The 108922-nt window shown below is 34.6% G+C and overlaps 13 protein-coding genes and 1 pseudogene across 14 annotated transcripts; 2 read left to right on the top strand and 12 right to left on the bottom strand.

Moving 5' to 3' along the window:
• Window positions 1-7886: 7886 nt before the first annotated feature.
• Window positions 7887-9935, bottom strand: LOC114742629 (receptor-like protein EIX1). Its single transcript, XM_028930850.1, has one exon. It carries the CDS (start codon window positions 9933-9935, stop codon window positions 7887-7889), a length of 2049 nt encoding a protein of 682 aa, XP_028786683.1.
• Window positions 9936-10290: 355 nt separating this feature from the next.
• Window positions 10291-29675, top strand: LOC114742614 (plastidial pyruvate kinase 2). 2 transcript variants are annotated; one of them, XM_028930837.1, is made up of 12 exons: window positions 10291-10295; window positions 24957-25148; window positions 25758-25923; window positions 26543-26677; window positions 26803-26913; window positions 27000-27088; window positions 27225-27287; window positions 27411-27586; window positions 28220-28322; window positions 28436-28584; window positions 29025-29133; window positions 29368-29675. In XM_028930837.1, the coding sequence occupies exons 2-12, from the start codon at window positions 24996-24998 to the stop codon at window positions 29473-29475; spliced, it is 1362 nt and encodes a 453-aa protein (XP_028786670.1). In that variant the 5' UTR covers window positions 10291-10295; window positions 24957-24995; the 3' UTR covers window positions 29476-29675. The 2 variants fall into 2 exon arrangements, with proteins under 2 accessions (XP_028786670.1, XP_028786669.1); XM_028930836.1 differs by lacking the exon at window positions 10291-10295 and adding an exon at window positions 24340-24770 and having other exon boundaries at window positions 24861-25148.
• Window positions 14890-16009, top strand: LOC114742617 (secoisolariciresinol dehydrogenase-like). The gene is made up of 2 exons (XM_028930840.1): window positions 14890-14975; window positions 15082-16009. Exons 1-2 carry the CDS (start codon window positions 14935-14937, stop codon window positions 15863-15865), a joined length of 825 nt encoding a protein of 274 aa, XP_028786673.1. The 5' UTR covers window positions 14890-14934; the 3' UTR covers window positions 15866-16009.
• Window positions 16620-19220, bottom strand: LOC114742613 (receptor-like protein EIX2). Its single transcript, XM_028930835.1, has 2 exons — window positions 16903-19220; window positions 16620-16812 (listed from the first exon to the last, which is right to left on the bottom strand). Exon 1 carries the CDS (start codon window positions 19138-19140, stop codon window positions 16918-16920), a length of 2223 nt encoding a protein of 740 aa, XP_028786668.1. The 5' UTR covers window positions 19141-19220; the 3' UTR covers window positions 16620-16812; window positions 16903-16917.
• Window positions 29676-30729: 1054 nt separating the features above from the next.
• Window positions 30730-31777, bottom strand: LOC114742616 (hevamine-A-like). The gene has a single exon (XM_028930839.1). The coding sequence runs from the start codon at window positions 31771-31773 to the stop codon at window positions 30871-30873; it is 903 nt and encodes a 300-aa protein (XP_028786672.1). The 5' UTR covers window positions 31774-31777; the 3' UTR covers window positions 30730-30870.
• Window positions 31778-43082: 11305 nt separating this feature from the next.
• Window positions 43083-44028, bottom strand: LOC114742618 (secoisolariciresinol dehydrogenase-like). Its single transcript, XM_028930841.1, has 2 exons — window positions 43988-44028; window positions 43083-43881 (listed from the first exon to the last, which is right to left on the bottom strand). Exons 1-2 carry the CDS (start codon window positions 44026-44028, stop codon window positions 43083-43085), a joined length of 840 nt encoding a protein of 279 aa, XP_028786674.1.
• An 8920-nt stretch (window positions 44029-52948) lies between these two features.
• On the bottom strand, window positions 52949-54141 carry LOC114742615 (hevamine-A-like). The gene has a single exon (XM_028930838.1). The coding sequence runs from the start codon at window positions 54102-54104 to the stop codon at window positions 53112-53114; it is 993 nt and encodes a 330-aa protein (XP_028786671.1). The 5' UTR covers window positions 54105-54141; the 3' UTR covers window positions 52949-53111.
• A 6585-nt stretch (window positions 54142-60726) lies between these two features.
• On the bottom strand, window positions 60727-61824 carry LOC114742628 (hevamine-A-like). Its single transcript, XM_028930849.1, has one exon. It carries the CDS (start codon window positions 61822-61824, stop codon window positions 60832-60834), a length of 993 nt encoding a protein of 330 aa, XP_028786682.1. The 3' UTR covers window positions 60727-60831.
• An 8882-nt stretch (window positions 61825-70706) lies between these two features.
• Window positions 70707-71366, bottom strand: LOC114742627 (hevamine-A-like). The gene has a single exon (XM_028930848.1). It carries the CDS (start codon window positions 71364-71366, stop codon window positions 70707-70709), a length of 660 nt encoding a protein of 219 aa, XP_028786681.1.
• A 2832-nt stretch (window positions 71367-74198) lies between these two features.
• LOC114742625 (acidic endochitinase-like) lies at window positions 74199-79807 on the bottom strand. Its single transcript, XM_028930847.1, has 3 exons — window positions 79804-79807; window positions 79151-79202; window positions 74199-74619 (listed from the first exon to the last, which is right to left on the bottom strand). The coding sequence occupies exons 1-3, from the start codon at window positions 79805-79807 to the stop codon at window positions 74199-74201; spliced, it is 477 nt and encodes a 158-aa protein (XP_028786680.1).
• A 301-nt stretch (window positions 79808-80108) lies between these two features.
• Window positions 80109-81053, bottom strand: LOC114742624 (hevamine-A-like). Its single transcript, XM_028930846.1, has one exon. It carries the CDS (start codon window positions 81051-81053, stop codon window positions 80109-80111), a length of 945 nt encoding a protein of 314 aa, XP_028786679.1.
• Window positions 81054-86650: 5597 nt separating this feature from the next.
• On the bottom strand, window positions 86651-87443 carry LOC114742623 (hevamine-A-like; annotated as a pseudogene).
• Window positions 87444-99448: 12005 nt separating this feature from the next.
• On the bottom strand, window positions 99449-105056 carry LOC114742622 (acidic endochitinase-like). The gene is made up of 3 exons (XM_028930845.1): window positions 105053-105056; window positions 104400-104451; window positions 99449-99869 (listed from the first exon to the last, which is right to left on the bottom strand). Exons 1-3 carry the CDS (start codon window positions 105054-105056, stop codon window positions 99449-99451), a joined length of 477 nt encoding a protein of 158 aa, XP_028786678.1.
• Window positions 105057-105357: 301 nt separating this feature from the next.
• On the bottom strand, window positions 105358-106302 carry LOC114742621 (hevamine-A-like). Its single transcript, XM_028930844.1, has one exon. It carries the CDS (start codon window positions 106300-106302, stop codon window positions 105358-105360), a length of 945 nt encoding a protein of 314 aa, XP_028786677.1.
• Window positions 106303-108922: the final 2620 nt, after the last annotated feature.

The raw sequence follows: 108922 nt of genomic DNA, 5'->3' as shown, positions 1-108922 counted from the left end.
AGGACCCATGTATGCCTATAAATGAAGGTTGTTATTTTCTTTGCATTGGTGATGGTATTATAAAATACTGGAAGTTGCCCAATGTCTTCAAGGATTAAAATCAAGACAGTATAATTTTGTTCTCTTCTCTTCTAACATCTTCCCTGCCGCCACAAGATTTGACGCACCATCTGTTACAACTTGCACCACATCATCCTCCCCAATTTCCTCAACCATATTGTCTAGTAATTCAAACATTTGTTTAGCGTCCTTAATCACACTACTTGTATCCGCTAACTTTAGGAAAACTATTCCACTAGGATGGTTAACTAAAAAATTAGTAAGAGACCTTCTTTTACCATCGGTCCAACCATCACACATCAAGATATAGCCCCATTTCTCCCATTCCTTCTTATACTTTGCTAAACTTTCTTGAATTTTATTAGCTGCTTTTTTCAAGTGAGAAACTCTCACCTCATGATAACTTGGAGGTGTCAAACCCCTACTATATTCACTAACAGATTTTAACATTTGAATGAATAGTGGACTTCTCACCAAATTAAATGATAAAGCATTACCATAGATACATTTACAAATATCTTGAATTACTAACTCTATCTTTTACCATCTCATTCATTGTTTTCTGTTTGGTAGTTTTTGATGTCCCTTCCTTCCCCTTAGCATCTTGAGCAGTTGCCTCTTCAAATATTTCAACACTACTGGCATCTTTACTTTTTTCTCTATTTTCTAACATTTTAACAAACAACTTTTTCACGTCATGAGGAACACTTGTACAAGGACTCACATTCTCTCTAGTCCCAGCCAAATGATGCTTCATCCTAGCTACCCCACCCCAACATTGATGTGAACAGTGTTTGCATTTAACCATAAGTCTATGGGGAGGAACATTTTCACAGTGATTCCATGTAATATCAGCTTCCTTTTTTTTCTTATTCTGATTCTGACTCATTTTTCCTACCTTCACAAATATAATATCCAATAGAAGCAAAAAAGAAGCAGAAAAAATTACCAAATAGGAGTAGAATGGACCCCCAATCAACCAGCAAGTCAGCAACAGTATAGAGTGGACCATTGCCTTCAATTTTTATAACTTTTTGACCAAAAAGGACCAGTAGAACAGGAGAAAAAATGCAATCGTGGGGCACAAGATACAGGACATGAAAAACAGAGCAGATGGGAATAAAAAAATAGGGTTTCACATGCTTCTACTTCAATTTGTGGCAGTTTCTCCCTTTAAATAAAAAAAATTGAAAAAAAAAACAAAAAAAAAGTGTATTACTGCGTTGGGTCACACACAGATCCAGGTCGGATCCGGGCCACCCAACAGCGCCCAGAATCACGCGATCCACCGGAGTCGTGCGATTTGCACGATTCCGATGTGAATCGCATGATTCTGGGCGCGATTCATATAGCAGAGGGATACACTAGGAGATTCGTATCTCCTAGTGCTAAATCTGTAACGTATCGTGCCATTCGAATCTTGAATCGCACGATACAAATAACCATGATGTCGTTAACAAGTTCCGTAACTCTATTAATAAATCTGGTATAGTATTTAACAACAGGTTTTCTGAAAAATTTAAAAAGTGGTATTTTTACAACTTTAGTAATACGGTTAATAAGTTATGTAACGATATTAACTCTCATAAAGGTTAATGTTTTTTATAAGAGAATTAGAGAGAAAAACCAATGGGAAGGGATATTTATGAGAGGGGATTATAAAAATTAAAATTATTTTAAAGGACCAAATATTCAAATGTATATTTAAAAATACCACGGTATCCCTATCTAAACCTCCTATATTTTCTCCTACATTTTATTTTTAAAAATAATATGAATTAATAAAATTTATTAATTATTAAATTAACTTGATTTATTTCAAAATTTACAACCTACGTAAAAAAATCAATTAAAAAATGTGCAAACATTATTCAGCCAAGTAAAAATTAAAGTTTATTTTCTTTATAGAAAAATAAAAAATTTCTTATAACCATAACAAATTTTAATTAAATATAAAAATTATGTAATTTTATTAAAATTTAGATTATTATATAATACCGCATATACATAATTTTAAAAATTTAAAGAAAATTTGTATAATTTTTTTTTTATTTTATAAGAAATTTATATTAGATTTAGAAATAAAAAATTTATACAATACTAAAAAATTTAAAGATTTCAGATAATCTTTTATAATTTTGTGCAAAAATGTGTAACCACGATTGCTTTTATTGGACAATACTTAATCGTAATCCAAAAAATATTGTCAATACAAAATTTCAATAAATCATATAATAAGTCACAATATAAATAAATGATAACAAGTTTTTCTTTTTTTAGGAAAATGATGATTTTTATTATCTTAATCTACTAATTATTAAAATATTAAATAGAAATTTTAACATATTGAAAATTAGTTTATTTTACAAAAAATTATTTTTTAGGGATATATCCCCTTGTTGTAATTCGTTTAAGTGAAATACAATTTCTTTTATATTTGTTAATTTTTTGTATCTTATATTTTATTTATATTAATATATCATATAATTAGGTGGCTCTTGTCAAAGGATGTTGAGGAGGGGTCTTACAAATTTATAATAATTATTTGAATTCTTTAAATTTCTTATCATTACTTGAATTTGTTATTTTAAATCTGACATAAATTTCTTGCAAAATAAAAAAAAATTATTTATAAAATTTTTTTTATTTTTTAAAATTGTGTATATAATAATTATATAATAATATAAATTTTAATAAAATTATATAACTTTTATTTTCAATCAAAATCCGTGATGGTTTTGATAATAAAATTTTAATTTTTATAAAGAAAATAAAATTTTAATTTTCACATCACTGAACAATGTCTGCATTTTTTTAATTGATTTTTGCATATGTTGTAACTTTAAGAGAAATCAGGTTTAATTTAATAAAATTTAATAATTTGTATTAGTTTTAAAAATAAAATGTGTGAGGAAATATAGAAGAAATAGGAGGTTTGGATAGGGACAACATGGTATTTTTAGATTTATATTGAAATATTTGGTCCTTTTAGATAATTTTAATTTTTATGATCCTTTCTCATAAATATCACTCTCTATTGGTCCTTTTCTCTAATTCTCCTTTTTTATTTTTTATATTAGCTCTCTATGAAAGTTGTACAATAAAATTTTTTCACTTATTAGGCAGCCATTATAGTTATGAGAGTTGTTAATATCGTTACATGACTTCTTAACTGCATTACTAAAGTTGTAAAAATGCTACTTTTTGAATTTTTTTAAAAATCTATTGTTAATTGTTATATTAAACTTGTTAATAGCATTACAAAACTTATTAACCGTTTTACTGAAGTTGTAAAAATTTTTCCAAAAAAAGTAGTTATTAAAGTCATAAAAATGCCATTTTTTTAATTTTCTAGAAAGCCTGTTGTCAAATGCTATACTGAAATTGTTAATAGAGTTATGGAACTTGTGAATGGTGTTACTGAAGTTGCAAAAATGCTATTTTTTTAAATTTTCTGAAAAACCTGTTATTAATTGTTATACTGAACTTGTTAATAACATTACAAAAGTTATTAACCATTTTACTGCAGTTGTAAAAATTTTCAAAAAAATTGTTGCCGGTTGCCAGATCTATTGGCGGTGGCAGCATGAGATTCAGTGATCGACCGGCCAGTGAGAACACTTAGTTTTTTTAAAAATAATAAATAAAATAAAAGGTAACATGATCATTTTAACAAATTTATAAATATCAAATTGGTCACTTATAACTAAATTGGAATTTTATAAATTCAAGTGACTCTTTTGACATTTTAAAATTCAAGTACCATTGTTGTGTCATTTTTTCTAATTAATAGTAGGTATGCAAAAGCTTAAAAAGCAAGAATAAAGATACAAGACAGATGATCTCTCAGCCTACTTCAAAAGCGCCCCTGAATACTAAAAAATTTACTTTTGTTTCTGGTTAAACAGACGCACCCTGTGGGAGCACTCTGCTCCGACGACCTAATAGTCTTAACATTCTATAGACATTGTGATATGTATTCGTAACTGGATACAAGACATCTGCAAAGTAGACACTGCTCCCTTACTGATATCTACTAGTTCAATTTGCTTCTTATTATGTGCGCACGACAGGAAAGAAATGTTTAAGAGGAAAGCCGATGCCCATAAAGCTAGGTGAAAGATTAGATACTGAAACTTTCCACTGCATACCATTGAAGAACACCTTTCCTTCCTGATAATCTCCATGTATTCCTTCTTTTAACATCCCTTAATTCTCTGAGCAACCAAAGAACAAATATTCAAATTCAATGAGCCCATAGGCAGACACAAGTAGACCGAAATCTTACGCTAATTGGAAACTTGGACTGAAATCGAACATAGGGGAGGTCCAGTTAAGCGATAGTCGGACTAAGGGACGCTTCAGAAGTGAAACCCTAGAGTTGTCGGGCAGGAAAAGAGAGGCGGAGGGAAGAGAGGATGAACGACAACAAACGGCGGTAGGCGTAGGTGCAACACCGGATTATCTACAATCCGAAGATTGAATTGGGTCGGACGCATGAGAGAGTTGTGCACTCTGCTTTGATTCAGATAACACGCGCTTTCTGCCTCGCATCAGAAGAAGAAGAAGAAGGACTTGGTGTGATTGGAGATCGAATGAATATGGACAAAGAACGAGGCAAGTGGGAGTCAGGGAGCGGGTGGTACGTGACTGCTTGTAATTTCTTAAACCGTGAAAAAAATCTGACCTCGTCAATTTTCTTCGCTTCCCCAAGAGTTTCGCTGAAGAATTTATGTCTTCATTATCCCAAACTCCCCCTCAAAAAAAAAAAAATAAATCTTTTCCCGCGAATTTATCATCCTCGTAAATTTTACTCCCCGAACAAAAAATCAAGCTCAGAAATTTCATTTTCATGTTCTTAATAAATGACAATAGTTGGTGGGCAAAAGCGAAAGCAAGAGCAAGAACATAACATAATTAGGTAATTAACAAAATTAATTCGCAATCAATTTATAATCAAGTACAAAACAACTTTACCTTCTTCTAGCCGGATAGAAAACAAATCTTCAATTCCCCTTCCTGTGAGTGACTGCTAGTCTGCGACACCTTAACTGGGGGAAAAAAAAGAAGAGTAAATTTATATTGGATAGAAAGCGGCCTTTTGTGTTTGGATTTTGCAAATAGAAAAAATTATATTGAAAACGATTTTTGATATTAAAATCATAAGAGACATTGGGTAATAAATAGTAATAATGAAAAATTTTAGGATTAATGCAGTTTTTATCCCTTAAATTTGCTCTTATTTAAATTTGGTCTCTTAAATTTTTAACAATAGGTTTTGGTTCTTTAACTTTCTTGTTGTTTAAAACATTTGTCCCTATAATTTAATAAATATTTAGACTATTTTATCTCTCGAATGACTAAAACTTATGATTTGAAATTTGATAGGCTAAAACTAAAATTCATATGAATTTAAAAGATCAAAAATTATACTAACCCAAAATTTTATTTTTTCCCCTTAAAAACCCAAAATTTTAATATTAAAAATTCATTTTTTATACGAAAGGAAAGAAACGTGAGAAAGGCACAGCGCAGTGGCTGGGGAAGGGCCGACCCAGCAGGCGTTAGTGGCAGACAATCAAAACGTTACCCACTTCCCCACCTTTTCCCTCTCCCCCTCCCCCCTCTCTCACACTATAATATTAAAATACTGACTTGGAAAGAAAAAGCATAAACACAACACGTTGCCCTGCCCTCAATTAGAAACAGAGGATGAAGCCTCTGCCACTCTGAGACGTGAGCCAAACTGCCAAAGTTTTGTCCTCCTTTCTTAGGACACCTACGTTGTTATAGATCCATAATTTCGTATGTACAGCGCAATGAAGTAGGAGTGAATTCAGGCAGAAGAAGAGAAGAACAAGTAAAGAGTAAATCAATCACATTACCTGACTCCAAATTCCGATGGCTGATGAGATGGATATATCACAATCTGTAGCATACACACATACAATGACAGAACCCGCCCCTGTGCCTTGTTTCAATTCATATATATGTATGTGTTTTCAGTTCAGTTGTTTGATGAGGATCATAATAACAACATCTTATGAACTTGCGCTATAATGATTATCATTGTTTGATATCAAAATCCTAACACAATACACAACAATACATAGTATCTCAAAGTTCAACAACATGCTCTAATGTTCCACTATTTAGTTTAGTAATTGCTAATTACTTCAACATTGCAATCAGTTATGTTGGTCTTTCAGCAAACTCTTAGGCCACATATGTCATGTTCCCTTTTCTGCATGTAGTGTCCAACCTTTGCGCTTGAAGGTATTCACCCCAGTTTCTCCTGCAAAAAGCAAGGAACAAACTAGCTTCATGTTAAGGAAATCAGAAAATAATAATTACATTTTTATAACAGAAAGAGAAACCAGAAATTAAAATTCAAAGAGCAGAGGCGTTTTATGATTAATTTGTTCTGCTACCAAAGTTCAAAACCTTCCACTAGTGGTAGTTCATGGATATTTATTTTCATTATATAATAATTATGCACAACATGAATTTGACTTTTTCATGTAATTATAGTTACATCTCATAAGTACTTAGTTTCCAAAAACGTAGGTTTGTGAGTTTTTTTTGGGTGATATTACACCAGCTCAATGAATTTTAAGCTGATTTAACTACTTGATGATGATAAAAAAAAAACATAAGATTGACAAGTTGTTTAGATCTGATACTACATAATTACAAGTAAGGTTAAATACTGATGGCCAAAAAAAAAGTTAAATACTAAATGCACAGAAATTAAAAGCACAAATATATAGTAGAGTGGAAAATAATTAATAGTAGGTATGCAACGCAAAAGCTATAAAGGCAAGAATAAATATATAGGAAGGTATTACCAGATAGCCTCTAAGCCACCTATTGTGCTTGTCATGTGCAGTGCAACCATAACATAAATAGAATCCATCAAATTGTTTAGGAATTTGAAGTGCGCATGCCTCCAGGAGCGATTAAAAAGCACTGGCCCAAAAACTCCCCAAAATCCAACGATGAATCCAAACGCCATGCTCCAATAAAACTCCCTAGAAATAATTGAGTCATTATCATCTTGGAATTTAACTGATTCTTGAGGTCGTTCCTCCCTATCAGGACACTTTACCTCCAGTGGTTTTCCACATAGGCCAAGATTTCCTTCATAGCTTGAGTTATCAAAACTCTGCAGTTGTGTGCTAGTTGGAATTTTTCCAGAAAGGTTGTTATATGACAAGTCTAACACTGCAAGACGATCAATTTGAGCAAAACTAGAAGGAATTGGACCAACGAGATGGTTTTTTGACAAATCAAGAGAGTCTAATGATTTTAATCGTCCAATCTCCGAAGGAATTTCTCCGTGTAACTGATTTCTTGATAAATTTAGTGATATCAGCCCAACTAACATTCCTAATTCTCGTGGAATTTTTCCACTTAACTTGTTGCTTGAAAGATCAAAGCCTGTAACCAATATGTCACCGTTAAATTTGCGTTCTTGGTGTTTCCACATCAGCACAATTGGTTCGTATTCAAAATAAGCTCTTCCATTGAAAGTAAAAACTGCAGTCTCACCAATACTACCATCAGAATAATATGCACTGTCTAGAGCCATTTGTCTGAATTTTTTGAAGCATTTGGGGATTTGTCCAGATAGAATGTTTAAAGAGAGGTCCAAAAATTGAAGGTTTGATAAATAACAAAGATGAGTTGACAAGCTTCCAGAAATGTTGTTATTTCGTAAGATTAAAATTTTCAAATTTTGCAATCCATCATTATTCCCAATCTGTGAAGGTATACATCCAGAGAACTTGTTTTCCGCTGCATCAAGAATTACTAAATTTGAGCAATTACTCAAAGTAATGAGCAACTCCTCGGTAAACCCATTGTTTCTCAAAGATTAGTGCTTCAAGATCTTGTAGGGAACCAACAGAAATAGGAAATTCTCCAGAGAAATTATTGTTACTCAAGTCTAAAAACATCAATGATTTGAAAGGGCTCCAACAATTAGGAAGCTGTCCATATAAGTGATTATCAGCAAGGTCTAATACCTCCAATCTTTGATTTGACCCATCTGCACACAAAAATGTGTGAAATTCTGAAAAACTATTATTTGACACATGAAGGACCATTGTATTTCGTAGAAATTTTGGAAGTGAGCCTTCGAAGTGATTCGAAGCTAGAGATATAAGAGGGTATTCACCAAATTCAATGGCAAGATTTGGCAATGTACCAGAAATGTTGTTGCATGAAACATTCAAGTATATAAGCCGTGGTGTCAACAAACCCCAAAACCACTCTGGAATAGTGCCAAAAATTCCATTATTTGAAATGTCAAGTTCTGTAAAATTATTTCGAGTCTGCAACCATTTCGGAAAATGAGGACCCAACTCGCATGACCCCACATAGATGGCTTCTAATTGAAATGGTGGGACCCAATCATGACTAAATCTCAAAGTCAATGAGTTATCAGATAGATCTAAAACTTTCAAGTTATGCAAATTGACAAGATTTGAGTTTGTGAGAATGCCTTTTAAGGAGTTGGAACTAATATCCAAAGACACTAGTGATGACGGAAATCGGTAATCATTGGGTATTGTCCCATTCAACAGGTTATATGAAATATCAAAATTCTTCAAAGATGAGAATGTGGAAAGGTTTACTAGTGTGCCGGTGATTTCATTATAGCTCAAGTCCAAGTATTCCAAAGAACACCGGGCACAACTAGAAAATGTTTCAAGAATTGTTGAAAGTTCTTCACTCAAAAGATTATCCCATAGGGATAAAGAACGTAAGGTACATGTATGCCCTAAGAATTTAAATCCACCCTTAAGTTGATTATACCCAAGGTCTAGATTCTCCAGAGAATTCATCATACTAGCAAATTCAAAAGGGATGGGACCCTCTAGCTGGTTCGACTGAAGACTAAGATTAAAAAGGTTGGGGCTGATGTTTAAGATCCAATGGAATACTGCAGATGACTTGAAATTATTCTCCTTGAAATCCAATTTAGAAAGAGAAGAAGGGGAATTGAATTTTAAAGAGGGTAAGGAGAGGATATGCTTATCTGAAAGATAATTGGTTATAGCTAGCTCTTTCAAGTTGGACAGCTTTGCAATCATTTGCAACCACCTGTAAGAATATTTGAGATCAATTACATCTTGCAGCTCTAGACGGGTCAAAGAAGTGAGACTAGACAGCCACTCAAGTCCAGCACCATTTTCTTGATCAATCTCGAGAATGCCTTGGCCATTTAGAAGAAGATTTTGCAAGTTTGTAAGGTTCCCAAGTTGACGAGGCATTGTTCCGCTCTGAGTAGTATATGAGAGATCAAGATACCGCAATTGTGAGAGATTTCCAAGTTGATGAGGTATTGATCCTGCAAGATCATTTGACGAAAGATCAATATGCTGCAGGTGCACGAGATTTCCAAGTTGATGAGGTATTGCTCCTCCAAGAGGGTAATTGCGTGAGAGATCAAGATACCTCAATTGCGAGAGATTTCCAAGCTGATAAGGTATTGCTCCTCGAGCCGAGTTCCCTGAGAGGTTGAGATATTGTAAATGTGAAAGGAGCCCAAGTTGACTTGGAATATTTCCTCCATTTAAACCGCAATTGTGGAGATCAAGGTATCTTAAGTGTGTTAGAGAGCCAAGGAATTCAGGGATGGAGCTATCTTCAAAATAATTGGAACTAAGGTTCAAATACATCAAGTATTGTAACTCCACCAATGATGCATCGATCTCACCTTTCAAGGGGAACATTGGAAAATCACCAGGAAGATGGAGCTTGATGACATGGCCAGTTTGGTTGTCGCAAAACACTCCCTTCCATTCACAGCAATCTGTCTTGAGCTTGATGATTCGAAGCTGAAGAGTTGCTATTGATTTTGCGTCCATGGAGTGCTAGGTTAAATAGACTTGAAAATTGAAGTTTTATTGGTGCTGTTATCATTTCACCTTCATTGTAGGATGACTTTCTTGGACAATTTAACGATGCAGTATCATTTGGACTCATTAAGCATTAATTTATTACACCTTTTTTACCAAAAAATTTTTATTACAACCAATAAACGCAAAGTATAGTACTTCTTCCATTTTTTAATATAAAATTATTTTGTAATACAATTTACACTATAAAATAAGTCTTATACTAAGAATCAGAAGAGTAAATAATTAAAAGTAGTTGCCTAGTTGGATGTCTGAAGATATTTTTTCTTATTTTGCCCATCATTAAACACTGTTTCGCTACAGTCTATCGTTACATAAAAAAGGGCAGCACTCAGAGGCGTTTTTGGAAAAAAGATCGCATCAAATTTTCATTGAACTGTGTAATATTTTTTTATATGTGATAAAAAATAATAAATTGTTTCTTATATATACTGTTTTCGATTCTAAATATAAGATCTAGTTTACAGTGTAAATTGTACTACAAATTAAGTCATATATTTAGGACTAAAAGTAATATAGGTCTATATATATAATAATGGAAGAGTGGTATAATTAAGAATAAACGACTTTAAGATCTTTATACTCTTAAATTATGAGTTAATGGCGCCAATAAAAATTGGTCAGTTGGTGAGAATTTAACATGTAATCGATGAAGTTTTGAATTCGAGTTTTGCTGTCAAAACAAAGAAATTTGTGGGTGAACAATTTGTAAGTGCTTTTTAAATCGGAAGGAATAGATATCGATTCTTAATAGTTAATACTCAATTCATTTAAAGTTTTCTTTATTTATAAAAAGAGGGGAAAAAGGGTCAAAAATTCTTCTGTTTCCCCCGTATCACAATCCCCCTCAAAACGAATATGATTGATCACTAATTTTCCGACTTCCAAGCCTCAAGCCAATCTATCATTTCCCTCTTATCTTAAATGACGTCGTGTTGTGAGGGGACCGGCATAGATTTTTTTTTTTTTTGGGGATTAAATGGGAAATACATACATACACATATAAATATAATGCATTACGCACCAGAATGAATATATATAAAAAAAAGTATAATCTGGTCAAAAAATGAAAAAAAAAAAATTATGAAAAAATTGAAGAAATGTGAACAGAAAAATAGGCACATAACTCAAGGATTTTTTTCACAAATGACAATTAAAGCAAAAAAAATTCAAGAAGAAACAAACAATTTATTAGAAAAACTGGTGACAGTCACGAAACATTTGTTTGGATGACTAGTTTCATAAGAAAGACTTGGAATACTTCAGAAAAGAAAATCTGATGAGAGGAAAACAAAAAACAAAAAAAACAAAACAACAACAAAGGCAACGACTAATTAATTGCACCATCCATGAGAGGATTGAAGGAAAAAACGTCGTCCGCGTATTTTTTTTATAACTGAATCTCTAAGTTGATAATGTTAGAGAGAGTACTAAGTTGTTAACGGTTTAAACAACAAATTAAATCTTATATTAAGAATTAGAGGTGGTAATTGATTCAGTACTCAAAAATCTCTGAGCTGGCAAAATTAGGGATAACTGTACATAGAGAGAGGACGAAGTTAAATTGTTTCTGTGCATTCTAATAATTTTGACTCGGAAAACATATTGGGGTATTGTTGGGAATTTACTTTCATTTCTCCTGTCAGTCATAGCCAGACTTTTCTCCACTATTATCTCTGTGATCTTTAATATTCTTAATTATAAGAGCTAATTGAATAATTTGAGGAGATTAAGGAAGTAAGTTGAATTAGTTATTTGTCATAAATATATGTTGTCTTTCCTAAAATATCCTTACTAATCAAATGTATTGATTAGAACTATAATTATTATAAGGATTATCTTAAAAAAATTAAATAAATATAAGAGACAAAGTAGATTAGGATCTTATATTTAGAATCAAAAAGTCAAACAGAGTCTTATATTAAGGACCGGAGGTAGTATAAAAATTCTTTTAACTTATATTTTGATCTTAAATATAAAATTTAAATTTATTTTATCTTTCATATTTATTTAGTTTTTCTCAAAATAATCCTTGTAATAATAGTAGTTATAATCATATAATAATAACAGTTCTGAACAATACACTTAATTAATAAGGATATTTTAAAAAAGACAATACCTATTTATTACAAATAAATAACTTAACTAATTTTTTTAATCTATTTAAATTAACCAATTAGTTTTTGTATTAAAAACAGGAGACCTTATTAAATATGATTTTCATGCTATTCAAAAAGTTGTTTTGGAAAAAATCGCGGAGAGAAGTATAATCTGACCCCACATATTCAATGGTGATGGCCCAAGCTCTACGGTCAATGTTCAATAGCCCCCATTTTCACTCTAATTTAATTTCCACATCACAAAGAAAAGCGGGGCTGCGTCAAGGCCAGTTTGGACCCGACTACGTATCAATATGAAATCTCATTTGAAAAATGATCAGGCTAAAATTTTTTTGGTTCGTATAGACTGACCGATCGAGTCTGATTAGGCTAAGATAATAAGTGAATAATACATAATAATACAACATCGAGTTACATTAATTTTTCTAAAACGTTCGTCAAGAAAACACACGTCAATTTTTAGTTTTTATTTTTCTTAAATGTTAATGAAAAAATGAATAAACATGAAAAGAAAAATATATCTCCATAGAAGCCACAGCCCACAGGTGGAGATCAGATACTGTGGGTCATAATGGGCTCGACGTTTTATCAAGCCCATGATTCAGCCCAATGGTGTTTTTGTTTAAATGTTATAATAAGATAACAAAAGCCCAATGTTTGATGCAACAACAACTGTCCATGTAAAAGTTATGGTAAATAAACAAATCACCATCCCCGTCATCGTCATTATATATAAAATTTGAATTACTAGCCTTGTTGGGACGGACCGTCCAATATGTGTAATATGTGCAATATGTGCTTCCTTCCTTATGTGTGTGTGTGTGTTATTTCCCCACACTGAAGTCTTGTTTAAAAATGAAACTAAATGGCATTCACATCTCAAGTTAAGGGTTTTTTTTCCCCATAAAAAAACGTACTCCTCTGGTCCTAAATATAAGACCCTTATACACACTAGTATAAGGGTCTTACATTTAAGACCGGAGGAGTATTTGATTTGAAATGTTTTGATTGGGCAGAGCGATATTGTTGGAGAATATAATAACATTATATATTAAAAATGGAAGAAACACATTATTAATACCCGTTATATTAAAAATCTTACGAGTCCTAAAAAACATGAAACTGGGTAATTTGAATTTATAGAGTCCCCTATAACGTTGTAGTGCAGAGAATTGACATAGTCACATGGTCTATCTTCTGTGATTTCAATAAGCTTAAACTGTAACTTTTGGTGAAGAAAGAGGAACACACAGAGACCAGCTTGAACTGTAACTTTAATTAAGTGTAAAATTTGCCCAGTTTTGAATTCTTGAATATAATTTAAGAAGGTAATTGAAAAGCAAAGCCTTTTCTTTTCTTTAAAAAATAGAGGGGGAAAATATAATGAGTCATCGGGGAATAAAAAATAGCAAGCTTATTAGAACCTACGAAAACACAATAAACGTGAATCCAAACGTGATCTTTGGATTATAATTAATTCAATTTATTATTCCCATCATTATTACTTTAATATAAAAAAATTGATATATTATATACCCACATTATATTCATTTAAAATTCTCATCATTATCATTTTAAAATAATAAATTAATTCATCTCACGTGGCAATACTTTTCAGTTCACTCATACAAATCAAGACAAGAATGCCCACGTCATTGATGGGGCAGGTTTGGTAATTGGTACATTCAAAACAAAGGTAATGATCTAATGCGTAAAATAAAATATATGTAGAATTTTTTACATATTTTTCATCATAATCGAATATTTATGTGGCATTAGCTGGCTAAAATTAAAACAAATGTTATATGTATCGTGGATGTCCCGTGGTTGATTGGAAAATAAGAAACTTCCTACTTCAGATTTTGCTTGAAAAAAGACAAATAAAAAAAAAAGATGAAAAAGGCAAAATCTCCCAACTCACACACATGAAACAAATGAGAAGGCTTATACTAAGCAAAAGTCTCCGAAACAATCTACTACATACCAAGCTATTTATCTGTAACAATATACTTTCTTGGTCATTAATATAAAACCTATTTAATTAATTTAATTAGATTAAAGAAGTTAGATAAGTTAGTTAATTATAAAAAAATATGACATGTTTTTCTTAAAATACCATAATCATCTTCCTTAATATCCTCTTTCCCTCTTTTACTTGATTATAGTTAAAGGAGTATTTACAAGGATAATTTAGAAAAAATTAATAAATATGAGAAATAGATTTTATATTTAGAACCAAAATTAACTCAATAATTAAGTCCTATATTAAGGACCGGAGGAGTACTAAAAAGAAGGAAACAAATAACTGTCTCAGTCTACCAAATAATTGCTAAATATTTGAATCACTTTTCATTCGATTTATCTTAATTACAGTTGATGACTTTTAAGGTGTGTGATAACACTCTCGTGTCATCCTATGTTTCTCTAACCAGCTCTTGAATTGTCGTAAACAGAGCGCATGGGAACGATTTTTGGCATTAAGTAGACTGATGAGCATCAAGAGCTTATCACCGTTGTGCCCCATTCATATCTATTAATTCGTATGGTTCAGATTCAATTATTCTTTACTTTTTATTTTCAATATAAAAATATTCTAATGTGCATAAAATTTGAAATAAAGATAAACCAGAGGAATGAAAGCCAGAGGTTTAAATTGGACCGTGACTCTTATCCACGCCGACCACGAATTCATGGTACTTGAAAACGACCACTCATATGTACTCTATGGCCTGCCTCGTCCTCTGTCATTATATAACACACGGCAAAATTCGAACCAACACACATAATTAGTTGAAGATTGGCATTGAAGAAGGCTGAAAAGCTCCATCATGGGAAGTGCCTCCATGCTAGCCTCTGTTGCCATGAGAAGGTAGGCCAAAATTAGAGTTTCATCTGTCAGTTAATGGAACTATCAACTTCCCATTATGTTTCAGGTTTTAATATGTATCCTTGTAAGTAAAATCATTCACTTTCAGGCTTGAAGGTAAGGCGGCTCTGATCACAGGCGGCGCAAGTGGAATTGGTGAGTGTACTGCAAGGCTCTTCTCTCAGCTCGGAGCTAAAGTGGTGATCGCTGATATCCAAGATGACTTGGGTCACTCCGTTTCCAAAAGCATCACAGATTCTTCATCTTCTTCTTCTGCCACCTACGTCCATTGCGACGTCACAAAGGAAAAGGACATCGAAAACGCAGTGGACACTGCGGTTTCGAAGTACGGCAAGCTTGACATCATGTTCAACAATGCTGGTATCGTCGGTGTCAACAAAACCAGCATCCTCGAAAACCACAAATCCGAATTCGAGGAGGTGATTAACGTGAATCTGATTGGTGTTTTTCTGGGGACCAAGCATGCAGCGAGGGTGATGGTCCCCGCACGACGCGGCAGCATTTTATCAACGGCTAGTGTTTGTGGCTGTATCGGCGGGGTGGCTTCACATGCGTACACGAGCTCGAAGCATGCAGTGGTGGGCCTGACGAGGAACACCGCCGTGGAGCTCGGACGGTTTGGGATTCGGGTGAACTGTGTCTCGCCGTACGTGGTGGCGACACCGTTGGCCAAGGATTTCTTCAGGCTTGATGATGAGGGAGTCCATGGGGTTTATTCTAACCTTAAAGGTGCAAAGCTTGAACCTCAAGATGTGGCTGAGGCGGCACTGTACTTGGCAAGCGACCAGTCTAAATATGTGAGTGGCTATAATCTTGTGGTCGATGGAGGATTCACAATCACAAATCCTGGCTTCACTGTTTTTGGGGGATAAAGAGTGAATTCACTGTCACGAAAATCTGAGTTATGTTTTGGGAGATTTGTGTGGGTTTTTCCTCTCCGTCTTTGTCCGATTTGATCACTTTCAGTGTGCGCTTTTGGATTTGATGGATGTTCTATTTGTAATAAACTAATCTATTATATATCCCTACTTTGTTAAGTAGCTGTATGCCTCTTTTCACATTATCACAGTAACGAGTGAAGCCAGAGTAATGAAGAGATATTAGTATTGATGGATGTACAGAGGGAGTACATTTGAATATACATGTATATGGTTTTAGTAAAATTGAAGAAAATGGCAGATTCCATTATATGCCTAATTAAGCTTTCAGTGTGTCCTTTTGAATTTGAAGAATCTTTATTTGCTTGAGCAGAAATGAAAACTCTGATTTTGATTGGTCATGATAAGAACACAAAACTTGTGAGGTGAAGATTATTTTTAAAGATTATCTTATTTAGAATATTTTTTTTTTTTCACGTTCTTAAAATGAGCGGCCTTTTTATGTTTATATATATATATATATATATAACTATTTTTTTAAACGCCAATCATTGTTCAGAGATCCCAAAGACTCCGGCCACATTGTAGAAGTGAATGGCTTTTCATTTACTTCTAGAAACATTATTAAGACCATCGGTATACTTCCCCAGTACGTAGGCTTTCAGACTATTGTTTGCCTTTTGATTTATATATTTCTCTGTTGTAGGATTTTGGACTTTGCTAATCCCCTGTCTCTATGTGACTGTAATAACACAACACAGCGCAAAAGCTAATCATACACTTCCAAAGCAGTTTCACATACTGTAATGACTAAATAAATTTCTAATTGACAGAACAAGAAAATTATTTCCATTTTCCCACACAACAAAGACTAGTCCCCTGACAGATCTCCAACCTCGAAAACCAAGCCCAAAGTAGATGCCTTCAAGGGAAATTTTCTTCTGCCAGAAGGTATAAACTCAGATCAAGGCTAATTAAATATGAAAGCAATGGTTAAAAGCAAAGAATGGGGAGAAACCTAGGAGTATTACCGGTTAGCTTACGAGTCACCTCTTGGATTTTGCTATTCTCAAGGCTGCCTTGACATAAATCCAGTCTGTCACATTGCTCAAGAACTTGAAGTAGGCGTGTCTCCAAGAACGGCTGAAGAGTATTGAGCCAAAAATACCCCAGAATCCTATTATAAATCCGATTGCCAGACTCCAATAAAATCCTTTAGATATGAATGAATCCTCATCTTCTTGGACCCCAGTAGGCTCTTGAGGTGTGTTCTCCTCATGACATGATTTATCAAGTGGTTTTCCACAGAGATCAAGATTTCCCTCATAGCTTGAGCCATTAAAACTCTGCAACTGTGTGCTGATTGGGATTTTTCCAGAAAGGTGGTTATATGATAAATCCAACATGGTGAGACGGTCAATTAAAGCCAGGCTAGAAGGGATTGATCCAGATAAGTTGTTTCTTGACAAGTCAAGAAATTCCAATGACATTAACCTACCAATGCCAAGGGGAATTCTTCCAGACAAGCTGTTTCTTGATAGGTTCAAAGAAATCAGCTCAACTAAACCCCCAATTTCTTTTGGAATTACTCCACTTATTTGGTTGCTCGAAAGATCAATGCTTTTCAACAACTTACTATGCTTAAACATTTGTGGCGCACCTTTCCACATGAGCAATGCATTTATATCATATTGATAAAAGGGTGTTGATCCATTACTGGATATAGAAGGGCTCACTAAATTTGTTGATGAACTCTCTTGAATCATTGCAGTAAAGTTCTTCAAGCATCTGAAAATTTGCCCAGACAGATTATTCAGAGAGAGATCCAAGAGTTGAAGGCTTGTCAGATAACAAAGATGCAATGGTAAGCTTCCTGAAAAGCAATTATTTCGTAAGCTTAACATCTGTAACTGTTGTAATTCATCTCCTATCCATGAAGGTATAGGTCCTGACAATTTATTTTCCCCCACATCTAGCATTTTAAGGCTTGTGCAAGTCTTCAAAGACGAAGACAACTCCCCAATAAACCTATTGTTTCTCATGATCAATACTTGAAGTGCAAGAAGAGATCCAATGGAAGATGGAATTTTTCCTGATAAGTTATTGTTACTCAAATCAAGATAGATCAATGATGTGAAACCGCTCCAACAATCAGGAAGTTTACCTGATAATTGATTACTCGATATATCCAATGAGGCCAACACATCTGCTGAACTGTTATCACATAAAAAGGCAGAAGATTCCGAAAACTTGTTTGCGGACAAGTCAACAACTGAAGCACTACGTAGAGAGGATGGAATTAAGCCTTCAAATTGATTTGAAGCTAGAGATACATCAGGAGAGCTAGAAAATCTTACTGGGGAGTTTGGAATTGTGCCCCATAAGCTGTTGTATGAAACGTTGAGCCACAATAAATTTGGTGTTAATAGACCCCAAAACCATTGTGGAACAGTATCAGATATTCCAGCATCGGAAATATCAAGAACAGAGAAGTTATTTTGAGTATGCAACCAATCAGGAAAATCAGGACCTAGCGTGCAAGATCTAAGAAATATCTGATCCAATTGAAAAGATGGGATCCAATTCTTCCCAAACTTCAATGTTAATGAGTTGTAAGAAAGGTCTAGTGTCTTCAAGTTTGACACATTTGCAAAATGTGACTCAGTGATGACGCCTTTCAGAGAGTTGGAATGAATGGACAAAGTGACCAACTGAGATGAGAATCGAATGCCTTCAGGAATTGACCCATTCAAACTATTTTCTGTAAGGATTAAAGTCTCTAAAGAGGTGAATATGGAAAGATCAGATAATGTTCCAGTGATTTGGTTCCAGCTAAGATCCAAATTTTGCAGAGAGTGCCTAGCACACCCTGACAAATTCCCAAGTATTTTAGGAAGTTCTTCATTCAAAAGGTTATATTTCAAAGTCAAGGACTGTAAGCTACATACATCCCTAAACGATTCAGGTATCCCACCATGTAGTGTATTTTCAGAAAGGTCTAGATACTCTAGGGAAGTCATTTTACCTAATTCATTTGGGATAAGACCTTGTAAGCGGTTATTGCTAAGATCAAGCTCAACCAGGTTTGAGCTCACATTGGATAGCCACTGGAATATAATGGACGATGTGAAACCATTGTCAGAAAGATCGAAACTAGCAAGAGAATCTGAAAATTTCCATTTTGAAGGTGTCAAGGGAATGATATTATCATCAGATAGACTACAACCTGTGAGGCTGACTTCTCTTATGTTTGGAAGCTTCCCAATCATTTGTAGCCAGTTGTGAGAATGGTTCAGATTAATCACCTTGCTCAAGTCAAGTCGAGTTAAAGAAGTGAGACTAGATAGCCACTGACCTGCACCTTGATCCTTGTCTTCAAGTGTGAGAGCAGTATTGAATCCAAGGTCAAGCTTCTGCAACTTCGAAAGATTCCCAAGTTGATAAGGTATTGTACCTTCAAGAATATTCTCTCCCAGATCAAGATACCGCAACTGCGACAGATTTCCAAGCTGATATGGAATTTCACCTCCTAGACCGATCTTTTCAAGATTAAGATACTGCAAGTTCGAGAGATTTCCAAGTTGGTTTGGAATTTGTCCGCCAAAATAGCAACTTCTGAGATCAAGGAATCTCAAGTTCTTGAGAGAGCCAAAGAAATCCGGGACATGATTGTCTCCGAAATCATTGTAACTAAGATTCAGATATTTCAGGTCTTGCAACTCCAGCAACGATGCACTAATATTGCCCTGTAAAATGAATTGTTGTTCTCCTGCGTCACCGAATTCTCCACGAAGGTCGAGAATTTCTACGTGTCCAGTTCGGTTGCTACACTGAACTCCCTCCCATTGGCAACAATTTCTCTTTTCCTCTTCACTTCCCCAGGAAGACAAACGGCCATTGTTGTCCACGAGGCCATCTTTGAACTGAAGCAAGGCTTGCCTTTCCCTTTCTGGACACCTAACTGCTGCACCTGTAGCTCTCAAAGTATCATTGAGAACAAAAAGATGAAGCTCGAAAACCAGTATTACTTGAAGGAGTTTGAGAGAAACTGCGTTCAAGATCTTCATTCTTTTGAAAAATGATTAGACCAATGTCTGGTTTTTTGTAATTCAAAAGTTATATTACTAGTGCCTATATATAGTATGGTCTTGCCTACTCAAACCCAATGAACATGTTCACATTACTTAAGTTGAGAAGTTCTCACGGAAGTTTTAAAGCCATTGCACTGCCATCTTCTTTGAAAAGGACTCAATCACTCAGGTGCACAAGAGGAAGATCCTTCGAGGAAAATGGCAACGAAGGACTCAAATATTTAAAATTAATAACTACTGTTAAGAGGGGCCCTGTGACTCGGATTAATCATTTTTCTGCAGATGGCTTTAGCCTTATTCAAGTGGCATCACTTTCGTAGTCTCCTCTTAATTAAATATCATTGTTCTGCCTTGGTTCAAGTATTTTGGCTCTAGTGTATATTAGTAATTGATTGATTAAAACTTAACTCAATTTAATCGACATTTACTCTAATAGTCAAGTCAAGGACAAACCATTTAGCATCACAACAGTCCATTAAAAATGGGTAGTTTAAAACACTAGATTCCATAAACCAAACAATTTGTTAGTAAGAAAATGGATAGACACAAATGACAAATTGCTGCCTAATTTTGAGATTTATGAATAAGGCTAATTGCATAATGTGTGTGTATGTGTTAAAAGATAACTTTGGGCGAAGATTCATACACAACAATGGCTACTTGTTGAGATATATAGTGCATATCAAAACGTCTGGAAGGAAGAAAGAAGCAACTTCGCTTTCTCCCTTTAGGCCTCCAAGTTGAGTTTATCAGTTACAATAAGCAGCTGCCTTTGTGCTTTCTTCTTTTTCCTTTTTGGAAAAATTACCCATAAATTTCACTTCAAAAAATTAAATAGAGAGGCTCCCAGTTTAAGTCCAGATATATAGCCATTGAGCTCCACCTTGATCGTCATCTTTAAGTTTGAAAGCAGCATTGAATCCAAGATCAAGCTTATGCAAAACTTCTCTAGCTGATAAGGTATTGTGCCTCTTCGTATAAATGTATTCCAAGTATGAAAACAAATGAATTAATTTCAAGAAAATGATATTTTATAAATTATAAAAAAATAAATTAAAATATCACAAAACATCTTTCCCAGCACGCGTACCTACCCACCAATGAAATTTTTCCAAAGGAAGTGGCCGCCCAATGGGATTGTCCATACTTCATAATCAAGTGGGCAAAGTTTACTTATAGTTAGGCTCCCTATTTCTTGTTTGAGCTACAAAAATCATGCATAAATTTCATTAATAGCTGCTAAGCCATAATAAATTAATGAAACATTTTATTTTAAAATGTCACACTCTTCACAACTCTATAAATATCATGGTTTCTAAATTCTAACAGCACATAGGCATATAGGAGTACTTATGAATCAGATTATGCTAAGGTTTTTTTTTTTAGAATTTGAAGAGCCAAGAGGAAAAGTAAGAAGATGCAATAAACAATAATATTAGAATATAGCAGCCAGTGGAAGTGGTGGCAGCTAATCAAGTCAGTGATGGATGGCTCCGTACATTGATCGATTCCAATATTGCAAATTGCCAAATAGTGCTGTGCTGGCGGGACTCGCCACTACTAATAATTTGAACCCCCCATCAAAGCTATAACCAATTTTAATATATTTTTTAAATTTAATCTTTTTCACCTTTTAATATTACAGTTAAAGTTTAGGTAAACATAATCGAAACTTGAAAGATGCGAACTTTAGAGGAAGGCTTGCTGAAAAAGTTATAACGTTGCTGTGCGCGGTAGAATAATAACTGTAGCGGGAAGCCTCTCTTCTTCCTTACGGTTCTCTTATCGTTCTCTTCTCTAATTTTCACCCTCCATTTCATCTCATGGTTATGGGACACTCAATAAAATATTGACATTTGCACATACAAATATAACATTTTACTGTTTCACGTCAGAATGAAAATTGTTCTTGCATATTAAATTAAACTCGAGGCAAGTTGTGTTATTCAAATGGGTATGTAGAGCATTTAGGAGAAGCGGCTTTTTTTAAAAGGGGAAAAAAAGGCAGTTAAATTTAAAATCGAAGACTCACTGTTTTGATGCTATTTTACTACAAGTCTCAGCATTTTATTGAGTGTTTCGTGACCGTTGGAGGGTGGGCATTAGAGAAGAGGATGATAAGAGGACCGTAACACAGAGGAGAGGTTCGTTGTCAGATAAATGTAAAATCTTGAATTTATCGCTATTCTGCAAGCGATTCACAATGTTCCTGGGCTGTGCCAAGATCACTAATAGTATGGGCCCATTATTCAATAAATGGGCCGAGTGATGGGGGAGAGAAACCCAATTTTAAGCCCAAAAAGTGCGAGCTGTTGCTCCATTAGGATTAACTGGCATCCATTTGACGTCATGACAAACCCAACAAGCTGGTTGTTGTGGGAAGCATTTGGAGGGCATTTATCTTTGTGTCCTGGAACCAAGAAGCTCATCCTATTATCGAACTTGAGGTCGTCTGTGGCATTCTGAATGCTGATGAATACATTAAAGCGTCCAAAGGTGCCTTCATTATTATTAGAGTCTAATTAATCAAGGTTCTGCACATAGTAAGAGTGACATTATTATTGCTTCTGGACCAATTATGGTACACGTGCATAAGATTGGGAAGTTCTCTATGTACATGGTAATAAAATACACTTCTCTAGTTTTTAATATAAGACTTGATTGACTGATTTAGATAGTTTTAAAAAGTTAAAAAAAATTACTTAATTATAACATATGTTACATAATTTTTTTAAAATACTTTTATATATTATTAGATTATATATCAGTTCATAAGTTAAGCAAATTGGTTTGAAAAAAAATAAGACATATAAATATTTTAAAGTAACTTTTAAGTTTCCTTAATCTTTTCCAATTAGTGAACTTGCTAGGTCTCTCAGTAGTCTATTTCTCTTAACTTTTCATATGTTATAGTAAAATATTAGTGCTAGAAATTCAGCTTTATATATATGTTTACATGTGTATATCAATGCAGATATATGCACGCATTAGTACTGCACGTAAGTATTAGTACAGCGTTTTTTTGGACAACCAGGGAAGTCGGGGGGAAAAACAAATGCATCATTCAAGAGACATATGATCATACATCGCTAGCATTATTACCCTCTAATTGAAATTTGCTTTGTGTCAAGCCCATGCTTCTTCCTTCCCCAATTTTCCCATGCTTTATTAGAATATCTATGTGTGTATATATATATAGTACTACTATAAAATATTTATGTGTGTATATATAGTACTACTATATATGTCAGTTAATTAAGCTTATAGTGGTGAAGAAAAGGGCACGTATAACAGGGAGTCAAATTGGCATGATTTCTTCATTAAATTTGATTGGTCCAGTGGTGTTATGAGAATGGATTAAAGTTTCAGACTGCTCTTTTTCAACAGTCACTCCTATTTTCAGGATCCGAACTGGTGAACAGGTTGATGTTTCTTTCTTGGTCCATCTCATTGCATAAACACGTTTGGATCCGTAGATATATATCTATTTGCTGTGATTGTGATTAGGAAATGTATAAAACCAAGTAGTTCATCTGCTCAATATGTGCAGCTGTCTTCTTGTGGTTTGGTGAACTTCTTAACGATAATTAAAGAGTCCCTGCTTGGATGGCGCGCTGTTCATATTAGGTTATCCTTTTATACGCCTTTTATTAATATTCTCTTTTTCTACCATATTTTATTATTAGTCCTTCACTTCTTAATATGAAATCTATTTAATTAGATTAAGAAAGTTAGGTAGGTTAGTTAATTATAAAAAATATAACATGTTTTTCTTAAAACACCATGATTATTTTTCTTGATATCCTTTCTCCCTTATTTACTTGATTATAATTAAGAAAGTATCCATAAGGTAATTTAGGAAAAACGAATAAATATGAAAAATAAGTTTTATACTTAGAATCAAAATTAACTTAATAATTATATCATATATTAAGGACAGGGGAGTATTATTATTGACATCAAGACTCTATGGAGCAAGTTTGGGTATATACAATTCTGAACACAACTTTTTAGTAAAAATCATTTCATATTCCCTCTTGATTTCTTTGAGACAATAGAGCCAGTATTTTTTTCTATCACTAAATTTACACGAAATAAATGTGCCGGTAATTTCTTACACTAATCTTATTCAGTTTGCAGCTTACAAATACTTCTTTTATTATAAGCCATTTGGATAAATTTTAATTAGTCCGCTCTAAATTAGAAGGAAAAAGACTCAAGACCCGCTTTAAAACGGCGTCGTAGAACTGCTGGAAGCAGCGTCCGCGCGATTTTTGACAGCATGTCCCTCGACTGAGACAAAAAAAGGGGAAAAAAAAAAAAAGATAAGAAAAGGGCCTCGAAAACTAAGTCGCGAGAGCACTGGTCATTTTCCTCGATACAAACGAGGCCTCCCTTCTCTTCTTTGTCTTCTCAAAACCTCCGCCAAATTTTGCGGCGACTTCTCCAACTTCCCTCTATAATTCCATCTTCCTTCTTTCTCGACCTCGCACACACACAATCCTTCCTCTTCCTTTCTACTTCCTCCTCCTCACATCTCTCCTTCTCGCTCTCTTCCACTTCCATCCACAATGTCCCAGGTGGTGGCCACGCGCTCCATTCACAGCTCCTTCGTTTGCCCCAACCCTGGATCTGCACAACCCAGGGCTGAAAACTCGTTAAAGCCTTCGACTTTTGCTTTCAATGTTTTCTCACCTAAGAAGACTTCCAAGTTGGGCTTCCACAGAAGGCCATACCAGATCACTGCAAGGAAAGCTGCTCTTTCACCTACTGAAGTAGTTCCCGTATCACCCGAGGATGATTTGAAGGTTCGTACATTTCATCATTTGTTATGAAACTGCCTCGATTTTGCGACGGAAAGTTGGGAATTGCTTATGAGTCTTGTTCGGTGTTCTTAGATTGAGGAGCAGTTGCAGCATTTGCGTGGAATCCAGCAATTCGGTGACACTTCAGCTGGTATGTGGTCGAAGCCCACTGTTAGAAGGAAGACGAAGATAGTCTGTACGATTGGTCCTTCTACTAATACTCGGGAAATGATCTGGAAGCTCGCTGAGGCTGGCATGAATGTTGCTCGCCTCAATATGTCTCATGGGGACCACGCTTCTCATCAGAAAGTTATCGACTTGGTTAAGGAGTATAATGCACAATCTAAGGATAACGTGATCTCGATTATGCTTGACACTAAGGCAAGTTTGAACTTTGACTATTTTCTTGTTTCTGAAAATTGCTACGTTGCTTACATTATATTTTCGCCATCTTTTTTAGTAGTTTACTGACAAATAAATATCGGCCTTTGTACAGTGCAATTAAGCACGGTAAGATAGCGATGAAGTATGTACTGAAAGGATGTTGCTTATTAGGCGACAGGGTTATTTTGCGCAAATATAATATATATGCAGGATATGACTAGCTTTCCTTTATCTGTACGAGATGACATTTATTTCGCCTCTGGTGGCCTATCGTTTTGTGACTCTTTAGAATGATATGCTGTAACTTGGCAGTTGTTGTGATTCATATTTCAATTCATAATGGTACACATTAGTGAATGAGGTGTCTTCATTGGCCACCCACAAAACAACTCAGTTAATCTAGTATTATTTTATTTCACGGTTAGAACAACATTTTCCTTCTGTGTTGTGTAACATTATCTGTTGACCTGTTGTAAAGTCGGATTTTGTCATATCTTTTGGTAAATGAGAATTTGACTGATGTGAACTTTGTTTTGCTTTTTCAAGACTGAGGTTTTAGTTTTGTCTTATGGTTTTATGATTGATAGTTCTTTTTCTTCCTTTTAGGGCCCTGAGGTTAGGAGTGGGGATTTGCCACAACCAATCACGTTGACACCTGGTCAGGAATTCACTTTTACAATTCAGAGGGGTGTTGGAACTCCAGATTGTGTCAGTGTGAACTACGATGATTTTGTCAATGATGTGGAAGTTGGGGACATGCTTCTCGTTGATGGTATGATGATCATTTGATCACTTCAGTCACTCACATCTCTCACAAACGTGTTTTAAGTTGATTAATGCTTACCTCCATATTAGTCACGGCCTTATGGAGAGTTTAGCAATCTTCACATAGCCCTCCCTCCTCCACCAGCAGCCCTCTTTCCCTTTGGATTTCGGAGCGTGCTACCTTGTTTCTGACCTTGTTTATATGGATAATGAGCTAGAACATGCTATTACAGCAAAAGCAAAATTTAGTTTGTTAAATATGTTAATTAAGCCAACAATGGGCCTTAATAATTCAGTTTTCCAAGTTGAAATGGTCTTTGATTTGGAATAAGATTTTTAATAACGAAGTGGTTGGGATGTCAACAGTCATCACTTATCTTGTATAAAAGTTTTGTGCAGCATATAGTGGACTTGTGTTTTGTCCCCACTTCAAGCCCAAGGGGCTTAGTCTTGTCGATAATGATTCCAATCACAAATCCTCACTTAGTTGGTCAAATTTTTTTATTAAAAATGGTCTTGAACTTATAAACTATCATTGACTCCCAAACTGTGCAGCCAACACATCAAGGAAACCATATTACTTAGACATAGTTTGATGGAATATTGACTTTTTACTTATGATGTAGGTGGTATGATGTCATTGATGGTTAAATCAAAGACGGCTGATTCAGTGAAATGTGAAGTTGTCGATGGAGGAGAGCTCAAATCAAGGCGACATTTGAATGTTCGAGGAAAAAGTGCAACACTGCCTTCCATTACAGGTTGGTCTTTTACTTACTGATCCTGTTTTCTGTCTTTTCTGATGATTCATGTTCCATCTTCCCCTTTGTGTCTAAATTTTTTATTTGATGTTAAGCTGGTCTCATGAACAAAAATTCTGATGCAGAGAAGGACTGGGATGACATCAAATTTGGAGTAGATAACCAAGTTGACTTTTATGCCGTTTCCTTTGTTAAGGATGCTCAAGTGGTTCATGAATTGAAGAATTATTTAAAAAGTAAGAAATAGAAAAAGAGTTTTTAAACAATCAGTTATATGAGGGGTTATAACTGTAGATAATAAATTTCTTGTTCAATACCTCAGGCTGTGGTGCTGATATACATGTCATCGTGAAGATTGAAAGTGCAGACTCTATACCAAACTTGCACTCAATCATTACAGCTTCTGATGGGGTTTTAATCTAATCCTTGCTTTATTTCTTTATATTGCTGCGTTATATGGGGGTTGCTTTGCACTTATATTGTAAATACAGTGATTGTGAATAATTCTGTTAATGTTGATCGATCTATTTTTAAAATCCTGATTTAGGCAATGGTTGCTAGAGGTGATCTTGGTGCAGAGCTTCCCATTGAGGAGGTTCCACTTTTGCAGGTAATGTCATTTTGAATAGAAAGCAACTATACAAGTATTGTTCTGTTGGGTTAAACTTCCAGAAGTTGACATTAAATTGAGCTTATCTTAACATCTGTTGTGACTGATAATGTCAAACTATAGGAAGAGATAATCATGATTTGCCGTAGCATGGGGAAGGCTGTTATTGTAGCAACTAATATGCTGGAAAGCATGATTGTACACCCTACACCAACCAGAGCAGAAGTATCAGACATTGCTATTGCTGTTCGTGAAGGTGCTGATGGGATTATGCTTTCTGGAGAAACTGCCCATGGAAAGTAAGTAACTAGCTTCCTGCATATCTCAAGGTAGAAAAATGAATGGCGAATTTTTGAGGGAAAGAGAGTGTGTTCAGTCGCTTATTCAAGTGGTTCCCGACTCAAGTGCCCCCCATGCATCACATGTCTCTTTAAAATGGGTCGATTTTGGTAGGAAATTGAGAGGATTTGAACCTCTCAAATTACATTGATTTGCTAATGTAACAAATAGTTGGGGGATTACTAACTTCAACAACATGTCATTCAAAAGGAATGAGCGTTGTAAATGACATTGATATTTCTCCTATATAGCTATGTGTTAGATAAAGTTAGTCACTTTAACAACCCAAAACACTACTAAAAGAAACACAGGTTGTATTATAATCAATTTTGTCTTTGCTGTGATTTAAGATAAATGGTATTTAGACTATGTGCATTATTAAGGGAAGAAATTATCATTTTGTCCTTGAGCTGATTAGACAGTGAATTGCAATATTAGCATTTTGGGTCATTTGGAAAAACTTTGATGTTAACTGATTATATCGTTGGTAATCTACAGAAGCAAGAAACAGCTGAAAGTTAATAAATGTTTTCAACTAGTATGCTTACCATCACTCCCTAAGAAAGGGAATAATTATATTTGTTGTCATGCAGGTTCCCACTCAAAGCTGTGAAAGTAATGCACACAGTAGCATTACGGACAGAAGCAACCATTCCAGGTGGTCAAGTGCCGCCTAATCTTGGCCAAGTATTCAAGGTTTGAAGTTACAATGCTCTGTAGCCATGCTAAATTTTTTCATCCACTATAAAGTCTTGCTATGTTTGACCATCAGAGCGGATATATTGATTCTTTATCTTGGACATCTGCAGAACCACATGAGCGAGATGTTTGCATACCATGCAACAATGATGTCTAACACCCTTGGAACCTCTACTTTAGTCTTCACTAGATCAGGTTTTATGGCTATCCTACTGAGCCACTATCGACCTTCTGGCACTATATTTGCTTTTACTGATAAGTAAGTACTTTATCTTCCTCCTCATTTGTTATCAAGAAAATTTGGCCTTCAGAAATGTTCAATATTTTTCTCCTTTCCCTGAAAGACATACTGGATGCATTTAGTTATGTTGTACTTATACCTTTTTTGGGCTTGAGTTCTCTCATCTTGGTCGATTGTCTTTGCACATTGGTGAATATTTACATTTACAATGTTACAATTTCCCTAATCTTCCAGGATTTAACCGATGCATCTGATGGATTTCATTCCATTCTTTCCCTGAAGATGTGCCTCTAGGATTTAACTGATGCATCTGATGGAATTCATTCCATTCTTTCCCTGAAGATGTGTGCATTATGTCTTTAAAAGCTAAACTGATACATATTACTGTTTTTTGTTATACATTGAGTATTTGTGAAAGCTTTATGATCTGAAAACTGAAAATTTTGCTGCCCACACAGCAAGAGGATACAACAGCGGCTGGCCTTGTATCAAGGGGTGTGTCCCATATATATGGAATTTTCTGACGATGCGGAGGAGACTTTTGCTAGAGCGCTAGGCTTACTCCAGGTATTGTTTTGAAGCATTTGTGTTTTACACCCCTGGTAAATAAGCTATTATTGATGTGTTAAAGTTGATATTTCACACTTCCATGTAAACACCCCCTTCGCCCAAAAAAGTAAAGGAGAAAAACGAAAAAATAAGGGGAAGAAAAGGATTGCTGTACTACAATGCTTGTTTTACTCGTGTTTGGTCTTTTGCGTGCACTTATGATGAGTATATATTCATGGTTTCTACCTTCAGAAGCAAGGAATGGTAAAGGAAGGAGAAGAAGTGGCCCTTGTACAGAGTGGCAGACAACCCATATGGAGGTCCCAGTCCACTCACAACATCCAGGTCCGGCAAGTGTAAACAGCAACAAAAGATGGGTTACAACCACTGGTTAAGTTTTGAGCTCATAAAACAGGATAATCTAGTCTAGAGTAGCATTACGTTACCTCTTTGCCTCTTGGTGGTTTGATGTCACAATTGCTTTGCTTGCTTGGTTTAGATTGTTTCTGTTTCAATTGTTTTATTACATGATATTGTATTTGTTCTGTTATGATTTAAAATTACTATATAGGTTGTATGTGGGACTGAATTTTGTTAGAGGCTGGAAAGAGCAGTTCCTTCCTTGGTTGACGGACTCGGGATCGAATTGTTATATTCTGTTGTATTTTTTCAGAACCTGATCACTGTAAGAAAGCAATCAATAATACTGAAAAGATGTGATGAATTTAGAGAGCGGTGGATTTTATTTATATTACCCTGTTCTCACTTGAAACCATCGATGCATTTATTTCGAAAATGTGGATGCAATGTCTTGTCTTTGGGAACACTTGCGTCACGTATCTAAAGTCGAAATAATTTGACTTCATTTAAAAAAATCAACTTATAAAATCAAAATAGTACTGATCCATTGAATTTTGAGATAAAATTTGTAGGAAATTGAAGAGGTCCCACTCGAGTGAGTTAGTCTCCTTCTGTCAACGGTTCCCTCGGTGTCTCTGTAGTTTTAAATAAATTTACTCGTTCAATGAGCTTCGTAGTTGCTATTTACTTTTCCTCGCTTTTTTTCCCGTTTTGGTGACAAAGATTAAAAAAAAAACAATTTTATTTCATTAAAAGAAAAAAGGTACGTTGACCCCCGCAGCCGAGTGCATATGCCCCAAGCAAAGTCGTCTTATTCTCTAAAATATTTCAATATTTTCAAATGGATTTTTTAAATTATAATTGATGTAGATGAACAACATAATTAAATTTGAAAATATGTCTTGCATTAATAAAAGGAGGGAATTTTTTTATAACCTAGAGCCAGTACGTTTTCCTTTAAAGAAAAAAAGAAAAAAAATTATACTAGAGGTACCTATATTTTCTTTCAATTTTTAATTTGGTACCTATGTTTTTCCTTAGTTAAATAATTTGATTTTACTTTTCTTAATAACATTAACTCTTGTAATTTTATTCTATTAGTATTTTTAGTCTTCATGCAAGAGGAAATGACGTTACTAGAACAAAATTAAATATTTAATTAAGAGAAAAAACATGTAAATACCAAATTAAAAATTGAAGAAATGTATAGGTCCCTTTAAAATGGTTTTCCAAAAAACAAAAAAAAAACCTGGCTTAATTGAAATTCGCTTTTTCTTTATTAATAAGGTAAATAGAAATTACGCGCACAAACAATCGTATAAGTTGTACAAATAACTTCAATCTTATCAGAAACAACTTAATGCGAAAATAGTTACTATTTCATGCTCCAGCCCCTCACACGCTGCTAATAATGGAATCAGTGTATCCACTATTCTTATCATGAAACCGTGACCACAGCATCACTCCTCCGTACTTGGGCGACTTCTTGATCACAGGCAAGATTTCCGATGTCAACACATCAGCCGGAACATACCCACTTCCGGCTGCTGCCGGAGCTGCCGGCAACCCCAAAAATATCCGCCCCGTCGGCACCGAACTTGTCCATGTGTTCCACGAATTGACAAGGTTAGTGATGTTCCCATTAGCATACTGGCATGGACGATTGTTATAGAACTGTACCCAGACAAAGTCAAAGAGGCCTGTGTTAAGGGCAGTGCCCAGAAATCTATCAGGGTAAGGGCACTGTGGGGCCCCACTTATGTACACCCTCCTTCCTCCTGCCCTTCCATAGTTCTTCAAGAAACGGGCAAGATAATCATAGTACTGTGTCGAGCCAAGTTCAATGTCGAAGTCTATTCCGTCCAAAACTGCGTCGCCTAGAGGCCTTGACGGTGACTTACCTCCCAGGAAAGTGTCCCACAAGTACTTGGACACGTTTCTGGCATCCTGAACGGAGGAAAGAGAGTAGCTGCCGACGCCGCCGCCGATAGAGAGCAACACTTTGATTCCCTTTGCCTGACAGGCTTTGATCTCCGAGCTAAACTTGGCGCATGAGCCGGCAATTGCAGGGTTACAGTGCCCGGCGAGATTCATTTGTGGGGTTTGGCCGTTGCCGAACTGGATGAGAAAGGCTACGTTGACGTAGGCGTATTTCCCGGTGGCACAAGCCTCCGACAGGGTTCCCTCATTGCCGTTTTGGCCCCAGTAGATGGCGATGCCGCCTTGTGAGGCATCGGAGAATCTAAGGAGAAGAAGGAAGAAGAGGAGGAATGGAAAAGCTTGAGAGGATTTAGCCATGGTCGTACAAGTTGTTTGATTTGTGGCATGCTGGTGATTGGTGAAGCTATATATATCGTAGTCGAATATTTATTAATAGGGCCAGTTGGTTCCTTGTCACCAGCCACAAAGTTTGACGTTTGAATAGAAATTGGCCGGTTCGTAGAATATGAGGAGGCCATTAAGTTTAAGGGACCAGTTCACAAAAAAATAACAATAATAATAAAAATTTAGGGGACCATTTCCCACTAACTAAAGGTCAGTCCTAGATATTTTACTCGATTCCTCTGTCAATTAATTAACAACTCTTGTGTCAATTAATTTTTGCTGTTTGTTTATATATTTTACCTAGAAACTTATTTTCAGTTCGTCCTAAGAGGAGGCATGCGTGTCTCTTTGGAATAAAATTGGAACGGTACACATGAGGGGAATTAGTATGTGAACTTTTAATTGAAATATATGTTTAGTTTAACTTAATTAAGATAGATGTTCCTACTTTCTTATATTCAAGCCAAATCTGTTTTGTGAGGACCTTTAGCCCAACTAATATTAAGCCTCTCCTTTAATCTTTCAAATGTGAGTGGTGAGGGAATATGATGGATGTGTGAATATATCGCAAAAAAAAAAAAATCAAAATCTATTTTATGGGGAAAAAATAGATTTAACTTTAATTAAATAAAATGATGTCCTAGTTAATCCGAACTTGTCCTTATATTTAATCCGTGTATGTCATATAGATAATTATCGATTCATAAGCAATATAATGAAACGCTTCTTATTGAAACATTCATTATTTTTTGGCTACGTACTCTGAAAGTTATCTTCAAAATAAAACTGGGTTTGCCTAAACTGATTAGCCATATGAGTTGAGCTAATATAAAAAATTGTTTTTATGAGAAAAAATGTGAGGGGAGCTGAGGTCAACAATTTTAATATTAATTGTTGTTTACTTACTTTTAAATTTAAGTTCCACATGTTTTGATTTGACTAAAATGTATTACTTCTACGAGCATGAGTATGTAAATGTTCTTATTGATAAAGATAAGCATAAAACTGAAATTTTCAAAAGTTTGCCAGCAAGTTATTTAACCAAGATGAGCTAAGACAAGTCAGAAATAAAAATATCGCTGCAAAATTAGATTTGACAAGCTTACGCATATCTTTATAATTAAGTTGATCCATTGTCTTTTGACAGATCAGATGAGTCAAGGAATAAAAACTCATCTAATTTGTCCCGAAAACACATAAATAAATATCGATAGAAATTTTTCTTAGTAAAATAATATATGTTTGAGATAAGGAAAAGCCACAGGAGTGGGATAACATAGAACAAGATACAAATACTTGTTAATTGTTTGAATTTCATGGCCTAATGTTAATTATTTGATGTTAAAAGCCAAGCGTATCCCTATCTGCAAGGAAGCATTATCTGCAACTGCAAGTTTAATGAAATTTATCTCCCCACCTAATGTTCAGTTATTATTATTTATTATATTTCCCTGTTACAAATAATTTATATATATATGGTTCTATACAACATTGCAATGGATAGCGTTCATTCTTTAATCCAATTGTTGACCAAGAAGGGGATTTGATAATGATACTGTGATTAAATCAAGACGTTGAAAATGTCAGAAGTCTAAAGTTTAGTCGAATTTGTAGATTCATTAATCATAAAGATGGAGAATAAGATAACATAATGATATATGGAAGTCAATGATGTGGGAATCATATTTTGTCCTTTGAAAACGTCAAGCTATCATTTCCTTTCCTACTTCAGGGGATTAATATGTAGAGATGCTTCGTGTCTCTGCGAGAAAAATGTCAAAGGTCGGCCTGGTCAACCTGTAACATATACTTCTTCCGGTCTTTAATATAAGAGTTGTTTGTAATAAATATATGTTGTCTTCTCTAAAATACTTTTACTAATCATGTGTATTAGCCAGAACTATCATTTCATGAAACATTTAACATGTGCAATCACTACAAGGATTACTTTAAAAAAATAGATAAGGATGACAGATAAGGTAGATTGAGGTTTTATATTTATGACTAAATTAAAAGTTAAACTAGTTTTTATATTAAGAACCGGACGTAGTATGCAATATGAAATGTATCATACTAGTATAACTTGAGATCGATCCATAAAACAATTAAATTAAGTATGAGGAATATAAAGCAGATCAATCCGCAGGTTCGTGGTCGATCGGCTGGCTCAATGATTTATGTGGAATCCGAAGTTTCCATAGTTTCTCCCGTAAATTGCTTGAACCCTCCTGATGGCGCGTTAAGTGTTCACCATCAGGAGGATGCAAGCAATTTATTTATTTTTATTTTTATGCTCATTAATTATTAGTTAGTTTTACTACTTTAATTATTCACTCACTTGGTTTCTCTTTCCTCAAAAATAATAAATAAGGGTGTGCTGAAAATAAGTTGGAATTCATTTTTATATTTAATATTTTTAACTAACTTTAACCAAATTTCATTCATATAATTTGGTTATTTATATCTTATAAAAGGGGCTGAAGCTGTTGGCGGGGGGGCTCCTGAAGGGAGTAATTTTTATCCTGATGAATGATAATGCTAGATAATAACCAATTACATATTCTCAAATCAACATTTATATTCCTTGCTCCTCATTAATTATTAATCTAATATCTTTATCATTCTTTGGGTGTTCAACATTGTGGCCCAAATACAAACCTACTAGAATGACGACATATATGGGCCAGCTTAAATACAAACCCAGTGGTCAATTATTTTGCCACGGCATATCTCTGTACTTTTTAAGCTTAAGATCAGTTAGTCATATTAATTTTTCGTGAGCTCTAGCAGAGCATTGGTTGGTAAAAATGATCATCATTGTTTGTTTGCTCGTTATAATATTAAAAATGCTGGAAAGAATCTAATTTTTATACTTAATTAAATAAAAATGAAAATGAAGAGGTCTTATTGAGAATTACTATCCCCGGTCCTAAATATAAGAGCTAGTAGACTAATTTGAGGATATTAAAAAAATAAGTTAAATTGTTTATTTGTAATAAATAGATGCTGTCTTTTCTAAAATATCTTTGCCAATCAAGTGTATTAGTTAAAACTACTATTATTAGAAGGACTAATTTAGAAAAAAAAAGCGCAAATATGAGAGATAAAATGGATTGGGGTCTTATATTTAGGAATAAAACAAAAATCAAACGAGGTCTTATATTAATAATCGGAGGTAGTATATATAATTTTCCCCATCCCCTTTCCTCTTCATTATAGCTTCTCCTTTCTACGTTCTCCACCATCATAATTTATTGCGAGTAAATATTTTTTATATGAATAAAAACAGCAATTTTTTGGCCCAAAAAAATATACAAATCACTCAACTCAAATCATCATATAACAATTAATATTCCGTGTCCCACCCCAAAATTGGCTTTTCATTAATCGAGCAACTGTAGTTTTACTCTATTATCCTTTTCAATGTTTTAATTAAATAAACGTACAAGATTGGCCTGTATTTTATTATTTCTCTTGTCATCATTTGCTTACAATCTAATACTATTCCTCCGGTCTTTAATATAAGACCTATTTAACTAATTTGATTAGATTAAGAAAGTTAGGTAAGTTAATTAATTATAAGAAATATGACACGTTTTTTTCTAAAATATCATAATCATCTTTCTTAATACCCCCTCTTTCTCTTCTACTTGATTATGGTTGAGGGAGTATCTATAGGGGTAATTTAGAAAAAATTGATAAATCTAATAAATGGGTCTTATATTTAGGACCAAAACCAACTCAACAATTGGGTTTTATATTAAGCATCGGAGAAGTATTAAAATCACATTAGAAGGCGTTGGGATCGGTGTAATGGGCATGCTAGAAATGCAAGGATATATCAAATTAATTAATTAAACTGATTCTTTTCAACGAAAGAATTTGAGAGTTCTTGATGGGGTCCTTTCTCACAATTTTTCTAATTGTAATTGGAGAGGAATTTAGGAATTAAGAGCCTGGAAGAAATGAAATTGGATATAAATAATAAGGCATTTAGAAGGCAACTCAAGTATTTGGAACGAAGTAAAGAGAAAACAAGCAAATGAGGTAAATACATGAAGGGAGAAATATAATAAAATTACAAAGGAGCTACTACACAGTGCAGAGGATTTGTCTTTGTATCCTATTTGTTTATAAAATAATCATTTTATCAAAACTACATACCATATCATATATATATATATATATATATATATGTTATTTACTAACTTATTTGTTTATCGATTAACATTTTTCTCTGTCAATCAAAAGAGGGCGGTAATAATCTTTGAGAAGAATATTACGTAAATGTACAAATGTGAAGATCCATATTGTTTTTAAATTGTCAACATGTTATTACATATAAAAATGTATTTAAATTATGATTTTTTTATCAAATGATTTTATATGTTATAAAATCATATCCTTGATAAATACACAAAATAAGAAATTTGAGCTAACGTCCCCAACACCCCCCCCCAAAAAAAAAAGGAAACTTCATTGCCAGCTTGGTACTTAATTATATAAATTGCATGTAGTTAATGGCTTTAATTTGTTACTCAAAGTTTCCCAATTTCTAGAATTTTGACAGTTAATATTAAATGTCAATTTTAAAGGCCTTCTAATTTAAATTGAGCCAGACTTTCGATTTCAAAAAAATTACAATCATAAAAACAAAAACTAAAGACTAATAATTATAGGATTAAACTTTTGTTATAGTTGATAACAAACTGACAAGAATAATCAAGTTTGCCACGTAATTAAAATGCAAGGCACTAGCCTGCTCCTACAACTTGGTCCATACATGGTAGCAGCAAGAGAGGTTGCAGTCACAGTCTGGTAGTGCGATAAAAGGCGATACAGAACCTTCGCCGCAGATTTCATCATGGCAACCAATGGCGCACGAACAACATTAAAAGCTTGAGAGGCATGGCATATGATCTGATCGCTATACCCAGACATTTTGTCATAGTTATAGCCCCATAACATAACCCCACCAAACTTCGAAGAGGTTTCTACCTGCGGAAGAATCCCATTGTTGAGTGTATCGATCGGGACATAACCATCGGCACTGCCGTTGGCAGCGGGAGATGCCGGGAGGCCGTCATAGAACTTGGTGGCAGTGAAGGTGGTGGTCCACTGGTTCCATGAATTTATCAGTTTTTCAGTGTCTGCATCATCAGTGTATTGGCAGGGAGGGTTGTTGTAGAACTGGACCCAGATGTAGTCGAAGAGGCCAGTGGTAATGGCTGTGTTTAAGTAGTAATCTATTATTGGACATTGGGCTGTTTCTGATAAGTAAAATTTCTTTTGTTGGGTGTATGCGTAAAGCTCTTTAAGAAGGACATCCCACTACAAGTTTGTACCGCCTTCGATGTCAAAATCAATGCCATCTAAGGCCACAAGTCCTAGGAGACCTGGGCTCTGGCCAGTGAGCTAGTAGGTCCACAGGTGGGAGGCAAATTGTTTGGCTTCTTCAGCTGAAGCAAGGGAATGGGAGCCAGAAGCTCCTCCGAGTGAAAGGAAGATTTTGACGCCCACACTTTGGCAAGTGGCTATTTGGGAGGCATATTTAGTACAAGGGACACCCCAGGACCAATGACAGTGTCCTGCTCGGTTTATGTCTGGAGTTTGGCCATTGCCGAATGTGTTCATGAATGCTATGTTGATGATCTCGTACTTTTTGGTTTGGCATGCTGCATCCAACTCTCCTTCATTCACATTCTGGCCCCAATATATAGGTGACAATTGGGCAGCTTTGGGATGAGCTCAAGTGAGAGAGGAGCAACAGGGTGATAAACAAAGCCTAGCGACTGAGAGAACAAAAAAACTCTTGTTTTATTCCATCTCAGAAAAAAACTAATCAGTCAGTCATATTTACAAGGCTCTCGGCCAATATATACAAACCTATCTAACTATTACAACGCTATGGGCTTTGAGAACAAGCCCAAATCCTATAACTTAAACACTAGGCCCAATACAGAGGAGCAACTAACTCTAATAATTCTAACACAAGGGCCAAAGGAGGAGGACCAAAGCTTGTGTTTTGGAAGCCATGAAGGTAAGGTTGAGAGAAGAAAAAGACAATGCTTTCTTGTTTATTGCAAGAGCAAGAGAAACAGCCAATTTATAATGGGCTAGCTAGGGTCGGGGTCATTAACGTCAAATACTTATTTTTCATTTTTCATTTTTGTTTTTTGCCAACGTCAAATACTTATACTTTTCACATGTATGATTAGGATAGGAAATGAATCATATTAAAGTTTATAGCTGCCAAGAACTTAGCCTTGTGATTCAAAAAACCAATGAACCCGTGCGGGAGATGGATTCTGCTTTTCACTATAAAGAATAAAATCTAGAGAGGTGCAAGATTTTTACGTAGCCACTGTTAATATAAGAAGCAAGCTAGGGGACCAACAAATGGTCGATCTTTAATTTGTATTACAGGTGATCTAGATGGGGATGTGTTTCTTTTATCTTTTAGTTTATGAAATTTTGATCACCACTCTAACGTTGGATAGGTTTTCTTGAAAAGGGAACCTTATAAAGTGTTGGTTTCCTAACTCCTAATTTTTAAAAGGGAAAATTAATCTGGAGTTTCTTCTAATTTACCCAAGTTTTGAATCAGGTCCTTGAAATTTTTTTTCTTTTTATTTTAATTTTTCACCTTTAGAGTTGTTAGTTCCTACAGTTTAAATTTGTTAAATAAGTATTAACACTGTTAAGAATTTCTGTTAAAAAGCACTGCCCACTTGATTGCCACTTCTGAAAACATCATATTCTCTTCTGGTTAGCATCATCTCCTTCCATTACAACCTCAGGACCAAGCTCTCCTCTCTCTTTTAGCTTATTCATCAACATCTCCCCTACCATTCTTGAACAACACAATCGTGAAACTGTACCTAGAGATGAATTCATAGATGAGAAGGGATTGGCAGTCCAGTTTGACACAATAACCAAGGAAGTGGACAAGGTTACCATGGTTGACTTGGCAATGACTCAAACCTTGTTGAGGATTTAGTCTAGTTTAGCTTTGGAGAAGTTGTTGGTTACTTCCTTGATCTCTCTGTTTTTTCTATTACTAAAGCAGGGGCTTGAATAAAAATAGAATTGTTTCTCTGTGTTGCAGACAACTTTTTAGCCATTTAGACATCATTACCTTAATTTTCAGAGGCATCGGAAAATTGCTTAGAACCAATGGATCTTTACTTTTGTGCTTAAACGTTGATCTGTGAAGCATCTACATGGCATGGCCAAGATTTTGGGTCCTATTTTGTGCTTTACTGTGACAATAGTATTTGGTTTGGTTAAAAGACCTCCAATACATTTTATGAGGTTGCATCCATCAAAACTGTAAAATAATTCTCATTCATTGAAAGAAGATTCAAATGGCCTCAAGTTGGACAGAGAAGGAGACGTGACCGCAGGGAGGTGTTATGGTGAAATGAGAAGAAATTGGGAGCCATTTATAGGTTGAGAGAATGAGGGAGAAGAGGAGGAATGAGCAAAAAGAGAGAGAGGGGAGCGTGGCAAGGTGGAAGAAGCTTTTAGACGTGGCTTTTTATTATTGAGTAGGCCATGCTTTTTAAGGAAAATTCTCAACCGCGTTAATACTTATTTAACAGATTTAAGCCACTGGGACTAACAGCTCTAAAAGTAGAAAGTTAAAATACCCAATGAAAAAAAAAAAATTTAGGAACCTGATTCAAAATTGAAATAAATTATAAGGGTATCTAAATTAGTTTTTCCTTTTTAAAATGTGGTTTTTCTAAAGATTTGTGCTCCTATTGAGAGGCAACCAACGAGAGACGGCCTATTAATCTTTGGTATACACATGTTAATGAATATATTATTTCAAAGTTGCAATTTCCTATTGATTCTCATCTCTAAGAAGAATGCAAAATTGACACGATTGGTTGATGATATCTACCTACACATATAACACGTTTAAATTAATAAAATGTGTCTGCGGGCGTACGTAAGAGAGAGAAAGAGATGGCTACACCTATTAAGTCGCTCTGTTCTTAATTTAAGCAACAGTTTATCTGGCAACACTTAAAATTAACCTTAATTGCAGAAGGATAGCAGCATTGTTCACGGTAAAATACACACGTCATAAATGGTGAAAAATGGGACTCATTCTATCAAATGTTGAGCATAGTGCCAATCAAGAACCCGAATACTCCTGGCCTAGTGGTGACTGGCTAGGCCACGAGTGAGGCGAGTCTCTGCTCTTTGAGGGCGGGGGTTCGAATCCTCACTTGTTAAAAAGGGTACTGGGGAGGGCTTTACTTGTCGCCCGGCCCGAATCCGGACTAGTCGATCGCTCGGGTACAACTGGCCCAAAGAGACTGGGGCCCAGAAAAGGCGCGGTTGGATACCGGATGGTTTATATCAAAAAAAAAAAAGCATAGTGCCAATCAAGAAACCGTACGTGTCTCTCGTTTCAAAAGGAGCTTTGAAACGGCAGCAATATATTAAAGGAGATTAACCAAATATAGACATGGATGGTTGGTAAGATTTCTTATCATGGAGTATAATATTAAAACTTTAAACGTGGTTTTCATGTCTGATTAAATTTATTTCTATTAATTCCCTATCCAACATAATCAAAGTGTATTCCCCCCGTCCCCCTTTTATTTTAATTGTCACTTTCAAAAGATTACTACTATATACTAGTTTCGATTCTAATTATACGAGCTAATTGACTTATTTGAAAAGATTAAGAAAATAAATTAAGTTAGTTATTTGTACTAAATTTGTGTTTTTTTTTCTTAAAATATACTTGTTAATCAAGTGTATTAGCTAGAATTATTATTGTTAGAATGTTTACCTTGAAAAAAAGTATAAATATGAGAGAAAAAGTAGATTGAGATCTCATATTTATGATCAAAATAAAAATTAAACAAAATCTTATATTAAATATCAGAAGTGGTATTTATTTGTTATTTTATAGTTGTTTGAAACAACAAGCACATCATTCATTTATGAGAACGGATGCGTGAAGAATGAATAAATATAATGCAGCCGATTGTTGAAACCGTGCGATGTGGGAGGCCGGGAGCCACGTCTAAGCTAACTGGGCCTTCTGCTGATTCACGTGATGGAGAGTTGGAGGCTAGCGAGGGATGCATTCGGCCATATTCTGGGTCATGGATAGGTACATCGAATCTCGTGTCTAGTAAGATATGTATGATTCTTTGATTTGGCAGCGTCACGATTCATAATTGCTTCCCCCAGTACATGCCACGGTGACACACACACACACACACACATATATATATATGTATGTATATATAATTCTATATATTTATACTCCCTTCCTTACTTGTTATAAAATTTAATTTTGTGAATAGGTTTGTCTTTTTTTATAAGATTTTTTTTTGAGTTTGTCAGAATATTTAATATATTATTATCTATTTTATTATTAGTTTAATATATTTAATATATTCGTTTTCTTCATTTATCTTACTATTACTCTCTCACATCTGTCTATTTATATGTAGGGATATATTTGAAAAAAAATTATATTTATTATATATTAATTGCTTTTTATTAATTTTAACTATTTTTTAAACCGTGTAATTTAATTAAAAAAAAAATCTTATAATAAGAAGCAAAGTAGTATATATTCTTGGGAAATCCAGTCATCAGGACTCAACTAGACATGATGATCGTGATTTGTGAGCGCAAACGAATAAATAATGTCGTTGAACTATTGGTCCGGTTTGATTTGTGTCATTAACACCAGGATCGCCAAAAACATCAAACCAACAAGAAACAAGAGTTAAAACCTCAAAAGAACAATATCACATCCATACTCAATTGAAGTTTATACTTGCTTCCGATCCTTAATATAAGATATAATCAACTAATTTAGAAAGATTAATAAAATTATTAAATAATTTAATTATAGCATATATTATATGACTTTTCTAAGCTACTTATATAGATTATTATATTATATCTCAATTTATAAGTGAAACAAATTAATTTGAAAAAAATAATAAATATAAATAGTTTAAAATAATTTAATTTTTTTTAAATTTATTTAAATTAGTTAATTAAATCTTATATTAAGAATGAGAGTGAGTATTCGATTTAGTTTGTAGCTTAAATTGTTGAGCGACTAACATGATCAACTTAGAGATTCAGTAACAGTCAAATAAATGCGGACGATGTTTTCTCATTAATTGTGCCACGGTGCAATTAATTAGACGTTGCCTTTGTTTTTATTCATTGTATTTTCTTTTCTAAAGTATTCCACGTTCTTCTTATGGAACTTGTTATCCAAACAACTGTTTCGTTACGGTCACTATTTTTCTAATAAATTGTTTTTTCTTCAAAATTTTCTTTAATTCTCACTTGAGAAAAATTTCTTGAGTTATGTGCATTTTTCCCCATTTCTTCAATTTTTTTATAATTTGTTAACAAATTTATAGATCAAAATCGATATATTTTCAAGAAAATTTTAATTCATTTTGGTAATGCACCCCTCGCCACACGTCATCTAATTAGGGTACCCGAGGGAAAACGATAGATTGGCATGAGGCTGCGAAATTGGAAAATTAGTGATCAATTGTACTTTGCCTTTGAGAGGGTTTTTAATCACCTTGGCTTCTCTCCTTTTTGGTTCCGGTCCCCGCCTTCTTTTACCCTGAAACCACAGCGTTTTGGGGTAAAATGGGGTGATAAATGTGTACTTTTCTAAAGATCATTTGACAAAGTGAAATATTTTTTACTGGCACCCAGTATGTTAAAATAATTTTTTATGTACATAATACTCTAAAACACTTATTAAAATGGTTTTTTTTTATTATACTTATTATATATATAAGAAAACGATTTGCTAAGATTTGTTTTTATCAAGTATAAAATATATTGCATAGTTCAATGAATATTTGATGCGATCCTTTATGCCTTGAGTATTGCCCATCTTTTATCCAATGATATACTACAACTTAACGGTGTTTAACGATGGAGATACAAAGTAAGAAAGAAAATGTTTTCAGATATCCAACTATTTTTAATTATGTCACTATACTTCCTTTTCCCCCTCAATATCATGATAATGTGGAGGAGTGAAATACGAGACCATCGATAAAATTAAGAAACACTTTCTGAACCAAGTGCCTTTCCCCTCTCATATATAGCTCTTCAATTTTTCTTAAGATTTTTTTATTTTTTATTTAATTTAATCTTGTGTTATATATATAATTATTAGTTTTTGAAATCTTTGAACGAATCGTCCCATACTCAGGTCGTAATATGAAGTTATTAAACCCAGAATTGCAGTAGTGAAATCATTTTCTATCCCCAAAAACAGTGAAACCAGGATTTGTGATGGTGAATCCTCCATCTATGACAAGATTGTGGCCGCTCACATACTTAGACTGGTCACTTGCCAAGTACAGTGCCGCCTCAGCCACATCTTGAGTTTCAAGCTTTGCACCTTTCAGGTTGGAATAAACCCCATGGACTCCGTCATCATCAAGCCTGAAGAAAGCCTTAGCCGACGGTGTCGCCACCAAGTACGGCGACACACAGTTCACCCGAATCCCAAACTGTCCTAGCTCCACGGCGGTGTTCCTCGTCAGGCCCACCACTGCATGCTTCGAGCTCGTGTACGCATGTGAGGCCCCACCGCCTATACAGCTACACACACTGGCCGTTGATATGATGCTGCCACATCGTGCAGGGACCATCACCCTAGCAGCGTGCTTGGTCCCCAGAAAGACACCGATCAGATTCACGTTAATGACTTCCTCGAATTCGGATTTCTGGTTTTCGAGGATGTTGGTTTTGTTGACACCGCCAATACCAGCGTTGTTGAGCATGATGTCAAGCTTGCCGTACTTTGAAACCGCAGTGTCCACGGCGTTTTCGATGTCCTGTTCCTTTGTGACGTCGCAATGGACGTAGGTAGCAGAAGAAGAGGAGGAAGAAGAAGAAGAATCTGTGATGCTTTCGGAAACTGAGTGACCCAAGTCATGTTGGATATCAGCGATCACCACTTTAGCTCCGTGCTGCGAAAAGAGCCTGGCAGTACACTCGCCAATTCCGCTCGCGCCGCCTGTGATCAGAGCCACCTTACCTTCAAGCCTGAAAGTGAATGATTTTACTTACAAGTATACATATTAAAACTTGAAACGTATTGGGGAGTTGATACTCCCATTAACTGGTAGATGAGGTTGTAATCTTTGCATACCTTCTCATGGCGACCGTGGCTAACATGGAGGCACTTCCCATGGTGGAGCTTTTAAGCCTTCTTCAACTAATACGTGCTAGTTCGATTTTTGCTGTGTGCTATATAACAGAGGACGAGGTGGGCTATTTATGGACAACATGTGAGTGGCTGTTTATGGATTAAAATTGTCATTCGATAATTTAAAGTGAACTTGTCATTTCTCATATTCAACTTGTCATTTGGTTGAGGAACATTTCAGACATTTCACCCACATTTTATATTTGCAAAAGTAAGATTGGGTTCTTATTTGCTATTTTTCAAATTTAGAGTCTTAAATCATAATTATACATATTTGGGGGTCTTTATTTGCAATTTTTTCTAAAGTTTATCCTTAGAATAATTGGGACTTTTCGGTATGTAGCACGTGTCATGAATGCGCGCGATCCTTGTTAAGTGATAAGACAAGCATTAGAATTAGATCCAATTTAACCTCACTCAATGTATTATTTAATTCAAAGTTGCAAACTTGTAATTGCAATCCTCTATATAAATTAAGAGAAAACGACATGATTGCCAGCTGATGAGGTAGAGAAATGGAATATATATATATATATATATATATATATATATATCACGTCACTACAAAAAAACAGACTTTAGACGATGGCTTTTGGCGGCGACAAAAAAAGTCGCCGCTGAAACTAAGACTTTCAGCGGCGACTATTTTTGTCGCCGCTGTAAGGTCGCTGTTGAAAACCTTTAGCAACGACTTTTTTTGTCGCCGCTGAAAGTATAATATAATAATATATATTTTATTTTGCAATATTAATAAACAAATTCAATTTGGCTCAGCGGCAAGAAGATTGGACACGAAAGGAGGCGGTCACGAGTTCAAACCTGGAAGAAGACACATTTAAGGTGAAAATATTTAGACGATGACGTGGCAAGGAGGAGTGATGTGGCAATGACGTGGAGGTAGCTAGTAATGATATGGCGGTCGGCGGTGATGATGTGGCCATCGACGGCGATGACGTGGCGGTCGACGGTGATGACATGGCGGCTGGCGACGATGACGTGGCACCGGCAGTGATGACGTGGCATTGGTAAAGCCAATTCTTCTTAGGTATTACTTTCAGCGGCGACAAAAAAGTCGCAGCAGAAAACACTTTTGTCATCGCTGAAAATTCTTTTAGTAGCGACAAGAATGTCGCCGCCGAAAGTGTTTTCAGCGGCAACATTTGTCGCTGCCGAAACTTCTAAAAGTTGCCGCTGAAAGTTTTCAGCCACGACTGCTATGGCAACGACTTTTTAGCGGCGACTTGTCGCCGCAAAAAACTTTTAGTGGCGACTTTTATACTTTCAGCAGCGACAAAAAGTCAATTTTTTTGTACTGAGTTTAAATTCATAGATTATGTAAGAAATATGATGGTACTAAACATATAGGTGATTATTGGTCATGGAATATCAAAAGTTCAAGCGTGAAAATCGCATACGTCTTTGATTAAATTTATCACGATTCCTTCGATCTCATATCAGTCACATAAGCATCATCCTTATCTTATTGTTAGACAAAATATCTTATATATATATATATATTTGTGTGCGTGTATAAATACATATTCATTCATAGGATGATATGTAATAACGTGACAGTGTAATGTCTAATAATATCATTATCACGCTGGCCAACAAAATAATAATATCATTATATCACAATCGTCATCTCTTTTAATTTGTTTTGTCTCTCTCCTAAAGCATCTGCAATACCATTTGGCTGTGCATTCATGAAGGCCCTTACAACTACATTCTTTCTTATCCTATTCATAAACAAAATTAAAGATACTCACTGCATCATTTTCACCACCCACTCCCCAATATATATATATATAAGAAGTTCATAACTAAGAACTCTATATCTAGAGAGTTGTCACTCGTACATGCATGTTGCACAGATACCCTTCATTATTTATCTCTGTGCATACATTGGCCTTTTTCCTTGCAGGTAATGAAAACTTTTGTCCTTAGCGCTGAACATATTGAGAAGTCGTTTTACAATACCAATAATAATAATAATAAACCATATTCTTGTTTATATATATCTAATGTGGCTTTAGAACTTCAACCATGTACCAAAAAACCTAGTTCAACTAACAAAGCCCGACACAGTTGGTAAATTACTGGGTCCCTTAAACTTGATGTTCTGGGTTTGAACCAGGCCGTGTGCATAGAAAAGGCTTTGTTGGGAGAGGTAAAACCCACTTCAATGATCTCTACATCTTAAGAGGATTAGTTTCTAGTTATCAGCTGGGAGATACCACCTGGTTTCTACAAAAAAAAAAAAAAACTAGTTCAACAATCCCTCATAGTGTTCGATTTTGGTTACAAGAGATGGTCAAGTGATAAATTCGTCGCTCAAGCAGTTCATGATCGAACATGACCCAAACATTGTAAGATAAAGAAAATTTTAAAAAATGAAAATTAAAAAAAAGATTCATATTGAAAGTTTAATTAACATGACAAGCATGGCTTTGAATTTATGTTCTACTTTTTCAAATAAGGCTTGCCAGAACGGCGTTCAGATCCTGTACACCTGCTATAAAGAAATGCAAGCAGTGCCTCTGCCTCATATAGGGCCCTTTTTCGTCGTCGTTGATTGGTCTATGATCCACCAGCTTTCTTGATACCAATGTCCCGAAAACGAGGTGGTTCCAAGGACAGCGTGGCGGGAAGATTTTGGGGATCGAACGAGTCATTAACTAACTCATTATTGATCTGTGCCAGGTTGATTTGTGGTCGTCTTCGTTAACATGGACATACTAGATCATCGCGGTATATGTGAATACTAAATATCACATTTTAAAACTTTTTCCCCTTTATTTTCAGTTTTAAAAAGTTAAATAAAAACTTATATATATAAAAGAAGACATATGATTAAAGTTGCATTCATAATGATAACTTGAGCATAATCAATTCGTCACTTAAGGACCGAAGGCACTTTGCCTCCTACAGCTCATTCCATACAGGATGGTAGCTACCGAAGTTGCAGTCACACTAGCTATAGTACAGCGATAAAAGGCGATACAGCACTCCCAACGCAGATTAGATCTTGGCAACTTTATTAAAAGCTCCAAGAGTGCACTACCAGATTTGATCTTACCGCTATGCCCAGAATTTATATCATATAGTACACGCTCCATAACATAACGCCGCCATAATTGGGAGAGTTTTGTATACGTGGAAGAATCTTATGGTTGAGCTCATCAATTGGGATATAACCACCAGCCCTGCCAATTGCCCCCGGAGACGCCGGCAGGCCAAGATATAACTTGCAGACGGGGAAATCAGTCCACTGTTCCACGAGTGTATACGGTTCTGAGCATTCCAGGGAGAATATTGGCACGAAGGGTTATTGTAGAACTGAACCCAAACATGGTCGGAGAGCACAGTTTCAATCGCTAAGTATGGACCTGAGATAGGATTTGCGGCTGATAGGTGAAAATCTGTTATCCTTCTGTGGACTTATGACATGTTCCTACTTGTTTGATACCAAAGTCGATGCCATCTAAAACCGCGTTTCCTAGCAGGCCTTGCGAATTATTCTGATGGCCACCGAGAAAGTTGGTCCAGATGTAGTCCGCAGCTTGTTTGGCGTCTTGGGCCGAAGAAAGCGAATAGGTCCGAAACTCTCCTCTGAGAGAGAGGAAGATTTTGACGCCTTTGCTTTAGCAGCAAGCTATTGGGGAGGCATATTTAGTGCAAAGGACACCCCAGGATTCAGAATAAGGTCCGCACAGGTTTATGTGTGGAGTTTGTCTACCGCAGAAGATACTGAGGAATGCTATGTTTATTATCTCGTAATCCGGTGGCGCATGATTCAGCCAACTCTCCTTCACGCGCATTCTGGCCCCATTTCGTGGCAATTCCTGATCCCTTGGCAGAGCTGAAGCGAGACAGCAGGATAATCGAATCTTGCCTTTTGGAAACCATGAATGCGCGCGGATTGATAGAAGAAAAGACATGCTTTTCTTGTCTAGGACGAGGAACATGAAAAACCAATTCACAATAAAGGGTGTACGGGTTATTAACATCAAGTTCATTAATTTTTTTCCCTATGTCTTAGTTCTCCACTTTAGCTGTGATAAAAGAACCTTTGGTGGTTTGGTTACGTGGTAGATTGATCCTATTCCTTATGTTATGAGAGAGCATCGCATAAGATAGATAGAAGATTTACATGGGAAGCGTGCTAAAGTTGAATTTTTGCAGTCATTAGTTGATTCTGGGAACATAACAGTAGCAGGCTAGAGGACTATGCCTGGATACCGTGATATTTAATTAATTCGATTCCTCTCATTAATGCGAACGGGCCAATGTTTTTTAATCCTAACAATTGCTTCTTGTTATACTGCATGTGCGGTTATCAGTGCTTTTCAAAGAAGAATTAATTGTTCGGATATTGCACTGTTTCCATATGTCTACACCTTGAAAAGGCATTACAGTATGAACTTGAAGCAATCTTCTAAATTATGATCTAGCGATTTTTTGCGCCTAGCTAGCTGTAGTAGCGTGCTTATAATCATCGATACCCGTTCAGAGTTATAATTATTTCAAAATCTGGTCGAGGATATAATCTCCCCCACCCTCCAAAACCAAACCTGTAACAATGCGTAAAGCTCTTTCACAAGAGCATCCTGTAATACAAGTTTCCGCCACCTTCGATGAACGTCAAAATCAATGCCATCTAAGACAACGAACGGTTCCTAGTATGCAACTTGTTAATGGTTCATCAGCCGAAGAAAGGATATAGATCGACGACATGATATCTGGCCAATAACGGTCTGAGAGTTTGGGAGTGAGCTGGTTTTGTGCTTCAACAGGCCCCCAACGGTAATGGTATTATAGCGAGACTCGACCTCAAGAGTTGAAATCTCAGAGCATCTAATGGTTTAGTGAAAAGATCTTTCAATTGGTGTTTTTTTCCATAGGTACAAGTATCCTCTTATCAGAAGTAATCATATTTAAAATATGGTTAAACACTAAATATAAGTACTTTTTTTAATAAGAATTTGAATATTAGTTTATCATGTTTTGAGAGAGTAACTAGCCAGTCTATTCCCATGTCTATACTCAGCTCTTGTTAGTCAATTGCTGCAGGCCCAGTTATTTAATATATGCCCTGGAATATTTTTGTAGTGTTTTTGAAATTTTAGAGCTTGTAATATTAATTTGGAAAAATCCCATTAAAGTACCCCCAAAATATAGAAATCCCGTAAAGGTGACTCGTATTTGCAACATTTTTTTTATGAATTTCGAACTTGGAAAGATTAAAATAAAAAGGCCCTATTTCAGAGAATTTACACTACTAGAGGAAGAATATAATACATTTGAGTGTAGTAATTTCTATGAAACATGTCCGTGATGAGTTCTATAAAACATTTCCTTTTTTACTTTGATTTTTCCAAGTGTGAAACTCATAAAAAAACTGTAAATTGGTGAAATGTGCTTCTAGTGTAGTAAATTTCTTAAATTTCCTAAAGTATGCTCGTCTTCGTCGATAATTAACAAAATCTTGCAAACCGCTAATATGAAATGGTGAAACCTATTTCAAGCGCAGTAAACGGTGTAGTAAATCTCCTGAAATATGCCGTTTTATTTGATAGTTTATATATTGTTTTACCCCCATTTTAGTAAAATAGTTTGATTTGATGGCCAATAGTTATAATTTTTTTCTTTAAGAATTCAGCGGCGGATCAAATTCCACTTTGACCAACTTTTCCAGAAAAAATCTAGGCCGCTAGAGCATCGGCAGCCTTACTTTTTGAAAAGAGCAATGTCATTAAAAAGCACAATATCTCATAATTCTATTTAAATACACTTGTGCATTTTATTATTTCTGTTGAAAGTGGGGTCACCGTTCTAATTTTTGTATATGTCCAAGGTATTTTTAACGTAATTTTTCTCAAGTTTAATTTTTATATTTAATCAAATGGAAATGGAAATGGAAAAATTGAAAAGGCCTTTGACAATTATATTTCTCCCTATCCCATCCCTTTGTCCTCATCGCTTCTCCTTTATTTTTACTCCACCTTCATAATATCATTGTGCGTAATAAAAAATTTTATATGAATAAAATAAATTTTGAAAAAATCACAAAAAAGTCCCTGAAAATTGAAACATTGCATACAAGGAACCATTCATAAAAAATTTATCATTCACTTATCAATTATTGTCAAAACCAATATTAATATTGTAATGGGTTCCTATTTGCAATTTTTTAGTGTCTTTTTTGTGATTTTTCCCATAACTTTTTGGCCCGAAAAGTATTCAAATCACAACTACTAATTTTTCGGCCTGTTGGCTTTTCATTAGTCATAGCCAAGCAACTGTAATTTTACTCTATTATCAGTAAAATTATCTTTATTAAACATAACTAGGTAGACGTGTCCAAGCTTGGCCTGTACTTCATTATTTCTCTTGTCACGACTTGAGCAAAATCTAATATTAAAATCAGATTATTAGCAGGAGTTGGGGTCTGTGTAGAGGGATTAGGTGGAGATGCAAGGATTTGCTATCGGATTAATTATCTATATACATGTGGCAGGCACGTACGGGTCAAACGCTAGCAGCAATATAGGGAACAATGTCGTCGATCTTACGTGAAATTTCGGTTTCTCCCTGATGTGATTTGGTTGTTTTCAAGTTAAAATTTCTTTTGTCAAAAAATGTGGTCATCTTATCGGAAGCATCTTAGAAAAACAAAGTATATATGATGAGAAGTTTCACAGTACATATGAAAATAATGGACTAGGACTTCGGTCATTAAAGCATATAACCACCAATAATATTGCCTAAACAGTAGTTGAAAGAAGGCAACTTATGTACTAGCTAAAAAAATGGACAAATATAATTATCAAAATGGTTAAGACATACTCCATCAAATGGACTGGCCCTTGATGAGCTCGAGTTTAAAGAGGCCAAGTCAAGACATACGTCAAATGGCGCAAAATGGTTACGATTATTAAGTTAATCAACATTGACAGTTTAATACTATTGTGAGTAATAATTGTTCATGTCAATAAAATAACAATTTTTTGTCCCAAAAAATTATAGAAATTACTCATCTCAAATCATAAATATAACAATTGATGTCATCATTGGTTTATTCCACTAGTCATAGTCAAGCAACTGTAGTTTTACTCTATTATCTATTTAAGTTTAGTTAGATGTAGACGTACACGCTTGGCCTTTTTCTGTTGTCACAATTTGACCACAATCTAATATATTACTGGTTCTAATTATAAGATCTTATTTATAATTTACAGATAAAATCTTATAACCAGGAAGAGAGATAATATTAATACCGGATCGATTATTAGAAAGAATTGGGTTCTGTGTGAAGTGGGTACGAGAGATATGAAAAGATATCAAATTCATTAATTATATACGTGGCGCCTCGAGTTACACGCGAAGCTTTGTCGCCATTGATCCTGGGACCACGCGCGGGCGAAATTTCGATTCCCCTCTAATGCGACTTGGTTGTTTCTAGTTAATAATTTCCCTTGTCAAAAAATTTGGCCATTTTGTCGGAAGCATCCTGGAATAATATTAAAGTACAACGATGAGAACTCTCACATATGAAAATAATAGACTAGGGCTAGGGTTATTAACGTCAAGTTTCCTTCTTCTTCTTCTTTTTTCTTTTCCACAATACGACGAGCGACAACGCAGGCGAATGCCTTGTACATATCTTAATTGTAATTATCTCTTAGTTGATTCTTGATCCTTACTTATTGTCTCTAGCAACAAGAATATATAAAAAAATATTATGCGTGGCAACTGCGGATTGGCTTATGGATATTTTAATATAAAGCTGAAAAATATTGTAAGTAATAATTAACGACTACGTTATATTGTACCTCAAAGCATTGTAAAAGATCTATCTTGTCCTCTAGAATATATATGCCTCTATGTAAAGATATAAGGAACACATATTGTAAGTGTCTGAAACTATTTTTGCATACGACCACTTGTTGGTACTTTTAAAGCCTGGTTGATGAAGCGATAATGGAATACGATTATCATAGGGCGTTTGAATGAACAAATTGTGTGTGTGTGTGTGAGAGAGAGAGAGAGAGAGAGAGAGAGAGAGAGATGACTTAAAAAATCGTCAAAGACCAATGAAAAAAGAAAAAGGTTTTAAGGTTTTCCTAAATATATGGTCATCGAGCAGCTTTTAAAGGTAAATTTAAACCACAATTTAATACATGCATGTCCTTAGAGAAAATATAAATAAATAACTTGAAGTACAAATATGTGACATATTTTTCCATATATCGGCAAAAAAAATTATGGACATTAACAAACAGAAAAAGAAAAAAATATCAACTAAAACAGAAAAATGTTTTCTTTCAAGGTATGATAGATCATCACGCATTTTTAGATACAAATCTATATCAAAATTTAAACTATTTTAATCAAGAAAAAATATAGATAAATACCATCTCCAAATATGAACATGGTTGCATTATTGATAAATAAGTTATAGACATAGCCCAAAAAAAAAACACACCAAAGATGATCGGAAAATAGGAAGAAGTTGTAAGCGAAGGAGCATAAGTTAACTATGGCCTTGGAAGGCGGTCACATTAACGTCGGTATATTTTCCACAAAGTAAAAAGACTATTATCTTGAAATTTTACTTCTCATAACTTAGCTATGGACAAAAGAACCTATGATTGATTCTATTCCCTATATGTGTCTCATGTTAAAGGCGAAGCTAGCTAGCTAGACATTCGCGGCTTGTATTTTAATATTAGTACCAGAATATTAGAAGGAGCTGGGGCCTAATTAATTAAATAAGCAACGTCGTCGCTGAGTTATGGGTGCAATTTGATTTGTGTTAATTAGCTGTGTCAGCTGCACGCACCAGACGGATACGACCGCAAACATCGTCAAAATGAACAAGAAACAAAAACTAGTAAAACCTTAAAAGAACAGTATCACGTACTAAATTATTAAAGTTTTTATTTCTCATTGATGATAACCTGACTAGAATCAGGCTTTCATCACTTAACATGGAAGAAAGGCACTAGCCTCCGACAATTGATTCCATACATGACATAGTGGCTAGAGAGGTTGGAGTCACAGTCTAGTACTGCGATAAAAGAAGATACAGAACCTCCGACGCAGATTTCATCATGGCAACCAACGGCGCACGGACAACCTTAAGAGCTGCAGGGGCAGTACAGTTGATTTTACCGCTGTACCCAGATAGATAATCGTAGTACCTGCTCCATAACATAACCCCACCAAACTTGGGAGAGGTTTCTACCTGCGGAAGAATCTCGTTGTTGAGCACATCGATCGGGACATAACCACCGGCACTACCATTTGCAGCGGGAGACGCCGGGAGGCCGACATAGAACTTGGTGGCGTTGAAGGTGGTCGTCCAATGGTTCCATGAACTTACAAGTTTCTGAGTATCTCCATCATCTGTGTATTCGCAGGGAGGGTTGTTGTAGAACTGGACCCAGATGTAGTCAAACAGGCCAGTTCTGATGGCGGTGTCTAAGTAGTAATCTGGGATTGGACATTGTGGTGCTGCTGATAAATAAACGGTCTTCACTTCCTTATAAGTGTAAAGATCTTTAAGAAGGACATCCCAGTACAATTTTGAACCAGCTTCGATGTCAAAATCAATGCCATCTAAGGTCACGTTTCCGAGGAGACCTGCGCTTTGGCCACTGAGGTAGTAGGTCCAGAGGTGTTGTGCAAACTCCTGGGCGTCTTGAGCTGAGGAAAGGCCATATTGACCAGAGGCTCCTCCGAGAGAAAGGAAGATTTTGATGCCTAGGCCTTGGCAATAGGCTATTTGGGAGGCATATTTAGTGCAAGGGACACCCCAAGACTCAGAACAATGTCCTGAGAGGTCTATATTTGGAGTTTGCCCATTGCCGAATGTGTTCATGAATGCTATGTTGATGATCTCGTACTTTCTGGTGTCACATGCTGTGCTCAACTCTCCTTCATTCACATTCTGTCCCCAGTAGGTGACAATTGGGCAGCCTTGGGATGAGCTCAAGTGAGAGAGCAGCAACAAGGGCGAAAGGAGGAGGACCAGAGCTTGTGTTTTGGAAGACATGAAAGTAAGGGTTAAGAGAAGCCAAAGGCAATGTGCTTTCTTGTTTTAGCAGGAACCACAGAAATGACCAATTTATAATGGGCTAGCTGGGGCTGGAGTCATTAGCGTCAAATCCTATTATTTTTAACTCACGTTGAAGCAAGGAAATGCATCATTAATTAAACTATAAGAATATGAAGACTTTTACGTAGCACGTGCTATGAATGTTGAATTTTGCAGCCATTTTCTTCAAGGACCCCGCAAGCTATGTAATCACTAGCTGGGGAACCACGATCGGCCATCTTTGGTCTTCCTACGCTTCTAGATACATCATCATTTTTTCAAAAAGTTTATGTCTCTTTTTTATACTATATAGTTTAGAATTTTACGATATTACAATATTTTTTAAGAAAACTACTCCTACTTTATAAGTTTTTTCAACTTTAAGAAATGATCTTTTAAAAAATATCCCTATTTAATTAAGGACATATTTAAAGAGAACCAAAAATAGTTTTAACACAAACAAATTCCTTGATCTACATAGGAACTTAATAACTAATTTACATATATTAAAAATTTAGTAAGTTGGTTATTTATGAAAAAATGTTTGTTGACTTTCTTAACTATCATTTTTTTTTAACAACTATCCTCTCTGATCGTTACTTCTACTAATAGAAACTCTCTTTAATATATCAATAATTTGAGTTTGTGAAAAATTTATAAGTTTGAGAAAAAAATTGAGATCTTATATTTAAAATATAAAAAAAAAATATTAGATATGATGTGTATGGGTGTATGTGAAGTGTGGGTGTGCGATCCCCTCTTCCGTGTGGGGATAGAGGTTTAAATTGTCTAATTTAAAAAAAAAAAGGGATATCACGTGTGTAATGATCACCTTTTGCGGTACTGTTGTTAAATGATGATGAGCCAAGCATTACATCCAATTTAACATTACTCATCGATATTCGGTACACATTTTGTAATGAATGTGTTATATAATTCAAATTATTATCCAAATGTTAAATTATAAAATAAAAATAAATAATTAAATTTATGCTGCTAAAATTTGAAATGAATAGTTTCATTAAAAAAATAAAAAAACATTTTAATTTGTAGGAAATAAAATCTAAACCATTTAAATATTGATTTTATGATTAGACAAAGGAGAAGAGCAAAAAGAATGGGAAGGAAAAAGGAAAGAATGGAATTATATCTCTAATAAAACAAAAGAAAACGACGCGATTGCCGGCTGATGATGATGTGGAGAAATGGAATTATATGTATAGCACGTTTAAATTCATGATGCAAGAAATATAAAGGTACTATACACAGGTGATTATTGATCATGGAATATTAAAAGTTCAAACGTTATAATTGCATACCTCTTTGATTAAGTTTATCTCTACTCCTTCGATCACATCACATTTTTAATAATTGCTTCGCACATCGAGTATTAATAAAGGGGTAGTTACACCGAATTTTTTAATTTCGAGGAATATATATAACATTTGGTTTTAATATAGTGTTCTCTTCTTCATCAGGTTGAAGCATTAAATTAATTTTTTATGTAGATTATATAATTATTTCGTTTTAATATTATTATTTTCATCTCTTAAAAATATGTCATGTATAGTTATTTCTATAAAATATATAAACTCAGATTTCTATCATGGTCCTGCGAAGGGCATGTGTGAGAGAGAAGCATCATCCTTATCATTTTGTTAAATTAAATTTTGCATATCTATACACTCATTCATAGGATAACATATAATATTCCTCTAATCCTTAATATAAAACATATTTAATAATTTGATTAAATTAAGAAAGTTAGATAAGTTAGTTAATTATAAGAAATATGACATATTTTTCCTAAAATACCATAATCATCTTCTTTAATATTTTCTCTTCCTCTTCTATTTGATTATGGTTGAGAGAGTATCATAAAGGTAATTTAAGAAAAACTGATAAATATAAAAAATACGTATTATATTTATGAACCAAAATTAACTCAAAAAAATATTATATTAAGGATGAGAGGAGTAACATGACTGCCTAACGTGTAAACACCATTTAAATATATAATAGAGGCACGCAAGCAAGGCAATCAATATATACTATAGGTTGGGAAATTCATGTGTGACAGTGACAGCAACGAGGATGCATGTGAAACCTTTTTTTGGCAGAATCCTTCTGCATATTAAATTTAGGGTTAATTAATTTGCAACTCCGGTAGTTTCAACCAATTTTGAGTTAGGTAGCTATAGGTTTTTTTTTAATTAGGTTTTTATACTTTTATCCGTTTTTAATTAGGTTTTTGTATCTATTTTTTTATTATCAAGTCCTTATAGGTTCACTCTATTTTTAATTAAGTCCCTGAATTTTTTATTCTTTATTTTATTTTAATTTTATAAAAATAGTGAATTATTATAATAATTTTATTATATAAATAATGAATTATTATAATATTTTATTTTTTACCAGCAAAAAAAAATTAATTGTTCTAGAAAATTTCCTGAATTAATTAGTTATATTACTTATTTTTTATTATATAATTATTAATTTAATTTCATTATCAATATTTTATATTTCAGTATTAATCTATTTAATTAAGTGTATATTTAATTAATAAATAAAAATTAAAACTACATGGACTTATTGAAAATTTAGCAAAATTATGGGGACTTGATAAAAAGAAAAATAAATGCAAAGACCTAATTAAAAACGGATGAAAGTATAAGGACCTGATAAAAAGTAAAAAAACTATAGGAATCTGATTCAAAATTAGTTGAAACTATAAAGACTTGCAGATTAATTAATCCTTCAAGTTACGAGTGATGTGAGTATGCATATGGAACTTTTACCATTCTGTAGGAGTCAAGCTCCTTGGCAAGATCATCATAATAACAGGTTCCACCTTGTTTGATCGATGCCAAAGGCGATGTCATGTAAAATCGCGTTTCCTAGCAGGCCTTCTGAATTATTCTGATGGCCACCGAGAAAGTTGGTCCAGAGGTAGTCTGCAACTCGTTTGGCGTCTTGAGCTGAAGAAAGTGAATATATCCGAGAGTCTCCTCCGAGAGAGAGGAGGATTTTGACGCCTTTGCTTTGGCCGTTAGCTATTTATAAAGAGCTAGGGCTCGGGTCATTTAACATCAAATAAGTTCTTTTCCATGTTTTAATTTTCAGTTTTAGCTGTGACAAAAGAACCTTCGGATACGTGGTGGCTAGATTGATCATATTCCCTATGTCATAAGAGAGTATCGCATGAGATAGAAGATTTACATGTGACGCGTGTTAAAGTTGAATTTTTGCAGTCATTAATTATTGGCTCTGGGAACATAACAGCAACAGGCTAGAGGACCATGCCTGGATGCTTGCGATGTTTAATTCGGTTCCTCTCATTAGTGTGAATTGGTTTTTTTCCACCCATAATAATTGCTTCCTGTTATGCTGCATTTTTAGGTAGCAATGCTTTTCAAAGAAGAATTAATTGGTTGGATCTTGCATGGTTTCCATATGTCTGCACCTTGTGTGCGTAATATTTGATGTGGCAAATAGAAAACTCATGCATGTCTGAGGTAATTATGATGTAGTTTTATGCGGCTTGAAAAGGCATTACAATGTGAACTATTGAAGGAATCTTCTAGATTATAACCTAGCGATTTATTGCCTCCTAGCTAATTAGTACTGGGCTTATAATCTCACCCATAATTATTCAGAGTTATAAATATTTCAGAATGTGGTCACAATGTGGTGCCGCTGATAGGTGAGTCTTTGTAAGGTTAGTACTTCAACAACACTCACGATATAATCAGCTCCAGCTCTGAATGTATTACTAAGTATTCATATGAGATTAAAGAGCATACGCATTTCTAAGGAAATATAATCTCAGATGATGCAGAAGCTTAGACACAGAGAGGGGGGGGGGGGGAGAGAGTACAGAAAGAGCTGTGAGAGAGAGAAAGGATCCCAAAATCATTACGCACACGTTTTCTTCCGCATCTTCATGCTTCTGCGCAATGCTTCAGGCCTCTGCCTATCTGATGGGCCTCCATTTCGTAAGCCCATACACTCTAGTGTTACAGTCATAAATATAATATCCCAATCCACTTTGTCTTTTATATTTATTTATTTTTTTTAAGATAACCCTTGTAATAGTTATACATGTTAAAGTCTCATCAAATGTTAAAACTAATATACTTGATAAGTAAGGATATTTAAAAAAAAAAACGTATTTATTATAAATAACTAATTTAACAAACCTCTTTAATATACTCAATCTCATCCATTTAGTAGAAATCCGACGATCTAGATCTACAGTGAAAATAGAGTGTTGGTGGGAAGGACTGCAGGGAAAAACTTTTTTGTTGATACTATTCTAGGGCCATAAAGCAACAACGAGCGATGAGAACGTGATAATCGGATGTACCTCTTAACGTACTATTTTGATAGTTTCTAATAATTGCCTTTGTCTTATTGCCAGCTGGTTTACAAGAGTGATATCCTTTAGATATTGCTTCGTTCATCGATTCCCCCGGGCCACAAGTTTTGCACCTGCTGGGCGCGTATGTGGCAAATAGATAATGCATATCGCGAATAAAAAAATATTTAGATAAAATCAAAGCATGATTTGAAAAATAGTTTCTAGAGAATAAATTCTGAGAAGGATAGATCTTGTAAAAAATTAATTCTGAGAAGTGAAAATATTTGGATAGTTATTATCAAAAGTACTTTTTATATATATAAATTACTGAAAAAGGCATAAATTAATATGATAATTACATAAAAAGTAGATTTTATAATATATTTTAATTTGAAGAAATAAAATTGTTAATAATATATTTTTTACCAACATAATTAATAATACATAAGATGATATAATTAATAAATAATTAATATGTGTATATATATTTATAAGATATAAAATTAAATGTTTATGAAAAAATAATCGAGGGATGTTAAAGTCATATTATTGTTGAGATATACTCTGACAAGTACAATCATACTTTCTAATTTAAACCACAAGCAGAATGGATTCACTTCTCCTGAAAACCATAGTTTTGGACTCCAAAACCATGATTTTACCCCAAACCATAGTTTCAGATTATTTTTCTAAAATTAATACTGTTTGGATGCCATCTCACTCAAATCATGATTTTACCTCCCAAACCATGGTTTTGGTGGCATCCAAACAGGCCCTAAATTGAGGAATTCTTGGGTATTGGGTACCTCACCGGTACACTAACCGATAAAAACATTCCATTTGGACAAATTTAAACCTACCTAGCAGCTTATGTGTGAATTTTCAGATTTATAATATTTTAATAATTTTTTTCAAAAGCTCCTTTTTTTTTTGAATTTTCCAACTCTCTTTTTGAGGCATCTCTTTACCCATTTTCTCTCTCTCTCTCTCTTATTATCCTCAACATTTCAGCATGCTCATCTTCCCCTTAGATCTATTGTCTCTCCTTTCTGCTCCCCATCCCTCTCTATTCAATCCACCAATAAAGGAAGGCCTAAGACTTTTGGCTTTCATCTAGCCTCTAGCAATATTCATCGGTTTGCAAGCAGTCATGCTGAAAGGGGGAAAACCACTTAATACTTTAATAGATGGGCCTTCACAACCAAAAGCACTCAAGCATATACAAGATACTTTGGGTGTGAGAAAAGAGAAAAGAAAGAAGATGGGTTTGAAGAAGATGATGGTGAAAGTGTGTGATGAGGTGCTATTCCTGACCAAACAAGCTAGGTTAGACGGGAAATTGGCCAACGGTCACTTGACTGGTCCAGTCAGTAACAAAAACTGATAGGTGGGTCGACCGATATGACCCATTGCAACTTAGGAGAAACCGAGTTAACCCGACCAGTTTGGTGGGTTAACCCAATTGTGTGTGTGTTTTTTAAAGTTATTTTAATGCTAAAAATATCACCCCTCTGATCCTATTTATAACGTATTTCTAACATATTTTATACAGACCAAGAAAAATCTTAAAATACATTAACTCTCCATTAATATATAACAATTTTCTAACTTTACCCATATTTAATATATACATCTTTCAAAAAAGATAACTACCTACACCATAATAAATGAAGGACAAAATAGTACATTCACACTGAAAAATTTAATAAAGTGACTTATAAATAGAACAAAAAAAATCTTCTCTCTCTGCCCTATAAATAGGATCAAAAAAGTATTATTCAATGACTAAAGAATTGTAGATATGAGTATTTTGTTGTCATAAATCTCTCTTGATATTTTTTTTAGAATGAATATTTAGTGATTTTAATAATATGATATTGTGATGTCCATTTATCAAGAGAATTGTAGGAAAAATGGAAAGAAAATGTAAGTATATGATTATTTTGTTAGAGATTTAAGATATTAAATTAATATTTAGTCTTTTGGGTGGCATGATTAGAATTTAAATTAATTTTTAATTTTTTTTTATTTCTCACCGTTTCGACCTTGTTTTAACTCTACCTTAAATATACTAACCTTTACCCACTATCTCGACCTATTCAGAGGCCGGCCTATTTTTCAATACCTTGTTATAAAGCACTCAAGTCAAATCTTAGCAACATTTTGGGCCAAAAAAAAAATCATACGAACCACAAGATCGATTAAACTTCTATTTGTAGATGACAAATTGAGTAGAATCAAGTTGTCACTTAAGGATCGAAGGCACTAGCCTTCCACACAACTTATTCCATACACGATAGTAGCTAGAGAGGTTGGAGTCACAGTCTAGTACTGCGATAAAAGGCGATACAGAACCTCCGACGCAGATTTCATCATGGCAACCAACGGCGCACGGACAACCTTAAGAGCTGCAGGGGCAGTACAGTTGATTTTACCGCTGTACCCGGATAGATAATCGTAGTACCTGCTCCATAACATAACCCCACCAAACTTGGGAGAGGTTTCTACCTGCGGAAGAATCTCCTTGTTGAGCACATCGATAGGGACATAACCACCGGCACTACCATTTGCAGCGGGAGACGCCGGGAGGCCGACATAGAACTTGGTGGCGTTGAAGGTGGTCGTCCACTGGTTCCATGAACTTATAAGTTTCTGAGTATCTCCATCATCTGTGTATTCGCAGGTAGGGTTGTTGTAGAACTGGACCCAGATGTAGTCGAAGAGGCCAGTGGTAATGGATGTGTTTAAGTAGTAATCTGGGATTGGACATTGTGGTGCTGCTGACAAGTAAAACTTCTTTTGTTGGGTGAATGCGTGAAGCTCTTTAAGAAGGACATCCCAGTACAAGTTTGTACCTCCTTCGATGTCAAAATCAATGCCATCTAAGGCCACGAGTCCTAGGAGACCTGGGCTTTGGCCACTGAGGTAGTGGGTCCACAGGTGGGAGGCAAATTGTTTGGCATCTTCAGCTGAAGCAAGGGAATAGGAGCCAGCAGCTCCTCCGAGAGAAAGGAAGATTTTGACGCCTAGGCTTTGGCAAATGGCTATTTGGGGGGCATATTTAGTGCAAGGGACACCCCAAGACTCAGAACAGTGTCCTGATAGGTTTATGTCTGGAGTTTGGCCATTGCCGAATGTGTTCATGAATGCTATGTTGATGATCTCATACCTTTTGGTTAGGCATGCTGCATCCAACTCTCCTTCATTCACGTTCTGGCCCCAGTAGGTGACAATTGGGCAGCTTTGGGATGAGCTCAGGTGAGAGAGGAGCAACAAGGGCCAAAGGAGGAGGACGAAAGCTTGTGTTTTGGAAGCCATGGAGGTAAGTTTGAGAGAAGAAAAAGGCAATGCTTTCTTGTTTATTGCAAGAGCAAGAGAAACAGCCAATTTATAATGGGCTAGGGTCAGGGGCAGTAGCGTCAAAATCTATTATTTTTAACTCAATTTGAGGCAAGGAAATATATAAAAATACATATATTATATTAAGTTGTTGCTGTCTATAAGCAACAAATGGGTGAGAAAATTGGGAGGAAGTATATATCAAATATTGAAGGTCCTTGAAGGTGCATGCAGATCTGCAATCCAGTTTCAAGAACTATTAATATAAATTCTTAAAAGTTTCCTGAAGGTCAATCGCAAATTTTGGAGTCTGTAATGAGGATTTTCAAGTTTTGGTCCTTCTTCTTCCCAAATTTCTCATTCAATTTTCCCAAGAATCAATCAATTAATTAATATCGAAAAAGACAGCCTGGCAGCACGTGTTTTGAAAGTCAAATTTCGTAGCCACTGATTCTAGGACTACGCAACCAACCAACCAACATCGTACGTCCATAATTGAGCTCTTGGAGACACCAGTCTTCTGGTATTTGTTGAGAGAGCCTGGCATCATGCAGAATCACTTGTTTCAAAGTTCTAATTTCCTATAATTGATTCTTACTTCATCCATCATCAATTAATATGATAGCACAAACATCTGGACTCGATCTTGGCTCAAACATCTGGACTTTTGCCAGTAGTTAATTAATTCTTACTTATCTCTAATTAAGAAGAATACAAACTCATGCATAAGATTCTTATTTTTATTTCTATTTTTTATCTTTTACAAATGTGTCTATATATTTTTATGCTTATAAACATAAAAATTTCAAATTGTTAGCAGTGCTCCTGCGAAGCAACGTGACGGGAACACCAAGGTGTAAGAGCAGCGTCAACCTTATCTTCTTGTCAAATTAAATATTTAAAATTTAGATATTTATACTTTGAAATATTTGGACAAAAATAATATGATGTATATGTATATAGATGATTTGTGTATAATATATATATATATATATATCAATATATGATCACATCAATTTGGCGGTGCATTATTATTCTTTTAAGGCCCATAACAGCTGAGCTAGCTAGTTTCTTTCTAATCCTATTCATACACCCATTAGTTCAATCCCCTGCATTTTTCCATAGCACGTGCGTTAATTATAAAGGTGGTGATTCTTATTAGTCACTGCTTCCGATGAAAGATTGGCCTCCAATAAGCCTCCCCAACAAGTTAACTCAACCATCGACGTCTATATACATATAGAACCTATATAGCGAATAATTCAAATCTAACTAGCTTTTTGGATTAAATTTCAACAATACTACTTTCTGCCCTAAATATAAGATTTTATTTATAGTTTATAAATAAAATTTTATATTTAAGACAGGAGATAATATCTTAGACCGACTTCTATTCACTTATTCGAGGGTACAAATGAGAAAGAGAGATGTGATTTAAGGAGAATAAAATATTAAATCCGCCCAGACCATTCACTACAAATCTAATGAATAATGATGAAGGTTTGCAGTGACAGCGGGTGGGGCTTTTTTTTTTTTTGGGGGGGGGACTAATTTTTGTGATGATTCGAGGACCACGAAGCAAAAAATAGGTAGATTATAGACATGGGCACGTGATATTAATCTGGATTCACGTTTAAGGTATTGTTTTGGAAGTTTCTAACAATCGCATGCCTTTAATTAATTTGCTTTAATGTAGTTCGTCCACGTGGTGGTACATTCGCCAGGCGCGAGAGATAAGATTCTCTTATTACTTTGACGTGGCGATCGAATAGACAATGCGTATGTTTTGGTGCCGGCGTGTTTGGGTATCATAAAAATTATTTTTTAAAAGTATTTTTTTTACAAATTGATATAATCTCCTTCACATATTTATTTTAGATATTATAAAAATATTTTTAAAATCATGATTTTGATTCTATCTAAACACCTTTATAGTCAGTTCCTTGTTAAGGATAGTTTAATTTGTATATATAATGTTTTTTTATGTACTAGGTTCTTTTCATTATTTGTTACTACAGACTGGGAACAGTGTAACTTGTAAAGAAGAGAGAGAAGTCATTATTAATTTGTAGATGATTAATGAAATTAAGGTCACTATATTTATTCGTAGCTAATATTTCTTTCCCTTTAATCCTAACAATGGGAACATAGTAATTCATCAAAAACTTGTCAAAGCTTTTTTTTTTTTAATATATATGATGGGGTGACCACATGATATTTCACTCGATAAAATAGTGACCACATGTTATGACAATAATAGTACATATCGTTGTCGCTTTTCTTTTTCTTGTCCGCCAAGTAATTAATAGTACATTCATGATTGAAGCAGAGGTGTTCGTTTCCCAGTAAATGAAAACGGGCTTCTTTTATACATCTGTATGTGAAAAACAGAACCATATAAAAAAATATATTTAAACGTTGATATTCTTGTAAATATAATCTATTTTATTCATTTAACGGTAGATCTAATACTTTATATTATTTTTTTAGTTATGTATAGCATCCTAAAGATTAGAATATAAGATTAAAGTATTTCATATGCACCCAAAAAAAAGAAGAAGAGGTCAGGATCAGGATACTGGATGCATATGAAAAATAAAATAAGAGTGCTGAATTCATCTTTACTTTTTAATTTATATTTTGTATCTAAATCGAAATATACTTTTTCCCCACATTTTCATTGAAAAATGTAAAAATAATAATATTTCTTTTGAATTTTGATTATATTCTCTCAACTTCATGCAGGGCACATATATTATAAGCTCTTAAGGAGTTGGTGACATATTTTTTTTATAAGAATGAGAATTAAAATGACAGTGAAATTTGATAAAAAGACATAAATATATTTCTTATGCTATAGAATGAAATATTCAATACCATAAAAAAATTAATTTTATATTTAGTAGCAGATGTAGTATAAAAAAACTCACTCTATGGATGTTGCAGTCCCTCGTTGACGGGGGGGTTGCTGCAAATTGAAGTGAGTTGAAATTAATGGAATGATTTGACGGTTCTAAATACAGGCGTTATGGGCGTTATTTGGTATAAAAAAACTCACTCTAGTCTCTAGGGAAGGACCTTTTTTATTATTGGGCTTTTGGTTAATACTCTTTGGCCCAATGGAAAATTGGGCAACCCAGCCACAAGTGAGTCCTTTAGGATGTCCAATCATATAAGCTTTTGAACTGAATAGGCCAGCATATTTTCAAACCATTAATTTCAGACCCAAACCCTCATTACATTATATTGCTCAGTGATGAATGCACTATAGAAGAACTTGTGATTCCATTAGGATCTGTTTGAAAATGCAAAAAGTTGAGTGATTAACTTATTTTCAGTCACAACTGGATTCTTCCTTTTCTCATGCGACGCATAAAAGAGATGATAACTTTAAAAAATGCTTTAAAATAAAATAAAGTTGTACATAGTCCAATAAAGTCTACATCGTGTTTGTAACATGTAATAAACGCATAATTTGTCCAAGAGAAACTGGACCATTAAAAAGTTTATAGCAAAATCACAACTTTTCAAGTCTACAGTGATGTCATTACATATCAAAAACACTTTAAAAAAAATATTTTTTCACATGAGTCGAGATAATTTTTTTCATATACTTATTTTGTATACTGTAAAATTATTTTCAAAAAGTTAATCTAAACACCTCATAACATTTTAAGTACGTTAAATTAATGATAGCAATGATCTTCAATTTTTTTTTTTTTTGGTCAACGAACGATCTTCAGCTTTTGAAGTCTGTGAACTTTCCAAGTCATTTTCATTATTACTTTCATGAAAACGTGAGTCTCCCAAATATTACTCTACTCCTATTAAGTCTCTACAAATGTAAACATGATTTTCATAAATTATAATTTATTTAAAGTGAAACTTTAACTTACAGATTAAATATATATACCACGTAAAGGTAAGATCATTGCAGCTTCGTGATCACTCATTTTAGTCTAATATAATCTAATATGGCCGCGAAGCTTCTTGGAAAATTAGTGATGGAATATATAACGGCCACAAGGCTTATGTTGAAAATAAAAATTTAGCGGTCACAAAAGCATGGTTACGATAGAATAAAAATTCAAAATAAAAAAAGATGGAGTCATTAACCTACTATGAATTAATATTGAGAGAATTGCTATGGACTTCTAAGCAAATAACATAATTATTAAAAAGTCATAATAAATGCATAGCAGCTTATAATAACAAGTTTTGATGTAGAAAATGATAACTACTTACTTATCATTAATATTTTTTTATAATTAACTTTTTTGAGACCCTGTAGTAATTCCCTTATTGATATTGAGGCGCATCTGATTTAAATAATCCAATATTGGAAATAACACGGTATTATTAGCACTTGGGATTTGATAGAAACATTGTTGTCACGCGTTAGACCATCCCAAATAGGGCTGGCAATATGGGCTAACCCGTGGGTTGTGAGTTTGCTCGTCACGGGTTAAATCTATATAGGTTGGGCTGAAGCAACCCATTTGAAGGCGGGTTGGCTTTTAGCCAACCCTAACCCGCTAAGATGGGACCCGCCAACACTTTTTGTGTGTGAATTTTTTTTTAACTTTTTAGTATTTTTTTCTTATATGACATCCAAAAATAATAATAAAATTTTTGTTTTTCCTTGAAATCTTTGATTGAAAGCACCAAATAAATTATATAGGTATTTTTTTAAAGATAGAATATAATATATAATAATATAATTATAATAATTAAAAATTTTGAAAAAATTAAAAAAATAAATGTGGGTTAGCCCGCGGGTTGGGAGGTTAACTCGTAGCAGGTTGCGAGCTTGACAGGACATGTTCAAAAGACTCGTTTACTGGAAGGTTAGCTTCTAGCCAACACTAACCCGTTATGTTTGGCGGGTTGGCAGGTTGGACCTGCGGGTGCAACCCATTTTACCAACTCTAATCCCAAACGCCCATCTAAAGGCTGAAACGCACTTTAGCTTAAAAATTATTGTTTGGGATCACAGTGGAAGAGATGAGCTTTTCATGGAAAAGTCATATTGAATGAGAAGCTCAAAATTGTTGCTTCTTAGCCGCAACATGGAGAGAGAAACATAGAGAGACAAAAATAAAGATGAAAAAAGAAATTAAAAGGGTATTTAAATGGTCCCACTTAATTCAATAATTTTATGTTTATAAAAACATTATATGAAAAAAATTAACTAATAAAATTTAATTTGGAGAGTTTACTTTTAATAATTTTATTTTCCTTACCTCTTTTGAAATAGTCACATTATATGTATAATTTCTTTCTAATAATAAATTAAATTTTTTTACTTTTAATAATTTTATTTTCCTCACCTCTTTTAAAATAGTCACATTATATATATATATATATATATATAATATTAGATATGTACTATTTAATAAAATCCATATCCTTTTAAGTCATTTTGCATTTAAACTTACTTTTACATTTATCATCCAAACAAGTTTCAGCTTCTTAGGGTGTGTTTGGATAAAACCAAACCGTGGTTTGGAAAAGTGATTCTAGAGAATAGATTCTGGGAAGAATAGATTCTGGAAAAAATAAATGTTATAAAAAAAGTGATTTTGAGAAGTGAGAGTGTTTGGATAGTTGTTATCAGAAGCACTTTTTATATATACAAATTACTAAAAAAAAGACATAAGTTAATATGATAATTATAGAAAAAATAGATTTTATGATATATTTTAATTTGAAGGAATAAAATTGTTAATAATATATTTTTTATTAACATAATTAATATACATAAGATAATATAATTAATAAATAATTAATATGTATATATATATTTAAAATATAAGATTAAATATGTTTATAAAAAAATATATTTATAAAAAAAATAACAAGATACATATCCTATAAGCTCTCACACTTTCCCTTTTTTCTCCAAAAGCAAAAAATTTCTGCTTTTTCCAAAACCACGGTTTGCCCAAAACCAGTGACTGTTTGGGTGACTTATCACCCAAACCATGGTTTGGGGTGTCACCTAAACGGGGCCTTAAACTGACTTTTTCACAAAACCCAATCCAAAGATAAATTACATTACATAATCTGACTTCTGTAAAAGTCAAATTGAAAAAAAAAAATTACTTCTGCCACTGCTATCCCAAGCATACCCTAGATAGACGTGTCCAAGCTTGGCCTGTATTTCATTATTTCTGTTGTCACGACTTGAGCAAAATCTAATATTAAAATCAGATTATTAGCAGGAGTTGGGGTCTGTGTAGAGGGATTGGGTGGAGATGCAAGGATTTGCTATCGAATTAATTATCTATATACATGTGGCAGGCACGTACGGGTCAAACGCTAAGAGCAAGATAGGGAACAAAGTCGTCGGTCGTACGTGAAATTTCGGTATCTGCCTGAAGTGATTTGGTTGTTTTCTAGTTAATAATCTCTTTTGTCAAAAAAATGTGGTCATCTTATAGGAAGCATCTTAGAAAAACAGAGTATACATTATGAGAATTTTCACAGTACATATGAAAATAATGGACTAGGGCTTGGGTCATTAAAGCATAAAACCACACCAATAATATAGCCTAAACAGTGGGTGAAAGAACGCAACTTATGTACTAGCTAAAAAAATGGACAAATATAATTATCAAAATGGTTAAGACATACATCAAATGGACTGGCCCTTGATGAGCTCGAGTTTAAAAGAGGCCCTTGACAGTTCAATACTATTGCGAGTGATAATTTTTCATATCAATAAAATAACAATTTTTTGTCCCAAAAAATTATAGGAATCACTCAACTCAAATCATAAACATAAAAATTGATGTCATCATTGGTTTATTCCACTAGTCATAGTCAAGCAACTGTAGTTTTACTCTATTATCTATTAAAGTTTGCCTAGAGGTAGACGTACAAGCTCGGCCATCTTCTGTTGTTACAACTTGACCACAATCTAATATATTACTTTCACCCTTAATTATAAGAGATCATTTATAATCTATAAATAAGATATTATAATTAAGACAAAAAATAGTATTAAAACTGGATCCGTTATTAGAAAGAATTGGGTACTGTGTGAAGTAGGTATGAGAGATATGTAAAGATATCAAATTAATTAATTATATACGTGGCGCCTCGAGTCACACGCGAGGCTTTGTCGCCATTAATCCTGGGACCATGCGAGGGTGAAATTTCGATTCCCCTCTAATGCGACTTGTTTTTTTCTAGTTGATAATTTCCCTTGTCGAAAAATTAGGCCATTTTGTCGGAAGCATCTTAGAATAATATTAAAGTGCAACGACGAGAACTCTCACATATGAAAATAATGGACTAGGGCTAGGGTTTTCCACGTCAAATTTCCTTCTTCTTTTTTCCCCCTCTTTTCCACAATATGACGCGTGACGATGCACGCAAATGCCTTGTACATATCTTAGTTGTAATTATCTCTTAGTTGATTCTTGATTCTTACTTATTGTCTCTAGCAACGAGAATATATACAAAAATATTATGCATGGCAACTGCGGATTGGCTTATGGATATTTTAATATAAAGCTGAAAAATATTGTAAGTAATAATAAACAGCTACGTTCTATTGTACCTCAAAGCATTGTAAAAGATCCATCTTGTTGTCCGGAATATATATGCCTCTATGTATAGATAAAAGGAACACATATTGTAAGTGTCCGAAACTATTTTTGCATACGACCACGCGTTGGTACTTTTAAAGCCTGGCTGCTGAGATCTTAAACCAAGAAGAAAAAGTGAAGCCATAATGGAATATTAATTTTCATATAGAGCGTTGGAATGAACAAATTGTGTGTGTGAGAGAGAGAGGGGGAGAGAGAGAGAGGATTTAAGAAATCGTCAAAGACCAATGAAAAAAGAAAAAGGTTTTGAGCTTCTCCAAAATATATGCTCGTCGAGCAGTTTTTAAAGGTAAATTTAAACTACAATTTAACACATGCATGTCCTTAGAGAAAATATAAATAAATAATTTGAAGTACAAATATGTGAAATATTTGTCCATATATCGGCAAAAAAAAAAATTATGGACATTAACCAAAAAAAAAAAAACAAATATCAACTAAAACAGAAAAATGTTTTAATATGTTCTTTCAAGGTATGATAGATCATCACGCATTTTTAGAGACAAATCTATATTAAAATTTAAAATATTTTAATCAAGAAAAAATATAGATAAATACTATGAAGTACAAATATGAATATGGTTGCATTATTGATAAAAATAATTTATGGACATAGCCAAAAAAGAAAAACACCAAAGATTATTGGAAAATAGGAAGAAGTTGTGAGCGAAGGAGTACCAGCTAACTATGGCCTTGGACGGCGGTCACATTAACGTCGATATATTTTCCACAAAGTAAGAGGAGTATTATCTTGAAATTTTACTTCTTATAACGTAGCTATGGACCAAAGAACCTATGATTGATTCTATTCCCTATAGAAGAAAATCTCGCGAGGTAGAAGGACGTTTATATGTGTCTCATGTTAAAGGCGAAGCTAGCTAGCCAGACATTCTTGGCTTGTATTTTAATATTAGTACCAGAATATTAGAACGGGCTGGGGCCTAATTAATTAAATAATAAGTAATGTCGTCGCTGAGTTATGGGTACAAGTTGATTTGTTTTAATTAGCTGTGCCAGCTGCACGCACCAGACGGATACGACCGCAACCATTGTCAAAATGAACAAGAAACAAAAACTAGTAAAACCTTAAAAGAACAGTATCACGTACTGATTAAAGGTTTTATTTCTTATCGATGATAACCTGACTAGAATCAGGCTTTCATCACTTAACAAGGAAGAAAGGCACTAGCCTCTGACAATTGATTCCATACATGACATAGTGGCTAGAGAGGCTGGAGTAACAGTCTAGTACTGCGATAAAAGGCGATACAGAACCTCCGACACAGATTTCATCAGGGCAACCAACGGCGCACGGACAACCTTAAGAGCTGCAGAGGCAGTACAGTTGATTTTACCGCTGTACCCAGATAGATAATTGTAGTACCTGCTCCATAACATAACCCCACCAAACTTGGGAGAGGTTTCCACCAGCGGAAGAATCTCCTTGTTGAGCACATCGATCGGGACATAACCACCGGCACTACCGTTTGCAGCGGGAGACGCCGGGAGGCCGACATAGAACTTGGTGGCGTTGAAGGCGGTCGTCCACTGGTTCCATGAACTTATGAGTTTCTGAGTATCTCCATCATCTGTGTATTCGCAGGGAGGGTTGTTGTAGAACTGGACCCAGGTGTAGTCGAACAGGCCAGTTCTGATGGCGGTGTCTAAGTAGTAATCTGGGATTGGGCATTGTGGCGCTGCTGATAAATAGAAGGTATTTACTTCCTTGTAAGTGTAAAGATCTTTAAGAAGGACATCCCAGTACAAGTTTGAACCAGCTTCGATGTCAAAATCAATGCCATCTAAGGTCACGTTTACGAGGAGACCTGGGCTTTGGCCAACTGAGGTAGTAGGTCCAGAGGTGTTGTGCAAACTCCTGGGCGTCTTGAGCTGAAGAAAGGCCATATTGACCAGAGGCTCCTCCGAGAGGAAGGAAGATTTTGATGCCTAGGCCTTAGCAATAGGCTATTTGGGAGGCATATTTAGTGCAAGGGACAACCCAAGACCCAGAACAATGTCCTGAGAGGTCTATATTTGGAGTTTGCCCATTGCCGAATGTGTTCATGAATGCTATGTTGATGATCTCGTACTTTCCGGTGTCGCATGCTGTGCTCAACTCTCCTTCATTCACATTCTGTCCCCAGTAGGTAACAACTGGGCAGCCTTGGGATGAGCTCAAGTGAGAGAGCAGCAATAAGGGCGAAAGGAGGAGGACTAGAGCTTGTGTTTTGGAAGACATGAAAGTAAAGGTTGAGAGAAGCCAAAGGCAATGTGCTTTCTTGTTTTAGCAGGAACAACAGAAACGACCAATTTATAATAATGGGCTAGCTAGGGCTAGGGTCATTAGCGTCAAATTCTATTATTTTTAACTCATGTTGAAGCAAGGAAATGCATCATTGATTAAACTAAATTGATCCTATTCCCTATAAGAATATTAAGACTTTTACGTAGCACGTGCTGTGAATGTTGAATTTTGTAGCCATTTTCTTCAAGGACCCCCCAAGCTATGTAACCACTAGCTAGGTAACCACGATCGTCCATCTTTGGTCTTCCTACGCTTCTAGATACATCATTTTTTTCAAGAAGTTTATGTCTCTTTTTTATACTATATAGTTTGGAATTTTACGATATTTTACAATATTTTTTAAGAAAACTTCTCCTACTTTATAAGTGTTTTCAACTTTAAGAAGTGATCTTTTAAAAAATATCTCTATTTAATTAAGGACATATTTAAAGAGAACCAACAATAATTAAAAAAAAAAGATATCATGTGCGTAATGATCACTTTTTGCGGTGCACTTGCTAAATGATGATAAGCCAAGCATTACATCCAATTTAACAATGCTCATCGATTCGGTACACATATTTTGTAATGAATGTGTTATATAATTCAAATTATTATCCAAATGTTAAATTATAAAATAAAAACAAATAATTAAATTTATGCTACTAAAATTTGATATGAATAGTTGCATTAAAAAGATTAAAAAAACATTTTAATTTGTAGGGAAATAAAATCTAAACCATTTAAACATTGATTTTATGATTAGAAAAAGAGGAAGAGCAAAAAAAATGGGAAGGGAAAAGGAAAGAATGGAATTATATCTCTAATAAAACAAAAGAAAACGACACGATTGCCAGCTGATGATGATGTGGAGAAATGGAATTATATGTATAGCACATTAGCACGTTTAAATTCATGATGTAAGAAATATAATGGTACTACACACAGGTGATTATTAATCATGGAATATTAAAAGTTCAAACGTCATAATCGCATACCTTGTTGATTAAGTTTATCTCTAGTCCTTCCATCACATCACATTTTTAATAATTGCTTCGCACATCGAGTATTAATAAAGGAATAGTTACCCCGAATTTTTAATTTTGAGGAATATATATAATATTTGGTTTTAATATATAGTGTTCTCTTCTTCATCAGGTTGAAGCATTAAATTAATTTTTATATAGATTATATAATTATTTCATTTTCATATTATTTTTTTCATCTCTTAAAAATATGTCATATATAGTTATTTCTATAAAATATAAAAATTCAGATTTCTATCATGGTCCTGCGAAGTGTGTGTGTGTGAGAGAAGCATCATCCTTATCATTTTGCTAAATTAAATTTTGTATATCTATACATTCATTCAAAGGATAACATAAATAACATGACTGCCTAACGTGTAAATACCATTTAAAAATATTGAGGCACGCAAGCAAGACAATCAATATACACTATAGGTTGGGAAATGTATGTGTGAGGTGACAGCAATGAGGATGCATGTGAAACCTTTTTTTTGGCAGCATCCTTCTGCACATTAAATTTATGTGTGATATGAGTATGCATATGGAACTTTTTTTTTTTTTTTCTTTTGGCTTCATCTTTCTGTATCAGTCATTGTATTAATACATGTGAATACTAAATAACTGTTACATTTAAAAATTTTTCCCTTTATTTTCAGTTTTGACATCTAAATTTAATGAAGGAGAAACCAAAAAAAATTAAATAAAAATTTATATATATAAAAGAAGACTGGTACATGCTACATATGATTAAAGTTGCATTCATAATGATAATTTGAGCATAATCAAGTCGTCACTTAAGGACCGAAGGCACTTTGCCTCCTACAGCTTATTCCATACATGATGGTGGCTAGAAAAGTTGCAGTCACACTAGCTATAGGACAGCGATAAAAGGCAACACAGCACTCTTGAGGTTGATTAGATCTTGGCAACATGATTGAACGCTCCAACAGTAGTACCCGATTTGATCTTACCGCTATACGCAGAATCTATATATATATATATATATATATATATCATAGTACCTGCTCCATAGCATAACACCACCGTAATTGGGAGAGCTTTTTATGCGTGGAAGAATCTTATGGTTTAGCCCGTCTGCTGGGATATAGCCACCAGCCCTGCCAGTCTTCGCCGGATATGCCGGCAGGCCAATATATAACTTGGAGATGGGGAAGTCAGTCCACGAGTGCATAAGGTTCTGAGTATTCCAAGGAGAATATTGGCACGAAGGGTTATTGTAGAACAGAACTCACACATGGTCGAAGAGTGCAGTTTCAATGGCTGAGTCCAAGTATGGATCTGGGATTGCACATTTTGGTGAGGCTGATTGGTGAAAATCTTTTACCTTTCAGTAGGAGTCAAGCTCCTTGGCAAGATCATCATGATAACAGGTTCCACCTTGTTTGATGCCCAAGGCGATATCATCTAAACCGTGTTTCCTAGCAGGCCTTCTGAATTATTCTGATGGCCACCGAGAAAGTTGGTCCAGAGGTAGTCTGCAACTCGTTTGGCGTCTTGACCTGAAGAAAGTGAATATCTCCGGGAGTCTCCTCTGAGAGAAAGGAAGATTTTGACGTCTTTGCTTTGGCAGTAAGCTATTTGGGAGGCATATTTAGTGCAAGGGGCACCCCAGCATTCAGAACAATGTCCCGACAGGTTTATGTCTGGAGTTTGTCCATTGCCGAAGATGCAGAGGAATGCTATGTTTACTTTCTCGTAATTCCCGGTGGCACATGCTTCATCCAACTCTCGTTCACGCACATTCTGGCCCCAGCACGCGACAATTCCTAGTTCCTTGGCAGAGCTGAAGTGAGACAGCAGTAAGGACAAAGAAGGAGGATGGAACCTATGTATATATTGGAAACCATGAATGCGGAGTGATTGGAGCAAAGATAATGTTCCTTTTTTTTTTTTTTAGAACAGGCAACAGAAACAACCTATTTATAAAGGGCTAGGGCTAGGGTCATTTAACATCAAATAAATTCTTTTCCATGTTTTAGTCTTCAGTTTTAGCCGTGACTAAAGAACCTTTGGATACGTGGTAGCTAGATTGATCCTATTCCCCATATCATAAGAGAGTATCGCGTGAGATAGAAGATTAACATGTGACACAGGGAACATAACAGCAACTGGCTAGAGGACCATGCCTGGATGCTTGCTATGTTTAGTTCGGTTCCTCTCATTAGTGTGAATTGGTTTTTTTTCCCCATAATTATTGCTTCTTGTTATACTGCATTTGTAGGTAGCAATGCTTTTCAAAGAAGAATTAATTGGTCGGATATTGCATGGTTTCCATATGCCTGTACCTTGTGTGCGTAATATTTGATGTGGCAAATAGAAAACTCATGCATGTCTGAGGTAATTGTGTGGATGTAGTTTTATGAGGCTTGAAAAGGCATCATAATGTGCACTATTGAAGGAATCTTCTAAATTATAATCTAGCGACTTATTGCCCTCTAGCTAATTAGTAGTGTGCTTATAATCTCACCCATAGTTATTCAGAGTTATAAATATTTCAGAATGTGGTCACAATGTGGTGCCGCTAATAGGTGAGTCTTATTTTGGGTGTATGCGTAAAGCTCTTTCACGAGAACATCACATATGGTACGAGTTTTCACTGCCTTCAATGTCAAAATCAATCCATCCAAGACAACGTTTCCTGGTATGCCTTCTAGTAGCTAGATTGATCCTAATCCTATGCAAGAAAATCTTGAGGAATGGAAGATCTATTTATAGCTATTCGTTATGAAGGACGAAGCTTAATTAGTCACTGATTGTCTCAACTACGATTTCCATTCACTTCACATTCATCGTGAATCAACCATCAAATTTGCAGTTAGCAATTCAAACGTAACTACTATTTTTTTTATAAAATACTATTTCTGGTTTTTAATATAAGAGCTGATTTAACTTTTAATTTGATCATAAATATATCTCAGTCTACTTTATCTTTCATATTTATTTATTTTTTTAAAGTAGTCTTTATAGTAGTTGCACATATTAAAAAGTTTCATCAAATATTAAAGCAAATATATACATTTGGTTAGTAAGGGTATTTTATGAAAGACAATACATAGTTATTACAAATAACCAACTTAACAAACCTCCTTAATATACTCGAATTAATCAATTTTTATATTAAGGATAGGAGATAGTATATATTAATCTTATCCATTTACTACAAATCCAACGATCTAGATCTACAGTGAAAATGGTGTGTTGGGGGAAAGTGCTGCAGGGAAAAACTTTTTTGTTGATACTATTCTAGGACCATAAAGCAACAACGAGCGATGAGAACGTGATAATCGGACGTACCTCTAACGCACTATTTTGATAGTTTCTAATAATTGCCTTTGTCTTATTGCCAGCTGGTTTACAAAAGTGATATCCTTTGGATATTGCTTCGTTCATCAATTCCCAGAGGCCACAAGTTTTGCCCTTGCTGGGCGCGTATGCGGGAAATAGATAATGCATATGGCGAATAAGTTGAGGAATTCTTAGGTACTGGGTACCAGCTCACCTGTACACTAACCGATAAAAACATTCCATTTGGACAAATTTAAACCTACATAGCAGCTTGTGTGTGAATTTTCAGATTTATAATATTTTAATAATTTTTTTAAAAAGCTCCTTTTTTTTTTTAATTTTCCAACTCTCTTTTTGATGCATCTTTTTACTCATTTTCTTTCTCTCTCTTATTAACCTCAACAACAAAGCAAGGCCTGAGACTTTTGGCTTTCATCTAGCCTCCTGCAATATTCATCGGTTTGCAAGCAGTCACGCTGAAAGGGGGAAAACCACTTAATACTGTAATAGATGGGCCTTCACGACCAAAAACACTCAAGTATATACAAGATACTTTGGGTGTGAGAAAAGAGAAAAGAAAGACGATGGGTTTGAGGAAGAAAATGATGGTGAAAGTGTGTGATGAAGTGCTATTCCCGACCGCACAAGCCAGGTTAGATTGGAAATTGGCCAACGGTCACCTGACCGGTCTAGTCAGTCATAAAAACTGGCAGGTGGGTTGACTGATATGACCGGTTACTAGGGATGAAAACAGGCTATGCGGCCTGTCACGGGCCTATGGCCTGGCCTGTTTTCCAAAAGAAGTAGGCTCATTCCCGTTTAAATGTCTGTTTAACTAAACAAGCCAGGTCTAGGCTCTTTAAAAGGCCTGTTAAGCCTAATAGACTGGCCTGGATCTGTTAAAAATTTACAATTATAATATACGAAAAAATTAGTTAATGATATTATTGTTAATGTGCTCTTTTAATTTATTTTTTAATTTTAATATATAGTTAATAACTTAATTCTTCTTTAGATTTTAAAGTTTAGTTGACAAGTGAAGATAAAAATATAATTTAAAATAATAATATCAATAAATAATGTGATCTTTAAATCTTAAAAATATAAATAAAATAGGAAAGAAAAACTTTGTTCCAAGTATAAATTAATTAACTTATGTATTATGTTAATTAAGTTATGATACCTTCTTTATTCATTGTAAAATTAATAGTTTTTTTCTCTTTATTTATTTGTCTTAATTTTAATTTTTAGTATGTACTTAAACGTAGTCTTGTTCCAAATTTTAACATACAGTTGCAATTAGTTATCAATTAGTCTTGTTCCTTGTAAATTAAAATTAAGATTTAAAATAGTACTTATGATACTAAAATTTAAATAAAAGACAATACTAAAAAATTAATTATTATGTAAGCTTTTTTAAAAAAAATATATAACTATAATTTAAATTTTTTAAAAATATAGGCTTTTTAACAGGCTTCAAGCCAGGCCAGGCCTTTACACAAGCCAGGCTCAGGCTGAAAAATAAGCCTGTAACAGGCTACAGGCTAGGATCAGGCCAATAGGCTACAAAATAGGCCTGGACTGTTGAGAGCAAGGTTTGGCCTAACCTGACCTGTTTCCACCCTTACCCGTTGCAACTCAGGAGAAACCCAGTTAACCGGACCGGTTTGGTGGGTTAACCAAGTTGTGTGTGTGTTTTTTTTAAAGTTATTTTAATGCTAAAAATATTACTCCTCTGGTTCTATTTATAAGTAGGGGTGAAAATAGGTCAGGCGGCCTGTGACATGGCCTATAAATGGCCTGACCTGGTCTATTTAGATGTCAGAAGAGGCTTAGGCCTGTAAAAAGGCCTGTTTGCTTTATCAGGCCAGGCTCAAACCTGATAATAAGTCTGTTAGGCCTGTCAGGTGGCCTGGACCTGTTATCCTTTTTTTTTTTAGGTTAAAATTATAAATGGACAGGAGAGAATCTGTTATTCTGATTGGTTAATTGAGAAAACTCCACCCACATAAATGTGTTATCCAGAGCTCATTGCATGCTTCATTTCATTTCCATTCTCTATAATAAAAATAATTGATGTATGTATAATAACACATATTTGAACACAGAAAGAAAACATAAGTGCATCAAAAAAAAATAAAAGCATCATTCATTTATTTGATCCATGCTTTTCATATTAATTTTATATAAAATATATATAATTGACCTATTATGTTAGATATATATATATATATATATATATATAATTTACCTGTTATGCTTTAGACTGTATTATATAATTGATCCTGCAAGGCACAAGTTCGCAATTGAAATATGCATATTCGCTTCTTTTTTATTTATTGAACTTTTTCTTCACATTTGTGTCGCTGACGTGTCAATTAGATCCAGTAGTATGACGCCATCTCATGTTAAACACGTATCAATTGGCTGCTAATGGAATTACATAGCTCCAAAATCATTTTGGTAACGGACATCTGTTTTTTAATTTGTTGGGCCGAATACAAGGAAAAGTCTTCAAATGCTGCCAGAAAATAAGTTAATAAATTAGTCTTTGCAAAATGAATTAATAGTCAATGATGTGTGTGTAATGTGTATTAATTATTTAGATAAAATTGCGTATATACAGTCTCTATATATGTGTGCTCAATCTAATTCTTATTATAACAGTTACTTAATTAATTTAAATAAATTATAATAAATGTAACACGTTTTTTTAAAACAACCATGTGTAACAACAGGATCAACTATCATTTTGTTAGTAAATTAGTTTGAACAAATGACAAATTTAAAATATAAAGGGGATTAAGGATGTCTAATATTTTAAACTAGATCTAGTCATCCACTAATTTTTATACTAGAGATGGGATGAAGTGATATTTTTATACCAGAATAAAATTATGTTTTCTAATAATTTTTCATATTTGATTTTTTTGGGCCTAAGGGGACATGTTTTACAAGTTGTGTTAATTTAATAATTTCATATTTTCTATTTGTATTTTAGATAAATTGGGTTGAATTATTGTAATCTTGAATTGATTTATGTGTATTTAAAATTTGTTAAAAAAACAAACCTCTTAACAGGCCACAAGCCAGGCTCAAGCTGAAAAAAAGGCCTTTCACAGGCTGCAGGCCAGGCTCAAGCCAACAGGCCTCATCACACAGGCCTGGCCTGGCATGTTTTCACCATAAGGTACTTTCAACATATTTCACACAAACCAAAGAAAACCTTAAAATACATTAACTCTCCATTAAAATATAATAATTTTCTAACTTTATCCATATTTAATATATACACTTTTCAAAAAAGATAACTACTTACACCATAATGAATGAAAGATAAAATAGTACATTCACACTGCAAATTTAATGAAGTGACTTATAAATAGGACCAAAAAAATCTTCTCTCTCTAGCGCATAGAGAGGACCAGAGGAGTATTATTTAATGACTAAAGGATTGTAGATTGGAGTATTTTGTTGTCATAACTCTATCTTGATATTTTCCTCGAATGAATATTTAGTGATTTTAATAATATGATAATGTGATGTCAATTTATCAAGAGAATTGTAGGAAAAATGGAAAGACACTGTAAGTATATGATTATTTTGTCAGAGATTTATGATATTAAATTAATATTTAGTCTTTTGGTGGCATGATTAGAATTTACATTAATTTTTAATTTTTTTTATTCCTCGCTGTTTTGACCCTCTTTTAACTCTAACTTACCCATTAACCTTTTACCCACTATCTCGACTTATTCAGAGTCAGGTGTAGTTTTCAATACCTTGTTATAAAGCACTCAAGTCAAATCTTAACAACATTTTGGGCAAAAAAAAAAAAAATCATACGAACCACAAGATCGATTAAACTTTTATTTATAGATGACAATTTGAGTAGAATCAAGTTGTCACTTAAGGATCGAAGGCACTAGCCTTCCGCACAACTTAGTCCATACACGATAGTAGCTAGAGAGGTTGCAGTTACACACTAGTACTACGATAAAACGCGATACAGAACCTCGGAGGCAGATTTCATTTGCCAACCAATGGCGCACGCACAGCTTCAAAAGCTCCAGTGGGATTACACACGATCTGATCGCTGTATCCCGACAGACTATCGTAGTACCTACTCCATAACATAACCCCACCAAACTTGGGAGAGGTTTCTACCTGCGGAAGAATCTCCTTGTTGAGCACATCGATCGGGACATAACCACCGGCACTACCATTTGCAGCAGGAGACGCCGGGAGGCCGACATAGAACTTGGTGGCGTTGAAGGTGGTGGTCCACTGGTTCCATGAACTTATAAGTTTCTGAGTATCTCCATCTGTGTATTCGCAGGGAGTGTTGTTGTAAAACTTGACCCAGATGTCGTCGAAGAGGCTAGTTCTGATGGCGGTGTCTAAGTAGTAATCTGGGATTCGACATTGTGGTGCTGCTGATAAGTAAAACTTCTTTTGCTGGGTGTATGCGTAAAGCTCTTTAAGAAGGACATCCCAGTACAAGTTTGTACCTCGTTCGATGTCAAAATCAATGCCATCTAAGGCCACGAGTCCTAGGAGACCTGGGCTTTGGCCACTGAGGTAGTAGGTCCACAGGTGGGAGGCAAATTGTATGGCTTCTTCAGCTGAAGCAAGGGAATAGGAGCCAGAAGCTCCTCCGAGAGAAAGGAAGATTTTGACGCCCAGGCTTCGGCAAGTGGCTATTTGGGAGGCATATTTAGTGCAAGGGACACCCCAGGACCAATGACAGTGTCCTGCTAGGTTTATGTCTGGAGTTTGGCCATTGCCGAATGTGTTCATGAATGCTATGTTGATGATCTCGTACTTTTCGGTTTGGCATGCTGCATCCAACTCTCCTTCATTCACATTCTGGCCCCAGTAGGTGACAATTGGGCAGCTTTGGGATGAGCTCAAGTGAGAGAGGAGCATTAAGGGCCAAAGGAGGAGGACCAAAGCTTGTGTTTTCGAAGCCATGGAGGTAAGGTTGAGAGAAGAAAAAGGCAATGCTTTCTTGTTTATTGCAAGAGCAAGAGAAAGAGCCAATTTATAATGGGCTAGGGTCAGGGGCAACAGCGTCAAATTCTATTATTTTTTAACTCAATTTCAGGCAAGGAAATATAAATATAAATATATATATATATATATATTAATTTAAGTTGTGCCGGTCTATAAGCAACAAATGGGTGAGAAAATTGGGTGGAAGTATATATCAAATATTGAAGGTCCTTGAAGGTGCATGCAGACCTGCAATCCAGTTTCAAGAACTATTAATATGGATTCTTAAAAATTTCCTGAAGGTCAATCACAAATTTTGGAGTCTGTAATGATGATTTTCAAGTTTTAGTCCTTCTTCCTGCCAAATTTCTCATTCCATTTTTTCAAGAATCAATCAATTAATATAGAATAAGACAGCTTGGCAGCATGTGTTTTGAATGTCAAAATTCATACAGAATCACTTGTTTCCCAAGAATCAAGTGTTCTGGTATTTGTTAAGAGAGCCGTGCATGATACAGTGGTAAACCTCTATTTTGCCTTGTTATTTTGTATCTTTTTGGAGGTTTTTATCAACTAAAATAAGTTATTTTGCAATTATTATTACTATTTTGAATTAATGAATAATTTTAGTAAATAGAGCAAAAAGGTTATTTTTGTCATATTTTTATGCTTGCTTTTAATTAATAAATTTTGGGATCTTTGATATTACAATTTGTTAAATTATTTTGTAGGTTATTCTGAAAAATTTGGATTAAAAAAAAAAGAAGAGAAAGAGCTAAAAGAATTGCAGGAGAAGGACCACAAAATTTTAAAATTGTAGTGAAGGACCCTTGCTATTGAAACTCACCGTTTTGACCAAAGCATCAGGGCAAATGGATTTGAAAAAGGAGATTCTATGGTGAAAGGAGGAGGCCGCCACCCATACCTCCGGTTTCGGACCTCCGGTTTTGATTTAACCCAAAGCGACTACAAAGGCTTGAATCATACAGAGTCACTTGTTTCAAAGTTCTAATTTCCTATAATTGATTCTTACTTCATCCATCATCAATTAATATGATAGCACAAACATTTGGACTCGATCTTGGCACAAACATCTGGACTTTTGCCAGTAGTTAATTGATTCTTACTTGTCTCTAATTAAGAACAATACAACTCATGCATAAAATTCTTATTTTATTTTTGTATTTCTACTTTTATCTTTTAAAAAATATGTCTATATATTTTCATGCTTATAAACATAAAAATTTCAAATTGTTAGCAGTGGTCCTGCGACGCAACGTGAGGGGAACACCAAGGTGTAAGAGCAGCATCAACCTTATCTTCTTGCCAAATTAAATATTTAAAATTTAGATATTTATACTTTGAAATATTTGGACAAAAATAATATGATATATGTGTGTATATATGATTTGTGTAATATATACATATATATCAATATATGATTTTTTTTTGATACAGTATATCAATATACGATTACATCAATTGGCGGTGCATTATTGTTCTTTTAAGGCCCTTAACACCTATTAATTCATACCCCCATTAATTCAATCCCCTGCATTTTTTTCATAACACGTGCGTTAATTATAAACGCGGTGATTCTTATTAGTCACTGCTTCCGATGAAAGATTGGTCTCCACTACGCTTCCCAACAAGTTAACTCAACCATCGACTATATACATAGAACCTATATGGCGAATAATTCAAATCTAACTAGCTTTTTGGATTAAATTTCAACAATACTATCTTCTATCCTAATAAATAAGACTTTATTTATAGTTTATAAATAAGAACTTATATTTAAGATTGGAGATATTATCTTAGACCGACTTCTATTCATTTATTCGAGGGTACAAATGAGAAAGAGAGATGGGGCCTGAGGGGAATAAAATATTAAATCCATCCAGATCATTCACTACAAATCTAATGAATAATGATGGAGGTTTGCGGTGACAATGGGTGGGAAGTATTGTTTTTTTTTTTTGGGGGGGGGGGTAATTTTTGTGATGATTCGAGGACCATGAAGCAACAAATAGGTAGATTATGGACATGGGCACGGGACATTAATCTGAATTCACGTTTAAGGTTTTGTTTTGGAAGTTTTCAATAATTGCATGCCTTTAATTAATTTACTTTAATGTAGTTCGTCCCCATGTGGTTGTACTTTCGCCAGGCGCACGAGATGAGATCATCTTATTACTTTGACGTGGCGAATAGACAATGCATATGTTTTTATGTGGGAAGGGGGGATCCTATGATTACATTTTGGTGCCCTTTTAGTGGGATGTTTGGATACGATAAAAACTATTTTTTAAAAGTATTTTTTTTTTTGTAAATTGAGATAATTTTCGTCACATATTTGCTTCACATATTTACTTTATATATTCTAAAAGTATTTTTAAAATCATGATTTTGATTTTATCTAAACACCTCCATAGTCAGTTTTTTGTTAAAGATAGTTTAATTTGTATATACAATGTTTTCTATGTACTGGGTTCTTTTCATTATTTGTTACTACAGATTGGGAACAGCTTAGCTTGTAAAGAAGAGCGAGAAGTCATTATTTGTAGATGATTAATGAAATTAAGGTCACTATATTTATTTGTAGTTAATATCTCTTTCCCTTTAATCCTCCTAAATCCTAACCATGAGAACATAATAATTCATCAAAAACTTGTCTAAGCTTTTTATGTTATGATAGGGTGACCACATGATATTTCAGTCGATAAAATAGTGACCACATGTTATGACAACAAGAGTACACAGCATTGTCGGTTTTCTTTTTCCTGTCCGCCAAGTAATTAATAGTACGTTCGTGATTGAGGCAAAAGTGTTCGTTTCCCGGTAAATGAAAACGGGCTTCTTTTTACGTCTGTATGTGAAAAAGAGAATCACATTAAAAAATATATTTAAACGTTGATATTATTGTAAATCTAATCTATTTTATTCATTTAACGGTAGATCTAATACTTTATATTATTTTTTTTATTATATCTAGCATCCTAAAGATTAGAATACAAGATAAAGTATTTGATGTACCCAAAAAAAAAAAGAGGACGTCAGGATCACGATACTTGATGCGTATGAAAAATAAAATAAGAGTGCTGAATTCATATTTACTTTTTAATTTATATTTTGTATCTACATAGAAATATACTTTTTTCCCCAAATTTTCATTGAAAAATGTAAAAAAAAAAAATATTAATGAGAAGTCTCCGACAAAACTCAATTCCCTTTCTTTTGAATTTTGATGATATTCTCTCAACTTAATGCAGGGCACAGATATTATAAGCTCTTAAGGAGTTGGTGGCATATTTTTTTTATAAGAATGAGAATTAAAATGACAGTAAAATTTGATAAAAAGACATAACTATATTAGTTATGTTATAGAATGAAATATCCAATACTATAAAAATAAATTTTATATTTAGTAGCTGATGTAGTATAAAAAAACCCAATCTATGGATGCTGAAGCCCGCTCGCTGGCCGGGGGGTGCTGAAAATTGAAGTGAGTTGAAATAACGTGTTCTGTCCATATTTATTCTTCTGATGAATTGTCTTCATCAGAAAAATGTACAAGTGATCCGTCAAGTATAGCCCCACAATGAACTCTATAAATTCAACGATCTATTTTCTGTGCCTCACAACATCTCATGCAGTGAGAAAAATAAACAAAAGAAACCACAGTTATCCAAGAACTGTGTATTTTAATTCTCTCTAGTTGTTTCGCTTTTGAACTTGTATCAAAGCTATTTCGTTGCTGTGATGAGGTGTTTGTCCAAATTTTGTTATGCATTATTGACATTGCTGTTGTTGCTACATAGAAAACTCAGTTTGGCCACTGATGGTGAAGCATTGAAGAAGTGCATCGAGAAGGAGAGGAAAGCTCTTCTGTTGTTCAAAGAAGGCATCTATGCTGACTCTGGTATGCTGTGGACATGGAGAGACGGAGATGATGAAGATTGTTATAACTGGAAAGGAATTCATTGCAGCAACCAAACAGGTCACATTCAAATCCTTGATCTCCATGCTTCAGGTCCACTTTATATGGCTGGTACCATTAACATTACTTTGTTGAGTGATTTGCATGATCTGAAACATTTGGATCTCTGTCACAATGGTTTCTATCCATGTGACATCCCTCAGTCCATAGAGTCCCTCACCAACTTAAGGTATCTCAGCCTCACTTATTCTAATTTTGTTGGAAGTATTCCCAAGGAATTGGGCAAGCTCTCAAATTTACAATATATTGATCTGAGTTTTAGTGACTTGGAGGGAGCTATCCCTTGGCAAATCAAAAATCTCTCCAAGTTACTGTACCTTGATCTTGGAGAAAATAATCTTGTTGGAGTGATTCCTTATCAACTTGGGAATCTCTCCATGTTGCACACACTGCAGCTTGGTTACAATATGAATCTCACAGTAGCCAATAGAAAAAATGGTGATGCAGAGTGGATATCAAAGCTCTCTTTGTTAACAAATCTTGACTTGAGTTATGTGAGTGATGTTGATGTGGCTGTAGTTGATAGTTGGTAAACTTGTGCCGACACTAACAAAATTGGGACTAAGCGGATGTGGCATTTCTTATGCCCATAGCCTTCCTTTGTGTGCTTCTCCTTCAAACTATTCTTCTCCTCTTGTCACCCTTGATCTCTCTCATAATAACTTGAAATCATCTTTATTTCAATGGCCCTCCAACGTCAGCTTCAAGCTTCAACAGCTTTATTTAGGAAATTGCAGTCTTTCAACTAATAATCTCCACTTCCTATCTTCTCATTTTCATTTTCCTTCCCTCATTGATCTAGATCTCTCTTTTAATAACCTGACGTCAGTAACGACGTTGAATTACTTCAGCTCCAATCTTCAAGAGCTTTATTTGATAAACTGTAGCCTTTCATCAAATAATCTGATCTTTACATCTTTTAATCCCAACCTTTCCTCTCTTGTCCATCTTGATCTCTTTGACAATCATTTGACATCATCAACCATATTTTATTGGACTTCCAATTTCACCTTCAATCTTCATAAACTGGACCTCAGTTACAATTCGCTTAGCGGTTTCATTCCTGATGGTTTTGGAAACATAATGAAGTCTCATGAGGTTCTTGATATCTCCAATAATCATCTCCACAGTGAAGTCCCAACATCACTAGGGGATATATACACTTTGAAAAGCTTAACACTCAGCTACAATAACTTCAGTGGGCACCTTGCGAGGTTCATTTCTAATATATCATGGTGCGATAGACATTCATTATAAAGTTTGGATTTAGGACGAAATCGATTGATGGGCATGTTACCTAATCTTTCGGGTTTTCCCTTTTTGCAAGAGTTGTATCTCTCCGGTAACCAACTAGAAGGAAAAATACCTAAAAGCATTGGATTGATGCTTGGATTGAGATATCTGTATTTGAATAGAAATAATTTGGGAGGCGTAATCACCAAATCTCATTTCAAAAATCTTTCTAATTTGTCGGCTTTATCGTTGTCTAACAATCCCTTGACCCTAGACATTAGCACCAGTTGGATTCCTCCTTTTCAGCTGCAATATATGGATATGGCTTCTTGCATGATAGGTCCTAATTTTCCAAATTGGCTTCATATTCAATAGCAATTATTATATATGTCGACACATCAGTCGGAACATACCCACTTTCGGCAGCTGCCAGCAATCCCAAAAATAGCCGCCCCGCCAGCACTAAACTTGTCCAAGTGTTCCACGAATTCACAAGGTTAGTGATGTTCCCATTAGCATACTGACATGGAGGATTGTTATAGAACTGTACCCAGACAAAGTCGAAGAGGCCTATGTTAAGGGTAGTGCCCAGAAATCTATCAGGGAAAGGGCACTGTGGGGCCCCACTTATGTACACCCTCCTTCCTCCTGCTCTTCTACCATAGTTCTTCAAGAAACGAGCAAGATAATCATAGTACTGTGTCGAGCCAAGTTCAATGTCGAAGTCTATTCCGTCCAAAACGGCGTCGCCTAGAGGCCTTGACGATGACTTACCTCCCAAGAAAGTGTCCCACAAGTACTTGGAAAAACGTTTCTGGCATCCTGAACGGAGGAAAGAGAGTAGCTGCCGACATCGTCGCCGATAGAGAGCAACACTTTGATTCCCTTTGCTTGACATTCTTTGATCTCCGAGCTAAACTTGGTGCATGAGCTGGCCATTGCAGGGCTACAGTGCCCGGCGAGATTCATTTGTGGGGTTTGGCCGTTGCCGAACTGGATGAGAAAAGCTCCGACAGGGTTCCCTCATTGCCGTTTTGGCCCCAGTAGATGGCGATGCCACCTTGTGAGGCCTCCGAGAATCTAAGGAGAAGAAGGAAGAAGAGGAGGAATGGGAAAGCTTGAGAGGATTTAGCCATGGTCGTCCAAGTTGTTTGATTTGTGGTATGCTGGTGATTGGTGAAGCTATATAAATACATATACATACATACATATATATATATATATATATATCACAGTCGAATATTTATTTATAGGGCCAGTTGGCTCCTTGTCACCAGCCACAAAGCTTGACGTTTGAATATCTATTGGCCCCGCTTCATAGAACATGAGGCCATTAAGGATTTAAGGGCCCAGTTCACGGAAGGGGCAAAAGAAAAAAAAACGAATTTGAGGGACCATTTCCCACTAACTAAAGGTCAGTCCTAGATATTTTAGTCGATTCCTCAGTGAGTTAATTAACAACTCTTATGTCAATTAATTTTTGCCATTCATTTATATTTAATTGAGAAAGTTATTTTCAGTTCATCCTAGAGCCATGCATGTCTCTTTGGAATAAACTTGGCTAATATGTGAACTTTTACATGAAATATTTGTTTAGTTTAATTCAATGTTTCTACTTTCTTCTGTTCAAGCCGAAAGAGGATCTGCAGCCCAATTAATATTACTAAGCATCTCCTTTACTCCCTTAAATGTGAATTGTAAGAGTATATGACAGACGTGTGAATTATGACGAAAAAAAATCGAAGTCTAATTTATGGAAAAGGAACAGATTTAAATTTTTTTGGGTAACACCAATAGATTTAACTTTAATTAAATAAAATTATGTCGATTTAATCCGAATCTGTATTTCTACTATTTAATCCGAATCTGTCATATAGGTAATTGGCGATACATACGTAGTATTATGAAAAGCTTCTTATTGAAAAATGAATATGAAAGTCTTCTTCAAAATAAACCTGGGGTTGCTTGAAACAGGTCAATATACCTATGGCATAAAATATTTTTAGCCTCAGCCAGAAATACTGGAATGATTTCCGACGCACATTATGATAAGCCATGAGTTGATGAGCTAATATAAAAAATTATTTTTATGAGTAAAAATGTGACGGCAGTTCAGGCGGAGGAGCCGCTGTGGAAATCAGCTTATAAAGTGGCAAGAGTTATTATAGTGTTATCATTTCATTTTATGCATTATTTATTTCACAACATTTTTAATACTATTGTTGTTTACTTACTTTTAAATTTAAGTTCCACATGTTCTGATTTGACTAAATGTATTAATTCTACAAGCCTGGGAATGTAAGTGTTCTTATTGATAAAGATACCTTCATATAGATAAGCACAAAACTGAAATTTTCAAAAGTTTGCCAACAAGTTACTTAACCTAACCAAGATAAGCTACAAGCCCAAGATAAGTCAGAAATAAAAATCTCACTGCAAAGATATATTTGACCAAGCTTGCGCATATCTTTACAATTAATTTGATCCATTATTTTTTAACAGATCAGATGAGAGTCAAGGAATAAAACCTCATTTAGTTGGTCCCCAAAAAGACATAAATAAATATCAATAGAAGTTTTACTTATTACAGTTATATGTTTGAGATAAGGCAAAGCGACAGAAGTGAGATAACATATAATGAGACACAAATACTTGTTAATTATTTGAATTTCATCGCCTAATAGTTAATTTGATGATAAAGCCAAGCGTATTCCTTCTGCAAGGAAGCATTATCTGCAAGTTTAATGAAATATATCCCCCCCCCAAATGTTTTGTTGTTGTTATTATTATTTACTACCTTCAGTCCTTAATATAATAACTGGTTAATTAATTTGAGTAGATTAAAAAAGTTTGTCAAGTTTGTTATTTGTAATAAATAGATATTTTTTTAGAACATCTTTACTAATAATGTGTATTAGTTAGACTATCATTTGATGAAATATTTAACAAATATTACAAGGACCACTTTAAAAGTTGGTTAAATATGAGAAACAAAGTGGATTGAGATCTTATATTTAGAATCAAATTGAAAATCAAATTAGCTTTTATATCAAAGACCGGAGGTAGTATTATATTTCACTATTTAAAAATTAATATATACATGGGGTTCTACACAATATTGCAATGCATGGCTAGGGAGGGGGCTTTCATTCTTTAATCCAAGCGTTGACCAAGAAGTGGATTTGATAATGATACTGTGATTAAAATCAAGACGTTGAAGATGTCAAAACTGCAAAGTCTAAGTTTACTCGAATTTGTAGAGTCATTAATTATAAAGATGGAGAATAAGATAACATAATGATATATAGAAGTCAATGATGTGGGAATCATATTTTGTCCTTTGAAAACGTCGAACTATGATTTCTTGCTTCAGAGGGTTGGTATGTAGATGCGTCGTGTCTCTGCAAAAAACAAGTCAACGGTTTGCCTGGTCAACCGGCAACATATATACAATATGGATATAAACCAGATCAAAGCAGGTGCAGGTTCATGGTCGGCTGGCTCAACGATTGATTTGACCAGTCGGCTCGTCGGTTCAGATTTTAATTCTTGGAGGAAAACATTTTATTTTATCTTGATTTTCAAACACATTGAATTGTTGGACATTCATCGAATCTTTGGCAAAATTATTGAATTCATTTTATGGATATGATCACTTCATGTTGCAATGTTGCGTTAATTTGATACATGTTTCTTGCATAAGTATTAAGAAAATATTGGTAGAAATGTTATTAGTGGGCAACTCCCCCGCGTGTTCTTGTTACTCTTCTTCCTTCGCCAGTCTTTTTTTTTTTTATATATATAAGAAAATAAGGGTATGTTGAAAATAAGTGGGAATTTTTTTTACATGTTTAGTATCTTTTAACTAATTTTAACCAAATTTTATCTACATAATTTAGTTATTTATACTCCTCTGGTCTTATTATAAGTTATTTTCAATATGTTTCACGCAAACTAAGAAAAACCTTAAACTTCATTAATTCTCATTTAAAATTCAATAAATTTTTAACTTTATCCTTATTTAATATACGTTATATACTCTATATAAATAAAGTCAATACAGTAATAAATAATAAATAAAATTATATATTCATACAAAAAAAATTTCTCAATGTCCTTAAAATAGGACCAAAAATTTTCTTTTCTCCCAGCCCTATAAATAGGACAAGAGGAGTATCTTATAAAAGGGACTGAAGCTGCTGTTGGTCCGGCGGCTGGGGGGGCTGAAGGGTGTAATTTTTATCGTGATGAATGATAATATGCTAGATAATAACCAATTGCATATTCTCAAATCAACATTGTCCTTGCTTCTCGTTAATTATTAATCTAATGTTTTTCTTATTCTTTTGGTGTTCAGCATTGTGGCCCTGATTGTGAACCTATTAGAATGCCTCTGCATATGGGCCAACTTAAATACGAACCCAATGGTCAAATATTATTGGAGCTTGCTCGTTATAATATTAAGAATTCCAGGAAAAAATTTAATTTTTATATTAATTAAATAAAAATAAAAATAAAAATGCCTTATTGAGAATTATAATTTTCCCCATCCCCTTTCGTCTTCCTTATAGCATCTCCTTTCTACCTACTCCACCATCATAATTTATTGCGAGTAATAATTTTTCATATCAATAAGAACAACAATTTTTTGGCACAAAAAAATACAAAATCACTCAGCTCAAATGACCATAACAATTAATATTCCGTGTCCCACCACCAAACTGGCTTTCCATTAATGAGGCAACTCTAGTTTTACTCTGTTATCTTTTTCAATTTTTTAACTGAATAAGCATGCAAGCCTGGCCTGTATTTTACTATTTCTGTTGTCACGATTTGCTTACAATCTAATACTCCTCCTATCCTTAATATAGAGCTAATTAGGGAGTTATTATTAGTCTGTATATAAGACCTATTTTACATGTCTATTAATTTTTTTTCTAAATTAATCCCATTAATATTCCTTCAACAATAATCAAATAGGAGACGGAGGGAAGGAATTAAGAAAGATACTCAGGGTGTTTCAGAAAAACATATATCATCTTAATTAATTCAACTAACATTCTTAATCTACTCAAATTAATTAATTAGGTCTTATATTAGGGATTGGAGTAGTACTATTATTAAAATCACATTAGAAGGAGTTGGGGTCCGAGTAATGGGCATGCCAGAAATGCAAGGATGGGGTCCTTTCTCACAATTTTCTAATTGTAGTCGGAGAGGAATTTAGGAATTACGAGCCTGAAAGAAATGAAACTTGACATAAATAATAAGGCAGTTACTAGGCAACTCAAGTATTTGGAACAAGTAAATAGAAAATAAGCAAATGAGCAAAATACATGAAGGGAGAAATATAACAAAATTACAAATGAGCTAGTACTCAGTGCAGAGGATCTGTCTTTGTATGTTATTTGTTTGTAAATTTATTCTTAATTACAGATAATCATTTTATCAAAACTACATACGATATCATCATATATATATGTGTGTGTGTGTGTGTGTGTGTGTGTGTGTGTGTGTTATTTACTAACTTATTTGTTTATCGACTAACATTATTCTTCATTAATCAATGGAGGGTGGTAATTGCTTTATTTTTTAAAAATCATTTGGAAGAATATTACACAAATTTACAAATATGAAGATCCATATTTTTTTTTAAAATTATCAACATGTGTTTAAATTATGATTTTCTATCAAATAATTTTGTATGTTATAAAATCATTTTTTTATGAAATTATCCTTGGTAAATACACAAAATAAAAAATTTGAGCCAACTCCCCCCCGGGGGGCAAGGGAAACTTCATCGCTTGCTTGGTGCTTAATTATACAAACTGCATGTAGTTAATGGCTTTAATTTGGTACTTAAAATTTGCCAATTTCTAGAATTTTGACAGTTAATAGTAAATGTCAATTTTGAAGTCATTTTAATTTAATTTGAGCCAGACTTTCAATTTCAAAAAAATTACAGCCATAAAAACAAAAACTAAAGACTAACAATTATAGGATTAAACTAATCAAGTTTGCCACGTAATAAAGACGCAAGGCACTAGCCTGCTCCTACAACTTATTCCATACATAGGAGCAACAAGACTAACAATTATAGGATTAAACTAATCAAGTTTGCCACGTAATTAAGACGCAAGTCACTAGCCTGCTCCTACAACTTATTCCATACATAGGAGCAACAAGAGAGGTTGCAGCCACAGTCTAGTAGTGTGATAAAAGGCGATACAGAACCTCCGACGCAGATTTCATCATGGCAACCAATGGCGCACGAACAACATTAAAGGCTTGAGAGGCATGGCATATGATCTGATCGCTATACCCAGACATTTCGTCATAGTTATAGCTCCATAACATAATCCCACCAAACTTCGAAGAGGTTTTCGCCTGCGGAAGAATCCCGTTGTTGAGCGTATCGATCGGGACATAACCACCGGCACTGCCATTGCCAGCGGGAGACGCCGGGAGCCCGACATAGAACTTGGTGGCAGTGAAGGTGGTGGTCCACTGGTTCCATGAATTTATCAGTTTTTGACTGTCTCCATCATCAGTGTATTGGCATGGAGGGTTGCTGTAGAACTGGACCCAGATGTAATCGAAGAGGCCGGTGGTAATGGCTGTGTTTAAGTAGTAATCTGGGATTGGACATTGTGGTGTTGCTGATAAGTAAAATTTCTTTTGCTGGGTGTATGCGTAAAGCTCTTTAAGAAGGACATCCTAGTACAAGTTTGTACCTCCTTCGATGTCAAAATCAATGCCATCTAAGGCCACTTGTCCTAGGAGACCTGGGCTTTGGCCACTGAGGTAGTAGGTCCACAGGTGGGAGGCAAATTGTTTGGCTTCTTCAGCTGAAGCAAGGGAATAGGAGCCAGAAGCTCCTCCGAGAGAAAGGAAGATTTTGACGCCCAGGCTTTGGCAAGTGGCTATTTGGGAGGCATATTTAGTGCAAGGGACACCCCAGGACCAATGACAGTGTCCTGCTAGGTTTATGTCTGGAGTTTGGCCATTGCCGAATGTGTTCATGAATGCTATGTTGATGATCTCGTACTTTTTGGTTTGGCATGCTGCATCCAACTCTCCTTCATTCACATTCTTGCCCCAGTAGGTGACAATTGGGCAGCTTAGGGATGAGCTCAAGTGAGAGAGAAGCAACAAGGGCCAAAGGAGGAGGACCAAAGCTTGTGGTTTGGAAGCCATGGAGGTAAGGTTGAGAGAAGAAAAAGGCAATGCTTTCTTGTTTACTGCAAGAGCAAGAGAATCAGCCAATTTATAATGGGCTAGCTAGGGTCAGGGTCATTAACGTCAAATACTTATTTTTCATTTTTGTTTTTTGTTTTTTGCCAACGTCAAAGACTTGTCCCTTCCACATGTATGATTAGGAAAGGAAATGAATGATGTTAAAGTTTGTAGCTGCCAAGAACTTAGCCTCGTGATTCAAAAAACCAATGAACCCGTGCGGTAGATGGATTCTGCTTTTCACTATAAAGAATAAAATCTAGAGAGGTGCAAGATTTTTACTCTAAGAAGCCAGATAGGGGACCAACAAATGGTGGATCTCTGTATTACATGTGATCTGGATGGGATGTGTTTCTTTTATCTTCTAGTTTATGAGATTTTGATCACCCCTCTAACGTTGGATAGGTTTTCTTGAAAAGGGAACCTTGTAAAGTGTTGGGTCTCCAAACTCCTAATTTTTAAAAGGGAAAATTAATAGGGAGTTCCTTATAATTTACCTCAGTTTGGAATCAGGTCCTTGAATTTTTTTTTGTTAGATCCTTTAATTTTTCACTGTTAGAGTTGTTAGTTCCTATAGTTTAAATTCGTTAAATAAGTATTAACGTTGTTAAGAATTTTTGTTAAAAAGCACTGTCCACTTGATTGCCACTTCTAAAAACATCATCTTCTCTTTTGGTTAGCATTGCCTCCTTCCATTATTGCAACCTCAGGACCAAGCTCTCCTCTCTCTTTTTGCTATTCATCAACATCTCCCCTATCATTCTTGAACGACACAATTGTGAAACTGTACCTAGAGATGAATTCACAGATGAGAAGGGATTGGCAGTCCAGTTTGACAGGATAACCAAGCAAGTGGACAAGGTTACCATGGTTGACTTGGCAATGACTCAAACCTTGTTGGGCATTTAGTCTAGTTTAGCTTTGGAGAAGTTGTTGGTTACTTCCTTGATCTTTCTGTTTTTCTATTACTAAAGCAGGGGCTTGAATAAAAATATAATTGTTTTTCTGTTTTGCAGACAACTTTTTGGCCATTTGAACATCATCACCTTAATTTTCAGAGGCATCAGAAAATTTCTTAGAACCAATGCATCTTTACTTTTGTGCTTAAGCATTGATCTGTGAAGCATCTACATGGCATGGCCAAGATTCTGGGTCCTATTTTGTGCTTTACTATGACAATAGTATTTGGTTTGGTTAAAGGACCTCCAATACATTTCATGGGGTTGCATCCATCAAAATTGCAAAATAATTCTCATTGATTGAAAGAAGATTCAAATGGTCTCAAGTTGGACAGAGAAAGAGACGTGACCGTAGGGAGGTGTTATGGTAAGATGAGAAGAAATTGTGAGCGATTTATAGGTTGAGAGAATGAGGGATAAGAGGAGGACTGAGCAAAAAGAGAGAGGAGAGCTTGGCAAGGTGGAAGAAGCTTTTAGACATGGCTTTTTATTATTGAGTAGGCCGTGCCTTTTAACAGAAATTCTCAACCGCGTCAATACTTATTTAACAGATTTAAACCACTGGGACTAACAGCTCTAAAAGTAGAAAGTTAAAGTACCCAATTAAAAAAAAAATTTAGAACCTGATTCAAAAATGAAGTAAATTATAAGGGTCTCTAAATTAGTTTTCCCTTTTTAAAATGTGGTTCTTCTAAAGATTTGTGCTCCCGTCGAGAGGCAACCAACGAGAGACGGCCTATTAATTTTTAGCACACACATGTTAACGAATATATTATTTCAAAGCTGCAATTCCCTATTGATTCTTATCTCTAAGAAGAATGCAAAATTGACACGATTGGTTGACGATATCTACGTACATATATAACACGTTTAAATTAATAACATGTGTGCGCGCGGGCGTACGTAAGAGAGAGAAAGATGGCTACTCTTAATTTAAGCAACAGCTTATCTGTCAACAACTAAAATTAACCTTAATTGCAGAAGGATAGCAGCATTGTTCACAGTAAAATACACACGTCACAAATGGTGAAAAATGGGACTCATTCTATCAAATGTTGAGCATAGTACCAATCAAGAAGCCGTACGTGTCTCTCGTTTCAAAAGGAGCTTTGAAACGGCAGCAATATATCAAAGGAGAGTAACCAAATATAGACAGATTTCTTATCATGGAGTATAATATTAAAACTTTAAACGTGGTTTTCATGTCTGATTAAATTTATTTCTATTAATTCCTTATCTAACATAATTAAAGTGTATTCCCTCTGTCCGTTTTTTATTTTAATTGTCACTTTCAAAAGATTACTACTATATATTAGTTTCGGTCCTAATTATAAGAACTAGTTGATTTATTTAAAAAGATTAAAAAAATAAGCTAAGTTAGTTATTTATAATAAATAGATATTGTTTTTTCTAAAATATTCTTATTAATTAAGTGCATTAGCTATACCTATCATTAAGAATTATTTTTAAAAAATATATAAATATGAGAGATAAAATAGATTAAGAATTTATATTTAGAATTAAAATAAAAATTAAACAAAACCTCAAATTAAAAACTGGAGATACTATTTGTTTGCCGTTTTATAACTGTTTGAAACAACAAGCACATCATTCATTTATGAAGAAGAACGCGTGAAGAATGAATAAATATGATGCAGCCGATTGTTGAGACTGGGCGATGTGGGAGCCACGTCTAAGTTAACTGGGCCTTCTGCTGATTCACGTGATAGGCCAGCGGGGATGCATTAGGCCGTATCCTGAGTTATCGATGGGTACACATCGAATCTCGTGTCAAGTAAGATATGTATTTTTTTTTTGACCAAGCAAGATATGTATGATTCTTTGATTTGGCAGCGTCACGATTCATAATTGCTTCCCCCGTTACATGACACGGTGATATGTGTGTGTATCTGTGTGTGTATATATATATATATATATCTGTATGTTTATATGTATATTTATTATAAAATTTAATTTTTTGAATAGGTTTATTTCTGACAGTATATATATATATATATATTTCATCTTTCCGAGGAGACCTGGGCTTTGGCCACTGAGGTAGTAGGTCCAGAGGTATTCTGCAACCTCCTGGGCGTCTTGAGCTGAAGAGAGGCCATATTGACCAGAGGCTCCTCCTAGTGAAAGGAAGATTTTGATGCCTAGGCCTTGGCAATAGGCTATTTGGGAGGCATATTTAGTGCAAGGGACACCCAAAGACTCAGAACAATGTCCTGAGAGGTCTATACTTGGAGTTTGCCCATTGCCGAATGTGTTCATAAATGCTATGTTGATGATCTTGTACTTTCCGGTGTCGCATGCTGTGCTCAACTCTCCTTCATTCACATTCTGTCCCCAGTAGATAACAACTGGGCAGTATTGGGATGAGCTCAAGTGAGGGAGCAGCAATAAGGGCGAAAGGAGGAGGACTAGAGCTTGTGTTTTGGAAGACATGAAAGTAAAGGTTGAGAGAAGCCAACGGCAATGTGCTTTCTTGTTTTAGCAGGAACAACAGAAACGACCGATTTATAATAATGGGCTAGCTAGGGCTAGGGTCATTAGCGTCAAATTCTATTATTTTTAACTCATGTTGAAGCAAGGAAATGCATCATTAATTAAACTAAATTGATCCTATTCCCTATAAGAATATTAAGACTTTTACGTAGCACGTGCTATGAATGTTGAATTTTGTAGCCATTTTCTTCAAGGACCCCGCAAGCTATGTAACCACTAGCTAGGTAACCACGATCGTCTATCTTTGGTCTTCCTACGCTTCTAGATACATCATTTTTTTCCCAAGAAGTTTATGTCTCTTTTTTATACTATAGAGTTTGGAATTTTACGATATTTTACAATATTTTTTTAAGAAAACTACTCCTACTTTATAAGTGTTTTCAACTTTAAGAAGTGATCTTTTAAAAAATACCTCTATTTAATTAAGGACATATTTAAAGAGAACCAAAAATAATTCCAAAAAAAAAAAAGATATCATGTGTGTAATGATCACTTTTTGCGGTGCACTTGCTAAATGATGATGAGCCAAGCATTACATCCAATTTAACATTACTCATCGATTCGGTACACATATTTTGCAATGAATGTGTCATATAATGCAAATTATTATCCAAATGTTAAATTATAAAATAAAAATAAATAATTAAATTTATGCTACTAAAATTTGATATGAATAGTTGCATTAAAAAGATTAAAAACATTTCAATTTGTAGGGAAATAAAATCTAAACCATTTAAATATTGATTTTATGATTAGAAAAAGAGGAAGAGCAAAAACAATGGGAAGGGAAAAGGAAAGAATGGAATTATATCCCTAATAAAACAAAAGAAAACGACACAATTGCCGGCTGATGATGATGTGGAGAAATGGAATTATATGTGTGGCACGTTTAAATTCATGATGTAAGAAATATAATGGTACTACAAACAGGTGATTATTGATCATGGAATATTAAAAGCTCAAACGTTATAATCGCATACCTCTTTGATTAAGTTTATCTCTATTCCTTCCATCACATCACATTTTTAATAATTGCTTCGCACATCGAGTATTAATAAAGGAATAGTTACCCCGAATTTTTAATTTTGAGGAATATATATAATATTTGGTTTTAATATATAGTGTTCTCTTCTGCATCAGGTTGAAGCATTAAATTAATTTTTTATATAGATTATATAATTATTTCATTTTCATATTATTTTTTTCATCTCTTAAAAATATGTCATATATAGTTATTTCTATAAAATATAAAAATTCAGATTTCTATCATGGTCCTGCGAAGTGTGTGTGTGTGAGAGAAGCATCATCCTTATCATTTTGCTAAATTAAATTTTGTATATCTATACATTCATTCAAAGGATAACATAAATAACATGACTGCCTAACGTGTAAATACCATTTAAAAATATTGAGGCACGCAAGCAAGACAATCAATATACACTATAGGTTGGGAAATGTATGTGTGAGGTGACAGCAATGAGGATGCATGTGAAACCTTTTTTTTGGCAGCATCCTTCTGCACATTAAATTTATGTGTGATATGAGTATGCATATGGAACTTTTTTTTTTTTTTCTTTTGGCTTCATCTTTCTGTATCAGTCATTGTATTAATACATGTGAATACTAAATAACTGTTACATTTAAAAATTTTTCCCTTTATTTTCAGTTTTGACATCTAAATTTAATGAAGGAGAAACCAAAAAAAATTAAATAAAAATTTATATATATAAAAGAAGACTGGTACATGCTACATATGATTAAAGTTGCATTCATAATGATAATTTGAGCATAATCAAGTCGTCACTTAAGGACCGAAGGCACTTTGCCTCCTACAGCTTATTCCATACATGATGGTGGCTAGAAAAGTTGCAGTCACACTAGCTATAGGACAGCGATAAAAGGCAACACAGCACTCTTGAGGTTGATTAGATCTTGGCAACATGATTGAACGCTCCAACAGTAGTACCCGATTTGATCTTACCGCTATACGCAGAATCTATATATATATATATATATATATATATCATAGTACCTGCTCCATAGCATAACACCACCGTAATTGGGAGAGCTTTTTATGCGTGGAAGAATCTTATGGTTTAGCCCGTCTGCTGGGATATAGCCACCAGCCCTGCCAGTCTTCGCCGGATATGCCGGCAGGCCAATATATAACTTGGAGATGGGGAAGTCAGTCCACGAGTGCATAAGGTTCTGAGTATTCCAAGGAGAATATTGGCACGAAGGGTTATTGTAGAACAGAACTCACACATGGTCGAAGAGTGCAGTTTCAATGGCTGAGTCCAAGTATGGATCTGGGATTGCACATTTTGGTGAGGCTGATTGGTGAAAATCTTTTACCTTTCAGTAGGAGTCAAGCTCCTTGGCAAGATCATCATGATAACAGGTTCCACCTTGTTTGATGCCCAAGGCGATATCATCTAAACCGTGTTTCCTAGCAGGCCTTCTGAATTATTCTGATGGCCACCGAGAAAGTTGGTCCAGAGGTAGTCTGCAACTCGTTTGGCGTCTTGACCTGAAGAAAGTGAATATCTCCGGGAGTCTCCTCTGAGAGAAAGGAAGATTTTGACGTCTTTGCTTTGGCAGTAAGCTATTTGGGAGGCATATTTAGTGCAAGGGGCACCCCAGCATTCAGAACAATGTCCCGACAGGTTTATGTCTGGAGTTTGTCCATTGCCGAAGATGCAGAGGAATGCTATGTTTACTTTCTCGTAATTCCCGGTGGCACATGCTTCATCCAACTCTCGTTCACGCACATTCTGGCCCCAGCACGCGACAATTCCTAGTTCCTTGGCAGAGCTGAAGTGAGACAGCAGTAAGGACAAAGAAGGAGGATGGAACCTATGTATATATTGGAAACCATGAATGCGGAGTGATTGGAGCAAAGATAATGTTCCTTTTTTTTTTTTTTAGAACAGGCAACAGAAACAACCTATTTATAAAGGGCTAGGGCTAGGGTCATTTAACATCAAATAAATTCTTTTCCATGTTTTAGTCTTCAGTTTTAGCCGTGACTAAAGAACCTTTGGATACGTGGTAGCTAGATTGATCCTATTCCCCATATCATAAGAGAGTATCGCGTGAGATAGAAGATTAACATGTGACACAGGGAACATAACAGCAACTGGCTAGAGGACCATGCCTGGATGCTTGCTATGTTTAGTTCGGTTCCTCTCATTAGTGTGAATTGGTTTTTTTTCCCCATAATTATTGCTTCTTGTTATACTGCATTTGTAGGTAGCAATGCTTTTCAAAGAAGAATTAATTGGTCGGATATTGCATGGTTTCCATATGCCTGTACCTTGTGTGCGTAATATTTGATGTGGCAAATAGAAAACTCATGCATGTCTGAGGTAATTGTGTGGATGTAGTTTTATGAGGCTTGAAAAGGCATCATAATGTGCACTATTGAAGGAATCTTCTAAATTATAATCTAGCGACTTATTGCCCTCTAGCTAATTAGTAGTGTGCTTATAATCTCACCCATAGTTATTCAGAGTTATAAATATTTCAGAATGTGGTCACAATGTGGTGCCGCTAATAGGTGAGTCTTATTTTGGGTGTATGCGTAAAGCTCTTTCACGAGAACATCACATATGGTACGAGTTTTCACTGCCTTCAATGTCAAAATCAATCCATCCAAGACAACGTTTCCTGGTATGCCTTCTAGTAGCTAGATTGATCCTAATCCTATGCAAGAAAATCTTGAGGAATGGAAGATCTATTTATAGCTATTCGTTATGAAGGACGAAGCTTAATTAGTCACTGATTGTCTCAACTACGATTTCCATTCACTTCACATTCATCGTGAATCAACCATCAAATTTGCAGTTAGCAATTCAAACGTAACTACTATTTTTTTTATAAAATACTATTTCTGGTTTTTAATATAAGAGCTGATTTAACTTTTAATTTGATCATAAATATATCTCAGTCTACTTTATCTTTCATATTTATTTATTTTTTTAAAGTAGTCTTTATAGTAGTTGCACATATTAAAAAGTTTCATCAAATATTAAAGCAAATATATACATTTGGTTAGTAAGGGTATTTTATGAAAGACAATACATAGTTATTACAAATAACCAACTTAACAAACCTCCTTAATATACTCGAATTAATCAATTTTTATATTAAGGATAGGAGATAGTATATATTAATCTTATCCATTTACTACAAATCCAACGATCTAGATCTACAGTGAAAATGGTGTGTTGGGGGAAAGTGCTGCAGGGAAAAACTTTTTTGTTGATACTATTCTAGGACCATAAAGCAACAACGAGCGATGAGAACGTGATAATCGGACGTACCTCTAACGCACTATTTTGATAGTTTCTAATAATTGCCTTTGTCTTATTGCCAGCTGGTTTACAAAAGTGATATCCTTTGGATATTGCTTCGTTCATCAATTCCCAGAGGCCACAAGTTTTGCCCTTGCTGGGCGCGTATGCGGGAAATAGATAATGCATATGGCGAATAAGTTGAGGAATTCTTAGGTACTGGGTACCAGCTCACCTGTACACTAACCGATAAAAACATTCCATTTGGACAAATTTAAACCTACATAGCAGCTTGTGTGTGAATTTTCAGATTTATAATATTTTAATAATTTTTTTAAAAAGCTCCTTTTTTTTTTTTAATTTTCCAACTCTCTTTTTGATGCATCTTTTTACTCATTTTCTTTCTCTCTCTTATTAACCTCAACAACAAAGCAAGGCCTGAGACTTTTGGCTTTCATCTAGCCTCCTGCAATATTCATCGGTTTGCAAGCAGTCACGCTGAAAGGGGGAAAACCACTTAATACTGTAATAGATGGGCCTTCACGACCAAAAACACTCAAGTATATACAAGATACTTTGGGTGTGAGAAAAGAGAAAAGAAAGACGATGGGTTTGAGGAAGAAAATGATGGTGAAAGTGTGTGATGAAGTGCTATTCCCGACCGCACAAGCCAGGTTAGATTGGAAATTGGCCAACGGTCACCTGACCGGTCTAGTCAGTCATAAAAACTGGCAGGTGGGTTGACTGATATGACCGGTTACTAGGGATGAAAACAGGCTATGCGGCCTGTCACGGGCCTATGGCCTGGCCTGTTTTCCAAAAGAAGTAGGCTCATTCCCGTTTAAATGTCTGTTTAACTAAACAAGCCAGGTCTAGGCTCTTTAAAAGGCCTGTTAAGCCTAATAGACTGGCCTGGATCTGTTAAAAATTTACAATTATAATATACGAAAAAATTAGTTAATGATATTATTGTTAATGTGCTCTTTTAATTTATTTTTTAATTTTAATATATAGTTAATAACTTAATTCTTCTTTAGATTTTAAAGTTTAGTTGACAAGTGAAGATAAAAATATAATTTAAAATAATAATATCAATAAATAATGTGATCTTTAAATCTTAAAAATATAAATAAAATAGGAAAGAAAAACTTTGTTCCAAGTATAAATTAATTAACTTATGTATTATGTTAATTAAGTTATGATACCTTCTTTATTCATTGTAAAATTAATAGTTTTTTTCTCTTTATTTATTTGTCTTAATTTTAATTTTTAGTATGTACTTAAACGTAGTCTTGTTCCAAATTTTAACATACAGTTGCAATTAGTTATCAATTAGTCTTGTTCCTTGTAAATTAAAATTAAGATTTAAAATAGTACTTATGATACTAAAATTTAAATAAAAGACAATACTAAAAAATTAATTATTATGTAAGCTTTTTTAAAAAAAATATATAACTATAATTTAAATTTTTTAAAAATATAGGCTTTTTAACAGGCTTCAAGCCAGGCCAGGCCTTTACACAAGCCAGGCTCAGGCTGAAAAATAAGCCTGTAACAGGCTACAGGCTAGGATCAGGCCAATAGGCTACAAAATAGGCCTGGACTGTTGAGAGCAAGGTTTGGCCTAACCTGACCTGTTTCCACCCTTACCCGTTGCAACTCAGGAGAAACCCAGTTAACCGGACCGGTTTGGTGGGTTAACCAAGTTGTGTGTGTGTTTTTTTTAAAGTTATTTTAATGCTAAAAATATTACTCCTCTGGTTCTATTTATAAGTAGGGGTGAAAATAGGTCAGGCGGCCTGTGACATGGCCTATAAATGGCCTGACCTGGTCTATTTAGATGTCAGAAGAGGCTTAGGCCTGTAAAAAGGCCTGTTTGCTTTATCAGGCCAGGCTCAAACCTGATAATAAGTCTGTTAGGCCTGTCAGGTGGCCTGGACCTGTTATCCTTTTTTTTTTTAGGTTAAAATTATAAATGGACAGGAGAGAATCTGTTATTCTGATTGGTTAATTGAGAAAACTCCACCCACATAAATGTGTTATCCAGAGCTCATTGCATGCTTCATTTCATTTCCATTCTCTATAATAAAAATAATTGATGTATGTATAATAACACATATTTGAACACAGAAAGAAAACATAAGTGCATCAAAAAAAAATAAAAGCATCATTCATTTATTTGATCCATGCTTTTCATATTAATTTTATATAAAATATATATAATTGACCTATTATGTTAGATATATATATATATATATATATATAATTTACCTGTTATGCTTTAGACTGTATTATATAATTGATCCTGCAAGGCACAAGTTCGCAATTGAAATATGCATATTCGCTTCTTTTTTATTTATTGAACTTTTTCTTCACATTTGTGTCGCTGACGTGTCAATTAGATCCAGTAGTATGACGCCATCTCATGTTAAACACGTATCAATTGGCTGCTAATGGAATTACATAGCTCCAAAATCATTTTGGTAACGGACATCTGTTTTTTAATTTGTTGGGCCGAATACAAGGAAAAGTCTTCAAATGCTGCCAGAAAATAAGTTAATAAATTAGTCTTTGCAAAATGAATTAATAGTCAATGATGTGTGTGTAATGTGTATTAATTATTTAGATAAAATTGCGTATATACAGTCTCTATATATGTGTGCTCAATCTAATTCTTATTATAACAGTTACTTAATTAATTTAAATAAATTATAATAAATGTAACACGTTTTTTTAAAACAACCATGTGTAACAACAGGATCAACTATCATTTTGTTAGTAAATTAGTTTGAACAAATGACAAATTTAAAATATAAAGGGGATTAAGGATGTCTAATATTTTAAACTAGATCTAGTCATCCACTAATTTTTATACTAGAGATGGGATGAAGTGATATTTTTATACCAGAATAAAATTATGTTTTCTAATAATTTTTCATATTTGATTTTTTTGGGCCTAAGGGGACATGTTTTACAAGTTGTGTTAATTTAATAATTTCATATTTTCTATTTGTATTTTAGATAAATTGGGTTGAATTATTGTAATCTTGAATTGATTTATGTGTATTTAAAATTTGTTAAAAAAACAAACCTCTTAACAGGCCACAAGCCAGGCTCAAGCTGAAAAAAAGGCCTTTCACAGGCTGCAGGCCAGGCTCAAGCCAACAGGCCTCATCACACAGGCCTGGCCTGGCATGTTTTCACCATAAGGTACTTTCAACATATTTCACACAAACCAAAGAAAACCTTAAAATACATTAACTCTCCATTAAAATATAATAATTTTCTAACTTTATCCATATTTAATATATACACTTTTCAAAAAAGATAACTACTTACACCATAATGAATGAAAGATAAAATAGTACATTCACACTGCAAATTTAATGAAGTGACTTATAAATAGGACCAAAAAAATCTTCTCTCTCTAGCGCATAGAGAGGACCAGAGGAGTATTATTTAATGACTAAAGGATTGTAGATTGGAGTATTTTGTTGTCATAACTCTATCTTGATATTTTCCTCGAATGAATATTTAGTGATTTTAATAATATGATAATGTGATGTCAATTTATCAAGAGAATTGTAGGAAAAATGGAAAGACACTGTAAGTATATGATTATTTTGTCAGAGATTTATGATATTAAATTAATATTTAGTCTTTTGGTGGCATGATTAGAATTTACATTAATTTTTAATTTTTTTTATTCCTCGCTGTTTTGACCCTCTTTTAACTCTAACTTACCCATTAACCTTTTACCCACTATCTCGACTTATTCAGAGTCAGGTGTAGTTTTCAATACCTTGTTATAAAGCACTCAAGTCAAATCTTAACAACATTTTGGGCAAAAAAAAAAAAAATCATACGAACCACAAGATCGATTAAACTTTTATTTATAGATGACAATTTGAGTAGAATCAAGTTGTCACTTAAGGATCGAAGGCACTAGCCTTCCGCACAACTTAGTCCATACACGATAGTAGCTAGAGAGGTTGCAGTTACACACTAGTACTACGATAAAACGCGATACAGAACCTCGGAGGCAGATTTCATTTGCCAACCAATGGCGCACGCACAGCTTCAAAAGCTCCAGTGGGATTACACACGATCTGATCGCTGTATCCCGACAGACTATCGTAGTACCTACTCCATAACATAACCCCACCAAACTTGGGAGAGGTTTCTACCTGCGGAAGAATCTCCTTGTTGAGCACATCGATCGGGACATAACCACCGGCACTACCATTTGCAGCAGGAGACGCCGGGAGGCCGACATAGAACTTGGTGGCGTTGAAGGTGGTGGTCCACTGGTTCCATGAACTTATAAGTTTCTGAGTATCTCCATCTGTGTATTCGCAGGGAGTGTTGTTGTAAAACTTGACCCAGATGTCGTCGAAGAGGCTAGTTCTGATGGCGGTGTCTAAGTAGTAATCTGGGATTCGACATTGTGGTGCTGCTGATAAGTAAAACTTCTTTTGCTGGGTGTATGCGTAAAGCTCTTTAAGAAGGACATCCCAGTACAAGTTTGTACCTCGTTCGATGTCAAAATCAATGCCATCTAAGGCCACGAGTCCTAGGAGACCTGGGCTTTGGCCACTGAGGTAGTAGGTCCACAGGTGGGAGGCAAATTGTATGGCTTCTTCAGCTGAAGCAAGGGAATAGGAGCCAGAAGCTCCTCCGAGAGAAAGGAAGATTTTGACGCCCAGGCTTCGGCAAGTGGCTATTTGGGAGGCATATTTAGTGCAAGGGACACCCCAGGACCAATGACAGTGTCCTGCTAGGTTTATGTCTGGAGTTTGGCCATTGCCGAATGTGTTCATGAATGCTATGTTGATGATCTCGTACTTTTCGGTTTGGCATGCTGCATCCAACTCTCCTTCATTCACATTCTGGCCCCAGTAGGTGACAATTGGGCAGCTTTGGGATGAGCTCAAGTGAGAGAGGAGCATTAAGGGCCAAAGGAGGAGGACCAAAGCTTGTGTTTTCGAAGCCATGGAGGTAAGGTTGAGAGAAGAAAAAGGCAATGCTTTCTTGTTTATTGCAAGAGCAAGAGAAAGAGCCAATTTATAATGGGCTAGGGTCAGGGGCAACAGCGTCAAATTCTATTATTTTTTAACTCAATTTCAGGCAAGGAAATATAAATATAAATATATATATATATATATTAATTTAAGTTGTGCCGGTCTATAAGCAACAAATGGGTGAGAAAATTGGGTGGAAGTATATATCAAATATTGAAGGTCCTTGAAGGTGCATGCAGACCTGCAATCCAGTTTCAAGAACTATTAATATGGATTCTTAAAAATTTCCTGAAGGTCAATCACAAATTTTGGAGTCTGTAATGATGATTTTCAAGTTTTAGTCCTTCTTCCTGCCAAATTTCTCATTCCATTTTTTCAAGAATCAATCAATTAATATAGAATAAGACAGCTTGGCAGCATGTGTTTTGAATGTCAAAATTCATACAGAATCACTTGTTTCCCAAGAATCAAGTGTTCTGGTATTTGTTAAGAGAGCCGTGCATGATACAGTGGTAAACCTCTATTTTGCCTTGTTATTTTGTATCTTTTTGGAGGTTTTTATCAACTAAAATAAGTTATTTTGCAATTATTATTACTATTTTGAATTAATGAATAATTTTAGTAAATAGAGCAAAAAGGTTATTTTTGTCATATTTTTATGCTTGCTTTTAATTAATAAATTTGGGATCTTTGATATTACAATTTGTTAAATTATTTTGTAGGTTATTCTGAAAAATTTGGATTAAAAAAAAAAGAAGAGAAAGAGCTAAAAGAATTGCAGGAGAAGGACCACAAAATTTTAAAATTGTAGTGAAGGACCCTTGCTATTGAAACTCACCGTTTTGACCAAAGCATCAGGGCAAATGGATTTGAAAAAGGAGATTCTATGGTGAAAGGAGGAGGCCGCCACCCATACCTCCGGTTTCGGACCTCCGGTTTTGATTTAACCCAAAGCGACTACAAAGGCTTGAATCATACAGAGTCACTTGTTTCAAAGTTCTAATTTCCTATAATTGATTCTTACTTCATCCATCATCAATTAATATGATAGCACAAACATTTGGACTCGATCTTGGCACAAACATCTGGACTTTTGCCAGTAGTTAATTGATTCTTACTTGTCTCTAATTAAGAACAATACAACTCATGCATAAAATTCTTATTTTATTTTTGTATTTCTACTTTTATCTTTTAAAAAATATGTCTATATATTTTCATGCTTATAAACATAAAAATTTCAAATTGTTAGCAGTGGTCCTGCGACGCAACGTGAGGGGAACACCAAGGTGTAAGAGCAGCATCAACCTTATCTTCTTGCCAAATTAAATATTTAAAATTTAGATATTTATACTTTGAAATATTTGGACAAAAATAATATGATATATGTGTGTATATATGATTTGTGTAATATATACATATATATCAATATATGATTTTTTTTTGATACAGTATATCAATATACGATTACATCAATTGGCGGTGCATTATTGTTCTTTTAAGGCCCTTAACACCTATTAATTCATACCCCCATTAATTCAATCCCCTGCATTTTTTTCATAACACGTGCGTTAATTATAAACGCGGTGATTCTTATTAGTCACTGCTTCCGATGAAAGATTGGTCTCCACTACGCTTCCCAACAAGTTAACTCAACCATCGACTATATACATAGAACCTATATGGCGAATAATTCAAATCTAACTAGCTTTTTGGATTAAATTTCAACAATACTATCTTCTATCCTAATAAATAAGACTTTATTTATAGTTTATAAATAAGAACTTATATTTAAGATTGGAGATATTATCTTAGACCGACTTCTATTCATTTATTCGAGGGTACAAATGAGAAAGAGAGATGGGGCCTGAGGGGAATAAAATATTAAATCCATCCAGATCATTCACTACAAATCTAATGAATAATGATGGAGGTTTGCGGTGACAATGGGTGGGAAGTATTGTTTTTTTTTTTGGGGGGGGGGGTAATTTTTGTGATGATTCGAGGACCATGAAGCAACAAATAGGTAGATTATGGACATGGGCACGGGACATTAATCTGAATTCACGTTTAAGGTTTTGTTTTGGAAGTTTTCAATAATTGCATGCCTTTAATTAATTTACTTTAATGTAGTTCGTCCCCATGTGGTTGTACTTTCGCCAGGCGCACGAGATGAGATCATCTTATTACTTTGACGTGGCGAATAGACAATGCATATGTTTTTATGTGGGAAGGGGGGATCCTATGATTACATTTTGGTGCCCTTTTAGTGGGATGTTTGGATACGATAAAAACTATTTTTTAAAAGTATTTTTTTTTTTGTAAATTGAGATAATTTTCGTCACATATTTGCTTCACATATTTACTTTATATATTCTAAAAGTATTTTTAAAATCATGATTTTGATTTTATCTAAACACCTCCATAGTCAGTTTTTTGTTAAAGATAGTTTAATTTGTATATACAATGTTTTCTATGTACTGGGTTCTTTTCATTATTTGTTACTACAGATTGGGAACAGCTTAGCTTGTAAAGAAGAGCGAGAAGTCATTATTTGTAGATGATTAATGAAATTAAGGTCACTATATTTATTTGT

Source organism: Neltuma alba, unplaced genomic scaffold, assembly GCF_004799145.2.
Source record: "Neltuma alba isolate B1F8T4 unplaced genomic scaffold, ASM479914v2 tig00003838_pilon, whole genome shotgun sequence".
In the NCBI taxonomy this organism is placed as follows: Eukaryota; Viridiplantae; Streptophyta; class Magnoliopsida; order Fabales; family Fabaceae; genus Neltuma; species Neltuma alba.
The sequence above is the reverse complement of the archived record's forward strand: the minus strand, read 5'-3'. Positions and strand labels throughout refer to the sequence as shown.

Coding starts and splice junctions, on each gene's coding strand:
- LOC114742629 (XM_028930850.1), bottom strand. CDS start 9,935: ATGGACGCAAAATCAATAGCAACTCTTCAGCTTCGAATCATCAAGCTC.
- LOC114742617 (XM_028930840.1), top strand. CDS start 14,935: ATGGGAAGTGCCTCCATGCTAGCCTCTGTTGCCATGAGAAG. Junction 14,976..15,081: donor GCCTCTGTTGCCATGAGAAG/GTAGGCCAAAAT, acceptor ATTCACTTTCAG/GCTTGAAGGTAAGGCGGCTC.
- LOC114742613 (XM_028930835.1), bottom strand. CDS start 19,140: ATGATTGGGAAGCTTCCAAACATAAGAGAAGTCAGCCTCACAGGTTGT.
- LOC114742614 (XM_028930836.1), top strand. CDS start 24,534: ATGTCCCAGGTGGTGGCCACGCGCTCCATTCACAGCTCCTTCGTTTGC. Junction 27,288..27,410: donor AGGAGGTTCCACTTTTGCAG/GTAATGTCATTT, acceptor GTCAAACTATAG/GAAGAGATAATCATGATTTG. Junction 27,587..28,219: donor GGAGAAACTGCCCATGGAAA/GTAAGTAACTAG, acceptor GTTGTCATGCAG/GTTCCCACTCAAAGCTGTGA.
- LOC114742616 (XM_028930839.1), bottom strand. CDS start 31,773: ATGGCTAAATCCTCTCAAGCTTTTCCATTCCTCCTCTTCTTCCTTCTT.
- LOC114742618 (XM_028930841.1), bottom strand. CDS start 44,028: ATGGGAAGTGCCTCCATGTTAGCCACGGTCGCCATGAGAAG. Junction 43,882..43,987: donor GCCACGGTCGCCATGAGAAG/GTATGCAAAGAT, acceptor ATTCACTTTCAG/GCTTGAAGGTAAGGTGGCTC.
- LOC114742615 (XM_028930838.1), bottom strand. CDS start 54,104: ATGTCTTCCAAAACACAAGCTCTGGTCCTCCTCCTTTCGCCCTTGTTG.
- LOC114742628 (XM_028930849.1), bottom strand. CDS start 61,824: ATGGCTTCCAAAACACAAGCTTTCGTCCTCCTCCTTTGGCCCTTGTTG.
- LOC114742627 (XM_028930848.1), bottom strand. CDS start 71,366: ATGGCCTTTCTTCAGCTCAAGACGCCCAGGAGTTTGCACAACACCTCT.
- LOC114742625 (XM_028930847.1), bottom strand. Junction 74,620..79,150: donor GGCTTGTGGCCTGTTAAGAG/GTTTGTTTTTTT, acceptor ATATATACATAG/GTTCCATCCTCCTTCTTTGT.
- LOC114742624 (XM_028930846.1), bottom strand. CDS start 81,053: ATGGCTTCGAAAACACAAGCTTTGGTCCTCCTCCTTTGGCCCTTAATG.
- LOC114742622 (XM_028930845.1), bottom strand. Junction 99,870..104,399: donor GGCTTGTGGCCTGTTAAGAG/GTTTGTTTTTTT, acceptor ATATATACATAG/GTTCCATCCTCCTTCTTTGT.
- LOC114742621 (XM_028930844.1), bottom strand. CDS start 106,302: ATGGCTTCGAAAACACAAGCTTTGGTCCTCCTCCTTTGGCCCTTAATG.